General features: G+C 32.3%; 4 protein-coding genes and 1 pseudogene across 7 annotated transcripts in view; 2 read left to right on the plus strand and 3 right to left on the minus strand.

Annotated features, from left to right (window-relative positions):
- Nucleotides 1-7,776: 7,776 nt before the first annotated feature.
- Nucleotides 7,777-33,452, plus strand: LOC143064846 (uncharacterized). The gene is made up of 10 exons (XM_076237982.1): nt 7,777-8,330; nt 9,301-9,507; nt 10,710-10,882; nt 11,915-11,971; nt 13,315-13,436; nt 25,098-25,396; nt 27,012-27,154; nt 27,830-27,924; nt 28,590-28,678; nt 30,838-33,452. The coding sequence occupies exons 1-10, from the start codon at nt 7,998-8,000 to the stop codon at nt 30,928-30,930; spliced, it is 1,611 nt and encodes a 536-aa protein (XP_076094097.1). The 5' UTR covers nt 7,777-7,997; the 3' UTR covers nt 30,931-33,452.
- A 2,485-nt stretch (nt 33,453-35,937) lies between these two features.
- Nucleotides 35,938-45,022, minus strand: LOC143062453 (uncharacterized). The gene is made up of 4 exons (XM_076234144.1): nt 44,882-45,022; nt 43,488-43,703; nt 38,600-38,674; nt 35,938-36,099 (listed from the first exon to the last, which is right to left on the minus strand). Exons 1-4 carry the CDS (start codon nt 44,954-44,956, stop codon nt 36,004-36,006), a joined length of 462 nt encoding a protein of 153 aa, XP_076090259.1. The 5' UTR covers nt 44,957-45,022; the 3' UTR covers nt 35,938-36,003.
- A 13,337-nt stretch (nt 45,023-58,359) lies between these two features.
- Nucleotides 58,360-84,938, minus strand: LOC143064850 (tubulin gamma-1 chain). 3 transcript variants are annotated; one of them, XM_076237990.1, is made up of 14 exons: nt 84,801-84,938; nt 82,935-82,985; nt 76,939-77,000; nt 73,626-73,793; nt 71,253-71,321; nt 70,653-70,732; nt 70,003-70,129; nt 67,650-67,736; nt 67,039-67,188; nt 66,433-66,585; nt 64,289-64,450; nt 63,588-63,779; nt 61,068-61,092; nt 58,360-59,600 (listed from the first exon to the last, which is right to left on the minus strand). In XM_076237990.1, the coding sequence occupies exons 1-13, from the start codon at nt 84,847-84,849 to the stop codon at nt 61,078-61,080; spliced, it is 1,365 nt and encodes a 454-aa protein (XP_076094105.1). In that variant the 5' UTR covers nt 84,850-84,938; the 3' UTR covers nt 58,360-59,600; nt 61,068-61,077. The 3 variants fall into 3 exon arrangements, with proteins under 3 accessions (XP_076094105.1, XP_076094104.1, XP_076094102.1); XM_076237989.1 differs by having other exon boundaries at nt 61,063-61,092; XM_076237987.1 differs by lacking the exon at nt 61,068-61,092.
- A 10,106-nt stretch (nt 84,939-95,044) lies between these two features.
- On the minus strand, nt 95,045-114,350 carry LOC143062454 (salivary peroxidase/catechol oxidase-like; annotated as a pseudogene).
- A 20,984-nt stretch (nt 114,351-135,334) lies between these two features.
- LOC143064849 (reticulophagy regulator 3-like) overlaps nt 135,335-144,179 on the plus strand; it is a 16,903-nt gene continuing 8,058 nt past the window's right edge. Inside the window, exons 1-7 of one of the 2 annotated variants that reach the window (XM_076237985.1) lie at nt 135,335-135,714; nt 136,561-136,667; nt 139,466-139,496; nt 140,502-140,628; nt 141,598-141,682; nt 142,407-142,535; nt 143,896-144,105. In XM_076237985.1, the coding sequence (XP_076094100.1) occupies nt 135,542-135,714; nt 136,561-136,667; nt 139,466-139,496; nt 140,502-140,628; nt 141,598-141,682; nt 142,407-142,535; nt 143,896-144,105 (862 nt within the window). In that variant the 5' untranslated portion in view covers nt 135,335-135,541. The remainder of the gene's footprint in view (nt 135,715-136,560; nt 136,668-139,465; nt 139,497-140,501; nt 140,629-141,597; nt 141,683-142,406; nt 142,536-143,895; nt 144,106-144,179) is intronic. The other variant, XM_076237986.1, reaches the window with a different exon arrangement.

The following is a 144,179-nucleotide window of genomic DNA, read 5'->3' on the forward strand; positions in this document are numbered from 1 at the left end:
GTTCTTCCAGTCAGATGGTACTTCCCCAGTATTAAGTGATGTTGTAAAGATGATAGTTAGAATTGGGGCTATCTCGGTTGCAAGTTCTTTAAGTATTATAGGTTTTAGGTTGTCTGGTCCTGAAGCTTTATTTGGATTCATTTTTGTAAGAAGTTTTAGCACTCCATTTTCTATAATGATTAGATCTTCAGCAGAAGGATATTGACCTGGCATATTGCAACGAGATTTGAATTCTTCTGGACTATATGTTTCTTTGGAAGAGAATGCAGATTGAAACTGCTTATTCAGGATTGTTGCTGGGTCCACATGATGCGAGTGAAGTACTCCATCACTACGTAGTGGTGCCTCACCGCTGCTATCAGTCTTCATATGTTTAATATAAGTCCAGAAACGTTTCATATTGCTGTGTGGTTGGGTTTCTTCTTTATATGTTACTATATTTTCGATGTACCTCCAATATGCACGACGTAGTTCTTTCTGTACTTTTTGCCTGGCTTCTTTGAATTTTGATGTAATCTTAGGATTCGCTGACTTTTTCTTTCTTTTGTATAGTCTGTCACGGCGGCGTATTAATTTACGTACATTTGGTGTTAGCCAAGGTAAGCTATCTTTCTGTTTTGCTATCTTGTGCGGATATGGTTTTATACACTTTGGTTGAGCTTGGTTTTGAACAATAACCAGAGTTCCTCTGATGAGCTTCCATTTGAAGATAGATTTCAGAATCTGATCTTTTCATGGGTTTGGATCATTTCCTCTTTGATGGTTTCCCAGTTTGCCTTTCTGTATAAGGGGATGTTCCGAGGTTTTTGTTTCCTAGATAAGGGCTTGGTGTCTATTTCGCTGAAGACAATGTCGTGGTCTGAAACCCTAGGTATCACTAGCGTGTGAAGCGTGTTGGATTGTTTGTAATCACTAGATCGAGCGTGTTGGAGCCTCTTGTTGGTTCTTCCACTAGTTGAACAAGCCATTGTCGTCAAGAATGTCGCCAAACTTGTAGTGGTTTTTCTTACATGTTGATTCTGGTTAAAGGGTTCTTGTTTTCCAGTTCCAGCCTGGGATATTGAAGTCGCCACCAACAACTATGAGGGCATTTTTTGTAGTATTAACTTTTCAAGACTTCGGCCAAGTTCTTCGAGGCTTTCTTCATTGGATGTTTTAGGGTTATAGTAGGATGCCAGATATAAGTCTTTACTGCCAGCTAGGCTGATTTTAGCCCAAACAATCTCGCAATTTGTTTGAAGCTCAGGTACAGGTGTGGTTAGACGATCATGATTTATTGCTATTAGAACCCCGCCTCCTTTCATGTTGCGATCATTTCTGTAGATGGTATAATTTGCCGGGAAAATCTGGGTATCTTTTACAGAAGAGTATATCCAGGTTTCTGTTCCTAGGACAATATCTGGTTTAGTGCTTTCGACCAGGTTCTTAACTAATCCTTTTTTTGATTTGATCGACTGAAAATTTACTGTAAGCATCTTGATAGGTATGCTTTTTGGACTTTTATCCTGCTTCTTTCTGTCTGGTGTTGATGCGTGGATAGATTTGATACAGTGAGATGGAAGTGGACTCTGGAGAGATGTATCAGATAGAATACTAAATGAATTTGAGGTGGATAGTACTATATCAAAGCATACTGAGCTGTAGTTTGGGCAGTCGCAGATAAGGCAGTCCCAAGCTATTGCACTGTCCTCTACTAAAATGTTGTATGTTCGAGAGCTGACTGATTGACAGACGGTGGTATGGTACCACTGGTTACAAGTACCACACATGATACCTTTGTCTTCCCATGTAACAGGTTCGGATCGTCACAGGTTCCGCATAGAAATACTGTTGAGTCTGGGTCTGGATTTAGGTTTATATCGTTTGCTATGGCTATAAGTAGCATGGATAGATATGCAAGAGGATATGTTTGTTTACCATGTATTTCATGTGAGGATCCATTTTTATTTTTAAGAATTATATGTAATCTGAAGTTTGCCAGGATAATCTGATGGTCAGGTATATTATTTCTGTTTATAATGGTAAATTGATGATATTCATGATTTCGGTGCCTTTTATAGCTGACTATGCGGTATGGGTTTTGCTCATAGTTGAAGGCCGTACGGTGACCTAGAGTTGTTAATTTCTGTCACGGTTATTTTGGTCTCTTGTGGACAGCTGTCTCATTGGCAATCATACCCATAGGCAGATCCAGGGAGGGGCAAATTGGTTTATTATATTGGGAATCACTGAAGCATGACTGGAACGCCCCTTTTAGGTCAGTCAGTGCCCCCCCCCCCCCTTTTAAGAAAAGTTCTGGATCCGCCATTGATACCACATCTTCTTTTTTATATTAGACATGTCAAGTCCTTGTATTATGAAGGTCTTTTTTTTTATTTTTACGAGATAGATATCAAGATGCAAGTGCCTGTGACAGAATTCCTGCGATATAATTCATGTATATATGAGGCTTGTTTAGGGGGTATCAATATTCCATATCCCATTAAGTTTTTATCCCAATATCCCGTATCCTTATAATGTTTACCCCTACTATCCCAATAAATATTTTTTACAAATATCCCATATCCCTAAAATTATTTTGAAATATCCCAAAAAATCATTACCGGTATAAATTCATTCCCACGCCCATTGTTTCCTCATCATCACAACGTCAACAATTTTGACTGGGAAAACAAACTGTGTTAAAGTAAATTTACAATGCATACTTCTTGTGTTAAATAAGAATATATACAAGTATGTGTCCAAAAGATGAAGTGTTCCATCTTAGAGCCTTGTATAACAAACTCTTTTTATGTGATCTTAAACGATAAATTTAATGTAAGGGGTCTAATTTCAGACTTTTTTTAATTGTTCAAACCGTGATGCATATGACTGTAAAATTTCATTTTGATAGCACATGTAGCATTCTTCTTTCATTGATAAAAAACTTCATCCTACACATTAACCTATGTTGGAAAGCACAGAAGGACTCAACCCTGTCTCTTGTCCGAGATTGCTCTGACATTCAACGGCTGTTTTGCCAGACAAGCTGAGACTGTGGGACGTCAGAGCATGTCCATATCAAAAAGTGGATATTTAGCATGCAAGTTCAATAACTCAAAATTTAACACAAGAAAGCTTTCTGCTAATGTACCTACATTAAACTTAACTGTTGTAATATTTTTACAGCAGGCAAAATTTGCACAGCCCTTGTTTTGCAAAGAAATAACACAGCATTTGACTCTGTGATCTTGAACTTTATGAATTACATAGATTCCAATATTTTTGTTACTTTTTTTTTAATTTCCTTTCTCACAACACCAGTAATAGAAAGAAAATATATTAATTTACATTGATTATTTAGTAATTATTCGTTATTAACATAGTTTATACGGCAATATATCTTCTTTTTGATATGGGACGTGCTATGACGACCCTCGGCCCAAGCTTGTCTGGCAAAACAGAGCAATCTGTGAAACGTGGAGACCTCTGAAGATCCTCGCCACGTGAAAAATAAGAGATAAAACACTAGAAAATATCCTGCAATCATATAAAGCATCAAAACAAATAAAAACATTGACAACAATAAGGCTTAACTCATCAGATGGATACATCTAACGAAAATCTATAATTATTTCAAGAAAATTATCAATGCATATGAGCATATAATATAAAAAAAAGATGTTGTATGATTGCCAATGAGACAACTCTTCACAAGAGACCATGTGACATAAAATTAACAACTATAGGTCACCGTACGACCTTCAACAATGAGCAAAGCTCATCCCGCATAGTTAGCTATAAAAGGTCCTGAAATGACAAATGTAGAACAATTCAAACGAGAAAACTAACGCCCTAAGTTATGTATTAAAAATGAACAAAAACAAATATGTAACACAGCAACAAACGACAACTACTGAATTAAAGACTCCTGATTTTGGACAGGCACATACATGCAGAATGTGGCGAGGTTAAACATGTTAGCGAGATCCCAACCCTCCCCTTAACCTGGGACAGTGGTGTAACAGTACAACATAAGAACGAACTATACAAATCAGTTGAAAAAGGCTTAACTCATCAGATGGATACAAATAGAAATACATTTAACAAAAACGGAGTGGACGTGACCGAGTACTTGTACATCCCATCAACAAAAAGACACTAAGTACAGATCTGAGAGTACTCGCAGTTACTGACAGCTAGTTCAAAGCCAATTACAACTTATAAAAAGTAATGCATCTGAGACTAAATTATCAATCATTACACATACAGCATCCAATGGCACGGTAAACAACATATCCGTAAAAATGAGGATGTGCTATCCCGTTTGAAATAAGTTTTCTACAGGTAGAACCAAACTTCAAAACCAAATCTAGAATTTCTGAGTAAATATTTTAAGTGATTTGTGGTAACGGAATCCCTGACTTAATAAATTACCAGTAATACATACATTTTGTTCATTAAAATCCAAAACGTTACAACAGACACGGGCAAAGCGGGGGTGTTGTGATATACAAACACCGTAAGATAGTGACAAAGGAACATCACCATCCAAAAAAGGAAAATTAACAATAAGGAACGAAGTATGGAAAGCAAAACAAATACTTTTAAAATTATCAGTACATATCAATATCGAAAATAAATCAATACTTTTCGCTTGGGTTTGGATGACCTTTAAATAAAACGACCATAAACTCAATTAAAATCAACAAAGCACTAAAATGACCTTTAATATTAAACTTTTTGGGGCAATTTTATCAAGTGAGATGTAAATATTTCTGTACTTAACTTTTAAATTCCACTTATTATTTTTCATGTTAAAAATCCAATATCCTTATAAGGGCGTTTTTCAATAAAAGCGTATATTTCAGACCTAAAAAAAAATGGAAAATCAACTTGTCTAAAATTTAATTTAAAGAGTTATTTTGAATACCTCTATTATAGACCTGTTTGTAATACTCCTTAAAATGATATTTTTTTTCATAATTTGAGTACTGTTTCGTAGGGGACAAAAAACGAAACTGCTTCTAAACACACATATGTTTGCAATTTTAAATGTTTCCTATAGACATTCAAGTTTGTTTACTTTATATACTAGGAAAATCTATTTTTTTTTCTGAATTGGAGAACCATTTTTTATCGATAAAGATTAGACAGTACTTCACATAATTATGAAGGTACAACTCGTGTTACGTAGTGGACATTTTGATGCGTTTCGTAGGTGACAAATCCGTTTCGTAGTGGACAAAAAGTTTCGTAGTTGACATCAACCCTATTCTATGTTAATAAAAACATAATAAAAATTACATGAAACTAACCCTTGGTATTTGCTTTGCACGAATATAATTGAAAAAAGAGTAAAAAAAAAAAGACTGTATGGTAGTGGTAGTGTCCCCTACGAAACGTTTTTCTCCCATACTTGTTTCGTAGGTGACCGTTTCGTAGGGGACGTATTCACATGTTTTATTTTTTTTCCCAAAATCCCTTTATTGCAAAAGTAACAAGACTGATTGTATTCACCAAAGCATGTATTAAGCTGTACACTGATATTTTTTTCATAATTTTAAAACCAGATACTGATGGAGATTTGACCCGTTTCGTAGTGGACATTTGCAAAAATACGGTATCACTCTGGTCCATTTGATGTGCTCAATTCTTTTTACCAACAATTTAATTGCCGTTATAAAAGCATCAACCCTAATGTTTATATCTCTTGCAAACAAAAATTACATTGATTTTATAAAACGGTTTATTAGCAAATTTTAATGACTTCGTTTCGTAGTGGACATTTTTTTAGGGACACACCTTCTGAAATTAAAAATCCTATGTTAAAAGCTGTTTATTATAATATGTTGGCTCTAAACATACTTTTGAATTATTAAAGAACTTATATTAAGTAAAAATAACATTTATTTCCACATTTTTTTACGATATTTTAGAGTATGAATGTTGAACAGGCGGTCTAGGGACATGCCATTTTGTTGTTTTGGACCATTCAGGAATCAATAAATTAGCAATTCCTTTAAAAAATTAACTGTTTCTTTGCTTAAAAATGTTAAATCTAATTCAATGTACTGACTGTACAAAAAATTACTTGCAAAGACCAAACACATTTTTTTTAAAGTGGCTAGGACAAGAAAATACGTTTTTATTGAAAACGCCCATAAATGCATCAATATCCCATATCCCATTTACTTTTAGGACAAATATCCCATATCCCTAAAATTGAAATGGCAAATATCCCATATCCCAATAATACCCTATACAAGCCTTATCTATACTATTAAACGAGAAGACCTCATTTTGTGTGTCGCTTCTCTTCCTTCCACAATAAATCAATCATCATGCCTCTGTGTCCTATAGGTAACATGCATAGTCGCATTTGTCATCCATTCTTATGATTATTCAGATTGTGTTATTTTGGGAGAAAAACGACAAAAAACCAAAAGGAGTCCGGATACGATTCCGTCATCAGACTAAATTTTAGTCATGGATAAGACTTCCGGTTTGAAACATGCACAAATACAACCAATCGTATGATAGATTAATTTTACAAAAATGAAAAATAAATAAGCCAATTAGAGCGTTCTCCATATCATGGTGTTTAGATCGCAAGAACCACAACTATTATACCTCCTTATAGAGGACAATTATTTTTCGCGTTTATCTACATGTAAAGTACGATTATCACGTGACGATTATACTACTTTAATATATAGAGACTCTCTGTATTCTGTCTACTGTTTTCTTTGAAATATTTACTGTAAAAAAAAAATCACAAAAATACTGAACTCAGAGGAAAATCAATTCGGAAAGTCCACAATCACATGGCAAAATCAAACAACAAAACGCATCAAAAACGAATGGACAAGAACTGTCATATTCCTGACTTGGTACAGGCACATTAGGGGTCATACCAGTTGCATATATATCATTGAAAATAAGTAAAACATGTGACACAAGTACAACCAATCGTATGATAGATAACAAAAAGGAAAAATAAATAAGCGATTCAGAGTGTTCTCTATATCATGGTGTTTAGATCGCAAGAATCACACCTATTATACCTCTTTTAATAGAGAGGACAATTATTTTTCGCGTTTATCTATAGGTAAACTACGATTGTAATACTTTAATATAGAGACTCTCTGTATTCTGTCAGGGACTTTCTGTGTTAGTATAGAAAGTCGACCTCGACCAAAAACTTTAACCTGAAGCGGGAGAGACGGACGAACGGACGACCGACCGAACGAACGCACGGATGCACAGACTAGAAACATAATGCCCATAAAAGGGGCATACAAATTTATTGCTGAAAGGGAAAAAATGATTTGGCAAAAATGAAAGTAAGGCAGAGATTAGAGGGAGGCAGGACCTTTTTCGAGGCGTCGGGATTTCAGGTGTTTTAAAGCTCGGGATTTGGGTAGTGATCCTTACGGGATCCGGGTATATATTTTTCGATTTCGGGATTTCGGGATATGAATTTCTTTCAATTTTGCATCTCGCCCGGGATTTCATTGTTTTAAGCCCGGGATTTCGGGATCAGGACCCCTCCGACCACCCCTCAAATTAGCCTTAGTCATTTATACAAGATTCATATCCTACCATTGGCATGTTAATAAGGCTCTCAAAAGAAATAGCGATACTTAAGGTGTATTGAATATAACAAAAAGGAAACAAATATCGGACTTTAGGGAGAGGGCTTTTGATACCTTTTGTGAAATTCTCCATACATAATATCTTTTACAAAGAATCATCCTACAACAGTTCACAAGCTGTATATGACCGCGATTTTGCGGGTGTGTTCTAGTATATATAATGCAGAGATACTTGAAAAACTTGCTGCAAACGGATATTCAGGTTTGGTCCGTATCGACGCAAATTATTAGTATTTCATAACAAAGTTATTTCCCGTTGTTTACCTGTTTACAATTAATACAAACCCAGCAGTCAGCAAATTTCTGTCTTGGCTTGTTTTCTTCAGTTCCTGTCTAAATCTGACTGCTTTTGAGGAAAACATGGATGGGCCAAGTCCAAAAAAGAAAGCTAAAGCAACTGATTTACCAGTCTGTCCATATGGGTCGAGATGTTATCGAAAAAATCCACAGCACTTCAAAGAATTTTCTCATGCAGACGACGACAATAAACCATCCTCATCAAAACCAAAAGATGCCTTGTCATTAGTTGACAGTACTTCACTTCCAGTTTGCAAATATGGAGCCAATTGTTACAGAAAAAATCTGTTACATTTTGCTGAGTTCTCCCATCCAACAGCAGTGACATCCACTGACATGACAGACAGTGGAAATGACACTGACCCATTGTCAGATGATGATACTGATAATAAAAAGGTTAATCTACCATTTAAATTAATGAACAGATGTACTATGCATGTATTTGGTTCAGATTGAAATCACTAACCATTATTTTTAGTCATAGGAAAATATTTTTGCATGTCACATTCACTTATCGATAATAAATGAAGCCTGTTGGTGACCTTCTGCTGTTTTCTTTTCTATTGTCGGGTTGTTGTCTCTTTGACACATTCCCCCATTTCCATTTTCAATTTTATACAGACCTCAATTCTTTTTGCAAAAGTTAATATATTAAGTTTAAACATTCAACAACCAGATATCCATATTTTTCAGTATTTAACTTTGAAAGGGATATTTAGGAAATGCATTGAATTAATTGATCCTCCATATGAAAATGAAATTTTGATGTTCATACTTCAGTCCATTTGTTCGACATAGCGCTTCAGACTTCAATTTAATAATATTTATGTCAATGGTTAACTATAAGCAATATCTCTAATGTTTTAAAAACAGGGTTGATCAATAATAGAGTTGGAGTCATGCCCTTTTGGAAAGTAGCTAAATATTGCTTGAAATTAACAAACATATTGTCTTGATAATTTATTTACATGTACATGCAAATGAATGAATGAATTCTTTATTTGCAAAGCAGTAGTTACATGCTATAGCAACACAAACATATTTACATTGTGACACACAATAAACAGCAGAGAACAATATAATAAGATGTTACAATAGACAAATGATCAACTTATTAGATGTGATCTAATCTGCATATGTCGCACTAATAGTTTTATAAGATTTCAATAAAGGTTATGGTTATGTCAAAACTAAACATCAGAAGTATTTTAGGTTATAAATTCTGAATTTCCTCAAATAGTTACAAATAGGTATTTCAGAATTGTAAAATATAGAAATTTAATATATTACAACAGAACCTTTGGAACAATAGGCCTATGCACAAAAGACATTTGGACCTGTATTTATTCATTTTATTCCTTTTTAGAAATCACCAAAGAAAAAAGTGAAGGATGTTGACATTTTAAAGAGAGGGGTTTCCCTTGTGAAAAACTATTCACAAATGTCAGAAGAAGAAAGAAAAGAACTGATTAAAAAGGCCATGGCTGCAAAGAAACAGCTAGAGGAAGAATTAGAAGCAACAAAAAATGAAGTAAAGAAGAAAGACAAAGAATTAAATAGGTTACAGAAAGAGGTATTTAGTGAAAATTTTTACATGAACCAACCTGACTTTCACTGAAGAATAAACTTCACACTGATTTGATATTAGAATTGTACAAGTACATGTATTTAGACTGCCTTAAAAAAGGTCAAAGATGAAAATTATGACAATTTGTTGTATTAGTTTTCTCGTTTGAATTGTTGTACTGTAGATTTAAAAGTTTAGTTGTGCCTCATAACTGGAGATTTTTTATCAAAGTTTTTAGTGTTAATTTGGATAATAACTTATTTCTTTTTTTTTTGTATAAATTTTAATGTATACTATTAACAATTAAACTAAGAAATAATAATTAACGGTTTGTTAATGGCCCAAAAATAAATAGTTGGGCAAGTGTATTTATTCACCATGTCTATGTTTAAAAGGGTTCATGTAAATGTGTGCTGCCATACTTGTCTAGAAAACTATTTTATTACAAAAATACACAAGTTGCATAAGATGATGCATGCAGTATTATCTATCTGTTCTATTTAACAGTTATGAACCAAGGGAGATAACTCATTTCAAAATATTGCATGGATAAATTTCTCTACTTAAGACAATTTAATGCCAAAAAAGAGGTACTCAATTAAAAATGAAAGCAATATTTAACTCTGCAGTACTCACAAGACTTTGATTTAGAACAACACAATTAGTATACTTACAATTACTGTGAAAAGTGTACTAAAACTTAATCAACACTATATTTGTATCAGAAACACAGTCAGTTCCGAATAATATAAAAAAATTGTACTTTTGTCAAACATGGAGGAAAAAAAAACCAACGGAAACATAAGAATTTTGAGATAAGCATGATATTGATAAGCATTCAAGTAGGCGTGCAACTGAAGTAAAAAAATTACATTATCATTTTAGTCTGCAAACAAGTAATGTTTACATATTCACAAATGTAAAATCAGAAATTATTGTTTGGTTTTTGTTCTGGCAAATAACGTGACTAGGTATAAAGTATGATAATAATAAGAACTGACATTCCAATACATATATGAATGCAACTTTTATTGAAAACACAATAATTACAAATGTAATCTCAAAATTTTGGTTGGTCATGCCAAAATAGCATCAATAAATGCTTGCAATAATTTCTTAATTTACAAACGTTGAGTATTGAATTTAATGTATGGTAAACTGATAGTTTATCAGTTTGAGTCCATAATTTCATGTCATATATCTTATAGGTAGCAGCAGGTGCTCTATTGATGGAGGGAGAAAAAGAAGCAATGGAAGGAAACAAGGTTGTGTACTTTGATTTGTTTCCTGAGAGATCATATAAAGAAGGATCAGCTGCACAAACTCACTTCAGACTGGCAGAGTCACAGTTTTATAGGCTGATCAGTGGCAGTGGAAATAAGTAATGATATATATATATATTATTTGTTCAAAAAAGTTATTACACCATCTCACAGTAAACTTCAGTCTTTTCTTGTTTTTTTTTAATTGAAAGCAGCTATAAAGTATTATATATATAGATTCTACCACTGTATCGAGTGTAATACGATAATTATCCACTCAAGACAGTTAATTTTCAAATTTAAAATTTAACTGTCGAGAGTGGATAAATATCGTATAACACAAGATTTGGTGGTGGAATCTATTTCTCTAATAATTTTTAAACAATATGCAGGCAAACTTATTCTTTCTTTTCAAATGACCTGCAAAAAAGATTTGTTCATTTTATGGGATGTCATTGGGCATGGTCACCTTTTTTCATGACAACACAATAGGAAATTCTGAGAAAAGCAAGAAAACTTGATGTCATAATTGAAATTTGACCAATGAATAACTGAGATCAAATGAACCACACGTTGATTAAATAAAAAAAATCAACAGGTCAGGAAAAGGATAAATCAGGTAATAATTAGAGAAATAGAAATACAATGCAAAAATAAACATTCTAGCTATATAACTTACTATAGCAGAATCGAAGTCAAAAAACATTTGTGAATAAAAACATAATATTTTGCTTTAATTGTCTAAGAGAAAATTCTAGTTGTCACTTTTTTAGGACAAGGCTAAAGTTTTGTCACATTTTTCTTCTTTCTCCGAAAACTGAATTAAGAAAGCATATTTTTGTTATAAATCGTTTTAAAATCAAAGTTGTGTGTTAAATTATCTTTACTGTATGGTTCCTCACAAACAGAATCTAGACGGGTATAGATACCATATGTATATACCAAAGTCATCAATGCAAACCTATAAATACAAGAGAAATAAAAATGCAATGTAGTAATTTTGTTATGAAAATAATAAAAAGCAGGTCAGCTTAAATTCACTTTTCTCAATTTGTTTAATGATATTTTATTTTATTTTTAATAACTACAAAAATGTGATTAAACTGTGTGTAAACTGTTTGAGATAATAAGTATGTGTTTGATAATTTCAGTTACACAGTTACTAAAGTACAGTATGCTGTCAATCCACCACTTGTTAAACAGTTCCAGTAAGTCATTGTCATTCCAACTGAATAGATTTTTTTAAATGTGTATCTTTTAGTTTATTCCACATGACAATTAATGGAAAAAAAAATTAATCTAGATAGCGTACCCTCAAAACCCATGTTTCCATGGGCACTTACAAGCAATGCTTATGCAGATATGACAATGTTAAGTCCAGGTGACACTTGGGGACAGTTAGGCTTCAAAGTTTTTTTCTGGAAGATCCAGTAATAAAAGATAAAATGACTAATGAATACAAGACATTTTTTGTAATAATTGTTTGTCTTTTCTTTTTTTTTCACTCTTCACTTTCTCTCTTCCTAACAGCTTGATAACAGCTTAATACCAAATTAAGATCACTCTGATTTCAGTTTGGAAGATGGATAAAACTTTACATGTGTGTAGTTTCTGGATACCAATTTGACTTTATAGAACCATTGTTTTACATGGTGAAAGGATGCATTTCTAGCAAAGTTGGTCATAAATAATGGGTCACATAAACTTTGATAGTGTTGTGTTTTCTTTCTGCTGTTGTTCATAATCATGGTAATGTGATGCTTTCTGAAATGATTTTTGTTAGATTAATAGGCCACTTACTTTGGTATAACTAGTTCAGTTTACTACAAACTTTATTGTTTTTTGGATTGATAGTGATCACTCTACATTTTAACAAAAATGTGATTTGGATGTTCAGAATTATGAAACTTTAACTATGATATGTCAGGCAATATGCATCTAAGCCTAAAAAGGATATCCCGCTGCAAGTTTTTCTACAGGGTCTTTCTACTGACTGCTGATAACTAAAATGACTGTGTTTTTACCCAGAAATTTACTCTGAGTTAAATAACAGACAAACCTGTTTATGTGGAAAAGTTTTAAGGCAAAGCATGCCCTAGACGTAGAAAAATCAAATGCAAATTATGTTTTAGAAAATTAAAAATGAACATGATTTTGCTGTGCAACTTTTTTGCCCCTGCAGAAGACAATAATACATTTGATATTTTATCTGCACCTAGCTATATATTTGTTTTTGGCTATAATCTTGAAACTATAATAGATCAACTGAAACTATGAGAAGAAAAGGAATAAGCAATACAAGGTCTGCAATTAGATCATTAATAGAATTCTGTCAGGAGTTGTTGCCCCTGAATAACAGTTTTAACCCATTTTACCTGTTAACTAGAGAAACAAATTTGGATAAAATCTGATCACTAAGACAAGATTTTGGCCCACTAATATTCCATTCAATACAAATTTTCTTTTTCAATAATTTCTGAATTTGCAGTAACCAATATTCATGTTCTTTGAAAGAAAAACATTTGGAAACTCATTTTCTTTACAATTTCAGTGAATCAATGGAAGATTTGAAGAAACAAAGAGGAGAAGAGTTATCTTTTCCAGTGCTGGCTTTTCATGGAACTGAACAGAAAAATATCAAACCTATTGTTGAAAATAATTTTAAAGTACCAGGTAATATCCCTATTATACGTTTGACACGATTCTTATAAATGTATGAATTTCATAACAATCTTGATTTTTGGAAAGTTTGCTATAGCTTGCTATTGCTACTTTCCATAGCCATCGGCCTCAAACTTATGGTGACAGATTATCGCCATTTATTCTGATCCGAGATAATTTAGTACTAGTACTAGTGTTTGAATTCTGATTCTTGGAAGGTTCTTTTAAAATTTTGAGTAACTTCTCATTCGTGACAGCTTTAATAAAAAAGAATTGAATGTTCACCGACGATTCAGATGAATTTAACTTCATTTTGAAAATGAGTATCTCAAACACTACATCGCGGATCTGCCATACGCTGAAGAGAAAATCACAAGAAATCTACGCCAGATTGCGTCAGTTTCATTCATGAAAATTTCATGAATGAACATTTTCCGCTCTACTTTTACCTGTTTACTATGTAGGTACGTAAACCTGGTAAAAGCCCGAGAGTATCAAAAAAATCGGGAATGAGGTGCAAGCCGTCGGATAATTGACAAGTGATAATGGTTTGTTATAACAAAACACAGGTGATAGAATATATAATACTCGATAATTATATTTCTAATGTCTAATGTCTCAGTAATGGACGAGTACAGGTAAATACGGTACCGGCTTTCATAAAAAAGAATAATTTTAAAATGCATTGTTTTTGTCTAAACATCGATCGAAATGTTTTGATGCCAAAAATCATTTGAAAACTTTTAATTCCGTTATTTAAATACATTCCAATGTGGATATAAGGGCCTTCACTCGTTCATAATGCTCAAGTGGATCAAACTGACAGCAGAAAAACATTGACCCAACGTCAATTCTTCTTCAGTCTTCTTCCAATAATTTACATCATACCACCTCTGGTGTATTATCGCAAATTAGTATAATATAGCATCCATATTAAAAGCAACCAGCCTACGGTCAGCATCTACTTCTTGAATAACATAGCTCAGGGTATGAAGACAAGTGCTGTAGAAATGATTAAGGTTCATGAAATTATGATGATGTGTACCCTTTGGCTTAAATGGCTGCATTTCACCTCAAAATTTATATAGATTACAGACAAACATGTGCATAGCATGCCCTATTTAAATAGAAATTCAATTGCTTTGTCATACAAACATAGAGGCAATGATTACCATAATATATCAAACAAATGGCTTACAACAACAAAATTATGAATCTAGCGTATATAAACCTTTTATTCATGTGGTCATACTGCTGTTATTATGCTCCCACCGTATTGAGTTTTATCCTTGTTCTTCTGTAAGTATGTACATTCTTCCCTTACTTATAAGTACCTCCGTATATATCCCAAAATTCGTTTCTGTTCTCTTACTTTAGTTTGCCTGAACCAAATTGTATGAAACTGATACGCAATGCTTATAACCACAATTCACAAGTCAAGTTTGAATTTTTGTTGCGTAACTTGTACCATTCTAGCATTTAATGCTACTTTACAAAAAGAAAAGTTGCTGGAAATTTAAGTTTCTGTTCTCTAAGTATAGTTTGTCTTAACCAAATGTTATGAAACTTATACACAATTCTCATTACCACAAACACTGATCAAGTTTGAATTTGTGGATTTATTTTTACTGCTCTAGGGTTGTGCTTTGTTACAAATGAAACCAGATGCTCTGCAGGGCACAGCTTTATACGACCGCAGAAGTCGAACCCTGAACAGTTGGGACAAGTATGGACACAACATTCAAGCTTGATACAGCTCTGAATTTGGATTGCGATCAAATTGTTGACATAACATATTGGTTTCTGACACAAAACAAATGTCAAGATCTTACAATTCTATTGCACAATACTGTATAATTAGAATGAATACACAATGTTTATTAACCCATAATTCAGATCAAGTAAACATTTTGGTAGTGTCACATTTACAGTTCATGAGTTTATAACGTTAATGCTAGCGAGGGCATCATTTGAGTCCCATGGACATGTTCCCTATTTTTGATAAAAGCCTTTAATATAAATTCACTTTCTTTACAGTTGTATTGATTTAAGTTACTGTAACTGTCTTATTTATAAGTAAGGATGCAGTATTTTTTGCAAAGAACCAATGCTATCCAAAAGAGTTCAAAGAATGAAAATGTATTAATAACTATAGGCCACAATGAAGGTCGTCAATAATGAGAAATGTTTGTACCATATACATGTAGAAAGCTTTAACAGGCCCCGACAGAAACATGTGGAACAATTTAAACGAACAAAAAACTTACGTGTTAACTTAATTTACTTAAAACAAATATGAAGGCCCTTGAAGTTGACATGGCATGGGTACTTAAAGAAATTAACAGAGCTTTCTGCATGTATATTTCATTATTTTAGATCTACAGTCATGACAGTTTAAGGTTGCAATCATGAGAAAAATATCAAAACTTTTTATGATAAACATAAAAAAGTGATTTTTTATGATTACTGAGGAGACAATGGTTTAGTTTAAAACATCAAAGCTTTATTTAAAATAATACACGTCTATAACCTTTTTGGAATAATACACAGCTAAAGTTGCAAACTTTCCAGAGGTGCTATCCAGCACTTTGATTAGATAAATCTTTTGAATAGTTGCAAGCTTAGATTTCCAGGAAAAACAATAGAATTATGTACTTGTAAGCCAGAGGATAATTTTAGGGGAAAAAATCATGATTTTGTCTGATTTTAAATTTAAAATGGCTCTCAGACTGTAACTTGCCTGATTGGGCTTCTAAGTATTAGGTCAACTGACAAATCATATGCCTTTAGTTTTGAGCAAATTTGATCCTGAGACTGAATGAAGGAAGGGCATTATTTAACATTTGACATGACAATTGTCAATAATTGGAGATTAAAACAAAATAACATAATAAATAAAATCAGATGCAAGGATGAGATTCTGGTGACAATATTTAATCCAAAATTCTCATTACTGTCAAAAAAAATTCAACAATGAATGCAATGGGTACATTCTTCGAAACTGTTTCAGAACCTTGATTGAAATTAATGTTTTAAAAAAAATCTAAATCAATCATCGCTACGTAACCCTGCTACGTAGGTTATTAAAAGTCAAGTAAAAATAAACAGAAGAACTTGGTTTTTTTTGGTTTTGCCTAAATGCGTAATTCTTAATGAAAGCAGTTCAAAATGTGAAATTATGGGTCCGTGTATATCTGCGTCCATTCGTGTTTTCATTTTTCCTTTTTGATTTCATAAAAACCAAAATGAAAAACGAAAGTGTTTTCATTTTTTGTTTTTGATTTCTTAAAAACCAAAATGAAAAACAAAAGTGTTTTCGTTTTTCGTTTTTGATTTCACAAACAAAAAACGAAAAAACAAAAGTATTCTCATTTTTCAATTTTGATTTCTCAAAAACTAAAATCGAAAAATGAAAGTGTTTTCATTTTTCATTTTTGATTTCACAAAAACAAAAAACGAAAAACGAAAGTGTATTTATGTTATCTTTCCAACACAGTTTAATTGTCATTCAGAAAATGACAATGTTGTCATTTGTCATTCATTTAAAGGTCGTTAAAGTATACATGCACAGCGGTTGTCAAATCAATACTACTTTAATCGAAGATAATGTCGACGGATGCAAAAGTCTTTATCAATCTAAACAATAAGGGTGCGTGATCTTTACTTTTAAGTTTGGAGAGGTTAATCTAAGATGATAATATTGTAGCGTAACTAGCCTCTTTTACAAATAAAGCAAACTATATATTGTTGGCGAGGGAAGGGCCCAAGGACTCCAGAAGAACTGGAAAAAATGATACAAAATCTTTCACACCCTTTCTTAATCTAAAGCGGAAGTTTTAATTTATCTATTTTATTATGTTCTGGTCTCGGAGCAAAATATATAGATACAGTGTAAAACGTTTAGTATTTACATGTATGAACAATATCAAAAGACATATGTATGATGATGAAAAAAATAATGTAATCCACAAAGTCAAGTGTGTGGCTATTGTTAGTTTAAACATATTTATTAATAATTATAGTGGATTGGAAATTTTCTCACCGGAATGGTGATCGAACCAGGAACTTATGTTTTTGTATAGTCCGATGCACTAACCTATGTTACTTTTGTATAATGAGGATCAATGGTCTAGTTCCTCGTTGAAGACCCTCCAGCTCCTTATAAGATGAAAAACAGGCATAAAAGCCCTGTTCATTAATAATTTGTATTTTTTCTATGTATTGTACATGCGATTTTGTCCCGTGTACATTTACTCCACATCTCTTTATTTTCTATTTCGGACCTGGACACGGCTCGATGCTAGTTTAGACCTCCAATGTTAAAGGTCATATGTTTTTTTTTTTAAATTATTTGATGCCGAGGGATTGGGATTGGGATTTTTAGCTTTAATGTAAACCATGTCAGGTTTTTAACTTGTATTTACAGCAAAGATAGCCAGTTTTGTATTCTGTAATATACTGTAACATTTTAATTTTACTTGTCCGGTCGCATCGGAACTTCTCAAAACATCTTCCGAACAATATCTGGACGTCGGTTTCGTGGGCATGTACAATTGCTAAACCACACATGAACGTTCTTTAGTCTTCGTAGATCTATTCCAACTTGAAGTCTTTTTGAGTCTACGACAAGCAGAATATGATATTTTATACCATTTAATATTGAAGCCATAGTCATGAAGATCGATTACTTGATTAATGTTCCGTTAACGTAGCCGCAGAACAAAAACGCGAGAGCTACTTTTGAATATTTCTACAATTTTAAGTAGTTTTCCACTCACAAACACAATAATATTTTCAACATTTATTAAAATATTTTTTTTTTACACTTTTTAACTTTTATGTTGTTTTAAAATATCAATTTGACTTGAATTTGGGATCCCGCTAACATGTTTAACCCCGCCACATTCAAAATGTATGTGCCTGTCCCAAGTCAGGAGCCTGTAATTCAGTGGTTGTCGTTTGTTTATGTGTTACATTTTTGTTTTTCGTTCAATTTTTGTGCATAAATTAGGCCGTTAGTTTTCTTGTTTGAATTGTTTTACATTGTCATTTCTGGGCCTTTTATATCTGACTATGCGGTATGGGCTTTGCTCATTGTTAAAGGCCGTACGATGACCTATAGTTGATAATTTCTGTGTTATGTTGGTCTCTTGTGGAGAGTTGTCTCATTGACAATCATACCACATCTTCTTTTTTATATTTATATGAGTATATTAAATAAACATGTATATACCAAGCTAAGTCAGTTTATATCTTGTTTTTCGTCTGACTATACAAAAGGCCAGGAGAGCTACTTGATAGATCAGGTTGACTGATAAGCTGTCTATATAAAGTAATGGGACAATGCATGGCATGAAGACATCACCAAATCACCGTATGCAATACTCAAAAAGACACCCAGAGCTTACCATATAGTCATCAACTACCCACCAACAGGCCGTGAGATTTGGTTGGCACTTAACTCAAATCCAAGAGCACAGCAAAATGTCAAAATATTCTATTCAAACCTGGTGACCTGGGAGAAAAACATTGAAATTTTCCAAAGAAACACACACCCCTCAACTTTTAATAAGGAGATTTGGTATTAATGCAAATGAGTCAACTATCCAACAAAGTTCAAATGTAGTGGATGTAAGCAATTATATATAGGCATTAGGCAACCATATAATCTTCAACAATGAGAAAAAACATACGGTATTGTCGGCTACAATAGTCCATGAATTGAAAAAAAAACAGTTCAATTGAGAAAAATAACAGCCTATTTTAAAACAACATGAATTACGAAAAACATATATAAAAGACATCAACAAACGAAAACCTTTTAACTACATGCTCCTGAGTTGGAGCAGGCACATGCAATATATTGTGGCGTTTAACATGCTTGTAAACAGCCGGGACAGTTTTGTTACAGCACAGTATAAGAACAAACTATACAAATCAGTGGAAAAGGGCTTAACGTATGAGATCGATACAAAACAGAAGGAAAAAAAAGGTCTAACAAAAACACATACCGAATGTGGCAGGGTATTTTTACCTCGTTTTCAAACAATCAAAGTACTGAAGTACTGAACATCGAATGATTGCAGCTTCTTTTTGATTGTCACAAGCACTTGTCTCAGAAAAAAAATCACATCTCTATACTTGAAAGTGAAGTTAATGTACAGATATATTTTTTTTGAAACTCAGTACACATATTCTATATCATATGATCTTTTTAATTTCAATGCCAAATATAGAGTTCTGACCCTCAATTTCACGGTCCACTAGACATGAAAAATGATAGTGCGAGTGGGGCATTTATGTGGTATGGACACATTCTTATTCAAATTCTTTATTACAGAAGTCAGTAAATTTACTACAGATAACACTACATTTGTAAATTAGACGAACTAATCTAATCAAAATGTATATCTCTGATTTCGTAATACTTATGTGTATGAGAAAATTAATATAAATATTAATTTTAATAAGATTGTTGAACGAACGCGTTCAATCTTCGGATTTTATTCTTGTTAATTTTTCCGACCGAGCAGAGCGAGTCTAAAACAATTAAATAGACGTCTTTCAAGCCAAAGTTAATATGTTTGCTATACACACATATGATTTTATTAAACTTGGTTATCAATTGTTAATCAAAAATACAGTCCTAGATAATAAAAAATCATGAAATATTTGGTCTAGTAATAAAAAAATCACACAAAAGACAGTAATTGTCGTTTGTTGATGTCGTTCTCGCTTCTCGTTTTTTAGCTCACCTGGCCCGAAGTGTCAAGTGAGCTTTTTTATATCTTGGCGTCCGTCGTCCGTCGTCGTAACTTTTACAAAAATCTTCTCCTCTGAAACTACTGAGCCAAATTCAACCAAACTTAGCCACCATCATAATTGGGATATCTAGTATAACAAATATGTCTGGTGACCTTGCCAACTAACCAAGATGGTCGTCATGGATAAAAATAGAACATAGGAGTAAAATAAAGATTTTGGCTTATATCTCAGAAATCAAAGCATTAAGAGCAAATCTGACATGGGTAAAATTGTTTATTAGGTCATTATCTATCTACCCTGAAATTTTCAGATGAATCAGACAACCTGTTGTTATGTTGTTGCCCCTGAATTGGTAATTTTAAGACAATTTTGCAGCTTTTGGTTATTTTCTTGAATATTATTATAGATAGAGATAAACTGTAAACATCAATAATGTACAAATAGGTCAACATGACGAAAATGGTTAAGGAGTAATTGCCCTTTATAGTCAATTTTTAACAATTTTCAAAAATTTGTACATTTTTACAAAATATTTTCCACTGAAACTACTAGGCTAAGTTCATTATAGATAGAGATAATTGTAAGCATCAACAATGTTTTGTAGAGTAAGATCTACGAACACATCACCATCACCAAAAACACATAGACCAAGGTGAGCGACACAGGCTCTTCAGAGCCTCTAGTTATATATAGAGTTTAGACCTTTGGTTTTCCCGTTTGAATGGTTTTACACTAGTCATTTTGGAGGATCCTTATAATTTGCTATTCGGTGTGAGCCAAGGATTCGTGTTGAAGAGGGTACTTTAACCTATAATAGTTTCCTTCTACACACTGTGACTTGGATGGAGAGTTGTCTCATTGGCACTCATACCATGCACATCTTCTTATATCTATATATTCTTTCGATATTTTTGATTGGGGTCTGGAGCTGGCATGTCAGTTACTGCTAGTAGTTCTTTGTTAATTTATGAATCATATTCGTTTTGTGTAGTTTCTTTTGTTTACTATTTTTTCATCGGACTCGGATTTTTTTTAAACTGAGATTCTCTGTGCATATTGTTGTGTGTTTGTTTATTCTACATGAGCTAGATATAATTGTATAGCGGGAGGGTTGAGATATAACAAAGCATGCTTAGCCCCGCCGTATTTTTGCGCCTGTCCCAAGACAGTAGACTCTGATCTTTGTTAGTTTTTTTTAAGTTTTTTTTTTGTCTAAGTTAAGTGACGTCCATTAACACATTACTAGTATATATTTTTATTTAGAGACCAGCTGAAGCCCGGATTTTCTCGTTGTGTTGAAGACTCATTGGTGGCCTTCGGCTGTGCTCTTTGGTTAGGCTGACTGTTGTTTCTTTGACACATTTTTTATTTCCATTCTCAATTTTATTGATTGATCAATTGATTGATTGATTGATTGATTGATTCATTCATTCATTGATCATTTTACTACAAGCAAAAGTCATGATCATTTGAGAATCCTTTATTTGTATTGTAGTGTTAATTTCACCAATGAAACTCGACATTAATGTTTGTCTTAATATTAAATTTCTTTGTAAACTCCGTCTGATTATAATAAAAACTTCGTCTGATTATAATAAGACACGCAAGAATAAAAAAAAATATTTGGCCTTCTATGTCTCAACCTTTTTTAATGTGAGTAACTTCATTGTTCACTTAGATTTCGATTTTGATATTGTTTTTGCAAGTTTCCATAATAGATTTCCGGTAATTGTTTTGCATAAAACTCTATGGGAAAGCACATTAACTAAATTTTCCAAACGTTTATTGGAACCTAATGATTTGGCAAGGTGTTGCAACCTGTAATGTAAAAAAGTTACAGCCGATTGCACTGAGTGTGTAGGCAAAGGTAGCCTATCCTTGGTTAGCTTGCTTGTATAATAGGTTAGGTAAACTACCCTCCTTTAAGCGTAGACAAGTTCGACAAATAACCAATCAATCTGTCTGTAGGACTAGGCTCCTTCTACAGGAGGGTGGTATACCTTACCTAGTTACTTCATAGTTCAGCTAACAAACAAGCGATCCAAAGATATTACCTTTGTCTACACACTCAATGTAATCGGCTGTAATGAAAATGCGGAGTTTGTGAGACCAGGCTCAAGCAACCAGTCGGTAGCAGTCAGTTTTCAAATATATAAAAACAAATATTGCATAAGACTCAAACGTACTTAAAATGTTTTTATTAATATATAACCACTACATGTATATCATCAGTTTTTAAAATATATTTAAGCAGTCAAAGACACTTTTCAGTGAATTTTAAAATTTCATTTCTGGTTTATTTAAGAATTGAATGTTATTTTTTTGTTACTTCATTGAGGTGTAAGGCGATGACCGAAATACATTTTGTATGAAAAGCGGAAGCGCTTCATTCTGAAAATGTACGCACGATCAACGCTTTTACAACCCTATGAAGTTACAAAAAGAAGCATTCAATATTTATAATTACATGTTTTAGCTAGGATCATGAAAACACGATTTTTATCAAGTTTTTATTAAATTCACCTTTGCACTTTATTGTGGGACCTCGTGTCATCATGAATAAAGATTTTCGTTGTGTAATGTAACATGAGATGTGCAGTTAGCCAATCAGAATAGCGAATTATAATGAAACATACATCTTATGTTATTATTAGTTATATAAAGCCAAAATCAATCGCTTTCGATATATTACACAGCGTACTGCCCGCTTTACATTTTAAATAGTCAAGACTTTGAGTGTTAATAGAATCGTAAATAATTATGATTTTTTTAATGATGGCAAAATTGCACTATTGGGTGAAATATCTTGCCTTAAGTTATTATCGGCATCCTGTCAAATAGTTCATGAAAAGTAATAATAATTCTGCATTAAAAGAAAAGAAAGTTGCACTCGTGCTTTAACTTTTTTTTGCCACACAAAACTGTCTTTACAAAACATTCTACCTGTGAACTAGTGGATTTCGCTTAAATATGACTGGACAAAAGGTTTATTTTTTGTATTCAAAGTATGGTGGGAAAGTAAATTATTTATTAGCTTAAAAAAGATTGATCCGTGCTATAAATTAACTTGTAATTTTGATCAAGTAGGCCATAGATCTCTAGCTTACGTACTCACCTAGAGCAGATAAAAGTATTGCCGCAGAATTTTTTTATTAACTGTCTGGTACTACCGTAAGGGTTTTTGTAGGGTATACGACCTCAACTTTAGACCTACTTTAGAAGAAAAAAAAACTAAGCAGAACAACACCCTGGATTTTTCTACTGTAGACCCCAGCTACCCAGCTTCCCTTTGCACCTAGTGAGGACAATTTTTATTACATTTTCGGTAAGGATTGGGTTCGGTGTTCGACCCCAACTTTGGACCTATCTTTGAAAAAAAATAAGCTAAACAGTAACCTTGGGATTTTTTTCTCCAGCAGACATCAGCTGCCAAGCTCCCCTTTACACATTGTTCGGACAGAAGTATTTCCGTAGACATTTGTTTATTAACTTTTATGTAATGATGGGGTAGGGTGGGTAACTGCGGTCCACTTGAAAAAAAATTACAGGGACTCCAATGTGGTGTGGTCTATGCAGAACAATTACCGGAAATCTATGGTAGTTTGCAAAATAATAGTCTTCTTTTATTATGTGATATGTAAAATGTTGGTAAATAATGAAAGCATGCTTCTGAATTAATAGACATAGAAATAAAGAGAAACCATATGATAACCAATAGCAACCTCCCAGAGACAAACTAACGTTCATTAAGGCAACTAGTATGATGGTCTGGATTCGGGGTTCTTAATTTCTGTATTCTTTGATATTTGAGGCCATTTTTCTCTATTCTTTATACTTTTTGACAATTATTCTCTTATCATTACATTTTAACACCATTATTCTAGCTATTTTATTTATTTCTTGGTCCATTGTCTCTATTATTTATATTTTTTGTCCACTATTCTCAATTCCATAATCCCCCATCAACGACCTCTAGTTAATGTCACCTTATAGTCTTCACAAATAAGCAACATTAATACCTTATAGGCTCCTAATGACAAACCAATTTAATATCCCAGTTTGAATTGTGAAATTGCGGAAATTTTGAAAATTAAATCAAGCAAAATACATTATCGTCCTCGTAGTTCGTAAAATACTGGCAGATGGATCTTGGTCATCAAGTCTAATAATCTTGGATCGACCTTAAAAGTAAAGAAGTTCACGCATCCATATTGTTCCGATTGCTAAAGACTTTTGCATCCGTCGACATTATCTTCGATTAAAGTAGTATTGATCTGACAACCGCTGTGCATGTATATTTTAACGACCTTTAAATGAATGACAAATGACAACATTGTCATTTTTTGAATGACAATTAAACTGTGTTGGAAAGATAACATAAATACACTTTCGTTTTTCGTTTTTTGTTTTTGTGAAATCAAAAATGAAAAATGAAAACACTTTCATTTTTCGATTTTAGTTTTTGAGAAATCAAAATCGAAAAATGAAAATACTTTTGTTTTTCGTTTTTTGTTTGTGAAATCAAAAACGAAAAACGAAAACACTTTTGTTTTTCATTTTAATTTTTAAGAAATCAAAAACGAAAAATGAAAACACTTTCGTTTTTCGTTTTGGTTTTTAAGAAATCAAAAACGAAAAATGAAAACACTTTCGTTTTTTGTTTTTTGTTTTTGATATTTCAAAACGAAAAACGAATGGACGCAGATATACACGGACCATTATGATCAGTTATTTTCAATACTTTATCTTTAAAATATATTTTTTCGAGAAAAACTTATTTTGGGGCTTTCAAATTTCTTACTTACTTACTTATCCTCTTCATCTCCAGTGGACACAAGGCCTTTTTAATTAGCATACAAGAATCGTCTCTTTCTTCTTCTGACCAAGATAGGGAAATGTGTTTTGTAGGTGAAAAAGGATTTACACATCGTACAGATACTGGCTGGTATGGTAAAGGTGTTTACTTCAGTGAATACCCCTCATACTCCATGGGATATATATCAGGAGCAAGTCAGCTCCTTCTCTGTCAGGTTCTGCCAGGGAAAGTGTTCCATTGTACAAATCTGATCCATGGAGCAGAAATGAAAAAAGGATATGACTCGCATATGTCACCAGATAAGAAAGAACTGGTTGTTTTCAACTGCCATCATATCATCCCAGCTTACATTGTGCATTACAAGGATTCAAAAGGAGACTTTAAGTATAAAGTGAGTTAATAAGTATTTTCTAGATAAAAAAATCTTCAATTATTAGATGTTTCTTATGTTTATTGTAATAATTGCTCACTGTGGTAGAAGCAATGAAGAAAAAACACTACTGTAGAGCTCTGTAAGTCAGTCTTTCAGTTCAGTAAAAAGTATTTATTGTAACAGTGAAGACATGATTAATATGAAATATAGTTTATCAAAAAAATATAAATGTAAGTATTATCATTTAAACAAATAAGAAAACCAATATTCTAATAATTGTTTGCCCACAATCTTAAAGTGCAGGCTACATTACATTCGCTGTCCCTCTGTCTGTTCATGCTCAAAATTTAGTTTTTTTTACCCTTTACTCAGGTATATAACTTTATATTTGGTCATCAACTTGACAGTGATGAGTTGTATTCAGACACCTACTTTCTGTTTGCACTTTTCAATATTTTGCTATATTGACTTCCTACTTTGTCTTCAGTTTAGCAGTGATGACTTAATTGTACATGGAAGTGCTTTTTAGATCTGTCAGACACCTACTTCCTCTTTTCTGATACTTCAGATACCAAATAAAGGTATGATACTTAGCAAGATAATATGTACATGCACATTTTTTGTCTCGCCTTGACAGAGTCAAAAAGCGAGACATAGGTATGCTGTTTCCGGCGGCAATGGCAGCGACGGCGTCAACAATGTATTAGTTTGTGATTAGGTCTAGTTTATGGTGGTAGGTCAATCATATTTGGTATGCAGTTGTATAAGCATTGGCACATCTCATTTCCATGAAGATTATTTGGCCCTGCCCCCTCAGTCATGGTCTATTGACTTCGAAACTTTTGCTTATTTTATATGTATTAGTTTGTGATTAGGTCAGTTTATGGGAAACCACAAGTGGTAGGTCAATGATGTTTGGTATGCAATTGTATAATCATTGGCACACCAGTATCTCATTACCATGGATATAATTTAGCTCTGCCCCCTTAGTCATGGTCTATTGACTTTGAAAATTTTTCTAAGTTATCATGTATTAGTTTGTGATTGGGTCAGTTCAAGGGGAACCATTAGTGGTAGGCCAATGTTAATTGGTATTCAGTTGTATAAGCTTTGGCACATGTCATTTCCATGGAGAATATTTGGCCTTGCCCCTCGGTCACAGTCTAATGACTTTAAAACTTATCTTAGTATACATGTATTAGTTTGGGATTAGATCAGTTTAAGATGAACTGCTTATGTTAAGTCAATGATATTTTGTATGCAAATTTATTGGCATTTCCAAGTATTGTTTCCATGGAGATTATATAGCCCCACCCCCTCTTCATGGTTCATTGACGTTGAAACTTTTACATAGTTACAAGTTAATGTTTGTATTTAGATTTGGGAATGACTTATAATAAGTCAATGGTATTTGGTATGCAGTTGTATTAGCATTGGCACATTTCATTTATATGGAGATTGTTTATCCATATAACTCAGTCATGGTTCATTGACTTTGAATATTTGCATAACTTGTGTAAGATGTTATAGTATTGCTATTTGGATTTCAACATTTGCATATAAATCAAAATTACAAAAAGGCAAGACACATCTCTGTGATAACAGTTGTTGTTAATATTTAAGATTATTTTAGGCACCAACAGGTAAAGGAACAAGTAAAGGAGGGACATCATCTAACAAAGCTTCTAGTGATGATAACCAGCCACCAGATGATATCTGTGATGAAACAAAGCTTGCTGAAAAAGGATTTCTTGCATTGTCTGCTAAGACTACAAAGTAAGGATACAATTGGATTGTACATATTTCCTTGCCTTATTATAAGGATAGAACAATTATAAAATTAAGTAAACAGGGAAGACAATTTTAGATTGCTCCCAAAAGTGTTACTGTGTTAGCATCAAAATTTCATTCTCAGTTGAAGAACATCCATAAAATCATGATTTGTTTTTATACAATTGCAAAATATTTTTGGGATCATATAATGGTATGATGTTTAGTTATTGTTTACCTGTTGGACAATAGATAATTAGAGAGTAAGTAATCTACAGTAATGAAGTTAAGATGGTGATATGGCTAAATGAGGTTAATGGCAGCTATCAAAACTAGGTCACTTAATGACATATTTAGATTTTACAAACTTGTATATAGATGAGCATGTTTGTTGATATTGCTAAATTTGCATCAAATTAAGGTCATAACAACCAACATTTAATTCTATGTCATATTTCTTTTAATGCCTGATTTAAATTTAAAGGTCATTTTAGAAAACACTATATACTTCAATATCTTTGATTATACCTGTATTCTATTTTTTTTTCTCTGAAATTAGTATGCTGTTTAAGAGTAAATTGGTTGTTCATACCAGTATATATAGGTATTTTGAAATTATCAAAATAAAGCAAAATATCAGAGTTGGTCAGCAATGTAATGAATAAGTTATTTTATTTACAGAGTATTTAAAGGTCAACAGATCACATTTTCAGGCATCTTTCAACATACACAAGCAGAAATGTATCAATTAGTTGAGAAACATGGTGCCAAGAAAGGTAAATTGTAATGTCACATTGACATTGTAATCACATCTTTCTTAGAGGCTGTTTTCATTAAAAAGTACAAAGTCTGAAAAACTAGTAGTGGTATACTTTGCAACTTCTTGTTACAGTAACTCAAGTGAAAGATAACTTCTCTTTCATAAAACTAGTGGGCTAAAACTTATTTCAAGGTAGTTTGAATTTGTTTCTTCAGACTGATCAAATGGTGAACAATTTAGGCAGTTCCTTAAGATTATAATTATAAATGGAGTGTGTGGTATGAAGATATTTTTACCATCAAATATCAGTGGTATCATGAGAGATTGGAAAATTCTAGTTTAAAAAGTTAATTATCATATAAATTAAATATACCTGGGATATGAAAGCTACCATAATTTATTTTTAACTGAAAAGTGATATAGATGCTTTGTTTGTTGATTTGTATGTATCAGAGGCTGATTTAGGGAGTTGCCCTGGTCGTGTCCAACCCCCTGTTGGAGCTTTATTTATGCTTAATCCAGACTTTTTACCATTTCAGCGACAAATTTTGTCTATTTTGGGGGTCTCTGGTCCTCCCTTTTTTTAAAATCCTTGATCCACATTAGTGTATATTTTGGTATTTTTGGTAAACTGTACTATATTTATGTCATTACAATTATGTTTTTTTTATCTATTTTTAGGTACTGCTGCTTCATTTAGTTTTTTGATAGCAAGTCTAGATGAATACTCTAATGGTTCAAGTAAATGTGCACAAGCAAATAAGAAAAATGTAGGTAATTTTAATCTATTCTGTAGGTATTTTGTTATAATTTTAATTACATAAGAATGAAATAAAGTTTTTTGATGGTATACATAATACTTACAAAAAGCAAGCACTTAATGAAAGCAGGCTTAAAATATTCCAAATTTTATTTTTTGGCAGAGAATTTTAACTTAAAAATTGAGTAGATATTTTACATAATGCTTTTGTCTTATGTATTATTCTGTCAGGTTTTATCATCCCTTGCTTCTTGAATTCAACTTTGAGTTTCATATTTTTTCTGATATAATTTTTGTTCTTTTATAGTTTTATACTAGCTTCTTTTTTGATTAAATGAATAGAATGATGCAGTATGGTCAATTCATTTTTTGGGTAGAAACGTAATGTGATAAGAAAACCAATATTCTAACAGTTGTATACCAGCAATGTAAGAGTACAGGCAACATTACAATCACTTTGTCAATCTGTCTGTTCATGTAAGAAGTTTTTTTCACGCTTTTCTCAGGTACTACAGAACAGAATAACTATATTTGGTCATCAGATTGACAATGATAAGTTGTGTTCAGATATTTCAGACACCTACTTTTTGTTTACAGTTCACCATAAATCAAAATTGAAGTATTGACTAAAAATGTCTAGTTTTCACATAATTTTAGGTTGAATTAAGTATGAGCAACATCTTTCCTTCATAAATAAAGGCAACAGTAGTATACCGCTGTTCAAATCTCATAAATCCATGGACAAAAAACAAAATCGGGGTAACAAACTAAAACCGAGGGAAACGCATTAAATATAAGAGGAGAACAACGACACAACACTAAAATGTAACACACACAGAAACGGACCAAGCATCAGACAAAATAAGATACTACATAAGGTTCTTGACCCATATTAGCATATTTGTATAAAATTATCTTTCTGAGTAAGGCTATTTCTCATATTAACTAGTTATTAAGTACAAAATCTCAGATCATGATTAAATTGACAGTTTTAAAGTTTGAAGGCCTAAAGATGTTTATAAGACAAAATTGAAAAAATATTGAATATTTATAACTGACTGACAATTCAACTGAAGGATATAATCTAAAGAACTATTTAGAGAATTACATTAAGCTCTCTTTTTATCAAAAATTGCAGTCAAACTTTCAGTTAGATGTTTACAAAATATGTAAGAGTTTACATTTGAAATAGAAGACAAAAGTAGCTTTTCAATGCAAAAAGATTGACATTCTTTCTAGCTGAATTCAAAATTGAGATTCGACAGTCATTATCAGAATGTATCTTAGTATCATATGATGAATGCATAGAAAATAAGTCTTTTTCAGCTCAGCTGGCCATTTTAGGTGAAATTGTGAATGCTGTACATCGTATAATGCTAGCTATACCAAAAACTTTCTAACATACAGTATTTTTGCTTCAACTTGATAGGCATGGTATTTAGAATTGAAAAATGTCTTCTGATCTTCCATCTCCAATTTATAGATTTATTTAGCCAAAGCCTGTATTTAGTAGAAAGTAAAATAACAAAAATTATAGACCCCAAGGAAAATTAGAAACAGGAAGTCTTTTATCAAATGGTAAAATCAAATGTCAAATACATCAAAGAAATGGGAAAAAAACTGTCATTTCCCTAAATTGGTACAGGCATTTCCAAAGTAGAAAATGATAAATTAAACTTGGTTTTATAGCTAGCTAAACCTCTCACTTATAGTCATGGTCACATAGAATTTCATTATATTGACAACTATATATATGTGTGCAAACCAAACAAGACATATTAAGTAAAAATTTCAAAATTTGGGTAACAGCAGTCAACATTGTGTTATAATTTTATAAATACAGAAACTAATAGAATAAAGAATAAGAAAATGGCATATCAACACTCTAAAGATAAGTAGTTCCCATAAGCAAAAACCAAAGACAATAATACAAAAATGACCATAGCACAAAAACAATATGGCTGCATGTATAAATGATGAGCCATGCCAAAAGTATATGACCCAAAATGGACTAAACAATAAAGGTTAAAAATATAAGTACATGAAAAAATAACTCTTTAACAATAAATTAAGTAGATTAACAAGATCAAAACCTATAATCTATATTCATGATATTTAGTAGAAGAATTTGGAGGTCTTTTATTTATTTTATTTTTTTATTCATTTAAGGTGCCAATTTTAGGAGAGATGTTTGTTTATGACTGTATACTTAAGAAGAAAATGTTAGATCAAGATGATTACAATATGGACATCTTATGTTAAAGTGTATTAGTATAAGTATAAAACCTTTTGATTTATTATTTACCCCTATTCAAGGAGTAAGATAGTACTGAACATATTAGCCTCAAATTTGGTGAGAAGCTTGACATTGATGAGTTGTATTGTGTTTGAACTCTTCTGATCATTCAGACACCTATTTCCTCTGTTGAAACTATGAATTGCAACACATTGTGTTTTTAGGATTATGAGCACAAAATGAGCGGTTAGGGTAATGGAAGCTGAGTCAAAATATTTTTACTTGATGTCCTGATACCAGTTTTTAGAGGAATCAATAGCTTAATAAGTTGTTGGGCAAGATAACCATCATGATATTTTATCACTCAGCAGTTTAAAATATCTTATTTTTTTAGTTTTAGGAGAGCTGGTGAAAACATTTTAATTTTTATGACCCCTTGCCTCAAAGTTGGCATGAAGTGTTACCCATTGACTATCAGTCCATCCGTTTGGTTTGCCTCAGCAAATGTTAAGAAACTTATACACAATGCTTACCAGTGTTACTACAAAACATAGATCAAGTTGAATTTGGGTACTTTCATGGTTTTTGAGTTATGTCCCTTTTATAAATTTATATTTAGCTTGAAATGTTTATCATGGGATAAATGTGTAGTGAGAAACTGATTTCAAATATATAAATTATAGAATGTCAACTCACATACTTGTCCAATTTCCAGGTCTCAACAATGAAAACCTTTAAGGCAGCTATTAGAATAACATGCTTGACATTTACAAAGTAAGGTAGAATATTTTTTTGAAGATATCTCATTTCAATAACTCATTTAATGTTTGGATTTGAATTTGTTTGATCGAGGAAACATGCATCATATTCTTGCATAACGAATTATGTTGACATTGGTTAACAATAGAATTCTGGGGTCCTTATAATTAGCATAGTTCACTCATTTGGTGGGTGTTATGCAAGCAATCATACTACGGGGGTCTCATTGGGGGGTTCTGATCCCGGATTACGCTTACTGTTTTGTCAGATTCCCGTATCTCGCTTACACTATGTACATAAGCAATTCTCATTATTTTGTAATTTCCAGTGTCCCGCTAGACTTCATTTCCTGTTTTCAAGACACAATAATTTGACTTTCACGTGTCACGATTACAAAAATCGGTAATCCTGTGTCACGCTTAGACCCCAATGAGACCCACTACTACCAGATTCTTGATTAATGTTCAGTGTTACAGTAGAATGCCAGGCAGTGTAAATTTTATTACTGAGGTTCAATTATATGGAATTTTAGAGCCAATATGAACCCTTTGTGAATCTACTTCTGGAAATACTATAGTACCATATACATATATAGTTCATTCTACATCTCTGTATTATAATATTACAGGAAACTTTGTTTTGTTGCAAAGATAATTTTGATTGTATATATTGATTGTATATATATGTATTGGAGCAAATGAAATTACTTTCAAAATGTAAATTGATTGGCAGGTTAAAAATTATAGGGTTAATTCTTGTTTGTTGGTTTAGAACCAGTATAAATTTTCTCCATGTTTAATGTATTGTTGTTTTATGAACATAAAGGAGAAACTATTTATCCATCCATAAAGTCCGTGAACAAACAACTGACTTTATTTTGTAATACCTAATACTTGTATGAAACAAAAACTGCCCTCATAAATCAAGTGAAGGTACCTGTATAAAAAGTGCATAGTTTTATGAATAATACAGGTAAATAGTGGAATATTTGTTTCTATCTGTTAATTATTTTATATTGTTAAGTTTTTGAAGATACTTTTTCTAAACTATATTTCGGGAAAGAGGTTATTTGTATATATATAATTGTTTAGGTCAGAATAGAATATATAGGTATATCTTTCTCATTTAAAGGGTTGTGAGAAAAACTTAATAGTTTGAGTATTATTTTTCAATCTTATATAAACAACAAAAAAATGTTAAACTTATATCCTTGTTTGCAAGCATTTGAATAAATAGCAATGATTTTGAACATATACACAGATATATAAATTTTTATTCCTTTAATTCATATATTATATCATGATGTGAATTTTAAAAACTTTATAGATAATGATTTGAATTTGTTGATATATGTCGTCATTGATTTTTGTGTGTTGCATATTTTATTATTTTATTATCATGGTTATATCTGTTGCTATTTCATTATTATATTATCATGATTATAACTGTTGCTTATTCATTATAATTTTTAAAAATTTATATGTATATTTTCAAAAAATATTTTATTTTAGTCATATACATTAAGAATGATAGTTTATAGAATATATATTTACGTTTTTGATATTAAATTTAGGTGGCTTGTACCAATCTAGGATTATGTTTACCAGGTTTTATTCTTTGTTTGAAAGTGGGATAGATATTTATAATTGTAAGGTATAAACATGATAAACCTTAATTTAAGAAGATATTTACCCCTAGCAGGCTTTCTTTAACTGAAGACTATCTTATGGATATATGTTACCTGGTAGTTACTCATTTTAATTACAGTGAAATAAAATGTCACATTGTTTGTCTTGTCTCCAACAGATGGTAAAGAACAAGGCATGAATGATATAGTTATCAGAAGTTGCAATCATCCATATTCAAATAAGTTCCTGTGATAGGTCATTGTTATTTAGTGAATGGTTTCAGTCAACATGCATACAGTTTATGAAGTTATGCCCTTCCAGTCATGGTACAAAGGCGTGAAAACTTGCATATAAGTTTCCTGGTTTGGTATATATGATGATATATTTTATGGGTATTAAAGGCAACAGTAGTATACTGGTATTCAAAAGTCAGAAATCGATTGAGAGAAAACAAATCTGGGTAACAAACCAAAACCATGGCAAACACATCAACTATAGGAGGAAAACAAAGGAACAACAGAAACACAAAAGTGCAACGAAATTAAATGTCAACACACATAGAAACGAACTATTTTATAACAACTGCAACATTCCTGACTTGGTGCAGGACTTTAGAAGAAAAAAAACAGTAAAAGGCCATTTCTATATTTTTCACTGTTTCCGTACACCAGCAAGGATTTAAATACATTGTGATTAAAAAAGTGTTGCATCTTGTAGTATCTCAAGTATTGTTAAAGGTTTATGTAAAAATGCCAAGTATCACACATTTACAAGCCAACCTAAGTTTCTTTGATACACCACATTAACTTTATTTTTATGAAATAAATCTGTTTTGATGAAAAAAATCCAACAGATCCATTGTCAATCCAAACTATGAATGGTGTATGTATGACAGGAAATCTGCCAAGGTCTTTGCCTACTCATTATAAACCCATACAGTCTTTGTTTACTGTCCATAACATTTCTGTTGATCATATTAACAAATTCATTGATTTTAGCACCAAGGAGACGTTGAGATTGTCAGCTTGCCCTTCTTGAGTAGCCCTTGAGTTGTGAAACTGTTTATACTAATATGTGTCTTTCTAAATTGTGATGTTACACTGTTGTTTCAGGTAAGGATGAAGATTGGTACCTATTAAAACGTTTAAACCCTCTGCATTTGTTTGCACCTGTCTTAATTATGTCATTTAATCCAGGTATCTATGATGAGTTTATTTATCATAAATAAATAAAATAATAAATATATATTTTATTTGAGTGTCATACATCGATTGATACAGTACATATATACAGTAATTTGTCAGTAATTTGATGTTCAGTAGTTGTCGTTTGTTGATGTGGTTCATAAGTGTTTCTCGTTTCTCGTTGTTTAAATAGATACGACTTTGTTTTCCCGTTTGAATTGATTTGACTAGTCAATTTTGGGGCCTTTTATAGCTAGCTGAACCAAGACTCCGTGTTGAAGAACATTCTTTGACCTGTAATGTTTAACTTTTACAACTTGTAACGTGGATGGAGATATGTCTCAATTGCACTCATGCCACATCTTCTTATATATATATATATATATATATATATATATATATATATATTATATAATGTTTGTGGCACAACATCGTAGCCACAAGTTAACAAAGTTTTTTTTCTGTGACGTATTAAATTTATATTCAGATCCATTTTGTTACATCTTGTGATCAATTTTATTTGGCAATCGTCAATTGCAGTCAGCAGGTTTAAAGAACATCAGTTGTTCGACCTGTTAGTCAAATGCGTTTTGTTTAAATATACTTTTTCACTTTTTTGGTCTTTTGGAAAATGTTGTTTGTGCTGTTTTTAGACCCTTCTACAACGAAATTTGTTTGACATGCACACGTATAAAAATTGCGGTTTTTATCCAACGCAATCATAGGTTTGAACGTAGTTTTCAATTTAGACTCGTTTATAATTTTTGTTTGGGCATGTATCATATTTTCCCTCCGGTTTATATGATCCGTTCATCCTATATTGTCTCTTAAAATTCAAGAGTCAATCTTAAATTGAGAGTAAATTATATGGCCTTCCAAATACCGTTTCGATCCCTAACATCACTGAAGAGACATATATTGTCGAAATCTAGATCTGGTGTACTAATGAAATATTGATACCGAATGTTTGTGGCACAACATCGTAGCCACAAGTTAACAAAGTTTTTTTTTCTGTGACGTATTAAATTTATATTCAGATCCATTTTGTTACATCTTGTGATCAATTTTATTTGGCAATCGTCAATGGCAGTCAGCAGGGATAAAGAACATCAGTTGTTCGACCTGTTAGTCAAATGCGTTTTGTTTAAATATACTTTTTCACTTTTTTGGTCTTTTGGAAAATGTTGTTTGTGCTGTTTTTAGACCCTTCTACAACGAAATTTGTTTGACATGCACACGTATAAAAATTGCGGTTTTTATCCAACGCAATCATAGGTTTGAACGTAGTTTTCAATTTAGACTCGTGTATATATATATATATATATATATATATATATATATATATATATACATATATATATATATATCAGCTGTTTTTATAAAGAAAACTTTTGGTTTTTAATTGATAATAAAAAAGGATGAGTTCTAAAAAACATGATTTCCTTTACACTATCTACAAAAAAATCTATTCTAAACTCTATTCCATATATTTTTATTGGATTAAAAGTTGCACATCTTTGCTCTACCGCTAGATTTCCTTTATTAGACAATTTGTTCCTAATTTTCCAAATTGATTATATAATTTCTGACATTTTCTACTCTTATTGTCTAGATACTCGTCTTCCTACAAAACCAAAATTAAAGTGGTTAGCAATAATATCGATAGGATTAATGCATTATGACTAACGACACCAACAATCAGTTGTCAGTGAAAATGAGAATCTACGAAATATGTTCATGTCTCAAAATATTGAATTTTAATTATGATAATTGTTCTATAACATTTAATGCTTAAAAAATTCCAATTTTTCTAATTTCAATGATTTAGCCAGGCTCAAGTGTGTTATCAAAATAAAATTAGGCTGAACAAAACATTATTTTTAAAGAATTAATTTTCGTGCCATATTCTTGTATAGGTAGGTTATTGAAATTACATTTTCGACATTATATATCATTCAAGTGTATTATTGTTTTATGATAACACCATGAACAAACCAACCCAAAAAGATTAATAAATACATACATACAGTTATAAACAAAAAAGTAGACTTGTACAATAGATGACAAAAAATACAAGCAACAAGAGGTATAATTAGTCACAAGACATTACCATAAGAAATTACAGTATGATGGAGTACAATTATGGTATATGAATTAAAGGCAAATATTTTATCTAAAAGTTCAATATTTTTTTGTTATATTAAATACTGTCCTTGCTTGTTATTTTCGGACATATATATTTTAAAATTTGAACGCTTGTGTATTGCAGATAAGAATTAATCGATGCAGAATTTCATGGTTATATATATTATTTATTAAATACTCTCTACCTTTCGTTGCGAAGAACAACATATTATGTATGTATGTGCCTGTCCCAAATCAGGAGCCTGTTATTCAGTGGTTGTCGTTTGTTTATGTGTTACATATTTGTTTTTCGTCCATTTTTTTTTTTTGCATATAAATAAGGTTGTTAGTTTTCTCGTTTGAATTGTTCTACATTGTCATTTCGGGGCCTTTTATAGCTGACTATGCGGTATGGACTTAGCTCATTGTTGAAGGCTGTACGGTGACCTATAGTTGTTAATTTCTGTGTCATTTTGGTCTCTTGTGGACGGTTGTCTCATTGGCAATCATACCACATCTTTTTTTTATATAAAAACTAGTGAAAGACATAATTTGATAAGGAATATTTAGATTATGACTATTTCACAGCAAAAATTGTTGAGGACCGTATTGAACAGTACGAAGTACAAACTATCATAGAGGACATTATTGTATCTTACACACAGTGGTCTAAAAGAATAACAGATATCCAAATTTCAAACCATTATTTCCGTTAAAACGTCTGGCAGAACCTATAGCATTCGGTTTATTATTTCCAAATGAAGCCACATCTGTGTGGCTTAAAGGATTTTAAAGCTTTTCCCGATAGTTTAATCTTAAATCTAACGTGAATATACAAAGCCTTTCAAAATCATTTTCAGATGTTATGGTTGCGAAATATTTGGAGATAAAAAAAATTGATACTTCTAGATCCTCAAATATACTACATCTCCATCCTAATGTAACTGAGGGCAACATCGTTAATACAAAATTAGTCAAAATGACGTCGCATACCATTTTAGCCCATCGATTTTGAAATTGATGCAATAGAATTTTTTTGTGTTATCCAATCAAAATGAATTGTACAAACAGTTGTATGATAATAAGTAATCTTCAAAACAGTTGTTTCAGAATTGTTTTGCAACCATTGTTGTATTTTTAATACTTAAAATAAATAACAACTGAGTAATCCTTTTAAAATGGATTAAACGGAATGTGATTGACGAAAGAAGATATGACTTAACAACTCCATAACCTGTTGTAGAAATATTTGGTTATATATATAAGATTGCACTTTGTAAATACCGCTGTTTCTCAAACCACGCCTCTTTTGGGGAGAAATAGAATACTCATAGATAATTAATTTTGTTTACATACTGGTTCCCAGTTCTGATCTGTAGGTTGTATCTCATAGAGACATAACCTGGGAATGTTACCAGTAAATTTATATGTGAATATTGTTTTATATTGAAATCTGTGGTAACCATACAGTAGAAGTAGGAGTAGTTAAGAATTTTAGTGTTAGTTTTAACTCTTACAAGTTCGGAGCATATAAACGTTGAAAATATGCAGCACAGCCCTATAGTATGACCTTTGAAAAAAATAGTAGTGCATATGAACTTTCTATTCTAGGATATGATTTTTTTCAAAACTTCATAGTAAAAGTGGTACAGTTTTAGCCGTAAAGGGAGTTCCTATGGGAAATTGCATTGTCAATATTTACAGAAATGCAACCTAAAAGTTTTGCCAAATACAGCTAAGGTAATCTATTCCTGAGGTAGAAAAGCCTTAGTATTTTTAAAATTCAAAGTTTTGTTAAAAGTTGATTTATAATTATGAACATATCAATGATAACTAAAAATCAACACAGAAGTGCTGACTACTGGGCTAATGATACCATCAAATTGACAGTCTCTGATCACAAACTTTAACCTGTTTGTAATGAATGACTGGTCAAAACGTATTCCTCTACGAAAAACGCGCATTCTCATTGCATGAGTTAAAGGGTATTAATAATTTACCTTTTCAGCAGCAGCAAACCTTTGTGCCCAATCAACACGTTTTCCAACTTCCTTTCCATGCATGTATTGAATTACCTTGAATAATGATAAATATATAAGAAATGTTAAACAGGAATCAATATTTTGACTAGTACTGCCTGTTATTCTTTCGATTTTCGTGCAAATTACACATTTTAGTCGACTTTTTATCGAGAACACTTGCAACCAACCATCAGTAAGATTCATTAATAAAGTTAATTACAGCATTTGTACACGAACTTCAACCTACACTAGTAACATGTTACATAACGAATCTATGTAAACTTCCTAAATCTTTGAAATAAATCTTAGTTACTTTTTTTTCCATATTCCCCAAAAAAATTTGAATGCTTTCCATTGTGATCCATAAAATGCATGCGACAAATATTATTGAACAGCAGTAACATTTTGTCTTATAAAGTTCGTAAAACATTATATTATTGCAAGTTCTTGTCATTTTCCTTGGATATACTTCATAGTTTTCAAAGGTACCAGGCTTACAATTTGATACGCCAGACATTATATAGTCATCAATACAAATAAATCACTTAAAACATTAAAAATAATTTAAACGTAAAGAACCATTCAAAAGTAATCGTATGCCGCATGTTTTACAGACAATTATATAAAAACTGCTACGGACGTATGAAATTACAGTTGGCGATGCGATCTCACATTGTACAACAATTAAAAGAAATTACTTGTAATCATTTTTTGTAAACAGTTAGAAAAACAATATTCCATTATAATTTGAAGGATTTCATATTTGGGACAGCAATATGGAATTGTGTGACAATCCTCTAAATATTTATGTAATTTATTTAAAGGTGAAGAAAAGAGTTTGGTTAACAATTAATGTCTGCAGTTGTTTTTTCAAATAGAAATAGATCAGAAATATTTGTACTGTTGGTTCGAATAAAGGCAATACTACCGCTGTTCAAAAGTCATAAATCGATTGACAGAAAACAAACCCGTGTTACAAAAAACAAACAGAGGCTAGGAAAACCTCCTCGCTTTATGACAATATTAAATATACATATAAAATGACAACATTACATGACGGGAACACAGCAAAATAAATGCAAAAACACCAATAACATAAAAATAAATATATTTTTTTTTTATAAAGTACATTTCGACATATTAATCACAGAATAACAACGAAAAACTAAAACAATTTACGACAGAACAAAACAAAACAGCGTAATAGAAAGACGAAGTGTGTGTCTATAAGACGAATGGTGTAACGCCACAAAAAGTAACGTTGCACGTTAAAATTGGATTAGGTTTCTATTTATGTTATTTGATGTATTTCAAAACAATTACAAGAATTTTGATATACAATTGTGTTAGTGATATTACAGCTTATTATGTCAAATCAAACTGTGTAAAACAAATAAATCCTGTGCACATTTATATAGTTGCTTTAATTCAAAATCATTCAAATGAATTATTTCTAATAACGTAATAAAATAAATGATGGAATCACAACTAAAAATGCTAAGACACAAAACAATATCTGATACAGAATTACAAATACAATTTCGTCACTCAATAGATGAACACTAAATAAACATATAAGGCCGTGTTCACATTGACCTAAAACTCGGTGTTGTGTTAGTGTAACTCCCACGTAAACTAAACAAAATATATATTTAAAGAAGAAACGATTTTTGAATAAAATTGATATTTATAACAAAGTTATTTACAAAAATATTTGTTTAATCTTGATATATTTATTTGTTATAAATACCAGTTAACGTGTCTTTATTAGCTCCTTATCAAGACTTTTTGTTTTAATCATACGACCAAAATATTATTTTTATCAAATTGGGATGAGAATATTTAGCAAGAAAAACCCCTTTTGAAGTCAAACGGTGGTTCTTTAACTGATAGAAACGTTGTCCGGAAAATGCATTCGATTCTACTTATTGAACATTTAAATGACACATAGTTTACAAGTGTGAACAAACCTTATGTACAGGTAACTAAACAAGGTGTATGGATGTGAACACATTTAATGTGAAACCAGTGTAGATTACATTAAACTAAATGTAAACATGTTTACTGTACATGGCGTTTGGTGTGAACACGGCCTTAGATTCCCTATGCTGCTTATTTACTACTTCTAAAGGTTGAACTGCTCAATATCTAATATGATTATTGTGCTTCTTATGATGTTGATAAATGATTCTTTTTAATTTATTAGGTCTTTTAAAAGGATAAAAAGTGTTCTTGCGTGCGCCTCGATAAGTAAGGTCCAGTTTCACCTACGTACTGAATTTCGCATCCAGGTTTGTTTCATGAGAGTAAATAGATACTGTCAGTTTTTCAATTTAGATCAATTTCAAAATTTAAGGAAGATTTGCGACGATTAAGCGAAGACCTTACCGTATTATTTGTGGGAAAACGGGGACATCTAAGGTTTTTTTTTTTGGCATGACATATATCGATAGAATATTAACCACGATTTGTCTTGTTAAAAATGTTAGCGATTGTAATAATTTTTAGATGAGCGATTTTGAAGATTGTGAGGTGTAGATATCATTTGAACGAGTTTTGAATTTAGTAGTATTTTTTTCATTTCTTAAGCCTTGGTCACACCTTACCGGATAGCACGAACGGAGCCTAACGGACGTCAACGGACATCTTATCCGTTGGACGTCCGTTCAAAGTTTTGAACATGCTCAAAATTTTCCAACGGACAGAATGGACGTCGACGGATGAAACGTACGCTAAACGGACATGAAATGGATATGAACGGACGTCTAACGGATAAGAACGGACGTCTAACGGACATGAACGGATTGAAAAAAAGTTATCCGTTAGCCGTCCGTTATTTTAAACTTCTTTATCCGGAACCTTTGTTGCCATTTCAGAATGAAAAACAAGAAAGTAGGCTTAAACAGACTTTTGTAAAACAAACTAAGACCCTTTTCTCAATGAAACGGCACAGGCCTTTCTCTTATATGACTCCATACAAACACCAAGACCTATGAACTCTATGAGCAGTCACAGACTTTTCTCATAGATAACACCATACAAACACCTAGACCTAAGTACTCTTTGAGCAGTCACAGACCTTTCTCTGGTATACCACCATACAAACACCAAGACATACTTACTCTTTGAGCAGTCACATACCTTTCTCTTGTATAACACCGTACCAACACCAATACTCATGTACTCTTTCATAATCACAGACGTTTCTCTTGTACAACACCATACAAACACCAAAACCTATGTACTCTTTGAGCCGTCACAGACCTTTCCCTTAGATAACACCATACAAACACCAAGATCTATGTCCTAATTGGGCCATCACAGACGTTTCTCTTGTATAACACCATACAAACACCAAGACCTATGTCCTCTATGAACAGTCACAGATCTTTCTCTTGTATAACACCATATTAACACCAAGACCTATGTACTCATTGCGCCGTCACAGACGTTTCTCTTGTATTACACCATACAAACACAAAGACCTATGTACTCACTGAGCAGTCACATATATTTCTCTTATGTAAAACCATACAAACACTTCATACATGTCCAAGACAAACAAGATGCCGATATCGACGATATCGACAATGTCGACACGATATCGAATCGATATCGACAAACGAATACACCGTGACAACACTCACTATCGATATCGACATTTTCGGTACGATATCGACGCATGAAAATACATACTGTTGATATCGACAATAACAACACGATATCTAATCGATATCGAAAACTTCTGAATTAAAAAATGTATGAACAAAGAAGTCGATATCGACATAGAAAATTTTTAACCTCTCCCCGATGATTATGGTATATGGATATACAATAAAGGAGAAAAAAACATAATATTAAAAGAAGTGTTTACAACCCAGGACTACCTAAGAAGAAGTGCAAACAGGGGACAAAAGACAAACCCGGTAACAAATAAGACATACAAGGACAAACAACAACATTTGACATTGAAACTAAAAACAAATGAAAAACGCAGATCCCGAAATACTTGGGCGACCATACCATCAATTCTTATTGCGTTAACATCTATGTATGGATGAATGTCAAGTTAAGATATTTTAAATGATTTTTTAAATACATTGCTAACATAGACAAAATTCGTATGTAAACTGGATTTAAAAAGAAAATTTACGTATTAACTTCAACCGGAGGAAAAAAAATATAAACGCACGTAGTCCCCCCTTCGAATGATTCAATCAATAATCAAATTACCCTCATGCGTTGTCAAATGAAGATCTTCATAGTGTTAAGTATCTTATACAATGTAGTTTTATAACTTAATAATCAACATAGAAATTTATATAAAACAATAACATAGACATAATGTCAATTGTGTAAAATTGTCAATTTATTTTAAAATATTTCAAATTTACTTTGCTCGTTTAGCGTTTTTCACCATTTTATCTTCATTGTATATTTTGTATATTATACATATTGTTATATTCACAATAATCGACAACCAAGACAGAGGTTTCAGGCCGTTGATCAAGCTTTGGAATGTTTGTCGATATCGATTTGATATCATCGATATAGTCGATATCGACAACCAAGACAGAGGTTTCAGGCCGTTGTTTAAGTTTTAGGATGTTGGCGATAACGATTCGATATCGTCGATATCGTCGATATCGACAACAAAGGCAGAGGTTTAGGGATACGGAAAGCTTTTCGATATCGATTCGATATCAACATTCAAGACAGGATTCAGACCATGTGGACATAACAACACACATACGAAAAGTCGTGTATCGATATCGAATCAACATCGTGTCTCGAACATACCTCAAACACTTAACCCTATTTACTAATCGAATAATCAAACATTGTTGTTAGTTGTTTCACTACTTACTTTCATTTTATCCATGAAATCAAGGCCGTCCTCTGGTTTAAACATCTCTCTTTGTAATTGAAGATTATTACTCTTGTCTTTTTCCTCTGGTTTAAACATCACTCTTTGTAATTGACGATTATTACTCTTGTCTTTTTCCTCTGGTTTGAACATCTCTCTTTGTAATTGACGATTATTACTCTTGTTTTCGTTCAAAACATTTTCATACTGTGGAATCTATAGAAAAAAAAAATATAACAAAAACAAAATTTAAAAAAAATAAATTTCAGCTAATGAAAAGACAAATGATATAGAGATATAATCGATTATTTTTTTGGGATGATATTACTAGTAACAAAACTTACAAATCATTGATTTTTAAAGCGGACAGTCAAACTGTTTAGAAAATACAAACAAAACATAATACATCAAGATTCATGTTCCAGAAACACATCAAAGGATCATAGGGAACCTTCGTCTTTTCAGTCAACATCGAGTTGTAAGATTGCAACATAGTTTTTGACTTTTCAATTTTGATAAGAAAATGACTTTTGTTGTGGTTTTATTTAAAGATTAATAATTTAAATTTAATAACGAATTGTAAATATTTTAAAACGTTAACATCGGAGACAACTCATACCAATTAAGAGCTCGCTGATACCAGCATCAAACTGACGTTGTTTATTGCTTTACTGATAATTCGAATAGTACACATATTTATACAAACGTACTATGAAAATCTTTACACAAAAGCACTGACCTTTGTAAACAAAATGCTACTGCACAGTAGTCTGTAGATTGTTAATTGTCACAAATACATTCATGCGAATTAATGTGAAAAGAACTAGCATTAGTTTAAATGGTGAGAGAACGACTTAAAGTTTACCAACATATTTGTGAAAATCATCTTTAAGTAAAAAAAAAGTCGTAGAGGATACTTAAGAAAGATTTTTTATTCAAACAGTTCAATTTTCGTTCTTTGTATATATTTATGTGTTGTCCATTTGAAAACTACCGTTTTAGTGTTTCAGTATATGTATTATTTTTGATGAATAGTTCTTTTAAAATAATATGATTTATGTAAACCTCTAGATCTGCTACCCTTCTGGAGCACCTGATATCACATCCAATTTTTGGTTGGGTTCGGGTTGCTTAGACTTTAGTTTTCTATATATTGTTTTGTGACCTATTGTTTTCTGTTGGTCTTTTTCGTTTTTTTACCATAGTGTTGTCAATTTATCTTCGACTAATAAGTTTGAGTGTTCCTTTGTAATCGTTTGCCTCTGTTTTTGAAGTCATTGTTGCTTTAATATAATTTTTTTTATTTTGTTACTTTCCGTTATTTTTCCCCTCGGTGTTAAAATATCAAATTCTCTTACATTAAATTCGGATAAGTTTATGAATAAAATACATACCCTACTATTGAATCCCATCACAGGAATCAATATTCCTAGAAAATACATGTGTATGATGTATTTTACTGTGTTCATTGCACCAGTAAGAGCACCAGATATTAAAAGAAATATATGTGAAGCCTTCTTTTAAATCTGTTTTAGGAAAGGGCGTTCGGTGTATGGCATATGATATTTGATTTGACATTCATTAGTGAATATTTTTCCGATATTGAAAAAATATGCCCTAACCTTATAAGCTGAAATTCATTTTACTAATTTAGTTTTGTTCATTTTTATTAAGAAGTTCAGCCACTTTATCAAGCATCCATGCAGATAATATCGTTAATGTTACAGAAAATACTCACAACAACAACATTTATAATTTATAATGTATGATTGACATCAATTAAAAGTAGCTTTTGATTGATAGGAAATGTCAATGATTCTACACATGTTCATATATTTTTATCCGAGACCAAATCCATTGTCGACAGTGGTTGTCAATATGTTTCTTTTCCTTTTCCCCTGTTTAACAGAAAAACGCGAAAAAAATAAAATTAAAAGAAAACAAAAAGTAACGAATTTCCAAAAAAGGGGAGGACAAAAAATGAATGTCCTGTCCGCATGTACCTATGACTGTGAGCTGTTATTGACTTTTAAAATACTTGACATCTAGTAAATTATTTCTAAAGATATGATCTTCGATGTACACTTAAAAATATTTAGAACATTTGTTATGTTAAAAAATGTAAAAATAACAATGATTTATTTGATAAAAAAAATCGTTCGAAACCTCACCAATATTCTGATACATGCAGAGTCGTTAAAAATTTTAACGATCGGTAACAAATATTGCATGCATCTTCAGGTCGAAATCAGAATAAGAAGGAAAAATGTAATAACGTTATATTTTTTATATTATCTACATTTCCAAAGCACTTAGTCCTGTACAAATATAAAAGTTTTGGATTTCGCACTTTTAAAACTTCACAAAGATGTTGATAGAGAATATTTAATTGCACCTAAATAATAGTTGTTTTCTTTTCGTTTGAGCTTTAATCTTGCCATTTGTTAAGGTACTTTCCGTTCTGAATTTTCCTTGGAGCTCGGTATTTTTGTTATTTTGTCATTTACTTTTTACAACGTATCTCTACCAAGTCAGGAATATGACAAATGTTATCCATTTGTTAAATTGTTTGAAATTTTGATTTTGCCATTTGATTATGGACTTTCCGTTTTGAATTTTCCTCAGAACTAACTAAGTATGTTTGTTATTTTACTTTTTACAGATATTCAAGTATTGTCAAATACCGTTTGCAGGACCGAATATCGAATACGAAAAAAAATGCTAACCGGTTAACTTGACATTTGTTTTCAATTTTAATAGATGTGTTATTGTCTTTTTTCATAAAAAAAAAAAAACATCTGTCCAAGTTTTGTAAAATTGCATGAAGGTTTGACAATATCATTGTATAAAAAGAACACTGACTGATTTTGTATCTTAAAAAAAATTTGGGTTAATTTGTAGTAACGAAGTCCCTGGCAATATGTTTATTTAGACACCACTATAGGATGTGATAACCTGTTTGTTACAGGGGTTCTGCAGCTATAGCTACACTTTCAAGAGTAGTAAATTGAAGAGCATTGATGACCAACATTCCAAAACGTTTTGCCAAATACAGCTAAGGTAATCTATTCCTGGGGTGGAAAAGCCTTAGTATTTCAAAATTCAAAGTTTTGTAAAGTTAATTTATAATTATGATCATATCAATGATAATTCATGTCTGCACAGAACTGCTGACTACTGGGCTGGTGATACCCTAGGGGAATTAAAACTCCACCAGCAGTGGCATCGACTCAGTGGTTGTAAATAAACTCATCATAGATACCAGGATTAAATCAAATGACAATAAACTTGTATACAAAAATATCATTGGCTTAACATTAGTAGTTCATCTCAAACTGATATAATCACAAACTAGTACATGCAAACTATGCAACAGTTTCAAAGTCGATAGACCATGACTGATGGGGCGGGGCCAAATATTCTTTATGGAAGTGAGATAAACCTTGGTCTACCACTAATGGTTTCCCTCGAACTGAACTAATCACAAACTAATACATTTTAACTTAAGTAAAGGTTTCAAAGTCACCATGAATGAGGGGGCATGGGACAAATAATCTCCATGGAAATGAGATATACCAATAATTATGCAACTGCCTACTAAATATGAATGCCCTACCACTTGTGTTAAACTATACACTGGACCTAATCACAAACTAACACATTGTTGACGCCACTGCCGCTGTTGTCGCCGACGCCGGACAAGCATACCTATGTTTCGCTTTTTACTATGTCAAGGCGAGACAATATACCATAAGAGGGGCCGAACTAACATCATCTTCTTAAAAAAGTCATAATTGTGGATAGAATAATTCAATAAAAATACGTTCTACAGAAGGGAAAACCCCTAAAAAATAAAGATATTACTGTTAAAATTAGATTTATAATAAAAAGTAATCCGCAGTATATTGAACGCAAAAATCTTGATGTGTTTCCCACGGTTTTAGTTTGTAACCTGGATATGTTTTCTCTTAATCGATTTATGACTTTCGAACAGCGGTATACTACTTTTGCCTTTTATTTATAACAATTCCATTCAACTTAAAATTAATTATAATGTTATCTGAACCCTGTCTAACGAACATGTTCACCTAACAATCATAGTGTACACCAAATAAAGATGACCTGATGCTTAAAATATATGAGAAATATATATAACCATTTGCCTAACATAAACCTTGTGGTGAAGGTCAGATAAATCATGCCAAATGGACAATCATACCATACACCAAATTGTCGTTTTGCTACAAGTAATACTATCTAAAAATTCTTAAGGGTTCCGCGGAACCCAGTGTCTCGCCTACTTTTGCTGATAATCACAGGCTCAACAAAAATGAGGAAAAAAATCAATAAAATTATTCCTCTTAATACTTTTGATTGTAAGAAGCTTCTGTCAAAGTTTGGTAAAAATCCAGGATAGGTTATGAATCTAATAAATGTTTTAAACACTTTTAACTGCAGACTGTATGTAAAGTTAACTAGAAGAAAAACTAAGTCAATTTATAAGTAAAATACGGAAAAAAGGAATTTTATTTTTACAAAATTTACCTCTTCATACTATTTATGATCATAAACCAGCTTTTGTCCAACTTTGGTAGAAATCCATTATAGTTTAAAGAAAGTTATTAAAATTTCAAAACCTTTAACCACAGAGTGAATATTTGTGGACGCCTCCGACGCCGACGACGACGAGGTAACGATCAGATGAATTATGTCAGATAGACATGTAACACTTGCAATCATCCATTGCAACATACTGTAAACCAACTAATTTTCGCGTGCGTATTAATGTTGCTTATTTCACTTAGAAATAACGCTAATATGCAATACTTGGATCTTTCTTATTTAACTACATCAATAAAATGTGAACATCGTAAATCACCGCGAAGTTGGCTTCACAATGCTGAACGCGATATACAGTATTCGTATTACAGTATATTCGATTGTCATACAAATGAGATGTTTTGCTTGGTATATTGTAATGCCGGCATTCCCCCCTTTTTTTTATAGAAAACCCATGTCTGTATAGATTCTAGAAATTATTGAGGATAAACGATAGAAGTTAGTGAGATGTCTAATGTTGCAAGTAATGGAAGACTTGTAATTTGTTATTTTGGGTGTTGTTTCTATGATACGACAGGTTTGTGTATGTTAGCGTGTTTAGAAGTTTTATTTCACGTACTGATTCCGTACTTTCGCGGTATAGATACCTTATTATATTATAAACTCAAATAAAACTGTTCTTATGATCTACTTATAAATTTAAAGTAAAAACCCATTGAAGATCAATCCAATATCAACATTGGTTGGTATACAATATGTAACAAGCTCTGCCATTGGTCAGTCGAAAGTATAAATACAAAAACAGAACCGACGGAGTATTGGGTTGACAAAGAATGGGGAGTGATAAACTTTAATAGAGCTGAAACATGTCTGAGAAATACAGACAAGCATTGAAAGTTAACTTTTCTCATCACTTGGCGTCCGTCGTCCGTCGTCGTCCGTCGTCGTCGTCGTCGTTAATTTTTTACATTTTGAACTTCTTCTAGAGAACCACTGAATGGAATGAAACCAAGCATGGCATAAATGTGTTCCTTATGAGGTGCTGACCAAGTGTTGTTACTTTGTAGCCGATCCATCATCCAAGATGGCCGCCAGAATGGGGACTTTGTTTAACATAGGACCCTATGGGAAATATATCCAAATGTCTTCTTTTAGAGAACCACTGAATGGAATGAAACAAAACATGGCATGAATGTTCTTTATAAGGTGTTGACCAAGTGTTGTTACTTTTTAGCCGATCCATCATCCAAGATGGCCGCCAGCGGGGGACTTAGTTAAACATAGGACCTATGGGAAATGCATACAAATGACTTCTTTTAGAGAACCAATGAAACCAAATATGGCATGAATGTTCCTTATGAGGTGCTGACCAAGTGTTGTTACTTTGTAGCCGATCCATCATCCAAGATGGCCGCCAGCAGGGGACTTAGTTTAACATAGGACCCTATGGGAAATATATCCAAATGTCTTCTTTTAGAGAACCACTGAATGGAATGAAACCAAACATGGCATGAATGTTCCTTATGGTGTGCTGACCAAGTGTTGTTACTTTGTAGCCGATCCATCATCCAAGATGGCCGCCAGCATGGGGACTTAGTTAAACATAGGACCTATGGGAAATGCATACAAATTTCTTCTTTTAGAGAACCACTGAATGGAATGAAACCAAACATGGCACGAATGTTCCTTATAAGGTGTTGACCAAGTGTTGTTACTTTGTAGCCAATCCATCATTCAAGATGGCCGCCAGAATGGTGACTTTGTTTAACATAGGACCCTATGGGAAATATATACAAATGTCTTCTTTTAGAGAACCACTGAATGGAATGAAACCAAATATGGCATGAATGTTCCTTATGAGGTGCTGACCATGTGTTGTTACTTTGTAGCCGATCCATCATCCAAGATGGCCGCCAGCAGGGGACTTAGTTTAACATAGGACCCTATGGGAAATATATCCAAATGTCTTCTTTTAGAGAACCACTGAATGGAATGAAACCAAACATGGCATGAATGTTCCTTATGGTGTGCTGACCAAGTGTTGTTACTTTGTAGCCGATCCATCATCCAAGATGGCCGCCAGCATGGGGACTTAGTTAAACATAGGACCTATGGGAAATGCATACAAATGACTTCTTTTAGAGAACCACTGAATGGAATAAAACAAAACATAGCATGAATGTTCTTTATGAGGTGCTGACAAAGTGTTGTTACTTTGTAGCCGATCCATTATCCAAGATGGTCACCAGCTGGGGACTTTGTTTAACACAGGACCCTACGAGAATTACATACAAATGTCTTCTTTTAGTGAAACACTAAATGGAATGAAACCAAACATAGCATGAATGTTCTTAATGAGATACTGACCAAGTGTTGTTACTTTGTCGCCATTTCAACATCCAAGATGACCGCCAGTGGGGGGACTTAGTTTCCCTATAGGAAATGCATACAAAGTTTTTCTTCTAAAGAACCACTGAATTGAATGAAATCAAGCATAGCATGAATGTTCCCTTCCTTATGAGGTGCTGGCCAAGTGTCGTTACTTTTAGCCAAATTTTATATTTTTTTTATATGATTTCAAAAACCCAAGTAGAATCAGGTGAGAGATACAGGATCTTGAGAACCTCTCGTTTAATTGAAGATTGTCGGTGCCGGTGACAAATACGGGCACTGGTGACGGTGCTAAATACGGTTTCCGGTGACGGTGACAGTGCTATTAAAGGTGCTCATTAAGAGTTCTGATGGTGGTTTTTACATGATTAATATGTCATTTAATGTGTTATACTAAGTTGTTGTTTTCTTAGTTCTATAATGTAGAAGGGTGTTATTATCTTTTAATTGAGATTATAGAAAGATACAAAATAGCTGACAACCTTGTTACTTGACTGTTGAATTATATACATGTACTAGTTTTGTGTGTCTATGTAAGACAAACCTTTACCGGGGACCTGACCAGACCAGTGACGGTGCCTGCAAGACCCATTCTCTTCGGCGTGGGTTATTTTTGATATTAATTAAATATGAAACTTTATTTTATTCAGATATTTTATTTCATAACTGAGAATTAAATATAAACACAAGTAAACGATTTCCTTTTCTGTAACGTGTTTTGGTCCGACGGTAAACAGTGGACGTGGAACCTTATACTTTATAGATCATTTTACTCTCTTTTTCTTTGTGACCTTGTGTTCTCTGGTGTCCGACTCTAGCACCTGGGAGGCGGCGTTACAATTTAACCAGGTTTGATCAACATTTTTTTACATAAGGAAATGGCTTTATCAAGTCAGGAAAATGAGTTGTTTCCATTGTTTGTGATCATAAACCAGCTTTTGTCCAAGTTTGGTAGAAATCCATTATAGTTTGAGAAAGTTATTTGTGGCCGCCGACGACGACGACGCCGACGAAATGTAAGATCGCTATGTCTCGCTTTTTCGACTACAGTCAAAGGCTCGACAAAAAGGAGCCTAATCTTGAAAACTTTTTTTTTCAAAACATATCGCGTTAAGACAAGAAAGCATTTGTTACAATGTCTCACCTGGTTGACAGATCACGACTGAAGGAAACACTTTTATCAGTTTTGCGACAAATTATTATTATCAAAGAACCATGTATACGAAATAAAGGTTGAGTCACTGAAACCTGTCGGATAGACTTATATGCCTTACAATCATTTCGCACACCAAATATAGTTTACCTATTGCATTTCACTATTAAACCATGAAAATGAGGTAACGATCAGATGAATTATGTCAGATAGACATGTAACACTTGCAATCATTCAATGCAACATACTGTAAACCAACTAATTTTCGCGTGCGTATTAATTTTGCTAATTTCACTTAGAAATAACGCTAATATGCAATACTTGGATCTTTCTTATTTAACTACATCAATAAAATGTGAACATCGTAAATTGCCGCGAAGTTGGCATGATAATGATGAACGCGATATACAGTATTCGTATTACAGTATATGACTAACCTATTGCCTATTGTATCTTAAATTGGACTTAACAATGAAAACATAACGCTATATTTTTGAACCAGGATAATTAGGCATGAACAGACCAACCTGTAAGAGAGGCATGATCAGCATACAATTTTGGAAACACCAAATATAGTTGACACTATGCTTTGAGTACATGAGGAACAAACCTCCACATGACAACTTATCCCCCTTTTTGTCCTTGTAAATTTTTTAAACTTTACTGTTTATCCGCTTTGATTATTTACTGATGAATGTTATCAGTACTTAAACATATTGCAATTGTGATGTGGTCATTTTTGAGTTATTGTAGTTGTTCTCCAATCTTCGACGTGTATACCCATATTCTGTTTGGTTTACTCAATATAATGGAATTCTATTCGATTATCATACAAGTGAGATATTTTGCTTGGTACATAGCCAGGTTTGATCCACAATTTTCTGCATGAGGAAATGCCTTTACCAAGTCAGGAAAAAGACATTTGTTTTCCATTGTTTTATGTTTCCCTTGGCGTTTGGTATTTTTGTTAGTTCACTTTCAACCAATGAACATAACAGAAACGAATTATATTACAAAAGATAAGCATGACCAATGATCCATGATAATGGGATCAAGATCAATCGAAATCTACCCGATTAAGGCATGTACACCTGTCAATAATCCATACACCAAATATAGTTGACCTAATGCTTATAGTTATGAGCTAGGGACTAAACCATGAAAGTAAAACTTGAAAACTGATCGATGAATTGAGGTGAAGGTCACGTAGGCCCCGTCTGAAATGACATGTGGAACATGCAAGGATCCCATATAGTTTTTCGAAGCAGTGACTGAACTATAAAATCGAGGTTATATATGACAGACAAGACACTTCGCAACATAATGCATATGTATACAAGGTATGAAGCATCTAGGTCTTCTATCCGGTAAAATATAAGAATTTTGGTTATAAACTATTCTTACCTCACTGAATTTGTTCTATGCCTTCAAATGTCTGTCATGTTGACTAACTGAACTTTTAAATTTTATTGTATTCTAAAAAATGAAAGTGAGCTTGACTAGTCAGCAAAAATATAATATTTATAAATATATTATTGTATCTGGAGAGGACCAAACTACAGAGACTAATCCTTATATTGTAGTTCCTGATTAAAATGTGACAAATTTTTTTAACAGTTTGGCTATCATGTGTAAATTCATACAAGTGTTCGGTTAACAGGAAGTTGTCAAGTGATGAATCTGAAAACGCCTCACACGGTATAGCTTACTGATATAAACCCTGAAACAAAATTTCAGAAATCCTTGTATTGTAGTTCCTGAGAAAATTGTGACGAAAATATTCAACTTGGCTATCATGTGTTAAATGTAAAAATCACAAAAAGACTGAACTGAGAGGAAAATCAATTCGGAAAGTCCATAATCACATGGCAAAATCAAATAAAAAACGAAATCATACAAGTGTTTGGTAAACAGGAAGTTGTCAAGTGATGAATCTGAAAGCGCATCACACGGTAAAGCTGACTGATATAAACCCTGAAACCAAATTTCAGAAATCCTTGTATTGTAGTTCCTGAGAAAATTGTGACGAAAATTTTCAATTTTGCTACCATGTGTAAAAAGTAAAAATCACAAAAAGACTGAACTGAGAGGAAAATCAATTCGAAAAGTCCATAATCACATGGCAAAATCAAATAAAAAACGAAATCATACAAGTGTTCGGTAAACAGGAAGTTGTTATCAAGCCTGAAACCAAATTTCAGAAATCCTTGTAGTGTAGTTCCTGAGAAAAATGTGACAAAAATGTAAATGGCACGGACGGACTGACGGACTGATGAATGGAAGGACAGACAGAGGTGAAACAGTATACCCCCTTTTTTCAAAGCGGGGGGTATAAAAATATATAGTAGACTGCTGATTGATTGTGAGGCAAAACTCATAGTTGCTATTATGAACTCTGATGGTATGTAATAGCAATGTATCTGAGTGGCAGATTATCTATGCATATCTTAGGTAAAAATTTCATACCTGACAATCTTACTGAAAATTTGTAAAATAACTTGTATTTGGTACAAAATAAAAATGCAAATAACACAAAAACATTTTGATGAAAATACTCTATTGCATTTCAGCAGAATTTTAAATAATCAATGATATCCTGATGAAAGTCTGGTCAGGTATTCTGTCTTTCTCTTTAAAATCTCTAATATTACTAGAAAACTTTAAAACATTTGATGAATGTAAAATTAAATTCAGTGATAGAGAATTAGTTTTCAAATATCAAAGATTTCAAACATCTTACAAACAATTTTAAGACAAATCCTGATACAGTCAGAGGCATAGCACTCAAATTTATATTGGTACGACAGGAAATTTTATGGGTCGCAGAGCAACTCATCCCGCCTCAACGTGGCGGATATTCATCGGGGGTTTGGGTCAGCCCATGCCCTCGAAAAATTTTCAGGTAAATGGTGCAAAATTCTGCATTCTGACCCTCTCCCGACACTTTAATTTCACTCATGAAAACATCATTTTTTTAACAAAAAGACTTATGACACTTTTTTGAAAGTCAAATACAAAATAATGAAAAAGAGAATTTGAAACATGAAATGTGTCAAAAAGTCAACAATCCAAATGGATAAAAAAAAAAGTGGAATATCTTGGCTAAAATTAAGATTAATACTTTCAAGTTGTGTCGGATGCCATGCTAGGGATCTTGGGATACAGGGGCAGATCCCTGATTTTCAAAGTGGGGGTGTCGAATAAATTTCGTGGCGGAGCATTGCGAGGCAATTTTTTTGTGGACCTTTTTGTGCTCAAAAACATAAAATAAGTGTAAAATGCACTTGTTAAACAGTTCCTGAAGTGGGGCATGTATAAATTATTAGTTAAAGTGCAAGGGTTTAACATTTTTGATGCTGTATTCGACTCCCGAATTAATTTTCTATTATAAAATGATTGGATGGATCCAAGCTATGTACTAATATATTATGTGGGATTTGTCAGTAAAAAAAAGACATGGAAAAATTCTCCCTAGCTAAGTTAGTCACTGAAATAAAGGTTATAACAAGTAACCGAAGAATGAATTTCTTATTAACATTTTTTTTAAGTGTTAAAAAAATATGCGTTTTTAATTCATTTGATGCTAAATAATTTTGTTGGAAGTTTTTTTTTCTAATCGCAAAAATTTAGGCAAGATTATTATTTCAACCCAGGTACGACGGCAAAAAACAGGGCCAGCATTTTTTTAATCTCTAAATTATCTGTGACCCCCGCCCTTGAAAATCAAATGGTCTGTACCTTAGATTTTTTTATCCATGTAGAGTTTACTGACTGTGGATCATTATTCAGCAATTTATTAATGGGCTGGGGCGTGTGGGGCTAAACATGTTTTTGTAGGTTATAAATGTTATAGCTGTGGAACTTTTTCATATGAGTGTAATAGAGTATTGCCTTCTGCTGAGTGGAATTGTGAAATAGGAGTCAAAACGTCCTTGTCCATCCTTTGTCTCTTTGAAGGTGTTATGCTTGTCATCTTCAGTCGTAGCAATGTGTTACTGTAATTTGAATTTTAAAATGACTGAATGATGTTTTTTCGACGTACTGGTCAATTCCACAAATCACGTCGACTTTGACATAGTTAATAATATATTACAATAAATACGAGCGAATAAAGTATTTATATAAGTAACAAATTGTTGCAAAAATATACAGGATATGGAAAAGTCAACGAAATCTATGCTGAGTTCACACGTAATTCGAATTCAATTTGCATTAACTAATTCAAATTCGTTTAATTTGCATTCAAAACGTTTTACTTCCTAACGTCAATTCTAATTCGAATTACATTGCACGTCAAATTTGCTGTACTGTCCAAACAACATTAACTTTTAATTCGTATTAAAAATCGTATTTCTAATTCCCATTGGATAATTTGAATTAGCCAATTCGAATTAAAAAAGAAGAGTATGTGAACGTGATTAGCAATTTTGATTTGCATTCGATTCAAATTCAATTCAAATAAAATGTACGTGTGAACGAGGCAGAAGTCTGATTGATCATTTTACAGTCGTGTTTAAAAAAAAAAAAATAGTGCAAATAAAAGACATTCACATAAAGTTCAGCTACACAGAAATATAATAATAAGAAGCTAAGGTTGCATTATCTACATAAAAAAATAATTAAAAAAAAGATTTGATAATATATATATAATTTTTTTTTAATTTTTGAAATAGACAAACAAAAAAATAAAAAACAAGAGTGCACACACTGAAATGTCTCGCCTTCTTTACTAATCATTGATATTATGTTGAAAGTCCTAAGTATAAAGCTTTATTACAACTGTCACATAAACTTAACATTAACCAAGATAGCTAAACAAAGACCAATGAACCATGAAAATGAGGTCAAGGTCAGATGAACCATGCCAGACAGACATGTACAGCTAACAAAGCTTCCATACAACAAATATAGTTGACCTATTACTTATAGTTTAAGAAAAATAGACCAAAACACAAAAACTTAACACTGTGCAATGAACTGTGCAATTGAGGTCATGGTCAAATAAACCTGCGGGACTGACATATAGATCATAATATATTTCCATACACCAAATATAGCTGACCTTTGGCATATAATATTAGATAAAAAGACCAAAACTTAAAAACTTAACTTTGACCACTGAACCATGAAAATGAGGTCAAGGTCACATGACATCTGCCCACTAGACATGCACACCTTACAATCATTCCATACAACAAATATAGTAGACCTATTGCATAAAGTATGAGAAAAACAGACCAAAACACAAAAACTTAACTATAACCACTGAACCATGAAAATGAGGTCAAGGTCAGATGACACCTGCCAGTTGGACATGTACACCTTCCAGTCCTTCCATACACCAAATATACTAGCCCTATTGCTTATAGTATCTGAGATATGGACTTGACCACCAAAACTTAACCTTGTTCACTGATCCATGAAATGAGGTCGAGGTCAAGTGAAAACTGTCTGACGGGCATGAGGACCTTGCAAGGTACGCACATACCAAATATAGTTATCCTATTACTTATAATAAGACAGAATTCAACATTACAAAAATTCTGAACTTTTTTTTCAAGTGGTCACTGAACCATGAAAATGAGGTCAAGGACATTGGACATGTGACTGACAGAAACTTCGTAACATGAGGCATCTATATACAAAGTATGAAGCATCCAGGTCTTTCACCTTCTAAAATATAAACCTTTTAAGAAGTTAGCTAACGCCGCCGCCGTAGCCCCCGCCGTAGCCGCCGCCGTAGCCGCCGCCGCCGGATCACTATCCCTATGTCGAGCTTTCTGCAACAAAAGTTGCAGGCTCGACAATAAATTAAAATGAGCCACAGAGGCTAAGACTTGTCTAGCTTTATGTACCATTCTAAGGATCAGGGTAACAGGGTGCAATTTGACTATGTGCGTACTGGACTTATCATCCACGACCTATATTCATAACACTTGGTTTCAGATTTTAGCGTCATGGAATGTTTACTTTCAGCCTTTTATTTGACATCGCACAGCAGATGGTAAATTTGTAGAGGGTGAAACTCTGATATTAAGGAAAATAATATACACTGAACAAAGTGCCTCACAGAAGGTTTGCAAATTTGAACCAAACATACGAAAAACAGAATGCAAATAAAATTTCTCTTGTTATATATAACATTCTTTTGATTGAGAATTAACAAATTTTTCATCATGAAACGTTGAAATTTGAAGCGATTTTTTTAATTCCCCTTTGAATTGTTTTACACAACCCTGATGGAAGTTTTGAACGACTTTGACTGGCTACACAGCCCTTGCAAGGTCGGCCCTACCTTGCGCCTTTTTTTATTTCATTGTCGGTTCCTTTTTTTTGCATATTAATCTGTCACGTTGAGACTAGAAACCATGCTGAAGTCTGTACTCAGTTTGACCTATAATAATTGTTTACTTTTTACACACTGTGAGACCTGGATTAAGAGTTCAACTTGTCTCATGAATTGGCTTCTAGTCTACCGCATATCCTTATTTCTATTGAACCAGTATTAATAAAGGTATACCGTATATATAGCTTATAACTCATAAATGGGATTTTCTATCTTCGTTTTTTCCTATAAAAACCTTGTTTTCTTTTTTCCCTTGCAAATACCTTGGTTTTTTTAAAATAAATTATATAAATTTTAGGTAGGGCATGCTGTACCAACGAAAATTATTGGTACAGCGGCTGCTACGCCCCTGACAGTATAAAGCATTATTATCAACTAATATTGGGACATGTTCTTAATATATTATGATGGAAACCTTGCTGTTGAATCAGCATTATAATTATAATATTAAAAATAAACAAGATAAATTGTGACTATTGGCAATTGAAGATACCTCTACTATAGTTATTTGAAAAAAGAAAGCTGGTGAGCAAGTTGATTTAATTGAAAACAGTTAAAATTTGACTACAAGAAGATTGATATTAAATTTCAGAATACTGAATATATACTTCCTGACAAAAATGTCATACAGGGTAATAATTTATAAGTATATAGTAAACTAGAAGTTAATGAGCAATGAATATGAAAATGCATTCCTTTAAAGAACAATGTGATAAAATTTTTTGGAATGGAAGGATATCTATAGGCCGAGTCTTTTTGTAATCCCTTTGTTTAAAAATAAACAAGTGAAACTGTGAGCTACTGCTCACTGATGATACCCCCGCCGCAAGTGGATAATATTAATAGTGTAAAAATATGCAAGTGTTCGGTAAACAGGAAGTTGTCGAGTGATGAATCTGAAAACGCATCACACGGTATAGCTGACTTATATAAATCCTGAAACCAAATTTCAGAAATCCTTGTATTGTAGTTCCTGAGAAAAATGTGACGAAAATTTTCAACTTGGCTATCATGTGTAAAATCAGACAAGTGTTCGGTAAACAGGAAGTTGTCAAGTGATGAATCTGAAAACGCATCACACGGTTTGGCTGACATATATAAATGTTGATACCAAATTACAGAAAGGGTGGATGTGTAGTTTCTGAGAAAAATGTGACGAAAGTTTCATGGGACGGACTGACTGACGGACGGACTGACGGACGGACTGACGGACGGATGGACAGACAGAGGTAAAACAGTATACCCCCCCTTTTTTAAAGCGGGGGTATAATAATTTAAACAATCTAATCTTTTAATTGATCAAAATGGACGGGCAGACAAACAAAGGTTAAGTTATATCTCATTCCTACGACGACAGATTAAAAGGTATAATAACAGCATCAATTTTCTAATCAGAATAATTCTCATACATTATTAATAGTTCGCTGTCTATTTATTCCCTATAAATGACTTGCTGTTCAGCAAACTTTTATTGCAAGAATATTTCATTGACTATTTTTGTCTTTAAATCTTTTTAAAACCATCAGTGTCCAACACATTGTGGTACATGTAAGACAAATGGCAATAGCACTTAAAACCAGTCAGATCACAGACATTTCATGGTGGGTAAGGTGAGAGTCTTTTCATTTAACATCCTTCAAATTCTATCCACTGATCCAGATGCCTGAAATGAACAAAATAAAGTAAGAAAAAATAATGTGGAGTATTAGAGATAATTTTATGACAATTATTCTACATCACAAAAACTGAATCTCATTCTTTAAAATCAATTTATGTTAATTTTTTGATGGGTTACATGAGAATTAATTGAGAAACATCAGTACTATGATATTCTTTCATCCTAAATGGATTTTCATTTAACTTATTTTTCATCCAATCCATCATTCTATTCATTATGAAATAAATATGTCCTATCTCACTATGAAGTAACCTAGGTTTCTTCTACAAATGTGTAAAAAAGATTTTATTTTTCTATTTTTTTCCTGCTTTCAATATACTTTTTGCATAAAAAGTGACTAAGAAGAAATGAACACAGAAGCATTCACTATCCACTCTTAATCAATTTATAGCATGTATGTCTAAAACTGTAAGTAGGATTCCGAAAAAATAGTTCATCCCTACAAAAAGACATAGAACCAACCATTTCAGTGCAAATACAAATTAACATTACATAAAAAAACACCACTATAGCACAAAGACATTTACCAGATTCCAGATACATTAAAAACAATGTATTTGTGGTTATATTGTCAACTTATACATATACTAAAAGTTTTGAAGGAAATTAAACCATCACCTATAAATTTCAACCAAAACAACCACTCATAATTCTAAAAGTTTTGCCAAATCTAGCTAAGGTAATCTACGCCTGAGGTAGAAAAGCCTTAGTATTTCAAAAATTCTAAATTTTGCAAATGGTTCATTTATAAATAAAATACAACCATATCAATTATAATTCATGTCAGCACAAAAAGTGCTGACTACTGGGCTGGTGATACCCTCGGAAAGAAACAGCATTCTTTTTTAATTTGTGACTGTATTAATAGTATGAAAAGATGTGTCAAGAACACATAACACAACTCATAAAAAAATTCTTAATACTCATATTCAACTCAATCATGTTTACTGATAAGATTAAGAATGCTTAAAGAAACAGCAGAACTGTATGAATATGTTTGCAACTTTATTTTGTGTTGACTTTTATCTTGTCATCAGAAGCAGTCAAAGAATGATTCAAAATAATTCAAGTACAGAAAGTGCTTGTATACAATAATCTAAACTGAGGGAAACAAAACAAGAAACCACAAACAAACTAAATATCTCATTCATAAAAATGAATTGATAGATTTTGTATCCACATTGAACATGCATAATGTGTTTACATGGACTAACAGTGCAAAGCAGCATATTGACTTTGTGTACCCCTTTAGAAAGCAGTTGTATCAATATCTAGTTATTTGTATTATAATAACATAAATGCATTTCTTGAAGAGCAAGAGCTCTTTTGACAGACATGAACTAATTTTTTTTTATTTACTGAATTAAAAAACAACACCTTTTTTTTTCTTCTGTTTATTATAATACATATTGCTAGATCTTAAGAAAGCTGGCAAAGATATATTTACATTACGTTTCATTTATCACTTCTTTGTAGGCTAAGAAAATAAAACATTTATCTTTTTATCTTCTATAAATTGTAAAATTTCAGATGAATGAGATCATCAATTGTAACTACAACAGTCCTATTCAAACTAAGCAAGGTCAATTCATAACTTCCTTCTATTCTACAAATTCTACAAATAGGACTAGTGAAAATCCTGCTGTTTTTACCAATTTTAAAAACAAAATCTCAACTAGGAAACTATTGTTACAGGTGACTAGAAAAAAAAAACCATTTGTAACAGTTTTATAACACAATTAAAGAAGTGTTGACAACATTTTGTAAGTGTAGTAAGTTTGAGAAAACTACTAGTCCTTAGTGTATGTTTATACTGTGATATATTTCCTGTTATGGTGGCAATGTTGGTTAATTATTCGACAACTAATATATATTAATTCACAAAAAGTCAAGTATTGGTTGATTGTCTCATTGATAAACAACTTTGTTACGTAAAATGATAATGCAATATTAAGATGCATATATAAAAATTGTCATCTAAGGACATTAACTTCAATGAACCAGTTAATTAACAGATTTGATATATTTTATCTATAGCCAAGGCAAAAATGTTGGTTGTTCACATTGAACTGTTGTTGTCCTTATGACCTAAACTACCTTCCCATTGATAAAAATTAATGTTCATAAGAAGTTAACATTAGGTTTTCATTACATGCATTGGATAGTCAATGTATGCTTTGTTCTGGCTAGTACATAAATCTAGACATTCAGAATATGAATTTTATTATAAATATTTACAAAGAAACATCTATTCAATAATGAATATATATAATTATGATACTATTATGAATAAGGCCCTACACAGATTTATTGTTTTCAAGAGATAAATAATGCTCTATTATTAAAAAAACATTAAAATAAAAGTAACCTTATAAAGTCTTAAATAAAATCAAAGCAATCATTGTACAGATTTCTCAATAATAAAGTCTTCCATCATTGATTGGACACACTCAAAAAAAAAGAAACATTAACAACAAGAATGTGTCCACAGTACACGGATGCCCCACTCACACTATCATTTTCTATGTTTAAAGGACTGTGAAATTGGAATAAATTCTCTAATTTGGCATTAAAATTAGAATGATCTTATCAAAGGAAACATGTATACTAAGTTTCAAGTTGATTGGACTTCTACTTTATCAAAAACTACCTTGACCAAAAACTTTAACCTGAAATTTGCACTATCATTTTCTATGTTCAGTGAACCGTAAAATTGGGGTCAAAACTCTAATTTGGCATTTAAATTAGAAAGATCATATCATAGGGCACATGTATACTAAGTTTCAAGTTGATTGGACTTCAACTTCATCAAAAACTACCTTGACCAAAAACTTTAACCTGAAATTTGCACTATCATTTTCTATGTTCAGTGAACCGTAAAATTGGGGGTCAAAACTCTAATTTGGCATTTAAATTAGAAAGATCATATCATAGGGCACATGTATACTAAGTTTCAAGTTGATTGGACTTCAACTTCATCAAAAACTACCTTGACCAAAAACTTTAACCTGAAATTTGCACTATCATTTTCTATGTTCAGTGAACCGTAAAATTGGGGTCAAAACTCTAATTTGGCATTTAAATTAGAAAGATCATATCATAGGGCACATGTATACTAAGTTTCAAGTTGATTGGACTTCAACTTCATCAAAAACTACCTTGACCAAAAACTTTAACCTGAAGCCAAAAACTTTAACCTGAAATTTGCACTATCATTTTCTATGTTCAGTGAACCGTAAAATTGGGGTCAAAACTCTAATTTGGCATTTAAATTAGAAAGATCATATCATAGGGCACATGTATACTAAGTTTCAAGTTGATTGGACTTCAACTTCATCAAAAACTACCTTGACCAAAAACTTTAACCTGAAATTTGCACTATCATTTTCTATCAGTGAACCGTAAAATTGGGGTCAAAACTCTAATTTGGCATTTAAATTAGAAAGATCATATCATAAGGAACATGTGTACTAAGTTTCAAGTTGATTGGACTTCAACTTCATCAAAAACTACCTCGACCAAAAACTTTAACCTGAAGCGGGACAGACGGACGAACGGACGAACGAACAGACGGACGAACGAACAGACGGACGAACGGACGCACAGACCAGAAAACATAATGCCCCTAAATGGGGCATAAAAAATCTTGTCAAAAACTTTCAGGAGCATCAGCACTAAGAATATTATTTTTAGACTCAGTATTGAATTATTTGTTTCCTTTATTCCTAATGAAATCAAGAATATTTATAAACTTTCCATCTGAAACAAATAATTCTGTTAAGTTTACATGTGTAACTGGTATACAGATGAAAAGAAATTTAAGGTGAAAAGAATGATCATTACATGAAACTAATTTTTAAACAGGTTAACCCATTTACAGTTTGGTGTGAACTCGTCCTCATATAATCAAGAAATATACGAGTGAATTTCAAATACAATTTGTATGACAAGAATAGTTTAATGTATACTAACCTGTTGTGTGCCCCATGCTAAGTAGTCAGGCTTTGTTGCTGCTTGATATTCATCCACTAACTGTTGAATTACTTCCCTTGAATTATCAAACTCATCCAAATTGTCTTTAAATATTGACTCCTTTTTAAACTGATCCATGAAGGCTTCTCTTTTTCTTAACTTATCAAACTGATTTAATGTCCTTTCAAACAACTAATGGTATGAAAAAAAATCCAACATTATGTATAAATTCTCATTTATAGTTTATGAAAATAGATTTCAGTATGATTCATTTTAGCATTCTGTGCTTTTTGATTGATTTCGCATATCAAACAAGATATGCTCATCTGTTTGGAGCATTTTTGAGAGAGTTTGTACAATCATTTGCTGGTCTTAAAAGTTTTGTGAATTTTTTTAATCTATGGTTTCCTTTTTTCCCCCATATTTCTCTTTATTGTTAGATGTTTTAACCTTGTTGGTTTGGTATCTTCCTCACAAAAAACAAAATTTGATGTAAAGCAAAAATAGAACACATATATTAAACTTAACATTTGGCTGTCTATATGACCTTAATGATTGGATTGTTTAGGCCCTGCAATGACCTGATGATTACTCCCATGTAATTTGGCCTCCGGTTGAGAGTTGTCTCACTGGCAATAGTACCACATCTACTTTTTTTTATATTATATGATTTGCCAATAGTAGATAGTCAATATCCTTACTGATGAAATGCTAGTATGATTTGCCAACATTAATCCACTGACTCTGTTTGCTGTCTGTATGTAGGGTGATTTCCTTGACAAAGCTACTTGTATACTTGCTGGACCCCAAGGAATAAACTGTGCTAGCTTACGTTCTCGGATTCTTTGTAAACTCTTGTGTACCTGTTAACACAGAATAGAAATTACTGGTTGAACACAAACTTTGTTTACTTTTAAGGGTTTGTTACACACATGTAAAATTATCATAATTTTGCTTGTCAACAAATCATAAAGCAGAGATGTCTCAAGAGGTGAAATCAGGATTATTATGAGTTCAACCCATGGGAACTACATACTTTGATTGCTATTTTATTAGTAACAAATTCATTTTTTATCAAGAACATAACATCTCAAGTGTAGGATTGAAATTTCAATGTTTAGCTGAGAAATAAATTGGTATTTTATTACTTTTCCACTACACAATAAGTATCTAGACCAAAATAATTGATTTCCCTCAAAACAAATTGTTGCCCCTTTTTAATTTTTTATTACAAATTCCTGCATGATTTATGGACAAACTTGTGGTGCAACTAATATATATATAGGTCTTGACTTTGTTCTTATCCACAAGAATTTATAAGATTTTTGGAAAACTTAATTTATGACGGTAGACTCAAGTGATGAGAAAAGCTCTCCTGGACCTTTGGGAAAGGTGAGCTAAAACCTAATTTCATAATTTGTCTGGGATTATATCTATTAATCATAACAAGAGTGCACACGCTGAAATGTCTCGCCTTCTATACTAATCATTGATATTATGTTGATAGTCCTAAGTATAAAGCTAAGCTTTAATACAACTGTCACATAAACTTAACATTAACCAAGATAACTAAACAAAGACCAATGAACCTTGAAAATGAGGTCAAGGTCAGATGAACCATGCCAGGCAGACATGTACAGCTAACAATGCTTCTATACAACATATATAGTTGACCTATTACTTATAGTTTAAGAAAAATAGACCAAAACACAAAAACTTAACACTGTGCAATGAACCGTGAAAATGGGGTCACGGTCAAATAAAACCTGCGCGACTGACATAAAGATCATAAAATATTTCCTTACACCAAATATAGATGACCTATGGCATATAGTATTAGATAAAAAGACCAAAACTCAAAAACTTAACTTTGACCACTGAACCATGGAAATGAGGTCAAGGTCACATGACATCTGCCCGCTAGATAGGTACACCTTACAATCATTACATACAACAAATATAGTAGACCTATTGCATATAGTATGAGAAAAACAGACCAAAACACAAAAATTTAACTATAACCACTGAACCATGAAAATGAGGTCACGGTCAGATGACACCTGCCAGTTGGACATGTACACCTTACAGTCCTTTCATACACCGAATATACTAGCCCTATTGCTTGTAATATTTGAGATATGGACTTGACCACCAAAACTTAACCTTGTTCACTGATCCATGAAATGAGGTTGAGGTCAAGTGAAAACTGTCTGACAGACATGAGGACCTTTCAAGGTACGCACATATCAAATATTGTTATCCTATTACTTATAATAAGAGAGAATTCAACATTATAAAAAAACTGAACTTTTTTTTCAAGTGGTCACTGAACCATGAAAATGAGGTCAAGGACATTAGATATGTGACTGACGGAAACTTCGTAACATGAGGCATCTATATACAAAGTATGAAGCATCCAGGTCTTCCACCTTCTAAAATTTAAAGCTTTTAAGAAGTTAGCTAACACCGCCGCCGCCGCCGCCGCCGTAGCCGCCGCCGCCGGATCACTATCCCTATGTCGAGCTTTCTGCAACAAAAATTGCAGGCTCGACAAAAATGCTTATGTCAAATTTTCATACAAGTTGATGAATGTTTGACAAAGTAATTGATATCTTTTCAAAAATCTAACCTCGGACTGTATCTAAATGACAACAGCAAAAAAAAAAAGTATTTAAGTCCATGTAACCCTACCAAACATCATAATCTAGCTCAAATCAGTTCAATACATCAATGCAAGGAACTATTCAAGATATTAATTAGATGAACTACAATACAGTTTAATTAGACACATGATGGCATCTAATGAAATACCTCAGGCAAGCTTAAGAATGTTGGAGGTACTTACCTGTGTTGGATCTACTTCTCCCTGGATAATGTTTAATATAGATATATAACAATGATTAGCTTGTCTGTGTACAGGTGTAGATACCATCATGTTTTTAGGTTGTAGCAATCTTCTCATTACATCTAAAACTGTTGTTTTTCTTACACTAGCTACCTACAAGATAAAGTAATGCATAACCAATGAATCTATCAAACAAGTATCAATTAGTATTAAAAAAGTGAAATTCAATAAAGACTTGAAACTGAGAACACGCTAGAAAAATATCAAAACATTTTTTTTTTAATTTTAAACACTGGTTTATGTATAAGTAAAACAATTTAGTCCTGACTATTTTTTTTTTATTATATTTATTTGGAGGATGTGTAGCCTTTCATTTTATATAATTACCACTGTGATGCTTAAGTGATATAATTCTTATATGATTTGCATATAGGTAAATACTTGAATTTGATTGGTCAATTTGAAATGTTTTCATTAGTTTACACTTCGATAAACCATATTACCAAAAAAATGTGTTTAATCCTATAGTAAACATCTGACTGACTCACCTGTACATCTGTAAACTGGTATGATTAAACGGTTATAAACTTTGCTACTATGACTTACCTGTGCAGCAGTTGTTAGTGGTGTGTAGCCTGTCATTAAGTAATGTAACCTGGGTGTTGGTATAAGGGAGGCTATCAGTCCAATCAAATCATTGTTCATGTAACCTGGATACCGTAATGTTGTTGTACTGGTTGACATTACTGTTGACACCTAGTATATAATATATCAACTTCAGGTACTGGTATGAGATATATTTATAACATGTGGTATGATTGCAATTATAACAACTATTTAACCGAGTCCAAATTAGCAGAATTTAAGTAATTGTAGGTCACTGATTAGACCTACAAGTTAAGTTCAACTATGAGCAGAACTATAACAGATATTCAGCTACATAAGACTCTGACATGACAAATGTGAAACATTTTAAGTAAAAAAACACAAGCCTAATCTATGAAAAAACAAAAAACAAACATTTTTACAGTGCCACACAGTAAGAGAGTATACCATATGGTTATAAATTCAATTTGGTAACTTCTTTAAAAACTGTGAAGATATTGCAATTTTTTTTTAGATAATTATTAAAATCATCAAGTTAACATTTCAGTATTTTTGCGAGCGTGATTGGAACGTTGTGAATTTGTACGTTTGTCTATGGTTATTACACTTACCAGTTGGTTAATCTGTGCAAATGATGGTGTGTCAATGTGTAATCTATCTGCTGCTATTCTGTGTAAAGCTGTATTATCTAAAACTACCTGTAAAATTCAATCATATGCTTTCACAATACATTCAGTATTAAGCTTAATCTGTTTTAAGTACATTTTGAAGAACATTTAAATGATGGGACCATAGCATAAACATTTGTAGATATTTTTAAATCTTGACATTTTGTTTATGTCACATTTATCTGTTTCATAGATGAGTACTGTATAGTTTCTACTTTCAATACCTCAAGACTCATGATGTTGAGAGCATAAATATAATATTTCATCCAAGTAAGGCTTTCATTATATTTTCTGCTAAATCCATACAGAAATTCAATGTGTATTTCAAGTGAGTGTCCATAGCTAACATAGCATTACTTAAGGCCACACCAATTTAATTCCTTGTTCCACAGACCCGCCCGCACCTTTTTTTTTCTAAACAGATTTTTTTTATTTTTTTTATATTCCCGCTTCCCGCATCCGTAAATGTAATCATGTCCATTTTCCGCACCGTTTTTTTGTAAATATTATAAAAGATCATAAACATTTGTCTTTAGATCAAAGTCTTTTAAACCTGTATATAACGATTTTAAACCTATTAGCACCCCACCACACTGTACATATCTGTGAAACCAATTAATCCCAAGGTGGAGTGCTCCGAAATAAAACAGCGGAAATACCTATACCGTGAGAACAAAACATAGGTTTCTTTCCCCCTTACTTATATTCCCTATCACAAAATGTTCGTTGTTAGAATAAAATTCAAGGAACTTCTGAAAGAGTTGCTTTCAACTACAATTATATTGTATGCTGGCGAAACAAAACTATCCATAGCCGCTGTATGTTTATGCACCTGTCCTGATTGATTCAGGGACGTGTCGTTCAGCAGTTGTCGTTTGTTGATGTGGTGCATTGGTATTTTCCCGTTTTGGCGTTTGGATATATAAATTAGATCGTTGGTTTTCCTGTTCCAATTGTGTACACTAATAATTTTAGGGTCCCTTATAGCTTGCTGTTTGGTATTGATCAAAGCCCTTTGTAAAAGGCCGTACTTTGACCTGTGTTTGGAACAATACCCCCCCCCCCTTTTTCAGACAAAGGGTCATTTTACTGTTGTAGAAAAGAAAATAGAAATACCAAGGATTTGTAAAGTGCTACTATACAAAGCCTTTGATAACTTAGAATTTTTTACTCAAAAAGAGGTTAAATACAACATATTTTTAATAACTTTTCTAAAAGAGGGGTCCACTTATTATGAATAATATTAAACTGTTAAAGTAAATGTGTTAACATGGTTAAAGTCCAGAAATATTACAAAATTCTTGGACCATTTAATACCAGATACATATATAGTTCTTTGGGAAAATATGAGCCCTTTTGTACTAAAAAGTGTTTTTTACAAAAAAATATATTGTAAAGTTATATTGACCCTCATTAAAAGGGATATTTATAACATTAAGGGGTTGTTCCCAACCTGATTATGACTTGGATGGAGAATTGTCTCATTGTCAGTCACACATACAAAGACCAGATTTAATCATTCAATTATTTCTTGGTAAACAGGGAAAAAAATACTTCATAAATTAAAGAAATGTCAAAGTACAAGTGATAAATCAAGTTTTAATATTGTCAAATCCTACTATTTTATGTTTACAAAAAAAAATTATAATCGCTCGCCTTTACTTTTCAAGCTTCGCCTCAAAAATTTGCAAATTAAATATTTTTTTATTAAAATTTTCAAATCGCTCGCGCGTCCAAATTTTTGGAGTCCAAAAATCTGTAGAACAAGAAATTAAATTGGTGTGGCCTAAGAAGATAATTAGCACTAAACTAAACTGGAGTCATTCATGCTGATCACTGCAAACAAATCATCCAACATACCCCTGGACCATTCTCATTATTTAAAATATCAAAATATTGATTTAAAAGCAAAACTTATACTTAAAAAAATTGTCCACAAACAAAATGTTTGAATGATACTGGAGAAATATTAGGAATGTATCAAAGCACTAAATTTAATTTTCTATTGCTATAAGATGATGAAATATTGACCTTAATATGTTATCATACATATACATAAAATATACATAAAGGTCCACAAATCAAGTGTCATTAATATCACAGTTGAATTCACTGCAGAAACATCACCATGATCAATATTCAACAACTTGGAGCTGTTTATATATCCTGACCTCTTCTGAATTCTCTGTATTCAAAACTTATTTTGATAAACTTTTTTAAAATTACTCGTCGTATATGATTGTTAATACTACATGTAACTATACTTAATATCATGGAACTTTAATTTAAAACTTACGACACAATCTGCATTCTGTGTCAGTCTTTTAAGGGTCAATAATGAATTATATGGTTGAACAACAACATCTGAAATTTCATCTAAGTTTGGAAAAACTGAATAAGTCTGAATTAATTTCTTTGGAAATCTGAAAATTAAAAACAATAAAAACTTCATAGTTTAAATTTCTGCTTCAATCTTATTATGATGGAATTGACTGATTTTTAATTAAAATTGTTATTGATCCTCATTCAAATATCGTACCAAAAATATATCATTTTGGTATGTTTATCTTACTTTTACATCATATGGTTGGACAGAAAAGATGGCTTGTATATGCACTTACATTTTGTTTTGTTAGCTCTACTACATTGTGTGCCTGTACCAAGTAGGTAACGAGAGACCATCAGTTATATATATTGAGAATAAATTCACATTATAAGAAAAAACAAAGTAAAAGGGTCTACCAAAATTTACATGATTCATTATTACATATAAAGTGCCATTAAGTGTGTTTAAATTCTAAAATAACCTAGTGTTAATACAATTATTAAAATATAAAGTGCTCTTCCCATTGGAAAATAATTTTCTATCAATGATACATATGTATTTTGTGACATAGAAACTGTTATAAGTTGACACAAAGAAGCAGTAAATTTTTATTTACAAACCTGTCATTTAATCTTTCTAATAAATATGATCCCATTCCTGATCCTGTTCCACCTGCTATGGAATGACAAAGGACAAAACCCTAAAAAAGTAAAAAATCTTAATTTGGTTTTACTGTCAAATTTTAGTTGGAACAGATCAACTTTTCATAATGCAATTTTCTGTTCCCAAGCATCAATTCAGACAAAATTTACTTTTAAAAAGTATTTTGAATAACTTCTTTTATGAACTAAGATTCCAAGGTATTGTTGTTGTTGCAATAATGAAAACCATAGTATTTTAAAATACTGTTGAAATCTAGTGATATGTCTTACCTGATTTAATTTTGATGCACAAATGTATCATGCAAATCTTGTATTACTTTTCTTAGGTTTGTAATGGTTGAATCTATATATGGTGTTGTCTTACAGATATATGTTTAAAATGAAAAAAAAAAAATGAATTTACTAGAAGTTATTTGAATATTTATAGTGATTATTGTAATTAACCAATAATTATTAATTTTGTAATGTAGTATTTTAGTTGATACTAAGCCAATCCTGATTTACAATGAAGTATATATATTTTTGCTTTAATGAAGTTCTTTTTCATTTAGTATTTACCTCCAGACTGTCACTTCCATCTGCTTCTCTGTCTATTATATCAAATATTTCTTCGTATAATTTCTCTGCCTGTATTATCATACACAAAGAAAGCATTTGATTTTAAAGTATTGTAGTATATTACACAGATGGAAACCAAAAGTTGGAAAAAAACAATGATACTGCACCAGTGTAAATAAAGCTTGAAATTATCAATGTCATCAGTAAACCAAATGTGTTTTGAAGTTTTACTAGCTTTCCTATACAATAAACAGTTTATTGCATCAATAATGGAGAATGTAAGCACATCATCAGTGACATGTACAAAATAAATTTCACTCACAAGCTCATGCAATATACAAATCTTCTCACAATGATCATAAATATTCATGCAATAACCCTATAATATATTGCTTGACTATACATTGTATATTTAGTGATATAATGCATTTATAATAGAATAACTGCAGAATAATATGTGTACCACTCATGTTTAGGCTGTATCTATTGTCCCGTGAGCATGGTGAGTAGCTCCATAATAATAAAGATAAACTAGATGCTCCGCAGGGCACAGCTTTATATGACCGCTAAATTCGTACCCTGAACATTGGGGCAAGTATGGACACAACATTCAAGCTTGATACAGCTCTGAATTTGGATTGTGATTAAATAGTTGACACAACACAGGTTTCTGACACATAATGAATGTGGTCCAAGAACTTAAACTTAAAAACTTTAAATTTTAAATTGGAAATTACCTATTATGGTCCAATATCCAAAATCAAAATATATGGTTAGATTCAGCATATCAAAGAACTCCAAGAATTCAATTTTTGATGAAATCAAATAAAGTTCAATTTTGGACCCTTTAGACCTCAATGTGGACCAATTTGATAACCAGGCCCAAACATCAAAAATCTAAATACATGGTTAGACTAATCATATATTAAAGAACCCCAAATATACAATTTTTGTTGAAATCAATTAATTTTTGAAAACTGGGCCCATAATAAAAAATCTATGTACATGTTTAGATTCAGCATATCAAAGAATCCCAAGAATTCAATTTTTGTTGAAATCAAACAAAGCTTAATTTTGGACCCCGATTTGGATCAACTTGAAAACTGGGCCCATAATAAAAAATCTAAGTACATGTTTAAATTCAGCATATCAAAGAACCCCAAGGATTCAATTTTTGTTGAAATCAAACGAAGTTTAATTTTGGACCATGATTTGGACCAACTTGAAAACTGGGACCATAATCAAAAATCTAAATACATGTTTAGATTCAGCATATCAAAGAACCCCAAGGATTAAATTTTTGTTAAAATTAAACTAAGTTTAATTTTGGACCCTTTGGATCTTAATGTAGACCAATTTGAAAATGGGACCAAAAATTAAGAATCTACATACACAGTTAGATTTGGCATATCAAAGAACCCCAATTATTCAATTTTTGATGAAATCAAACAAAAAAGTTTAATTTTGGACCCTTTGGGCCCCTTATTCCTAAACTATTGGGACCCAAACTCCCAAAATCAATCCCAACCTTCCTTTTATGGTCAAAAACCTTGTATTTAAATTTCATAGATTTCTATTTACTTATACTAAAGTTATGGTGCGAAAACCAAGAAAAATGCTTATTTGGGCCCCTTTTTGGCCCCTAATTCCTAATCTGTTGGGACCTCAACTCCCAAAATCAATCCCTACTAAAGTTATAGTGGGAAAACCAAATTTTTTCGGACGATGACGCAGACGACGACACCAACCTGATACCAATATATGACCAAACATTTTTCAATTTTTGCGGTCGTATAAAAAGCTAGTTGACAATCAAGCCAAAATTACAGGTTTAAAGGAATCACCTAGCTATAAACTGTGATTTCACACCAAACTGATCATTTTGTAGTTTGTTGTGTATGCATATTGTTTTGTGAATTAATTTTTAACAATTATTTCTTGATCATTTTGTTGCCTGCATTGGTTTCATAGTTTCACTTGCTTTTTACCAAAAAGTAATCAGGAGACATTTTCTGATTTTTTTTTGCATGGTCTAAAAAGCAAATCTGGATGTTAAGAGAGGGTATTTGTTTACGCTTTCGTTGTGTTTATTTATTGTTTATATATAAATGGTATTTGATCCATGTTTTAGAAAATCGAATTTTGTCTGCACCTGTCTTATCACTGGATCTGGTATTACAAATTTCTTTACCTTGCTTGTAGAGGCTACCGCTCATTGGACTGTACTCGTGTACATATATCTGTTTAGCTTGTTGTTTTCAGGTCTTCCCCCTTATTTTCAAAAGCAAACATACATTTAGGTGTATATTCACCAACAACTAACCTATCCATTTTCCCAGTGTTTTCAGAAGACAACAATATTTTGCACTATACCTGTGTATATCCACTAGCCCAGTTATTACCAGCACCTCCTCCATGCTTTGAGAGGTAGACATTTTCTGGGTTGTATAAATTAGCATATGGAGAGTTCATTATAGAGTTGATAACCCTGGGCTCTAAATCCAATAAAACTGCTCTGGGAATATAATGTTCATCATCAGCCTACAAAATAGAATAATCTATAGTTAAATTGACAGTTTAAACAGCCATGCAGACAAAAAATGATATGGTAACTTTGATTTGATTTAGTTTTTTTGTGTTTTAACTCCACTTTTGGGCTATATGGTTACTTAAAATACTTTTGAGAATGGTGCTAGGCGACACCTGTAAATGATGAATGTATTAAATGCAAGAAACTAGAGAAAAATCACTTTATTGCATACTACTTTTCTTTCAAACTTGACATGATAAAGTCCACAGTAAGGCCAATTAAAATTAATTGATAGATTTTCATCCCCGCCCGCCCCTTTGAAATCTTCCCGCCCCGATTTTTTTTATTTTTGAAAAATTACGATTTCCGGATTTTGTTCATTTCTGTTACCGGTAACCGTCGATAATTTCGTTTCATGTAAAACTTCCTGTTTCAAATTTCGGTTTTCGTATTTCTTAGAGTATTCTTACTGAATGATTAAGTCGATATGTTCTGCTAATCTATCATGACAACATCATCTACCGAGAATAGAGATTATTTACGAGAAGGGCGTGAAATATACGGGTTACGAGTAATACGCTGTGTGCAATAACGCAAATCGCCGTATGTCACAAATGACACAAATGTTTGTGAGTAAAACATTGAATTTATTTTATTTATACAACGACTTTGTGTCAAGAAATTTGGACTGTGAATGAAATCCAAAAGCGTAAGAATCGTGGAACACATTTGACTGGAAAAAAGAAATTGACACAAGCATGAACTTTTTAGATTGATGACCGTATATTGAGTTCAGAAAATCGACAAACATACGCATTTTTAATTTATTAATTTATAGCAAGCTCTTAGATTTAGATTTAGCCATGCCTTTCGTTTTTTGTATAAAAAAACAGTAAACATCCTCTGTCCCAATACCCACGATAGAGTCATTAAAAAACTTTATGTTCTACATTGTAATTATATTTGCATCTTGCATATTTAGGACCAACCCTATTATTTCAACACTGTTTGAGTTTTAATTTTATTCTGTACTTGTTGTACTCGTGTTGCATACCAATGCATTTGCTTCATTTTATTAGGACAACAAAACATTGCTTAGAAAGCAAAATACAGTTGATGTAGGTAGTCCAACTGAAGAGAGTGCTATTTCTCCACATTTCTGCTGTTTACTATAAAATAGGTTTCTAAAGTGGCAATTACATGTAGAACAGTGGTTGCCAATCAGAGATATATATTTACGAATTTGAAAAAAGCAGCAGCAGCATATGGAGTATATGTGTCTCAATTGAAACGTTACTCTTAGAGCTAGCTCAAAGTACGTTGATTTTGTTGAACGAGGAATACTGCTTTCTCAAAAGTTGCTAAGACAGGGCTATGAATCAATCAAATTAAGGTCATCACTCAAGCAATTTTATGGTCGCCATCATGAGCTGATTGGCCATTATGACAAACATATATCAGTGATATTCTTCCTCAGTCATAACCACCTTCCATCATTACCGAACTGAACCAAGAAATAACATGACGGGTGCCGTATACGGTGCAGGAAATGCTTACCCTTCCTGAGCACCTGATTTCACTCCTGGTTTTTAATGGAGTTCGTGTTGTTTCCTACTTATTATTTGTAACTGTTGATGTAAATGTCTTTTGGTTTTATGAGTCTTTGGTTACTCCTTGGTTTTGATTATTATTGTCTTATACACGATTCCTTATGGATGTATTTAGATGATATAAGCTTATTATTACACTTGCATATATGAATAACACGTGACAAGAAGGTTTCATATGAAATAAAATTTAAAAAATAAAATCCTCCCACCCGCCCCATTTTTTTCAAAAATTTGGATGAAAATCTACTAATTAATTTTAGTTGGCCTAATGCAAAACTTGCATCTTCTTCCCTTAATTCTTTTTTCACAACATTAACTTTTTACAAGTATAAACATGCATGAAATATGAAATTATGAATACATATCAATTATAATTTAGGTAAAAAAAAAAAAGCTCGTCAATTATATTTTAGCTTTTCAGATTTATTTTTACTTATGTAAATAATTCATCTAATCTTTAGACTAAATTGCTCTTATAGAAAGTATATAATTGTCAGCCATTAATAGTATTTTATTCATAAGAATACAATTTTAAAAAATTGAAAATATCATGTCTGTTCTTTTAAAAACTCTTCATTTACAAGGCTCAAGAGAACAAATTCTAGAATTCTTGCAAGATTGCCTAACACCTGTGCATAGTAAAGTTCTTTTAAAATTCATTAGACACAATGTTAAACTTAAATAAAAAAAATATAATACATGCCAGGAAATTTATTTCATGCTTGTTTTGATAAATTCTGAAGACTTCAGAATTTCCAAAATTGTTTGTTAAAAAATTTTTTGGGGGTGCACAAGGGGAGATCATTGTAACATTGAACAAGAATGTGTCCCTACATAGCAAGTACACAGATGTCCCATCCGCACTATCATTTTCTATGATCAGTGGACCGTGAAAATAGAGTAAAAACTCTAATTTTGCATTAAAATTAGAAAGATCATATAATAGGGAACATTTGTATTACTCAATTTATTTCACTTGACTGGGCGGAGTTTAACCGTTTCGCTCATAATAAACCATTCCATCTATAGATAGGTGTTTAAGAATAAACTCATCAATGAAGTGTCCAGTTATTCTTTTGTAAATTCCTTTGATGGCAGTGATAGGTGATTAGAAATCAGTTATAATTATAACGGCAATCATCCTAATCACACACATCTTTAAATAGACTGTCCTTATGCAAATTAAAACGTAAGCTTCGCCCGATCAGTTGAAATGACATTGGTAATACTAAGCTTCAAGTTGATATGACTTCAACTTCATCAAAAACTACCTCGACCAAAAGTTTAACCTGAAGCGGGACAGACGAACTGACGTACAGACCATAAAACATAATGCCCATAAATGGGGCATAAAAATAATATCTGACAAATTTACTAAAGTTTCAAATCATTAATATGATAAGCATGATAAGGGATTAAATTAAACAGGGACCTATGGATTTAATGATTTTATTTCATGAAAGCTATATATTCTGTAAACAAAACTGGTGAAGAAGCTCATCTCAATAATACAAAAATATTTTTAAAATTTGTAATCATTACGAACCTGATAAAAAAATACATCTTTCCTGTCTGTACCTTCTGTTGCAAAGTCCTCAAGTATCCCCTCTGGAAAAAGTTTAATGCATTAACATATACTGAGCAGTACAAGAAAATCACAACCTCTGTTGTCACACTGTTTCATACATGTATCCTGCCATGACCAGAGTTCCAGAGAAGACTTCTTAAATTAGGATATAAACCCACCAATTTTTATGTAATTATTGTTTTTCAAATATGCAACATAAATTTGTATTCACCCATCAGAAAAAGATTGAATTGGAATTTTTTCACCATGAAGCTCCTGAATATTTTTGGTATATATATGGTTTTCTTTTAAAAACAATATGTACATGTACAAAATAAATATTCTACTTTTTCTTTCAAAAACATTTGGACGTCAAACAAGCAATCATCAAACCATAAAAAAACAGATAAAGATGCATATGTTTCAGCATTACAATACAATGTACAATATGTAGTTATAATTATTTAACAAAATGTGTACAAGAATAACTGGTGTCTAGAAATATGGTCACATTGGTCTTCTTTTCATAACCCAGCTTCACAGAATGCTTTAATTAAAAGCCACATCTGGTCAGAATCATGATTACTTAATTTATGGTGCAATTTAAAAGCTTGTCAGATTTGCTTTAAATGCTTTGGTTTCAAAGTTATAAGCCAAAATCTACATTTTACCCCACTATTCTATTTTTAGCAATGGTGGCCATCTTGGTTGGTCGGCTGGGTTACCGCACACATTTTTTGAACTAAATACCCTAATAATGATTGTGGCTAAGTTTTATCAAATTTGGCCCAATAGTTTCAAAGGAGAAGATTTTTGTAGAAGATTACAAAAATTTACAAAAAATTGGTAAAAAATGACTATAAAGGGCAATAACTCCTTAAGGGGTCAACTGACTATTTTGGTCATGTTGACTTATTTGTAATCTTACTTTGCTGAACATTATGATGTTTACAGTTTATCTCTATCTATAATAATATTCAAAATAATAACCAACTAGAGTCTCTCAAGAGCCTGTGTCGCTCAACTTGGTCTATGTGCATATTAAACAATGGACACAGTTAAATTCATGACAAAATTGTGTTTTGGTGATCATGATGCGTTTGTAGATCTTACTTTACTGGTTATTCTTTTTGCTACAGTTATCTCTATCTATAATGAACTTGGCCCAGTAATTACAGTGGAAAATATATTCTACAAATTTACAAAAATTTACAAAAATTTATGAAAATTGTTAAAAAATGACTATAAAGGGCAATAACTCCTTAAGGGGTAATTTGACAATTTTGGTCGTGTTGACTTATTTGTAGATCTTACTTTGCTGAACATTATTGCTGTTTACAGTTTATCTCTATCTATTATAATATTCAAGATAATAACCAAAAACTGCAAAATTTCCTTAAAATTACTAATTCTGGGGCAGCAACCCAACAACAGGGTGTCTGTTTTGTCTGAAATTTTCAGGGCAAATAGATCTTGATCTGATAAACAATTTATCCCTGTCAGATTTGCTCTAAATACTTTGGTTTCAGAGATATAAGCCAAAATCTACATTTTACCCCTATGTTCTATTTTTAGCCATGACGGCCATTTTGGTTGGTTGGCAGGGTCACGCCACACATTTTTAAAACTAGATACCCCAATGATGATTTTGGCCAAGTTTGGATTAATTTGGCCCAGTAGTTTCAGAGAAGAAGATTTTTGTAAAAGATAACTAAGATTTACGAAAAATGGTTAAAAATTGACTATAAAGGGCAATAACTCCTAAAGGGGTCAACTGACCATTTCGGTCATGTTGACCTTTTTGTAAATCTTACTTTGCTGAACATTATTGCTGTTTATAGTTTATCTCTATCTATAATAATATTCAAGATAATAACCAAAAACAGTAAAATTTCCTTAAAATTGTCAATTTAGGGGCAGTAACCCAACAACGGGTTGTCCGATTCACCTGAAAATTTCAGGGCAGATAGATCTTGACCTGACAATTTTACCCACGTCAGATTTGCTCTAAATGCTTTGGTTTTTGAGTTATAAGCCAAAAACTGCATTTTACCCCTATGTTCTATTTTTAGCCATGGTGGCCATCTTGGTTGGTTGGCTGGGTCACCGGACACAATTTTTAAACTAGATACCCCAATGATGATTGTGGCCAAGTTTGGTTTGATTTGGCCCAGTAGTTTCAGAGGAGAAGATTTTTGTAAAAGTTAACGACGACGGACGCCAAGTGATGAGAAAAGCTCACTAGGCCTTTTAGGCCAGGTGAGCTAAAAACTGCAAAATTTTCTTAAAATTACCAATTCAGTTGCAGCAACCTAACAACAGGTTCTACGATTCATCTGAAATTTCAGGGCAGATAGATCTTGACCTGATAAACAATTTTACCCCTGTCGGATTTGCTCTAAATACTTTGGTTACAGAGCTATAAGCCAAAATCTACATTTTACCCCTAAGTTTTATTTTTAGCCATGGCGGCCATCTTGGTTGGTTGGCCGGGTCACCGGACACATTTTTTATACTAGATACCCCAATGATGATTGTGGCCAAGTTTGGTTAAATTTGACACAGTAGTTTCAGAGGAGAAAATTTTTGTAAAAGTTAACAGACGGCAACGACGGACGCAAAGGGATGACATAAAAAAAATGTGGATTGGATTTTAAGGATCTGCACATTTTCACAAAGGATCTGATTCTCTACCAGGAACTGAACGACATGCATTGTGTTTTCATCTACCACAAATGTATATTGTTGACCATGGACGTATACATAATGTCCACGTTTACGTTCTGTGTTCACTGAAAAACATTAAAAAAAAGGCTGGTGTTCGTTTATTCAGAAAAGGATTATATTTTAGATTCCGGTTAATCAATTGTAAAAGGACCTTCTAGAGCCTCAATCTTAATGCACACAAATGTCAATCATTACAAAGCGATTTAAATCCTGAATGAATTTTCACACGGTAATCTAGAAAGGTCACCAAAGTTTACTGTTACATGATAATATTTCCTGCCAAATAAAAATCTTGTGTACAAAATTGATGTCCCTATTTTAAGCATTCAATAATGTGAATGAAGTCAAGTTCAAAGTTCAACCATGCACTGTTGATCACTGAGATGTGTATCGTCTTCCCACAGCAATTTATTGCTTTACACATATTTAAAGATCACTGTCCTACATACAACACACAAGTTTACATTCATTGTGCGTAAATAAATATTATGAAACGACGAGTTGATGCAGCTATCGGATTTTTCCTGTTGTAGCCAACATGTGTTATTTATTCTATGAGTAACAGTGGTGGATCCAGAGGGGGGCGTAGAGGGCGTACGCCCCCCCCCCCCCTTTGCTTGGACTTTTTTTTTTGTAAAATGATTAATCAGACTAGACTTTGTGAACTTTGCCATTTCCCGTGTATTTAATTTTGAAGCGACAATTCTTTACTTATAAAGATATTTCTGCTGGTATTTACTGATTATGTCAAAGTTATATGATTCGCTACATGATGGAGTTGATCAGTGCGTAAAATAAAACGTCACTTAGTTATTTTGAAATTCAAATTACAGTAACACATTGCCTAGACTGAGGATGACAACCATGATACCTTCAAAGCGACACAGGATTGAGCAAGAACGTAGTGACATCTATTTCACAATTCAACCAAACAGAAAGTAATACTCTATTACACTCTCATGAAAAAAATCCACAGCAATATTATTTACCTACGAAAACATGTTTAACCCCAAACGCCCCAGCCTATTTTAAAATAGCGTGATAGCTGAATAATGATCCCCAGTCAGTATAAGCTCTAGATAGATTTAAAGTCTAAGGTACTAACCATTTGATTTGAGGAGGCAGTCTAAGGTATTTGAGAGAAAAAAATCTGACTCTGATTTTTGCATTAAAATAAAATTCTGGCCGTATCTGGATTGAAAAGGATAATCTTTTTTGCTTTTAGAACCGAAAATTTCCAACAGAATTATTTAGTATTAAATGAACATGATGAATACAAAACGGGCATATTAGTTTGAGGCCGGGGTTTGTATGTCTGACCGGAATGTCTGTTTCGCTGAACTGATATATTGAATACTTTTTTCAAGACCAGACTGCAACCTGTCTGCTGAGTGTGGCCTTTATGTCTCCATTTGTCAACCGTCATCCATAAATTCGTTTTCATTTCAGACTCATTCGTAGCCTTTGGTTGATATGGAACCCCTCACCTCCCTTAATTTTGTTGGGTGAAACATATCAACCAAACATTTGGATTTTTTTTTTACTTTTTTAACTCGTGTTGGTCGTATTGTAAATTTCATAGAATAGCCCAACGTATTTCTTGTTTACAACAAGAAATCTGTGAGGTTATGCTAACTTAACATACAAAAACGAGAATTTTCCATGTCTTTTTTACTGACAAGTCCCACATCAAATATATTAGTACATAGCTTTGGATCCATACTATCATTTTATGACAGACAATCAATAGGGAGAATACAGCATAAAAAAAATGTCCAACACTTACACTTTAAAGCAACTATAGAATATACATGCCCCACGCCAGGAACCATTTAAAAAGTGCATTTTCACTTATTTTATGGTTTTTAGCCTAAAAAAGGTCCCAAACATTAAAAACTTCGCCCCTCCTTTCCAAATTCCTGCATCTGCCCCTGAGTAATGCTAACAAATGGTAAAGAAAAAATGCTGTAGACTTATTAAGCATAACGAATGGGGAATAGTATTTTGATTTTCTTTTTTACTTGCATATACAAGTTTTGAGACATGTAATTTTCTTTAAACTGCTCACATTTTATATTCAGCGTTAGTTTCCGTTTATTTTTACGCAAGTACATTTATGTCTATTTTCGAAAGTAATGTAATTTATCGATAAAAAAAACGAGGTCAAAATCAAGTAGTTTTTTTTTTTATAAAACTTTAATGCAATTGAAAGAATTAACAACAACACTTTACTTTTAAATCTTTCATTTGATTCAAGCAATTATGTAATCGTAAAATGAAATGGCGTAGACTTAATAGCATAACGAATAGTGAATAATATTTTCTTTTTTACTTGTATACTAAACTTTGAGACATGTAATTTTCTTTAAACTGCCCGCATTTATTCAGCGTTAGTCTCCGTTTATTTTTACACAATTATATCTCATTTGTTAATTAAATATTTATTAACTGACAAAAAATAAACGAAGTCAAAATCAAATATAGTTGCTTGTAATAAAACTACTTTTAAATGTACATGTACAGTGTAATTGAAAGAATTAACAATAACGTTTTGCTTTTTAATCTTTTATTTGTTTCAAGCAATCAGATATATAACCCGATTATCAATAGACAGGAAATACAATTGTTTAATTACATTAGAAATCTAACATACCTTGACTGTGCGTGCCGGTATAGATCAGAAGGATTAGGACAATTAATTACTTGGTGTGACACCGTGTCACACTTGACTGGGAGAGATGTCGCTAATACAAGAAACAAAAGGTAGCGAATTTACGCGGAAGTTGGAGGGAATATTCCCAAATTTCTCCGAGAATTTAGGGAGGGATGTAGGAGTTCCCTGGTGTCACATCAGGAATAATTTCGGTGTATGGAGTTTGAGATTACAAACTCTCTGGGGTGTACTGTATTTCTAATGGAAAGTGTAAAATAATATAATTCTTCCACAGGAACTGGAGTTTAAATTTACAATAGGACAATGCATGCTCAATTTTTTCTTTTATATTGTTTCACATTTTGTTGCTTATTAAAGTCCTTTTAACGATTATTTTACCATGTATTCTGGTATGAGAATTGTCATTGTTGGTAATCTGTAGTTGGTTATACATGTATATTACATGTAGCTCTTCAATCTTTAGGTGGATAGTAGTCGGATTGGCAATCATGCCACATCACATTCATGACAATAACATAATCATTTATAGTGTTTGAGTGCTTTTTCATTAACAGCAACTAATATCATAGCTTACCAGGACTGATTCCATGCTCAGAGCAAAGCTGTTTCCAGAATTCCATACCAACTGAAATGTACAAATGTTACATTAATGTTTGGCGCAGGTCTAATTGTTTTTCATTCATAAAAGTTGTTACGATATATACCTTGGTGAGAAATTGTGTATTCTATCAATCATTCAAATGACACTGGTTTACAAATACATGTACGATGCTGTGTCAGGAAGCAAGTTAACTTGTACCACCGAAAACTCGTACCATGTTAACTCGTACCAAAAAAGTTAACTCGTAACAACGTAAACTCATTCCACTGCGAAGTCGTACCATTAAAAATATATATTAAAAAATATGAATGTTTTATGGTTTTTTTTTTTTGTAAACTTAATAAAAAAAAAAAGTTCAATTACTTGAATTTTATACTGGATTTTAAGGAAAGCTTAGACAAAAATACGAATGTTTTTTTAAGCTTTATTTTTTGAACTGATCTTTCAAACTAGTTTTAATCCAGAAGAAAGTAAAAAAAAAACCATTGCTTTAACTGTACCTGAAGTTGAATATCTATATCCAAATTAAATTAATTAAAGTTGTAATCCATGATCACAAATCGAATGCTATGTTTACAATTGTTGAAAGCCATGTGCTTTCTGGCGGGAAAATTCGGGAAACCCCTTAACAGGAAACACTCCCAAACAGTTACATTTCATTGTTATTTATAGACAGTAAAACTGTAGGAATTTCATTTTGGAAATCATTTTGATTAACCGTGTTAACTGCTAAGATTTATTCATGAAAAATAAATATTTTCTTGGGGTGAAACTTATAATGCTTTAATAATATTACAAATATAAGTAAACCAGTCTGAAGTATTTTCTATCCAGGACCAATAGACAAGGAACATTAGCTACAAATTGGTCATTGTACTGTCAAATTATATATATTTTACAGACTTAAGAGGTATTGAGTGAAAGTAAAGTATATATTCATCATTTAACACCATTTAAATAAGTTGGTTCGAGTTAGCAGTGGTACGAGTTTGCATTGGTACGAGTTTTTTTTTAGTGGTACGAGTTGACGTTGGTACGAGTTTACAATACGGGATAACTATAATTCCTGTGTCATCAAGTGCAGTGGCTGTACAAGTTGTGATCAACAAAACCGAATAAATAAATAAATATACATTTGTATACAAGTTTAAAATTGTGGTTGGTGCAGGATAAAACAAGGATAATCTTTATCACTGTATCTCTGGTCTCAGAATGGAAGTTTGACCAGAGGTTTTCCTTGAAAGTGTCCAAATCGGTGTCAGTTACGATCTTTCCAGTCTCAGATTGTTTTCGGGTAGAAGCTGAGTTTGTATTTGGTAACTTTGAAAACTTATGTTCAACATTGTTATTACTGTTACAGTGTTAGCATGGTTAGCACAGTTATATGTAGGGATAAGTGGTCTTTTGGGGTTTTGGAAGATATTAACTACCAGCCCCAAAATCATGTAAATATGTAATGTATGGTTATGGTATAATTACATTTTTGTACTTTGATTTCTACTTTGTCCTAACTGTTTCTCATGGCATTTTGATTTGTTTTGTCTTTCAACATTATCTTTTTGGTGGTGTAACTGTTCGACATACAAAAGTAGCCTGTAGCTGTATGTTGCTGGCATTTTTTAGCGGCTAGTTAGAGATTGTTAGACAATGTAAATGTTAAGAAAGATCGCTAATACAAATGGGAATGTTAGTCGTTCTTTTAAAATTATTACTCTAAAGGTAACATATAAACTGATATATATTTAAAATTAATTTGGAGAAACATGGGGTCTACTTTCTAATCGCTCGCAAAATACTCGCCCACTTATCCTGCTAACTATATAAAAGAAATATAATTACTTTGATTTCCACATTGTCCTAACTGTAGTGTTATGATTTCTCTTGGCATTTTGATTTATTTTGTCTTTCAACATTTATCTTTTTCTGTTTTTGTTCAGAACTGAATCGAAAATGGCGGTAATGTTGATGTTTTGAACTTCCGGTTAAACTAAATTTAGAGCCCGAGCTCGATTTGCAAATCCGACTTCGAAACTCTAAAAAAAAATCTGATTAGACTACAAAGATACCACCAGGCTTTCAATTTAATATAGCACTAGACGCACATTGGTTTTTAAAAGCTAAGATATTTTGCATATCGAAATTTTCGTCCAAAATTTCCAATCATAGCCTCAGAATCAAAAGTCGGCTGAAAAAAAGTATACAGAAAGCATACAGTTTAACATAAAACATAACATGCAGTTCTTGTAAATAATGTATTTACTGTATATTGCTGCCCCATAACTTGATCTCGAAGCCTGCTGTTTGTTTTTTATGTTTTATCTTTTTGCAGTTATTTTTACTAATTTAGCTATTTACTTTTTATTTGCTTATGCATTAACTTTGCGATAGCTGCATGCAGTCTTTTGAACTTCCTCCGCCTCATTTTTAGACTTATACCTCGAATTTGACATACACAGTCATCTTAGTACCAGAATCTATGACAAACGAGACGATTTTGATTTTGAAATTATCAATTTCCCCCACCTTAGTAGCAATATACCAACTTCACCTGCATATGGAATATACATTTCCCAACTTATTCGGTATTCAAGAGCTTGCAGCTCCTACTCAGACTTTGTAAAACGTCACCAATGTCTGAGCAGAAAGTTGATGAACCAGGGGTATGTCAAAGAACGTCTCGTCCTTTTTCTAAAAAAAGTTCATCGGAAGGTACCCAGAACTTGTTGATAAATATTCCGTATCAACTTCACAAATAATACACGATGGTCTTGGAATATAGATTTTGCGTACTGACGTTGTTTATCATCTTAATAACGTGTTATATTATTTTTTTATTTGTCTTTATTAATATTACTTTTACTGTTAAGTCGGGTTTTTTTTAGATATCCTTTTTGACTTAACTCTGTGCTTATGTAACCCATCATACTTTGAACGACAAAATTATTTAATGATGTGACTCTGTACCTATGTATCTTGTCATACTTTGAATGACAAAATTATTTTATTTATTAATATCTTTTATTAAGTTCAAATACAAAAACAGAATTTAACCCTAAAATGAAAGTTAAATGGGATAAAGCAGACCTGTCCAAGTACACTGAGATAATTAATGAGGGACTTATTACATCTCTACAAGACATAAATACAAAAGTTGATATAGAAACAGGTTTTCATGATATAATTGCTGTAATAGCTAAAGCCACCAATGAGATCGCACAAAAACCAAAAACTCGAAAGAATAAACCTAAATTAAAAGTAATGTCTGACGAAATATTGAAAGCTATTAGGAACAAGAAATCAGCATTTTATTATTGGAAAGCAAAAGGACGGCCAACTGATAGTTTAGATCCTTTTCTTCTTGAAAAGAAAATTACGACACAGGAATTGAGAAAGATTTGTAGACTAGAAGTTGCACAAAAACGCATACAAGAAAGAAATGAAATTATTGAAGCAAGATCATCAAACAAAACTCTCTTCTATAAACTTATCAACAAGCAACGTGGAAAATTATCCAGACGTATAGATGAGCTTAATGTAGGAGACAACATTTATAACACGCAAGAGCAAATAATGGAGGGTTGGAAAATACATTTTGGACAATTAGCAGAAAACACTCTTGATGAAAATTTTGATTCAAATTATTTAAAGACTACAGAAAAGGAATATAAAAACATCATTGAACTCTGCAGTGAGCAATTTATACATGTTGATGTAACACAGGAAGAAATTCTAAAAGCTATAAACAGTTTGAACCGAAATAAAGCAGCAGATTTCTATGGCATTACAGCTGAAAATATTATCCATGGAGGTGTCAACCTTTTAACATATTTACAAACTTTAATCAACAAGTCTTTTGAAAAGCATTTTATTCCTGATTCACTCAAAATTGGAACCCTCTTTCCGGTATTTAAAAATAAAGGCGACTGTAAAAATGCGAAAAACTACAGAGGAATTACTGTAACACCAACATTCTCAAAAGTAATCGAGAAGATACTAAAAATTAGAGAGAACTGTAAAATAATAATATGTCAAAATCCTTTACAAAGAGGTTTCACAGAAAATTCATCACCATTACTTTGTGAACTTATAGTAGAAGAATTTGAAAGGGAGAATAAAGATCTTAAACGCCCAACATATATAGGCCTTCTGGATGCAAAATCTGCCTTCGATGTCGTGGTTCATGCAAACTTAATTAAAAGACTTCATCAATATGGTTTTTCCAATCAATCAATCTTATTGATAGACAATCTATACCAAAATGCAGTTTCATATGTCAAATGGGACAATAGCTTTTCAGAAGATTACTTTAAAATAGAACAAGGTGTTCGGCAAGGCGGAACTCTCAGTGCCGACTTATACAAACTTTATATAAATCCTCTTTTGAATTTTCTATGCGACTCTGGACTAGGTGGAAAAATTGGAAACATTAATTGCTGTGCACCGACCTGTGCAGACGATGTTGCACTTCTTGCCTGTAACCCATTGGATATACAAACAATGGTAGATATTGCCGTCGATTTCAGTAAGCGCGAAGGATACCATCTACAACCTTCAAAAAGCGTAATTTTACCTGTAAAAAGCAAAGCTAAATCTATGGAAACTAATTTAGGATTTTGGAAATTGAACGATACTGTAATGCCAGTAGTAGACAAAGCTTCACATATTGGAATAACGAGATCTCAAAACAATTCTGCACAAACAACTGTTGAAGAAAATTTGAAAAAAAACCAGAAGAGCTATCTACAGTCTAATGGGAACTGGTCTGCATGGGGAGAATGGTCTTGATCCCGAAACATCAATTGCAATGTTGAGAACCTATATTCTTCCAATACTTACATATGGGCTTGAAATTGTGATACCAAAAGGCAAAATTCTTGACAATTTACAGATCCAATACAAAAAATTACTTAAGCAGATTCTTTCGCTAAATATTAATGTTGCTGATCCTGCTGTGTACTTAATATCTGGTTTATTACCCATAGAAGCAGAAATACATTTAAAAATCCTTTCAATGTTTGGAAATATTGCAAGAGCAAATAAAAACTCATCTGAGTGGAGGCTAGCAGAAAGACAACTACAGATTAAGAGCTTTGACAGTAACAGCTGGTTTATAGATATGAAAAAGATCTGTATCAAGTATAATCTAGAAAACCCATTATCACTACTTTATAATGAAATGTCAAAAGGAAAATGGACGAACATGACTACAACAGCAGTACATAAATATTGGACGACAAGAATTAATGAAGAAATAATGTATTACTCCAGCTTGAAATACATCCCAACATCATCATTTAAAGTTGGGAAAATTCATCCTTTGGCTTTAGCGAATAGTGCTAATCAAAGAGACATTAACAGAATCCCAATAAGAATAAAAATTGCAACTGGATCCTACATTCTACAGACGAATAGAGCAGCTTACAATCAAAACAACGTTGATCCAACTTGTAAATTATGTGACCAGGCAGAAGAATCTTTATCACACTTTTTGCTGTGTTGTAGAGCACTAGATCAAATTCGTACACCAATATTGAAAAACATTATATGTAAATGTAGTGAGCTTCTTGCTTTGCAACATTCTAATATTCAGCTAGACATTATGCAACTAATTATTAATCCATTCCACTATGCTGGCAGTGTTGAGTCAGAAAATGATATAAGCTGTAGAATTGAACCTCTGTGTAGACAATTAATATATAACTTACACAATAAGAGATATGAAATACTTTCAAAAATGGACTTGATAAGTAGTAGGAGGAAGATGAACTTTAAAGTCAGTTAGAAAGGTCAAATAGGGTTTTTGCAGATCGCCTAGGCTAAATTTTAATAAATAGAATTATTATATTCCTATTTTAATAGTATACAGACAATTTTTATCTTTTACATATAAAAGGATAAATAAATATCGTAATTTGAACTGTGAACTGTGTACATAGTGCTCATAGTGTAAATATATTGATGGATTAATATTCTATACTATTGCGGTGGTGGAACTACTTTTATTGTTTTACTCCATATAACGGAGGTGTGCCTATATTGGCAGAAATTCATTGGATACAGATACAGAATAGTAATTTAATTTACTGTTAACCCACTTTTTTGTGATATACATTTGACGTGACTCTGTACTTATGTATCCCGTCATACTTTGAAACCACACTATTATTTTATTTATTATTACTTTATACTGTTTGGTCAGTTTTTGCTATATCTATTTTGCGTGACTGTATTTATGCATCCCGTCATACTTTGAACGACAAAATTATTTCATGTCTACCTGTGCGAATTTCAAACGCGCAATTTTACACTAGTACTCAAAACCCTCCTTCCTTGATGGGTGCATTTTACATAGACAATTGAAATCGTATAATATAATCAAAATGAGAATGTTAATTTGATGTGTGCTTCTTCGTTACATTTGTTGTTTTTATAGTGATTAATATGATAACACAATGTTGACTGCTGTACCCCTATTTTTGACATTTTTAACTATTGTGTCTGTTTGTTTTGTTCAAGCATCGGTGACAATATAATGGAATGTGATACGACTGTCATACAAGTGAGAGGTTTAGCTAGCTATAAAACCAGGTTCAATCCACCATTTTCTACATTTGAAAATGCCTGTACCAAGTCAGGAATATGACAGTTCTTGTCCATTCGTTTTTGATGCGTTTTGTTATTTGATTTTGCCATGTGATTATGAACTTTCCGAATTGATTTTTCTCTGAGTTCAGTATTTTTGTGATTTTACTTGTTTGTGCTTATACGGTGTTTAATTTTGCATGTGCTACCCCAATATAAATACTATGTGCTGATATTTGACATTTGTTTTAATATATATATATCTTGCTGAGCTTTTATTCTGCCTGTGCTATCTATGTATTACTAATTAAATGTGATGTCTGTCTTTATGTTATTACATCTATGTTTTGTTGATTAATATCAGTCGGTTTAAAGAGCTCTTAAAGGGGCACTATAGCTACGAGATATATGAAAAACCTAATATATTATTTGTTTTGGCTCAATCAGTAATGAAATACAAATAGTGAAATAATAATTACTTTTTAGTAGCTAATAAGGTTCAATTTTGTCAAAATAAGCAAAAAAACATTGGTTAAGGTGACTTCCGACACCAAGGGAGATTGCAAGTGAATAATCCGATCTCATTAAATCCGTATTCATGTCAACTTTAATTTAATCCCTTAGCTTGAGATGGATAACACGTGAATTGTATGTGTAAAGTTATTTAAAGGAAGAGAATGTCAACATTGAAAGTGAAACCAAGGTAAATCATTTGATTGACAGATTCGATCCACAAATTAACATTCTAATAAGGTAAAAACGATGATAAACATTTATTTTTTATCTGTTATATGAAATTAAATAGACCTAGAATAATTCAACAGCACGTGTTTGCTTAATCTATTTATATCTATATTTATGTTTACATCGCTAATCATGATGGTCATCGGATGACTATAGCTAGAGGTCAACTCGATAAATAATTAGATGGTGTCTAGACTCAAATACACACGAAACGAAGCTACGTATGTTCATGCCTGTGCCTTGTTTATTGTTTTATTTAGACTTTTAATAGTTTGGATAAATGTTTTACATTGTTATAAATCAAATATGAGAATTTGATAAGAATCGGTGAACACGAATTTGACAGCTAGGGCCCCTTTAAGAGTTCATGTTCATTGTTATTGTGTATTATGCAACCCGACTTTAAATAAAGATTACTTACTTACTTACTTAACAGATGTACTTGAAGTCGGGTATAAATAAAACAATACACCGGTCTATTAACAGAAATACATATTGTGTATGATAATTAAAAAAAAAACATAAAACATATAAATCAGAAAGTACATAAATCACAGCAAATTCAATGACAAATTATAAGCAAATCAACTTAAAGCATATAAAAGCAAACTTAAAATGCAGACACACTGACATTCATGTTGTAGCTATTAAAGGGTCATTAGCTGTCAAATGTCTGTTCATCTATTCGACTCGGATTATCATATTTGATTCAGATCACACTAAAACGCCATATCCGAGTTACAATCAGTCTGAAATAAACAGTTAACAATGCATGTACTTGATAATATATATATATCAGAATTTCGTACGTTATACGCCATCTAATTAAATATCGAAATGGCTTTCGAAGCCTGCTGACGGTCACACAACCCGATATAAACATAACCATATGTATTACAAGATAGCGATCTCGTGCAATTGGATTTTTCTTTGTCTGTTTAATTTCATGTCATATGTTAATCGTTTTTACCTGTATAAGAATCTTTTTGTTTTGCGTCCTGTAATGGCCTTACCCTGTCGATACATTCGGTCTCACTCCCTTTTCCCTTTTTTGAATACAAAATTCATACCCGAAAAAAGATTTTAAATGACGAAGTTAAAATTTTATAATTTTGTCACGGAAAAAGGCAAGGTTGATCACTGATTTAAACCATTAGCTTTCATCACAATACTTGATTCCCAAAATCAACAATATATTGTTTTTGTTTGATTCAGATCATACTAAAACGCCATATCCGAGTTACAATCAGTCTGAAATAAACAGTTAACAATGCATGTACTTGATAATATATATATATCAGAATTTCGTACGTATTTAGTCTACATTATACGCCATCTAATTAAATATCGAGATGGCTTTCGAAGCCTGCTGACGGTCACACAACCCGATATAAACATAACCATATGTATTACAAGATAGCGATCTCGTGCAATTGGATTTTTCTTTGTCTGTTTAATTTCATGTCATATGTTAATCGTTTTTACCTGTATAAGAATCTTTTTGTTTTGCGTCCTGTAATGGCCTTACCCTGTCGATACATTCGGTCTCACTCCCTTTGTAGTTCATGCGATTGCTATATGGTTTTGGTTTTTACCTTGATTTGTATCGGCTTTTTAATGGTTTTATTGTTGTCAATTTAATGTAATTTTATTAGACTGTCACACAATTAAGAGAGGTGGACAGATATTCCGAACTAACTTCACAAAAATACATGATGGCCTAGAAAAGAGGGACACAAGATACCAGAGAGAAAATCAAACTCATAAATCGAAAATAAACTGTCAACGCCACTGCTAAAAATGAAAAGGGCAAACAGACAAACAATAGTACACATGACACAACATAGAAAAACTAAAGAATAAGCAACTGAAACCCCACCAAAAACTAGGGGTGATCTCAGGTGCTCCGGAAGGGTAAGCAGATCCTGCTCCACATGTGGCACCCGTCATGTTGATCATGTTATAACAAATCCGATAAATAGTCTAATTCGATAGGTCACATTCATGAAAGGGACGGGGATTGTAGTTACGACGTAAGGAACATATCCGATATCATTTTGTGAAACGGTTATTCCATAACAGTCAACCAACTCGTGATGGCGTCCGTAAAATTTACGAAGGGATGATTTCAACTTCACCATTTGGAACTCTTGGTTTAATAGCTTCCTTGTGAGCAGCAAACCTCTATCAAGAAAATCATGATAGGAAATGTAAGCAAGAATATCGTATCAATTTGGAGATATATACCCCGTATGCAGGTGCTGCTGGAATGTTGCTACATAGAAATGGAAAGTTCATAATTGGAAAAACTGTAATCATCTCTTTTGTCGTAAAGTTTTGTTTTCAACCGACCCTCATTGGCAATTTCTAGATGTAAGTCAAGATATGAGGCCGACTTAACTGTATCTCTTGTATCCTTTATGTCTAGTTCGATGGGTATATATATTCTAGGTTCTGGTGTTGTTTACATCTAAGTTTAACGTACGTGTTGTAGTGTTTGTTATTTGTCTTTGTAATTTATTAACCTTTCCTGGTTAGTCGATGTTTGTAATGTCCTTATGGCGTGGCTTGGATTTTATGCTTACCGCCAATGTGTTGCTGTTCTGTGGTAATTTTTTTTTTGTATTCTAGTCTTTCTTTTTTGCTTATGTACTTTGTTTATATGCTATTTTGAGTTCATTTGTTAACATATGTGTTTGTTTGTATAGTGATTTCGATTAAAACGTTGACTGCTGTACCCGTATATTTGACATTTTTACCTACTAGAATTATGTCTGTTTGTTTTGGTTACACATTGTTGTCAATGTTATGGAATTTTATGCGACTGACATACAAGTGAAATGTTTAGCTAGCTATCAGACCAGCCTTTAATACATAACTTTCTACACGTCAAGGAAATACCTGTACCGAGTCAGGAATATGACATTTGTTTTTCATTCGTTTGATGCATTGCATAAGCTTTTGATTTCGCAATCTAATAAGGCATTTTGTCCGTTTAGAATTTTCCTTGGCTTTCGGGATTTTTGTTATTTCACCTTTTCCCACTATAATAGGTCTTTAATCAATTGTGACAATCGAGATAATCATAATTTCGCAAATTCCCTTTAACTGCAATGACTCTTTTACTGTATTATCAGGCCACTGACAAACAAATATGAATTGTCTCATATATACAACAATATCGCAAGATGTAAAAAAAAAAAGTTTAAAAAGACACAAATCCGAGTTTTCAGGAAATTAAGGAATATGACTTCAAATTAACTCATAATAGATATCAGGATTAAAATTGTGTACGCCAGACGCGCGTTTCCTGTACAAAGGATTCAGCAGTAATGCTAGAATGATTTTTTTTTTAAAAAGGCCAAATAAAGTTCTAAGTTGGAGAACATTGACGACACCACAACAGCTTCGAAATTTGTATTTAAAAGACTTTTTTAAGATTGAGTAATTTCCTTTGGTTTATTTTCAACAAGGTTTGATACCTTCCGATGAACTTTTTTGGAAAAAGTTCGAGACGTTCTTTCACATACCCCTGCTTCGTCAACTTTCTGCTTAGACGCTGGTGACGTTTTACAAAGTACGAGTAGTTGCTGCATGCTCTTGAATACCGAATAAATTGGGAAATGTATATACCATATGCAGATGAAGTTGGTATATTACTATTTAGGTGAGTGAAATAATCAAATCGACTCATTTGTCATAGAATCTGGTACTGAGAAAAGCGTGTATGTCAAATTCGAGGTATAAATCTAAATATGAGACGGAAGAAGCCGTGGTTGTGTCTGTAATTTCTAGTTCTAGGGAATAAATCAATGGAATCCAATCAGAAAAAGTTTGCGAAGTATTGCTATATATTTTCACCAGCATAGTAGTAAGCACTTTTGTGTTGACATGAAATATTATCAATCGTTAATGTCCATTACATGTATTGTTCATCTAATGTTGATTTTGTAAATTAAACTTTTGCTGTATTTCACACAATCTTCCCAATAATTTGTTTTGGGTATTTCTTGTGCTATAACTTCGAATTTGATCTGGCCTTCAGACTGTTTTATAATGCATTCCACTGGACAGGTGAGTCTCATGTAGACATACCGTACCGATTATGAACGAGGTGGGTTTTTTTTTTGTTTTTATAACTGCTGAGTAGATACCGTTTATACTAGTGGACGTTTCGTTCCCGATGATATCACCAGCGCAGAAGTCAACACTTTTACGTTGATATGAAATATAATTGATAGCACATTTACTATTCATTTAATGTTTTTAAAATGTTGAATAATTTTTGCACTTAAGATTTTTTATAGCACATGTAGCAGGCACAGACAGTTTTAGCTGTATTTAGCGAAAATGTCGATTTTCAAGTTCTTGAATTTTGTATTGGATTTGGCTTTCAAATGTTTGAATGGAGCGCCACCGATGAATTACACGAGAGCGAAATAAGTGTCTGGTGTTCCGAATTATATATCTTTATTGAGTTTTAAATCTAGCTAGTCAGGAATATGACAGCTAGTTGTTATCTAATAGTTCGTTTCTATGTATGTTGCATTGTCGTTTGATTTTGGTTGCACTTCAGTGTTTCTGTTGTTTTGTTTTTTCCTATTGTATTATTGTTGATGTGTTTCCATCGGTTTAAGATTTTAACCCGTATTTTTTTTCTCTCAACCGATTAAATGACTTTGAACAGCGGTATACTACTGTTGCCTTTATTAAAGTCAGAAAACGAAACATTGATATCTACAAGTTTATTTCTCTCTTACATTACATATAAAAACTTTTCTGAGGATAAATTATTCATGCCGTGTTCATTTATTTATAAACACTATTGCGACATATCTTTCCACAAATCTAGATTGAGGCTAGGGAAATTTCTGCAAGGTATTTTCTTGTTACTAAAAAGAAACAAGAAACATATGTATGTTAAAATTAATCTTTCATAAAATATGTGGTTTATTCATTAATTAAATAAATAAAAATAAGGATAATAATAATAATCATAATAATCATACATATTTTCATTGTAATAATTTCTTGACATTGTCTGTTTTGTATAAGATAACGCATAACAAATTTAAAGACAAATCGTCGCACAAAATTAACACATTGAATTAAATCACTTAACATGAGTTTTCCCTTTTTTGAATACAAAATTCATACCCGAAAACAGATTTTAAATGACGAAGTTAAAATTTTATAATTTTGTCACGGAAAAAGGCAAGGTTGATCACTGATTTAAACCATTAGCTTTCATCACAATGCTTGATTCCCAAAATCAACAATATATTGTTTTTGTTTGATATACGTTTCATTAGAACACTTTCATGAAAACTCTCGATCGTAACCGATTTATTTTCTCTAGCCTCTCCCTTTACTCGAAAGATTCAAACATCATGAAAGGGCTTCTTAAGAACACATAAGCCGTGATTTATATTAACAAATTATTTAACTAGCTCAACTAGAGAATGTCTTAATATCCCATGTTGTAGGTTACACCAAGTCATACAATTTGACAGGGAGGACATATTCTACAAAAGGATGACTTAGCATTTGAGAATGGTTAACGTAATTTTTTTATATATCACTAAAGTTGAATTCAGCAGTGATACAACTATATTTATACCTGCCTTCTATCAAACACATCATCAATTCAGCCAGGAATATAAGGAGTATCTCTGTTTTAGTGTATGGACTTTTAATATGTAATACACATGAAGAAACATTTCGTATCAGGATTTTTAGATCACAGATGAACTCTAGATTTTTATGATTCTCTATTTTGCTTTAATTTGCTAGGTGTTTGTTTATAGACATTTTAAATATCAAAATCCAAGCAAACTGAGTTTAATGTTTATTACATTAATTAAACTTCGTGTAAATTTACGCCTGGAAAAAGGCTTTTTCTTTAATGTAAAATAATTACAATAGATGTACGTTTCATTATAATTAGGACACACCCGCGAAATCGCGGCCATATACAACTTGTGAACTGTTGTAGGTTGAGTTTTTGTAAAAGATTTAATGTATGGAGAATTTCATAAAAGGTATCAAAAGCCCTCTCCCTTTTTCCAAAGTCCGATATGTGTTTCCTCTCTGTTAAATTCAATTATTTTGGTATTTCTGGCTTTAGACCATAATTATTTTTCTCCTTTGCTATAATGCATCTTTTGGTAAAAGTCAAATAGAATTAAAAATTTGCACCGCTTCAAACATGAAATAAATGTAACTGCTTATATATAGACCATTATTAGTCAAAATAGTTAATAAAATATGCTTCTATGACAATCCATTTTGAGGGCCTTATAAACATGCCAATGGTAGGATATGAATCTTGTATAAATGACTAAGACCGACTAAGGCTAATTTGAGGGGTAGTCGGAGAGGTCCTCATCCCGAAATTAAAACTATGAAGTCCCGAAATGCAGAATTTAAAGAAATTTATATCCTGAAATCCTGAAATCGAAAAATATCTTCCCGGATCCAGTAAGGATCAATCCCCAAATCCCGAGCTTAAAAACACCCGATCCCGACGTCCCGAAAAAGGTCATGACTTCCTCTAATCTCTACCCTATTTTCATTTTTGCAAAAAAACTCTGGTCACTTTCAACAATTAATATTTATGCCCCACTTATGGGCATTCTGTTTTCTAGTCTGTGCATCCGTGCGTTCGTGCGTTCGTTCTTTCGTTCGTTCGTTCGTTCGTCGTACCGTCCGTCCGTCTGTCTCGATTAAGGCTAACGTTTTTGGTCGATGTAGTTTTTGATGAAGTTGAAGTCCAATCAACTCGAAACTTAGTAAATATAGTGCCGATGTGGCATCCGTGTACTATGGACATATTCTTGTTTCAACATGTTTTACTAATTTAATATATATGCAACTGGTATGACCCCTTACATAGTAAACATTTCAAAGAAAACAGTAGACAGAATATAGAGAGTCTCTCTATATTAAAGTAGTAAAATCGTAGTTTACATGTAGATAAACACGAAAAATAATTGTCCTCTCTAAGGAGGTATAATAGTTGTGGTTCTTGCGATCTAAACACCATGATATGAAGAACGCTCTGATTGGATCATTTATTTTTCATTTTTGTTATCTATTATACGATTGGTTGTACTTGTGTCAACATGTTTTACTTATTTTAATGTATATTATATATGCAACTGGTATGACCCCTTAAATAGCAAAAATTTCAAAAAAAAAAAACAGTAGACAGAATACAGAGAGTCGCTATATATTAAAGTAGTATAATCTTAGTTTACATGTAGATAAACGCGAAAAATAATTGTACTCTCTAAAGAGGTATAATAGTTGTAGTTCTTGCGATCGTAACACCAGTTTATAGAGAACGCTCTGATTGGCTTATTTATTTTTCATTTTTGTTATCTATTATACGATTGGTTGTACTTGTGATGTTTCAAACCGGAAGTCTTATCTATGACTAAAAGTCAGTCTGATGACGGAATCAATATCCGGACTCCTCTTTTGTCGTTTTTCTCCAGAAATAACTCAATCTGAATTATCATAAGAATGGATGACAAATGCGACTATGCATGTTACCTATAGAACACAGAGGCATGACGATTAATTTATCGTGGAAGGAAGAGAAGCGACACACAAAATGAGGTCTTCTCGTTTAATAGTATAGATACGTTATTCTAATTGGATTCACTGCAATTTCGCGTTATTCCTTAATCAACTTCATTACACAATAAAATTCATCATTCATGATGACAGGAAGTCCCACAATAAAATCACAGGTAAATTAAATAAAAACATGATAAAAATCGTGCTTTTATGATCCTAGCTAAACAATGTAATTATAAGTATTAACCGCTTCTTTTTGTTACTTCATAAGGTTGTAAAAGCGTGCTTCGGTCAAAGCTTTTACACCCAAATGAAGTTACAAAAAGAAGTTTTAAATTCTTAATTGATGTAGTGTAAGCTTACCTCTTCAGGAATGCATTAGGTTGAATCTTAGGTAGGTTAAAATTGTCACAAAACAGTTTTGACAATTTCATAGATTTGATGGAATTTAGCTGATCTATAATTAAGAAAAAAAGAAATTCTTAGCCTCTTGTTTGTGTGTTATATAGTGCTAATTCAAAAATAACATAAATATAAAAAAAATGATAACACTTACCTTGATGATATACTTCATTTAATTGATAAAAATGTTTTAATTCGGTAATTCTATCTGAAGTAGCTGATTAAACTAAAATGTACGACAAAAGATAGATTTTTTTTCTATTTTTAACGGTGAAGTTCCTTTGAAACCTTCTGATTGTAAGGGTTTTTCCCACAAATCATTCGTTCGGTTTGGAAAAAAAATTTGACTGTATCTCTGTATCTGTATGTAGGATACATATATAATTATACAGTAGCGCAGGTCTTACATTTATATTTCATTCAAATGAAAATCGTTTAATACGATGTCTTATATGGTTTTTGTGTTTCTTGAAAATGCTTTCATTGTTTCAGACCTGTATGAGGGTCGTAATGGGGGTACCTTCATGACTAATAACGGTAAAAATACTTGCCAAATGATGTTAACGGTATTTTTTGGAGTATGACGATAAAATGAACACTTTCTTTTAGACGATAAAAACATCGACTGATTTTAACGAATCACGTTATTTTTTTCCAAAATTGACGGTAACGATAATTATTTGAGACATCTGACGAATCAGGATAAGGATATTTTGACGAATCACGGTAAAATCCTAACCAATTTTACGCTAATGGTAGCCGAAAATGGCTGTTTGACGCCTGACGTTAAGATCGTACTTAGGCTATCTAAGGTAAAATTAAATAAATCAAGAATTCAAAATTGATACTTTAAGCTGGAAGAGTATTAGTTTAGGATCAAAATTAGAGATATTTGATTTATAAAATACGGCGGGAAAAGGCTGACTCGGGCTTTTACCTTTATTTGCATTTGTATTTTTTTTGGTCTCAAATTCATAGAAAGAAAATCAAGAATCTGCTAAAATTTCGTCAAATGAGCTTTTATGAGCTATTAAGACTTATGTTAAAAGATAAATAGGTGTTATGGGGCAAACTTTATAACTTGTATCATATGGAAAAACACCAATGAGTCCTAACATTTGACACTTATTCCAAAACCTCACCTAAGAACATTCTTTAAGGGCACTACTACCATCCTGTATGATGACCTCTGAATTTTCATTTTTTATACTACTGTATTATTAGCATTACCCCAAAACCTTCTTTAACCTTTGCAAAATTTGATATTTTCAGCTGTTTATTAACCTTCTCCAAGACGTTTCATTATGACAAACGAAATGAGACCTTATCTTTTATTGTTGAAGAAGCGACTTAATTTTAAGTGTAGAAGACAAATAATCATATATATGTTGGGAAAATGATGACAGAATTTGGCTACTTACATTTTTTTTATAGTTAAACATACTTTTGCAATTCAAACATATGGATGGAGAGTTGTCTCATTGGCACTCATACCACATCTTCCTATATCTATATATAAGAAATGAAATCGTTTTCCAACTTAATTTCAAAATTTTTCAATGTGTTTCACCAATTAACCGTTCTTTGTCTTTAAATAAAACCCTGAGACAATAACAACTGATTCATTTATAGATGACTATTAAGATGTCAACAACATATATAAAAAAAATCCGCTATGAGCTATAAACAATATTAAGTACAAATTTTAAATAGCATCCAAGATCTACAACTCCCTTTTACGTTTACAAAAGGATTTAAATATGTACGAAAAAGAGTTATCATTCAATTAATTTGTTAATATTATAAATAAGTTGAATTCATTCGTTAAAGTAATCACTTTGACCTGAATGTATTGTTTGTAACAAACGCGTTTTAGGCTATCACACAGGAGTGAAATTTTTAGCTTATTGAATAAAAAACTGCTTTGCTATGTAGAAATTGAAATAAAAACCCTTTCTTTAACGGCGTAACTGAAATTAAGAGTTTATAAAAACATGTCGTGCAAAAAAATAAAACTAGATGTATCAAAGCGACACGAATGGCCCGTCCTAAAAAGTTGAAAAATCTACAATTTCAATAACACATGTGGACACAAACATGATGGTAGTCTCACATATCAAAAATCAGCTCAAAATCTGGAGACGTATATAAAAATATCTGTATAACTGTGATTTTCAATAATTTCTCAAAGTCCAAAGCCCGTAATTTCAGCAAAAATTACAGGAGCGGAACGAAACTTAAACTTGATCTGTAACTCATCATGATGAAATCACATACCAAAAATCAGCCCAATATCTGAAGGCGTTTAGAAAAAAGTCCGTATAACTGTGATTTTCAACAATTTCTCAAAGTCCAAAGCCCGCAAATTCGGCAAAAATTAGTGGAGCGGAACAAAACTTAAACTTGATCTGTAACTCATCATGGTTACCTCACATACCAAAAATCACCCAATATCTGAAGGCGTTTAGAAAAAAAGCTCCGTATAATGGTTTGTTGCGGAATGACGGAATGACGGAATTACGGAATTACGGAATTACGGAATTTCGGAATATTAGACAAGGGTAAAACTATATGGCACCGACAACTTCGTTGCGGGGCCAAAAAAACTGTAATAAACACGTCAATTCTTATACATTCGTGTGCTACGTCTAAAATATACCCCTAGTAAATCCAGCCTTTCCACGAGGTCTCTCATACCAGTGTCTATCACCGTTTTTCAAGGCTTGAAACTGACGTACAAATATGCATTGGAAGGTTGGGCCTAGTAAACTGCCTGGTTTTGGTTTTTCAGAAACTGCTCCAGCATACAAATCAATGTGTGATGCGTGTCTGAAAATAAGTGCTTTACATTTCACTTGGGTTAAACTTTATGCATTCTATCTCAGACAACACAAAGAGTAAGACAATTTCATTCAATATAAAACTGAACAATATATTTTGTGTAGTTCAGCTTCTTTATCTTATGATATATTTTCATTTAGAATCTCAATTCTTATATATTCGATTGTTCAGTTATCAATGCTCTTACACTTTGTACTTGTTTTGGCTTTCTAACAATTTTGATCTGAGCGTCTCTGATGAGTCTAATGTAGACGAAACGCGCATCTAGACGAAACGCTCTTCTGGCGTATCGAATTATAAGCCTGGTACCTTTGATAACTAGAACACTTGTCTTGCATACTGACATCTGTATAATACAAAACATTGTTTCCACTGGTTGACTGTTGGGTTCTCGACGGTAGCATATTCACAGTAGTCAGGTAATGATATGATCGAAAGGAAAGTGTTTGATACTTGTATTTCAGCAAATTAATCAGGTTTGGATTCTAAAACAAAAGTTGCAACTGACATGTCTTAAAAGCTCCTTTCTGTTCTGGTAGCTAAAGAGATTATGATGATATAAAATGCTTTATTTATTTAACTCTAACATGTTCACATGTGCAACGATGACTTATCATGATATTAATGTTTTGTGCAATAAAATAGGAATAGTATGTATATATTATAGTAGACACTTGAAACTTTCATACCTGTATAGTTCTTTGATTTTATCAGAACTTTCTTTATCATGATCGGCAATTATATCATCGCAAAATTTTACTGGAATTAAACCACAAAATTGTCTCCATGAATTGTAATCTGGTAGACCATGATCTCGTCCTCTCTGAATATTTCGAGCAGCTAAATCATGACTTGTGCCTTCCATTTTGAACAATTTGTTCCGTACTTCAGACTGGAAAAATCTGCAGAATAAATTTGGGCTTATTTGAAATATCCACACGAAGAGAAACAATTGCAACATATAACATTTCGAATAAAAACGGCAAAAAAGTTCACTTACCGATAAAATCAAAATAAAGAATTTTAACGTCTAATCTACTAATAATTACTTACTATAGCGACTATAAATGATCATTGAAGAATTAAAAAAAAAATACCGAAAAAGAAAATTGAAACAAACAGGACCCGTAATACAAATTATTGGAAACATGGCGGCTGGTATCTTACAAATCAGAAAAGCGTACACTGGTAACAATTCACCGCTTTTGAAATGCTGGAAAAAGTGGGGTCATTCTGTTTAGTTATTTTTGTTGAGAAAAACAATGAAAAATGTGACATACAAATTGAAAGAAAAGATTCCCACAACCTTTTGTTAATACAATGTATTGTTCAGATTATCACGATCCGATACCAGGGTTGAGTTCAATATCGAACAGCTTCATAGATCTACATAGGGCTTTTGACTACTGAACGTGTAGCTAGTATATCTGCTAAATAGATCTAGATAGCAGCTAGTCTAGCTACACGTTCCGTAGTAAAAATCTACCTATCCCTTTGTTCCCATGTCTCAGTAGTAACATACCCTCTGACCCTTCGTATGGTGTTTACATATCGCAGTTGATACGTTATGCTCGTGCATGTTCACACTATACGGACTTCATATACAGGAGTGTGCTCTTAACTCAGAAACTATTCAAACAAAGTTATGAGGAGGACAGATTATAAATGACATTCCGTAAATTTTACGGACACCATTATAAATTGGTTGATCCATACGATGTGTCTTTGTCCAAACTGACTAAGGACATTTTTACCACGTGTTAGATTGTGGTTTGACATTGCATCGTCTAATCTTTTGATTACCGAACGTGACTTATTCCCGATTGTGACTGTTTTGCTGAGTGTGAACTCGATTGCTTTAAGACGTGTCATGGTACTTTTCTATCCAAAATTCATTCATTTAGTTTTGATGTTATATTTGTTAATCTCTTCGGATTTTGTCAAATGTCATTTCGTTTGTAGTTGTAAATCTTATTTTTTTTCTGTTGTATTCGTGTAATATGGTATCACTCAAATCATTTATTAAATGAGTTTAGGTCAACTAAATGTATACGATATACTTGGTTTACAGTTTAATTTGGAGGAAATACTGACATAGCCAGATAATGCAATTAATAATCTAATTACTACCACAATTTTATATTAATTAGTATTGTATAATTTTCATTGTTATGAATAAATGTTATATCAGTATTACAATTAATTCTATTCTAATTCTATCCTATTTTGGGGAAATTTTGAGAAATTCAAATGTGACGTCACTTTGTGCGTTGATCTCTTTGGCTAACTCGGCTGTGAATTTTTATGTGCTGGTTTATATTGTTTTATGTATCCGATTTTATTCTGTAGTTAGTCACCACTTCGGTGTTATCATGTATATCTATTATATAGTCATTTTTTATAAATTTACTTTTTACAAAAGTATGAATTATTCTGAATAATAAGGATGTTCTTATCCCAGACAGACAACCCTAGCCGTATTATGCACTTTTTGAACTTTTGGTCCTCAATGCTTTTCAACTTTGTACTTGTTTTTGGCTTTCGAACTGTTTTTATCTGAGCGTCACTGGTTAGTCTTGTGTTGACAAAACGCACATAGGCGTATTAAATTTAAACCTGGTACCTATTGTTACCTACTATTCGTGTGTTTCTCTGTCCTATATGTTCTCCCATTTATTTGTATTGTAGTCCTGTCATGTAATGTTGTCATTTTAATGTTATATTTAACATTGCCATAAAAGCGGGAGGTTTGGCTAGCCACAAAACCAGGTTAAACCCACCATTTTTTTTTCTTAAAATGTCCTGTACCACGTCAGGAAAATGGCCATTGATATATTAAAGTTCGTTTCTGTGTGTGTTACAATCTGATGTTGTGTTTCTGTTGTGTCTTATATTTGATGTGTTTCGTTCAGTTTTAGTTTGTAACCCGGATTTGATTTTTTTCTCAATCGATTTAGGAATTTCGAAGAGCGGTATACTACTGTTGCTGCTACGATATTGAACGCAACACAGATCTTTCATGATCGGATACCAGAACTGTCGTCACGATCCGATTTTAATAAGTCACAACCGTTTCCATTTGATTAGGATCTTTCTGTTTTGAATTTTCCTCGGAGCTCAGTTTTTTTTTGTGATTTTACCCTTTACCTTCTCCTTAATAACTAATCAATTTTACCTGTCTGCTTTCATGCACTGTTCATGTGTTAGCCATCTTGCAATCTTGTCTGTATAACTACCATCTTCTTTCAGAATCATATGAGTGCTGAAGAAATTGTCATCCAGGTTTTCTCGATGCAAAGTTCTATAGTCACTAGATAAGTAAGCTAGACTAGGTACGATTAATGTGTGTCCTATTCGCAGAGCAGCGGTCGCAAACGAATTTCTAATTCTTGGGTCTAATTCTTGGTCGTACAGGTCTTTGAAGGGATTTCTTCCTCTGCGACGAATACGTAAACGATGTCGGTTCATTGCCTTCTTACCAACCATTAATGGTAAATATTCATTATAAGTAATGTGTTGAACTAATGCTATGATGATTTTCCGGGTTTCTTGAAAAACCTTTTCGTCCGACCAGTGTGGGTTAATTTCTTCAAGTTTTCTTGCTATAGCATTGTGTTGTCTGACAAGTAAAAGATGATTCATGCCAAGGTTTGGAATTTCGTCGACTCGGAAATCCCCTGAAATTTAATAGAAAGTTCTTTCATAACTTTAGAGATGCATTTGCATTGTGTCATGTGTTTTATTATTTGTCTGTTTGTCTTCTTTCATTTTTAGTCAGGCGTTGTCAGTTTACTTTCGATTTATGAGTTTGACTGTCCCTCTGGTGTCTTTCGTCAATCTTTTAAGAAATAAAAATGATGACATGTCTCAATTTTATATTTGGGTATTTGGTAATGTACGATACGTATACAAGTTTACTTATAGAATCGTTGAATTAACGCATTCGACATGGTGAGGTTTGTGTTAACAATGTTATATTTTTGCGTCAAGTACACACTTTTACGCTCTGATTGATATAGGATAACCCATTCTTTTTACAGTTACAATTTCAACATTTCTTTAGTTTTCATATAGCATTACAATTAATAATGCGAAGCAGGTTAAGTGAATTAATAAAAGTGATTAATATTCGTGTAAAAGCTTAATTGATAAAATGAGATATTTATCTTTATTCAGTTTATATGAATGCAGTTCATTTTGAGGTTACTGCAGTTTTGAACTTAATTATTGATTGAATTGAATATTGCTTACTTGACGTTATGCGAATATTATGTAATGCATATACAGGACGAGAAAAAAAAACAATGTTTACAAGATGCATTCTGCAAGGTATGACACAGGAGTAAAAAAAAACAACCGAAATCCGCTTATTAATCCAAAACCATTAAAGAACCAATATCTGTTATAACGTTATTTAACATCAATAACAAGAGTTGTGTCGTAATTCCACAATACTTTTGGCCAAATAAATTAGACTCAACTCAAATATGCATTTTCCGTGCAAGCAGACCTGAACCAGCATTTAATGACATTTGTAATCCAATACACCAATACAATAATCTCATATAAATATGCAAACAACGTATAGCACATTAAGCTATACTAAGTAATTTGGACACAACTTGGTGAACAAAAATATGTTTCCGACAACAATAGTAGTAAATATCTATTTACGTCCAAGAACATTCCAAATGATTAATATCATATAATGAATACCCGTCATAAACGGACACTCGCAGCCCAGGAAAAAAACCAAATAGTTTGGAAACCTGCGTGACGGAGCAATACAAGAACCGTTTCTGTGTAATGATGCCATACTTCATCATGATTATGATAATATGAAAAGCAAAATTTTATACAAAAAATGACGTTTTAACAGTATGATATCTACGACTTTCTAGAATGACCAACTAGACAATTTTTTCACGATCCCCTGAAAAACAAAATTAGCATAATAAAACGTTATGTCACCTGACCTATCGAATCCTACATCATTGACCCATACAAAATGTGACAGAAATCTTAAGACAGTATTTTTCCGCTATATACTGCGAAACGCTGACAAATAAATTTATCATTTTGTTGAAGTGATGTCACTAAAGTCGATACCAAGCGATATCCTAGCTCACTAGTTATATAACGTGCAAGTAGCCATTGCAAAAAAAGATAAATGACATAAATACTGAACTCCGAGGAAAATTCAAAACGAAAGTTCCTTATCAAATTACAAAATCAAAAGCTGAAACACATCAAATGGACGGAAAACAACTGATATATTCCTGAAATATTCCAACAATAGGGGAACAGCATTCAACACTGTGTTATAAGCCTAATAAACAATAAATAAAACAAATATGTCCACATGGCAAAGAGAAAAACAAAATGGCATATAGACAATGGAGGGATGAATAAGTACCGAGCCACGACAAGGGGATATTACCAAAAAGGACTAGCAGTAATGGATTAAAAATATATAAAGACAAATAAAAGAACAATACAACACGCAATTAAGCTGACAAACAACGTCAGTACATAGAATCTACACTTCAAGACCATCATTTCTTTTATATTGAAATCTTCCTAAAATCATTTCTTGAAAAATGACGAGACGTGCCTTGACGTTATTCAGGTTCATCAACTTTATACTCAGACACGGAAACACTGTAGGATAAAGTTCTGGTGCATGAAACTCAAACGATGTAGCAGTTGAACTTTTAAACGCAACGTTGGTTCATAAAAATATATCTGCACCAGTTTTTTTTTGACAATATTGTCTTAATTATACTTTAAACATAGTTGTATCGAACCTGCTAAATGACAATGATGTTGTGGCTTGATGTTACGGCATTCTCCATTTGGATTTTCTGGCAGCATTTTATTCGAACTCATATTTAACAATCCTGTAGGAAATAAGATTATGAGCAAATTTGTTATCTATATATTTAATAATTTGTTTTTGATATGTTTACAAAATTTGGAAGCAATTTGTAAGAAAATTTCTGACACCATCCAAGAAAAAACACATTAAATATACATTTTATATCATTCTGTTGAATATGCGTACATTAAATTAACATCGAAAGTATCGTATGATCGATCAATTTTAAACAGTTTTATGTACGAAATTGATAAGAGATTATTCCATCCAAATGCATCTAATGTATCCACTAAATAGTATGCGTTACTTTGTATTCATGTCTCTTACCTGCATGGCAAAAAAAAGTCATCTTCATATTTTATTTTTATATTATGAACTTACATACATCCAAAGCATATGTCTTAGATTTATAAATCAGAATATGTCGTAGTTCTTTGCAATGCCAATTAGTGTTGGTGGAGATTAGCAGACCATCAAGAAGAATATTATCAGATATACATCTGAAGGAAACAAGCCGAAAAAGAAAAACACTTTTCCTGCGTCCGAAGAGTCTTACAGTCATAATGTTGATTAAATAATGTTGTGATGATATTGTAACGAAAAAACGTATGACATACCTCCGTGTGTATCACGTAGTTTTGACATTTGCTCTTCTGTTGATCCATAAACCATAGATCCATCAATAAACGATGTTACGTCATTCATTTGTTCTCTTTGTCCTGGCATATTGATTAAAAGTTTTAGATTTTTAAAGGAGGAAAGACATGTGCAAATCATAAAATAAATATTTATATATACTTTTTAGTCATGCTTTGAACGTTATAACTTACAAAAGGTATTTTTTTCATAAATATTCCAATAGTATACAAATGAACTTATAAGAAGTAGCTTCGCTAAGGACTATTGTGAACACTAGACGGATACATGTATAGCATAAACAAGATTTTCCAGATAGTACAACTTATGCGACATTTTAATAGCTTTTGCGATGAGTAGTTAATTAGACATTTGGTTTTCCTGTTTGAATGTTTTTACAGTAGTCATTTATTTATCCCTATGTAGCTTGCGGTTAAATGTGAGACAAAGCTCCGTGTTGAAATGCATACTTTGACCTTTATTGGCTTACTTTTACAAATGATGACTGGAATGGAGAGTTGTCTCATTGGCACTGATACCACATCTTTTCATGTTAATTATATCTTTGGATATTTTCTTTATTTGTTAAGAGATATACTCTTGCGTCCTTTAAATTCAATTGTGAATGTAGGAAACGATGCGTGCCTAAACATACATGTTTTCTATGACGGTAACTAACGCACATTATGTTTTCCAATTCAGCTTGTCATGAATAATATGGATTTTTTTGTTTGAAGAACTTAATAATAATAAAAAACACGTTTAAAGGATTCTCCGTAGAACAGTAGATCAATTTTCAACCTGGTTAACACCTGGTTAAATCCACCTTTTCTACAGACGAAAATGCCTATATCAAGTTAGGACAGTTGTTATTCATTCGTTTGAGTTTTTGATAATGCCTTTTTTTAATTTTCCTCTGGGTTCCGGATTTTTGTGATTTTACTTTTTTCCATTTATCAGTTAGCATAGCAAGCATTAATCAAGAAGAATTGAGGCCGTTTGAATTGAAAAAAATATATCTATTGGATTGTTACATACATTGGAATGAATGATGTTACCTGTTGAACAGCTTTTGCCTGCTGCAGATGATCTTACAAAGTTTAAACATGTTATACTTTTGAAAAATGGATCATCTTCTGGTACTGGTATAACGTAACAATCCTTCCTGAAAAATTCAACACAACAGATATTATTAGTTGAAAATGTTATTTTCCCTCAACGATGTATGCATGTAGATTATTGAAAATACAGTAATTGTAAACTTTGATTATACAAACTATGTTCTCTGAAAATTAAGGTCTTAAGGCATGTAATTCTTTTTTTTTTTAATAATATAAGAGGTTTTATCCAACGTCTATACGAACAGGGTAAAGGCAAATTGAAATTTATTAGTATATGATATAGATGTGTGTTATGTCGGAACATGAAGTTTTTAACTTACTTTTCGTACGAACCTAACAGGACCGTATATTTTAAACCTAAGCATTTTATTAAATACGGTACTCAAGTTTAAATAATTTTAAGACTTTAAAAAACATACACTGAAATGTCACACAACTTATATAACAAGAAATCTTTTGACATTTCTAAATTAATGTTTTCCTTAAATGTAAATGTAAATTTGAAAACGTTATATCATTCTTATATGAACCTCAGTCATCTTTTTTTATATACAAAATTATGTTACATCAATTAAAAGGTATTGTTGTTCATTTCTAAAAGAGGGACGAAGATACCAGAGGGACAGTCAAACTCATAAATCTAAAACAAACTGACAACGCCATGGCTAAAAATGAAAAAGACAAACATACAAACATACAAACAATAGTACACATGACACAACATAGAAAACTAAAGAATAAACAACACGAACCCCACCAAAAAAAACTAGGGGTGATCTCATATGCATAGTCACTTTAGATATCCAACAGAACTATAATTGTGCGTATTTTTTCTCTGCTTTTCTATCGCTTTTTGTCTCGATATTTTTCGAAAAAAGTAACATGCAAATCATACTAGGTGGATCAAAGATCAAAGATATTATGATAACTGTTTTACAGAACAATCAATTTCGTAATCTTGTGTAGTGTTGTATGTTGTTTGTTTTTTTTTACGACAATGGCGACAGAATATGCTTCGGAAAAATAATAACATATTTTCATAGCATTATTTGTATACGGCATTTCACAAATCGTTATAATTATTTTTTTTATATTTTTTTTTTCAGAAATAATAATTTAATGTTGAAATTTCAGAACGATACACATTTTTCTGCATCAAATTCTCATTTCGACAATAAATATCTCTTCAGTGAGAAGAATAATGAACTAGAGGCTCTTAAGAGCTGGTGTCGCTCATCTTGGTCTATGTGCATATTCAACAAAAGACACAGATGGATTAATGACAAAATTGTGTTTTGGTGTTGGTGATGTATTTGTAGATCTTACTTTACTGCACATTCTTGCTACTTACAATTATCTTCATCTTTCATGAACTTGGCCCATTAGTTACAGAGGAAAATATTTTGTTAAAAATTTACAAAAATTTACAAAATTTATGAAAATTGTTAAAAATTGACTGTAGAGGGCTGTAACTCCTTAAGGGGTCAACTGACCATTTTTTCATGTTGATTTATTTGTAGATCTTACTTTACTGAACATTATTGCTGTTTACAGTTTATCTCTATCTACAATAATATTCAAGATAATAACCAAAAACGGCAAAATTTCTTTAAAAATTACCAATTCCGGGGCAGCAAACCTACAACCGGTTGTTTGATTCGTCTGAAAATTTCAGGTCAGATAGATCTTAACTTCATGAACAATTTAACCTCAGTCAGATTTGCTCTAAATGATTTGGTTTCAGAGTTATAAGCCAAAATCTACATTTTACCCCTATGTTCTATTTTTAGCCATGGCGGCCATCTTGGTTGGTTGGCTAGATACCCAATGATGATTGTAGCCAAGTATGGTTAAATTTGGCCCAGTAGTATCAGAGGAGAAGATTTTTGTAAAAGATTACAAAAATTTACGAAAAATCGGTAAAAAATGACTATATAGGGCAATAACTCCTTAAAAGAGGTCATTTTGGTCATGTTGACTTATTTGTAGATCTTACTTTGCTGATCATTATTGCTGTTTACAGTTTATCTCTATCTATAATAATATTCAAGATATTAACCAAAAACTGCAAAATTTCCTTAAAATTGCCAATTCAGGGACAGCAACCCAACAACCGATTGTCCAATTTGTCTGAAAATTTCAGGGCAGCTAGATCTTGACTTGATAAACAAATTAACCCCATGTCAGATTTGCTCTATCCCATAGCGGCCATCTTGGTTGGTTGGCTGGGTCACGCCACACATTTTTTTAAACTAGATACCCCAATGATGATTGTGGCTAAGTTTGATTTCGACGACGACGACGACGACGGACGACGGACGACGGACGCCAAGTGATTAGAAAAGATCACTTGGCCTTTTAGGCCAGGTGAGCTAAAATCCAAAAAAATACTAAAACATGCAGAGTTTATGAACCAAACTTATATACTAAACTATATTAAAAAGACAAAATGCATAGCCAAAGCTGAACAACAAATCAGAACTTTATTAGGTAAGAATAAACAGGATAATCAAATCCCACCAATTAAAATCAATTATCTCTAAAGATTAAAAACAAAAAATATATGTGTATTGGTGTAACATGTTAAGATAAAGCATATGCCAAAATTCTGGACAGTAAGGAAAAATAAGGGATAAAAAGATAAATATCTTTGAAGAATTCTCTTATCCATATACTTACTCCAAAGAATTGGCAGGATCACAACAATCCAGATCAGCTGGATGAGTATTGGAAAAAGAATTAAAACAATTATTTTTTCTTAATTTATTCATTGTTTACTTATTCACTTTTGATTGTTGATGCAAACTAACCAATCGGTAAGTTCAACTACTATCAACGGTCGAAAATAGCCTTCTTTAATGTTACCTAGTAAGAGCAAAGTTTTGATTTGTATATGATTGTATTGATTTGATACTGACGTCTACATTCAAATCTCTTCATATATACATTTTTTTAATTATAATTGCATTTATATCTTTTATGGAAAACCACACGATTATAGAAAATATAAAACAACACGTTATTAATTTCGTGCGTCCGAAGTGCTTTTCTGGATTTACCTTCACCAGGAACGCTCAAAGGAACTATTTGAAAGCCGAATATCTTTGAGAACAAAAAAAGTGAAGAGCTATACAACCCGAAAGGACCCTGAACATATCCAAATCTAAAGGACCTGAACATATCCAAATCTAAAGGACCCTGAACATATCCAAATCCATCTAAGGTCATCTTTGCCTGAGGGAATTGAATGTTTTTCAACATTGCTTTATTACATATTGCATACCTCCTTCCCCTGGTGTCGCTGCAACATCATGTGCTATGAATTGTCCATGAGCCATAAACTGTACTGTGTGAATTGTAGAAAAAATGGTGGTATTCTTTGCATCAAAAAGCTTGTTACTGACGAGTCTGGCACTCGGCATTACATGGTGGTCTCTAGGGGCATCACCTACATAGATATGTTTCAGTATATTGATCCAAAATTTAGACTAACTTCATATTTTTAAAAATGCAAGAAGTAAATACATGTATATCGCTATCCTTTCACATTTTTAACAAATGTTGAAATGCTTCTCGCCATAGTTTAATATTTTGATAGAATAGTCTTTCTGTTTATGTATCTCTGAACGAAATAAAATGTATAATAACACAATAACCGAGCTTCCAGGAAAATTCAAAACGAAAAAGTCCCAAAATCAAATGACAAAATCAAAAGCTTAAACACATCGGACGAATTGATAACATATGTCATATTCCTGACTGGTACAGGCGTTTTCTGATGTAGAAAATTGTGGATTGAACCTTGTGTCATAGCAAGCTAAACCTTTCACTTGTACTTGTAAGAGTAAACATTAATTGATCATAGTGTTGTTTAACACGCACACATATTCAAGTTTTTGCTCAAAAGCAGACTTTTTTTTCACAGGTCGATCACTTAAGGTAACAGTAGTTTACCACTTTTCAAAAGTCATAAATCGTTTCAGAGAAAACTCATCTGGGTTACAGACTAAAACCGAGGGAACACAGCAACTGTAAGAAAAAAACAACGGAACAACAGAAAGAAAAACCCATCATACATAGAACTATTTTATAACAACTGTCATATTTCTAACTTAGTACAGGATATTATGGGTTGAACCTGGTTTTATGTATTTATAGTCAAACCTTCCACTTATATAGCAATGTTTAATAAATTGCTTCTTTGAGCACAGCTGTATACGACCGAGATGCCCCACCCTGAAAAGTTGGGCCCAACATGGACACAATATTCATGCTTGATGCTGGTCTGATACTTACTAAATTTTTGATACACAATAGGTTTGTGACACAGAATAACTGTAGTCAAAAGAACTTCAAATTAGTTATATGATTTGAATTTATATTCATTTTTTTTTGCTTTTGTGCAATACACTATGCTGTTGCGAATAGACCAATGAATTGACAGCTAATCCCCTCAAGACAATCAGCTTTTCATAATTTACAAGCAGTGGTAGGGAGGTAATCAAACAGTATTCTTTAAAGTGATTTGCATTACCTCCCTTAAACTTCTTAAAAATTGTCTCAATTGACCTTTAACCAGAAAAAAAACCTAGTTTTCCCCCTTTTTGCCCCTAATTACTAAATGGCTTGAGCAATAACACCCCAAGGTCAATCCTAACCATCCTTTTGTATTATGGAAACTTGTTGTATAATTTCAGAGAGATTCATACTCTTTAGAACAAGTTATTGTCTCGAAACTACAAAAATGCTTATTTGGGCCCCTTTTTGGCCCCTAATTCTTAAACAGTTGGGACCATTACCCCCAAAATCAATTCGAACCTTCCTATAGTGGTTATAAACCTTGTGTTAATTTTTTTTTTAGTATTTCTATTAGCTTATACTAAAATTATTATCCCGAAACCATCTGTCTTCGAACGACGCTGACAACGACGACGACGACGACAACGTCATACCAATATACGACCAATTTCTTTTTAATTTTTGCGGTCGTTACAAAATACCGCTAAAATGTCAACACTACGTGGTAGGAATACAGTTCAAACAAATGCAAGAACACTCAGCACAGAGAAATACATAAATAAATAATATAATACCGGTAGTACATTAATTATATGTAAATCGCATAATAACAACGGACACCTCACAAGACTAATAACAACGGACACCTCATAAGAACTAACAACAACATAGAACACTTCAATCTACACGTCACATTAATGGATCAACGCCACAAAAAGTAACTGATAAAGAACGATCTTCGTTGCCAAACTGTGTGAATACTTGTAAGTCCATTTATTCTTTAAAACCATTTGACAGCCTGTATATATATGACTTTATCGTAAACTTAATGTTGTTGTGAAACTATTTCATTCATATACCGTCTTTTGTTCATTGTTATGCTTACCTTCACTATACATCGGTGGTATGAAGCGACCCTGTGGCGTAAAGGACATGCCTAGAGAAGGGTTGATTAAATTGTTACAAGCTCCATTAGCTGTACGGTAACGATCAGTATTATCATTGTTACAAGTAAATCTTTTAGGACATTCAACTGATGAGAGTTCTTGGTTTGGTGAATTCGGCATCATTTCGTCAAGGTTTCCTAATCTGCAACCATGTTAAAACTGTTTACATTTTTATAATTATACAAGTGAATTGAATTAATGGATTTGTGATATTTATATAGGAAACTAACTGATATGAAGCAACAAATAAATAAACTTATAATCTAATTAGATTTCATTATTTTCGTAAGATTGTTTGTGTTATGAAGAAAATATGAAAATACATAGACAAAAGAATCCCATTAAATGCGTATTCCTAACACTTGTTATGACATGAAGGTTGTTTTTCTTCATGCGGGGGTGCATTTAATGTAAGTAAAATAATATACTTACGCGTATTTCATCAGAAGGAGAAGCACCGTAGTAACAAAGTTTTGCATTCTATAATGAGACAAAATACTATATTTAGAATCTATTTTTCTAGTTTGGCAAACTTTTGTAATATTACTAGTGTTTTGATGGCCTAACAATCAAGGGTTTCCATAACCAGTCGATAGTTCTAAGTCGGTTATATTAAGGAGAAGGTATTCTCCCTTATAGAACCATAAAAAACACTGTATATGCTAATGCTAATCATTTGAACTAACAAGATGTATGTTGCAAAAGATGATAACGAACTTCAAGAGCACATATTCTAGGGCAGAACCAATGATAATAGATTCTGATTCTTCCAATAACCAATACTTTTGAATTGCAATTTTTTCGAATGGCACATAACAAATGGGAAAATCAGTGTATTTAAGCTTTAAGATTAAGATTCAATGCTCCTAAGGCTTTGTTGATCAAATATTGACAGTGTTAGTGGAATCTCTTTTGGCTTTGATGTCCATGAACGACTTATTTTGCTTTTTGAATGTTTTCATGTTTTTCCAGAGACATATGTTGCATATTGAACAAAGAATCATACCTTTACAATGATTAAAAATACAATTAGAAACTGAAATTTAATTTAGAAAATATACGAACGAGAACAAAGTATAAACACATATTTAAAATACGATTGTCTTTATATTACAATTGATGAGCTACCGGTGCGCGCTCAAACGGCATATGATACATGAAATAAGGAAAATTAAGGTTGGTATATAAGAAATGTGTTGTACTTAGCATTGCAACACTGCTAATTTTACCCAAAAAAAAATCAGTAAATTACAGGTCTTCCCGTTTCGTTTTATAAGACATGGTAATTGTATGTTAAAGTTACTAGTATGCATTTCGTTATTATTTTTCACTGGTACGTTTTTCTTGAATTTTAAAATAACTGAATGGTTTTACCTTCTACTGAGATTTTGTGAAAATAAATGATTATTGCCAATTTTTACTCTCCTCAAACTATAACCACAATATAAACTTGAAAAAGACAAAGTTGCCCAGTAGGCATTATAACATATTTCCACGATGTTAAAGCAATTACTGATTCATATAATTTTTTATTTATTTTACATAACTACTTATGAATTACTTTGAGCGTCACATTATATATGAAAATCTATTTTATTGTTATTTTAATACTTGCACAATCTGTTATTGCGTGATAAGTTGAATGTTATGTCGGATTTGTTTTTAGTGCGTAGTTGAAAAACAGTGTAAAGAAGGCAAAAGTCGACAATTGTTGTAATATTTCAGTTTTATTTGAATTTCATAGTATAAAAAAGAAACATAGTTTGAATAATGGGCATTATTTCTGGGCGGCAAAGAAATGATAATTTACTTTTTTTTTTAAAACAGTGATACTAGTCAGTGAATATATGACGTTTCACCAAAGTATCTAATCAATTACTAACTATCCAATACAAACATTTTTCACAATTTGATAGTTATATTATTAGTACTTTATATTGTATTGGGTACCGATTTCGAAGTAACACGACTTATGTTGCTATTGATATATTTATATTAAAAGATATAAAACAAACAAACATACATACATCTATTTAACTATTTCTCAAATATATAGGGTAAAACTTTTATAAAGACTTGAAAGGATGTTATTTCCACAGCAAGATAATATCTTATCAGTTTTAAATTATCATTCGTTTAGTAGAATAATTACAACTTAAAATAAAACACAGACAAACAATGAATGTAGATTCCTGGTTCTATTTTTCATGTATACCGAATTGTGATCCGTTTACCATTTATCAATGTAACACAAAAAAGTAAAATCACAAAAACACTGAAAGAAGACAAATGGTTAAGGTTGTAATACCGTGACGAGGTACGGAACTGCTTCGGTTTCCATCTACCTGTTATCATGATTTCTCTGTTTCATTCCTAAATAACAAGTTTTTCGGCTTTTTGGGTGATAATGAAATGCCGTTGGTATTATCACCGTTCATAGTAATTTGAATGAATGACGATGAAAATTCCTCTTATGAACAGCAATGTTTGTATTATAGATATGACGTTCTAATAATAAAAAAAAAGCAACGAAACTGGAATTTCTAAAGATTAAAGATTAAGAAACAGTTCTATCTGATAGTCGACGCAATGCACAATCAATGTAGTGTTGTGATGCAGTGATCGCTTACCATTTCAACAACTTAAACACAATCCAAAAAGGAAGTATTACGTCGATCTGCAACTGCCTAGATGTTCAAGAAATTCAGGTAGATGGGCTTCCATTAGGTTTGGAAAGTGCATTCGCAGAAAGTTAAAACTAAATACCATTGTCTTAAAACAATCCGGCGAGATTTGAAATGGCGGATTAAGATAACTACTGATAAACAAATCACATTTGATTCAACGACAAGCATAACGTTTTAAGAACAGATAATACAAAACAATACCGAACTTTAGAATAAATTCAAAAAGGTGCAGTCTATAAAAACTGAAAGCAATCAAACTTTATCGTACCAACAGTATTAATGGAAAACAGTTGTATAATTTTCCGATTTGGTACTAGCATTTTGCGAAGCGAATTATGTGTTAAAAGTTGCTAGCTTAACATTATAGTCGAAGCATAGTGACAGCAAATGTTGCATAAAAATAAGCATTAGCATCGACAATACCTTACAGGTTATAAACATCGAACAAAAAGGACATCAAACGTCGATGAAAAATGGATGATCACTAACATAAATGAAATTTATCATGAATGGCTATTGCATTGACAGTTATGTTATTAACCGAAGATGTGCTATAAGTGCCAATGGAACAACTCTACATTCAAGTCACAACTTGTAAAAAGTAAACCATTACAGGTCAAAGTACGGCCTAGTGCTTCAACACGGAGCATTGGCTTACATCGAACAGCAAGATATAAAGTGCCCAAAAATATCTGGTGTAAAACAATTCAAACATGAAAATCAACGTTTTTATCTTTATGAAAAACGAGAAACAAAAACTTATGAACCACTTCAACAAAATACAACCACCAAACAACAGGTTCCTGGAATAGTTGTATGTTTAACTGGAATTAGTATGAATTTAAATATTCGGTATCGAAACGAGGAATTGCACATTTACCTGAATTGAAATCCTTCAAAATTGGTTCACTTTCGTATCAAGGAAATTAACAAAAAAAAAAGAAACTTTCCAATAGAATTTAAACCATGGAGTACTAGTAATTCTGTAAATAGAAAATCTCAAATGGACTGTTTACTTAATTTTGTGTCATTATCTCTATCTTTTTGCAATATAATTAAATGATTTGTATATCTTTGAAAATTATCTTTAAACAATATCATGGAATTTGATGCAACTGTCATATAAGTGAGAGGTATCGGATATGTTCCTTAATGATCCCTTCCCTTTCATGAATGTGACCTACCGAATTAGACTATTTACCGGAAATTGTTATCACATAAGCAACACGACGGGTGCCACATGTGGTCCTGCTTACCCTTCCGGAACACCTCAGATCACCCCTAGTTATTTGGTGGGGTTCGTGTTGTTTATTTTTTAGTTTTCTATGTTGTGTGATGTGTGCTGTTGTTTGTTTGTCTTTTTCATTTTTAGCCATGGCGTTGTCAGTTTGTTTTAGATTTATGAGTTTGACTGTCCCTCTGGTATCTTTCGTCCCTCTTTTTTTTTAGCTCGCTTTAAAACAAGGTTTGATCTAAATTAAAAAATTTCTGTACCAAATCAGGAATATGACAGTTGTTATCTGTTCGTTTGATATGTTTAAGCATTTGATTTTGCCATTTTATTAGGGACTTTCCGTTTTGAATTTTCCTCGGAGTTCAGTACTTTTGTGATTTTACTATTTGAATAGAAGCAAGATCATGCAATATTCAATGGAACGACATTGCAGACACGTTTTCTAAACAAGCAGCAAAGGAGGCCGAAAATAAAGATAAGGTAGAGATGTACCAATGTATGTGACAAATTGAATGAAGTTATACAGTTGAAATGAATATTTCTCTTACCGAATAGCAAGACTGATGGAATCAATATGAGAAAATTTATGTGCTATATTTTGTTCTACAAGTTCAATTTGAAAATAAAAATAAGAATACCAGCATTTTATGCGACTGTCATACAAGTGAGATGTTTAGTTAGCTACAAAACCAGATTTAATGCACAATTTTCTACATCAGAAAATGTCTGTACCAAGTCAGGAATATGACAGGTGTTATCCGTTCATTTGATGTGTTTGAGCTTTATTTGATTTTGCAATTTTATTAGGAAACGTTTTGAAATTCCATGGAGTTCGGTATTTTTGTTATTTTACTTTTGAATATATTGAGATCAGATCATTGTTATATTAGCGACAATCAACATTTACTGAATTAAACATTTAATAGTTGAAAACGTTTTGTCACGACGTTATTTTTGCGAAAGTATGAGATGCAATAATAAATTTTGAATGCTAAATTGTGAAGACAATCATTCTTGGATTAAACGCAAACAGTATCGTATCATTTGTATATTTAGGTACAGTTAGGACATCTGAAATAATAAGACTATATTTCTGATGTATCTTACAAGAATGTCTTCTTTCAATGAAAAGTTATAGTATATATATAGTTTTCATTAACTATTTTGAAATCTAGAAATCATGCGTTACATGTTGTCCGAGTTATAAAGTATGTCAGTAACAGTAAACTTCTTTGCGTTGTGGAAATTTGTTTTATTGGCTAACGCTAAAATTGATATGTCAAGAAACCTGAGAAATTACATTGTTATTACTCGTCATTGTGATAATTTATCAGTATCATTATTAGAAGTAATAATAGTCTAGTCAAACTAAGGTTGAACCTCAAACTAATTGCAACAGAAAATGTTTTAGTTCTCATCAATAGCATTAAGCCTTAAATATACACAGAAAAAAGTCGCATGAAATCTTAATGGAGGAAAACTCAAAATCAGCATTTTTAATTTCTTATAAAAATTAACATTGGAAAGGGAGATGACTCCGCAAAAAATGAGGGTATTTTTGTCAGTCTTCGGTTGGTTTTCTTAAGATTCATGTACTTTGCAATTGATGGAGTTATAAGTTTGTATTGACTATATTATATAATATTCTGCTCATAAAATGTACAAAACCGAAGTGTTGTGCGTATTATTTTTTTTTTTGGCACATTTTTCATTAGAGAAATTGCAAATTTATGGTTTTGTGATCCTTTAAAAAAAAAATGTGAATATTTAGTATTGGTTATATTAGTAAATTTTATTTTTTTAAGCATTTACCTTGTTTAATGAAACTTTAAACCACAAAAAGAAGAATATATGCTTAATTATTTTATATAAATTTGAGATTTTTTACCTTGACATGCAGACAAATCTAATAAATGGTCAACTAATGAATTATGCAACTTATGTTGTACCTTTATAAAAGATATGGAAACATCTTCAGTGTTGTTTGTTATTTTCTTACTAAAGACGGCTAAACTATCAAGAACCAATACATTATGTTGATAAGATGCGGTAAATTTATAATTTTGTATCATTTTTTATTGATATGTCTGCCTTTTTTGCAGAGTTATATCCCGTTTAAATATAAATCTCCATAGGAATTTTAAATCATGAATTTTTAGTTTTTCTCACAGTAGATTTTGTCGGACTTTTTTCTTTGTATATTTGGGGTATAAGCTCAAGATTAAACATTAAAATACTCTATTGCAATTACTTCAAGGTTGGGGTCAAATCTATGCTAGATTGACAGACTATAAACCCAATGACAAATCTATTGATTTTTTTTCCTTTCGGAACATCCTCGTCATTTTGCTGCTGTTGCATAGTTTACTCCGTTGCAATTATACCAAATTTTCTTATTCTCATATTACATTGATGACTTCTTTCCAAAAAAAAGTGACACTTGAATAAAAATTTTAAAAAGACATAAGTAATGCTCAATTGAAGAGCCTTGAAAACGACCAAATACTATACTACTCTATCACAAGAAGTTTATCCAGATAGTACGAAGAAACAGATGGTTGTTATAAGATTTAGGAAACCAATAAATCCATTACCGAACAGTAGGAGCATATCAAAGTAATTACAATCAGTAAGTATAGAACTAAAACTAATATTTAGTAAAAGTGTATGTTAGAAAAGAGGTTAAGATTTTCTTTGGTAAAATTGCCCTTAGATGTATTCGCTCATTATTTTGAATATTGCTGAAAGTATCCTTACCTTGGCTTAGAATGTTACTGGTGAAGTTAAAACCATAATACAAGGCTTATATTTAATAGAGAACAGAATTGTGCAAATATGTATATATTTTTTTTTCTGCAATGTTATTACAACAGCTGGAAAACAATTAATGTGAATACAAAGTACAGCCTCCTACATACGATATGTCATGCAAGAAAAAAAGTAAAAACAAAAACATGCTGAACTCCGAGGAAAATAAAATGAAAACTATTTTCAAGATTTTTGAATATTGAAAAAGACAAAAGTGCTCAAGTGGAAAATCATCATCAGATGTTCTTTCATTTGAGTGCGTTTGTTTATCTTCATATTTATTATAATAAAACACAAAGCTTCGTTAATTTCGTTAACTTACGTGTATGCTATTGTGTTTCATTTTTTAATATAGATAAAACAAAAGCGCGCATGTGGAAAGTCACCATTTGATGTTCTTTCCACTTTATAGTTTTTACTTCTTTGTAAAGACAAATAAAACGTTGAAAGATGTACTTTTTTAGAAATATTGCTTCTCTCAAGCTGTTGTAACAAATTTGCAGACAAGTATTTTAAAAAGATGTGAACAATTTTGTTATCTAGTAATATATTAGCATTATGGGTTTAAAGCCTAAACCACGCCCGGAACAATCACATCTACGGTATGTACAATATCAACAATATTTAAATCAATAATAAAGACAACAATCTGAAAATTTCAAGACAATGTGAGGACAATCAGCAGACACATTCTTAATCAAGTATTATGGTACATTAAGATGGATAAAGCATTTAAAGCTCTAATACCGGTAACACGAAAAGGGAAATAAATCATAATCAAATATTACCTCAGAACATTGCAGCCTCATTGTATTTGTTACCTAAACTTCGCAAAAATTATAAACTGAACAAAGCATTTGTAATTCGAAATGTGACAATTGCATGATATTCAGTTTTGAATTATGTACTAAAAGAGATATATTTAAATTGTGTGTAACGTAACAAAAAATATAGATGTACGTATTTTCATTATTTGCAGACAGAAACCAAATATAAGACGGATAAAATGGTATATCCTAAACAACATGTGTTGCTAATGGTAATGGCTGCAGCGGTATCAGGTAGGTGTGCATAGTACCACTATTACTATAAGTAATAATATTAACGGTACCATTTTTTACTGCTGAGGACGCACATAAGCAGAATGCATGTCTCGTAAGTGATGCACGTCTGTGAAATAATTTAAAATCCAAACTTTGTAGACCTGATAAAGCAAATTGAAAAAGAAAAAGAATTTTAAAAAAATCACTGATGAGCGATCAAAGTGTTGCTTCATAACAGCAGGTTTTAATCCATCAATATAAATAATTCCATGTTGGGCTGGTGATATTCTCGGAGAAGTCTACCTGCAAAGGTATCGACTATGTTATTGAAATAACATGCTCAAGGCCAAAATATTCGAAAATCCGAAATCTGATACAAAACATGAAGGACTAGTTGAACAAAACAAAACTTATTTTGTTAATGATGCTCGTAAAATTATTTATACATTAGAATAAAACAATTTATACTTCTGATGGTTTAAATTTTCCTTCTTTCACCAGTCTTCAATAGGTAAAGGGCGATAGATTTCAACCGTGTTGAAGAGCACTGTAATGAAATTTCAGTAAGGAAATCCGCAGCAATAAACTGTATAATTTTCAGAAAAAACACATTTAACGAATATGATATGAAGCACGTAACTGAAATAGACGATCAATTTAAATTATATTTTTGGAAATTACCGTAACTGAAGGTAGAATTTTTTAACTTTTGGAATCATCGTGACTGAGAAATAGTTGATTTTTGTTGGGGGGGGGGGGGGGGGGGATACTGAGACAGTATTGAACTACATGTATATCCAAACAACACATTTATTTATTTATTTAAAATGTATATTTGTACTTTCTCAAAGATATGTTGTGAGAGTTCTTTAACAACTCGATATTTTCTTTTCTTGTATATAACGAAATCTAAAGACAATTTTGTTTTAAGGCTACTGCGAAATAGATTGAAATTACTGATATTTCCTTAAACCATAGCACATACTGGCTCATTGACATATTACCTTGGTGAAATCGCAACCCATTGATATATATATTCGATATGTCAAAAAAAAAGACCCATTCTCGCGGCACATCTAAATATACCTTTATATATAGGAAGAGACCCCCCGTGATGCATTGTTGAATGCTGTACAGTGACCTCTAGTTGTTAAAACTGTGCCATTTGGTCTTTGATATAGAGAGTTGTGGTTGTGGCATCCCCTAAACTATGCGTGATGGGTTTTAAAGTTACCTATAATTAAAGTTGCTAGTATAACTTCTTTGTCACGCTTCATTTGATCTCAGGCTGGTGGGGGAGTTGCCGGTCTCATTGACAATTACATTTAATACGTCACCTTAAACGTATATAAAGTATTTATAAAATAAAAACAAACACTTGTTTCATAGGAATAGCTCGCCAGCATGTGCAGCTATTTTCGATAAAACAAAGAAAGGCGCAAACGTGTGTTTTTAAATTCCTAAATTTTTAGTTACTGTCAGACGTTCACTGATGTTCTCTTTGACATAAACGTCCTTCGCCCGGTCTGATTTCCAGCGACCATGTTTTACTGAAGATCCGATCTTCCACATGCGCGTTTGCAGCGACAGTAGCGCCTCCGGACCTTAAACTATGCAAACCAAAATACTTTTTGTCTAATCCAATAGATGCTAAAGTAGATAACAGAATTTCTCTTGCAGTAGTATAAGAAAGCTTCCCATTTCTTAATTTGTAACCATTTACGGATTTACAACTAGAGGATCTAAAGAGCCTGTGTCGCTCACCTTGGTCTATGTGCATATTAAACAAAGGACACAAATGGATTCATGACAAAATTGTATTTTGGTGATGGTGATGTGTTTGAAGTTCTTACTTTACTGAACATTCTTGCTTCTTACAATTATATATATAATGAACTTTGCCCATTAGTAACAGAGAAAAATATTTGGTAAAAATTTACATAAATATACCAAATTAATGAAAATTGTTAAAAATTGACTATAAAGGGCAATAACTCCTTAAGGGGTCAATTGACCATTTAGGTCATGTGGACTTATTTGTAGATCTTACTTTGATGAACATTATCGCTGTTTACAGTTTATCGCTATCTATAATAGTATTCAAGATAATAACCAAAAACAGCAAAATTTCTTTAAAAATTACCAATTGGAGGGCAGCAACCCAACAACCGGTTGTCCAATTCATTTGAATATTTCAGGGCAGATATATATTGACTTGATTAACAATTTAACTCCTTGTCAGATTTCCTCTAAATGATTTGGTTTCAGAGTTATAAGCCAAAAACTACATTTTACCCCTGTTCTATTTTTAACCGTGGTGGCCATCTTGGTTGGATGGCTAGGTCATCGGACACATTTTTCAAACAAGGTACCTCAAAGATGATTGTGGCCAAGTTTGAATTAATTTGGCCCAATAGTTTCAGAGGAGAAGATTTTTGTAAAAGATAACTAAGATTTACGAAAAATGGTTAAAAATTGACTATAAAGGGCAATAACTCCTAAAGGGGTCAACTGACCATTTCGGTAATGTTGACTTATTTGTAAATCTTACTTTGATGAACATTATTGCTGTTTACAGTTTATCTCTATCTATAATAATATTCAAGATAATAACCAAAAACAGCAAAATTTCCTCAAAATTACCAATTCAGGGGCAGCAACCCAACAACAGGTTGACCGATTCATCTGAAAATTTCAGGGCAGATAGATCTTGACCTGATAAAATATTTTTACTCCATGTCAGATTTCCTCTAAATGTTTTGGTTTTTGAGTTATAAGCCAAAAACTGCATTTTACCCCTATGTTCTATTTTTAGCCGTGGCGGCCATCTTGGTTGGTTGACCGGGTCACGCCACACATTTTTTTAAACTAGATACCCCAAAGATGATTGTGGCCAAGTTTGGATTAATTTGGCCCATTAGTTTCAGAGGAGAAGATTTTTGTAAAAGATTACTTAGATTTATGAAAAATGGTTAAAAATTGACTATAAAGGGCAATAACTCCTTAAGGGGTCAACTGACCATTTCGGTCATGTTGACTTATTTGTAAATCTAACTTTGCTGAACATTATTGCTGTTTACAGTTTATCTCTATCTATAATAATATTCAAGATAATAACCAAAAACGGCAAAATTTCCTCAAAATTACCAATTCAAGGGCAGCAACCCAACAACAGGTTGACCGATTCATCTGAAAATTTCAGGGCAGATATATCTTGACCTGATAAACATTTTTACCCCACATCAGATTTCCTCTAAATCCTTTGGTTTTTGAGTTATAAGCCAAAAACTGCATTTTACCCCTATGTTCTATTTTTAGCCGTGGCGGCCATCTTGGTCTGTTGATCGGGTCACGCCACATATTTTTTAAACTACATACCCCAAAGATGATTGTGGCCAAGTTTGAATTAATTTGGCCCAGTAGTTTCAGAGGAGAAGATTTTTGTAAAAGATTACTTAGATTTATGAAAAATGGTTAAAAATTGACTATAAAGGGCAATAACTCCTAAAGGGGTCAACTGACCATTTCGGTCATGTTGACTTATTTGTAAATCTAACTTTGCCGAACATTATTGCTGTTTACAGTTTATCTCTATCTATAATAATATTCAAGATAATAACCAAAAACAGCAAAATTTCCTCAAAATGCCAATTCAGGGGCAGCAACCCAACAACCAGTTGACCAATTCATCTGAAAATTTCAGGGCAGATAGATCTTGACCTGATAAACATATTTATCCCATGTCAGATTTCCTCTAAATGCTTTGGTTTTTGAGTTATAAGCCAAAAACTGCATTTTACCCCTATGTTTTATTTTTAGCCGTGGCGGCCATCTTGGTTAGTTGACCGGGTCACGCCACACATTTTTTAAACTAGATACCCCAATGATGATTGTGGCCAAGTTTGGTTCAATTTGGCCCAGTAGTTTCAGAGGAGAAGATTTTTGTAAAAGTTAACGACGACGGACGACGGACGACAGACGACGGACGACGACGGACGCCGGACGCAAAGTGATGGGAAAAGCTCACTTAGCCCTTCGGGCCAGGTGAGCTAAAAAGATAAAGGACGAAAAATCAAATCCTTACTGTCCGACTTGATGTTTGCTAAATTTAAATATTTCATTAACATTTTAACAGGACATGTAATTTTGTCAGTTTTTGAAATGAGAACATATCTACCCTCACGCGGTAGATATCAGTTTTACTACTCTCTATCAGTAAAATGATGTACGAATCATCAAAAACAATATTATTTCTAGTCAGATTTGCTAATTCTGAATACCTCAATCCTCATGATCACTCATTTTGCAAATGTAATCTGTATGGCAAGCCGTTTTGCTATTTATTCTTACTTCAACATTTCTCAGAAACTTTATAAGATATCTTATATAGTTTATAAGATATCTCATATAGTTTATAAGATATCTTTTATAGTTTATGAGATATCTTATAAAGTGTGTCTTTATAAGATATCTCATAAACTATAAAAGATATCTTATAAACTATATGAGATATCTTATAAACTATATAAGATTTCTTATAAACTATTTATAAGATATCTTATTTAGTTTATAAGATATCTTATATAATTTATAAGATATCTTTTATAGTTTATGAGATTTATAAGATATCTTATATAGTTTATAAGATATCTCATATAGTTAATAAGATATCTTTTATAGTTTATGAGATATCTTATAAAGTGTGTCTTTATAAGATATCTCATAAACTATAAAAGATATCTTCTTTTTAAGATATCTCATAAACTATAAAAGATATCTTATAAACTATAAAAGATATCTTATAAACTATATGAGATATCCTTTCCTTTCTGTTAAATTCAATTATTTTCGTGGGTCTGGCCTCAGACCACAATTATTCTTCTCCTTAGCTGCAATGCTTGTTTTGGTAAAAGTCAAGTCAAATTAAAAATTTGCACCGTTTCAAACATGAAGTAAATGTAACTGCTTATATATAGACCATTATTAGTCTAATATTACAGTCAACTCTCATGTACAAGGATGTCTCAAAGTATTATCATTTCTATGTACAATGTAAGTAACAGGGAGACAAAAGCATTTTATTTTTTGTTTGAACCAAACATTATTTGTCCATTGACCAAATTTGTTTTGCTTTCACGAGCTTTGAAGGAGATATTATCAAAGAATTGATAAAAAAAAGCACAGAAGCTTACTTTCTAGCTCATCAGGCTCAAGCATCATGTTAGGCATTGTCATTACTAAAAACCAATAAACGTCTTCTAATCTGAGGATCAATTCAACGTTTTAAAGTGTTTTACTAATGATACTGACAAGCCACCACAAAGATATATAAATAGAACCATACAAATAGTTAGCAAATACATATTAAAAAAAAGATGTGATATGATTGCCAATGAGACAATTCTCCACAACAGACCAAAATGACATAGAAATTAACAATTACAGGTCACCGCACAACCTTCAACAATGAGCAAAGCTAATGCAGCTATAAAAGGTCTCGAAATGACAATGTAAAACAATTCATAGGAGAAAAATAACAGGCTTATTTGTGTACAAAAAATAAAGAAAAAACGAATATGTAACACATAAACGACAACCACTGAATTACAGGCTCCTTATATCATGTTCTCAGATATCATCTCCCAATTTAAAAAAATCACGAAAAATTTAACCTATGATGTGTTGCTCTCCTAGCTATAAAATGTATCCAAAATCAAAGATGTGGAACATATTCTATCATAATCATTTGGTAACTAATGCAATTAGTGTCTTTTCCATGCCCGTCTTGAACATAAAAACTAAACTAAATATAAAATAAACAACACTCCTAATGCTCAGGTTGGTTGTCATCGTGCAACACAGTTAATAACACATGTAGGAAAATCATAGAACTACATTTATCATAAAACACTGTCAAACATCCAAACATACTATCCACACTCATCTGTGTCCACACTTGTTAGTCTAATAAAATATGCTTCTAGGACAATCCATCAGTGTCTTTTCTTTTGAGAGCTTTATTAACATACCAAAGGGTAGGATATGAATCATGTATAAATGACTAAGACCGACTCAGGTTAATTTGAGGGGTGGTCGGAAAGGTCCTGATCCCGAAATCACGGGCTTAAAATCATGAAATCCCGAGATGCAGAATTAAAAGAAATTCATATCCCGAAATCGAAAAATATATTCCCGGCTTCCGTAAGGATCAATTCCCAAATCCCGAGCTTAAAACACCCGATCCCGACGCCCCGAAAAAGGTCCTGCCTCCCTTTAATCTCTAAAATACCTTTTACTTTCATGTTTGCCACTCACTATTTTCCCTTTCAACCATAAATTTTTATGCCCCATTTATGGGCATTATGTTTTCTAGTCTGTGCATTCGTGCGTTCGTTCGGTCGGTCGTCCGTCCGTCTGTCCCGCTTCAGGTTAAAGTTTTTGGTCGAGGTAGTTTTAGATGAAGTTGAGCATGTTTTACTTATTAATATATATGCAAGTGGTACTGATGACCTCTTAAATAGTAAACATTTCAAAGAAAACAGTAGACAGAATCAGGGTTTTTCTATACTATCATAGAAAGTTCCTGACAGAATACAGGGAGTCTATATATATTAAAGTAGTATAACCGTAGGTTACTTGTAATAGTTGTGATTCTTACGATCTAAACACCATGATATGGAGAACGCTCTGAATGGCTTATTTATTTTTCATTTTTGCTATCTATCATACGATTGGTTTTACTTGTGTCACATGTTTTACTTATTTTAATATATATATGCAACTGATAGTAAACGTTAACATTTCAAAGAAATAGTAGACAGAATACATAGAGTCTCTATATATTGAAGTAGTATAATCGTAGTTTACATGTAGATAAACGCGAAAAATAATTGTCCTCTATAAGGAGGTATAATAGTTGTGGTTCTTGCGATGTAAACACCATGGTATTGAGAACGCTCTGATTGTCTTATTTATTTTTCATTTTTGTTATCTATCATACGATTGGTTGTATTGGTGCATGTTTCAAACCGAAATCTTATCTATGACTAAAATTAAGTCTGATGACGGAATCATATCCGGACTCCTTTTGGTGTCAGACCACCAATTAAAAATCCCTATCTGTTCAACCAAATTTTGCAATTTTCACAGCTTTCTAAATATTTTACCTTAAGTTTAACTTCAAGGAAACCCGGTATATCCTGAATCGTACATGTATCACCTTCCTACATGCCAATTTTCAACCAATGTTTAAAGTCTTGTAACAAATTTCTAATTTGGAAAAGACAGGTACTACCAAAATAACTCCCGGTTTTCTGGAAATCTTAAATTAGTGTACTATGTAGCGCATTAATCCTGAATTTTTAATGCAAACTCATAGACAAGTGAATTTTGGCTCAAAATGGTCTAAATATATTTCCCTTTCACCAAAAGTTTCATTTCTGCAAATTTGTTGGTTAGTTTAAGTAAACAATGACATCAAAAGCACTATTTTGTGTCAAAGTAGGACTACTTTTACATACGTTCTAAATTGGAGGGAGTAATTGGTGGTCTGACACCTAAAGAGCCAAAAAAGTTGCTCAGAAATCTTTGCTTTGCTTTATTCTTAATCCTTAGTCAATTTAAAGTCAGAAACATCCTATCTGAGCATAATGTGACTTATATTACAAATTTCACAGCTCCATTTAAACTGACTGTAATGTATGACTTTGATAGAAAATACTTGAAAATTTCATTTTGGACTACAGGAACATAAACTTTCAATATCAAGATCAGTTTTGTTGATTTTTTTCTTGTTTGTTCTACTTCTTAAAAGACTTTCCACAATTTTTACAATAGGTTAAGTAAAAAATTCAAGGTATTGAAGAGTCCAGGAATATTGACCCCCCTTTTTTACACCTGGTGTAAGTAATGGGACTATTAAATGATCAAAAGTGCAGTCAGGGTCATTTAACTGTTTTTATTTTCTATCAGTTGATACAACTTAAGGCATAAAACTTTCATTTGAGATAAGAAATGGGATTTTTGTGAGTTTTTGCAATGTTTACATCAGGCTATGTTATCTGCCAAATACATGCTATGACGCAATGATATAAGGGATAGAAATCAAATAATTTCATTAAATCTTGATGACAAGAACTTTTTTTGGTGGTAAAATAACCATGTTTTAATGTTAATACCACAGAAACATCTTGCTGTGCATTTATAACAATTTGGGACATTTTTTTATGTGAAAGCATATTGTCAGGGTGGGAAAAGCTAAAAATAGCACAAATTCAGGTCTAAGGCTCTAAATTTGCAATATGTGACTTTTTGCCCCCAAAAAGATTGAAATGTGACTACTATCACTTCATATGATCAGTTAAGTAAAAAAAATCAATTGTTTTCTGAATTTGAGGTTTCACCGCATTTCCCTTAAAGGTGTCAGACCACCAATTAAAAATCCCTATCTGTTCAACCAAATTTTGCAATTTTCACAGCTTTCTAAATATTTTACCTTAAGTTTAACTTCAAGGAAACCCGGTATATCCTGAATCGTACATGTATCACCTTCCTACATGCCAATTTTCAACCAATGTTTAAAGTCTTGTAACAAATTTCTAATTTGGAAAAGACAGGTACTACCAAAATAACTCCCGGTTTTCTGGAAATCTTAAATTAGTGTACTATGGAGCGCATTAATCCTGAATTTTTAATGCAAACTCATAGACAAGTGAATTTTGGCTCAAAATGGTCTAAATATATTTCCCTTTCACCAAAAGTTTCATTTCTGCAAATTTGTTGGTTAGTTTAAGTAAACAATGACATCAAAAGCACTATTTTGTGTCAAAGTAGGACAACTTTTACATACGTTCTAAATTGGAGGGAGTAATTGGTGGTCTGACACCTTTTTTGTTGTTTTTCTCCCAAAATAAGTCAATCTGAATAATCATAAGAATGGATGACAAATGTGACTATGTATGATACCTATAGGACACAGAGGTATGATGATTGATTTATTGTGGAAGGAAGAGAAGCGACACACAAAATGAGGTCTTCTCGTTTAATAGTATAGAGATATTGTGCTCTTTACAAATACAAAATATAGAGTAGGCAAAATTTTGTAAATCTTCCTTCATGCTTCCAGCTTGTACTATACGTACACAGTTTTGGTTATTAGTAAACCATTTTAAAATTTTGCACATAAATAGAGTACTAAACGACAATAAGGCCTGTTCGATTTCTCTCATCTCTCTCCAGGTGGAGCTTTTACATCTTTATAATTCGTTCCACATTTTGTGAAAAATCTTATTTTCTAATTCTACAGTATAAGCCCACAGGCTACATTACTATTATCTGAAAAATACTGTCGAAGAAGGGCTGTACATAGCCAATTTCTTTTTATTCAAAGTAAGCACATTAGATTTCCAGAACTTAAGCTCATTCAAAATCTCAGCTGGATAAACTATTTGTAATAATTTATCCCAGCTCAGTCTTTACACTATGCACAAGTAACAATATCTTGTCATCAATCTAGTCAAATTTCCGAACACTGGTGATAAAGAAATAATTTTACCAGTCACTTGAGCTAATTGCCTAGCAGAGAAAAACAAAAATCTTTCTAAAATTTCATCTATAGACTGTAACAAATCATTTAATCTTCTTTCGGGAATTGAAATGCAGAATTGAGCAGAATCCCAAGTGATTCCTAACCATTCTAACTTTTGGGTAGGTTCATAAACAGATTTTTCTAAATTGACTTTTACACAAATTCGGAATCTTTCCGACATAATTCGTAATCTGAAGCCATTCCGAAACCATCATCTAAATACAAAACAATATGAATCGAATTTTGTCTCCAATATTTGACCATAGATCTCAAACATTTAGTAAACAAGTAAGGGCTAGAAGCTAGACCAAAAACTAAAACTGAAAAACAGTTATACTTGTTATTCCAGGAAAAAACAAGAAAAGTTTGTTGCTGAGCACAAATGTCGTAATGATGATAACCAGATTTAAAATCGAACTAAAGAACCTCTTTTGAAAAATTGAATAGCTGTTTTCCAGTCTTCAAATTTAAATCTCTCTTTTTTGACGGATTTATTTAAAATCGAAAGATTTAATATCAACCTTTTTTTTCGGACTTATTGGTGGCTACTGATAAAGGATTAACAATATAAGGCGTAAAAGGAACTTCATATGCACATCCATGCAGAATCAACTAATTCTAAAACGGCTTTATCCACAAATTCTGAGTTAGAAACAACAGATTTATTGTTTTTCATATGCATACTGGTGGAGGCACTAAAAATGGCATTACATAACCGTTTTTAATTGTATCTAAAACAAAATCACTAGCTCCAATCTGAACTTAAAAATCGTAATGTTTCGCAAGCCTGCCTTTAATACCTTTAAAGTTATGACTAGCAGAAAAATCTAATTTTCCAAGAAAATGAACTTGCGACATATATTCGTCAAGTTCGTCGTTATTGCATTCATAGCTGTAGATAACAAACTTATATCTAGATACTTATCATTAACAGTAACTGTATCATTGCTGTTTGGATGGCTGGTAACTGTGTGCAGAAGCTGTGGCTGACTTGAAGTTGAGTGGGCAGTTTCTTCTCCAGTGACCATACTGCTTGCAGTACTGACAGATGTCCATGGGGCACGGCTCACGCCGTGCAGTGCTGGTGCGAAAGGGCTGTTGATAGCGACTGAAATTGTAAGCTGGAGGAGGAGCAGGGGCAGCAGGGATACTTCCAACTGCTGGAGTACGTCTAGCTGTATACGGCTGAGGGCGGATCTTTTTTCTCCTTAATAGTTTTGAGGGCCCTAGTCTCGGCCTGGCGAATCTTTTTCTCGTCCTCATCATTTTCGGCGATATCGTTACTTTCATATTCTCTAACCGTAACCCATCCCAAGTGGAGTTATCAGCAATCCTCATGAGTTTGTTCCTTTCTTTATAGAGTTAACACACCAAATCACCAGTAATAGAAGAAAGGGGGAAGCAACAGATACAAGATCCTTGTGGATTTTGTTAAGACCATCCATAATATTCTCATTAAAACGAAACTGAATCCGGTTCCCTTCTGATTTGAACCTAATATTAGCCTCGTCTCTGTATTTCTTGGATAAATTGTTTGATCTGACGGAATGTCGGACTTTAAATCAACAAGTGTCTTATCTAAATAGTCTTTAAAAAGCCCAAAAAGTGTCTACTAAGTCACGGTTTTGTTGATTAGCTTGTGAATTGGAAGTATTAAGACGTTCGGGCTGACCATGCCAGGGCCGTAACTACATTGAGGCAAATGAGGCAAATGCCTCATGCTGGAAATTTAAAAAAAAAAAAATGAAAAAAAGATTGTCTTTATATCAAATTTTTTTCACGGAGAGTGTCTTGCAAGAAGCAAGTTCTCTTCACTCCTTGATGTCGCCCCTGCATTTTTTTCGTGATCTATGTTTCTATTTTACTTTTGGTTTTCGGAGTTGATGGTCTATTGTTTGTACTTCTGTGTCTCGGGTTTGTCTTTTATTGTCCTACTTTATGACTATAGTCTGAGTGTTGTTTTTCATTTGTAAACGTGTGCAATGTTGCATGTCAACCGATGTCCAGATATTGTGCGGGAAAATATTTAATAATATGCTCTCGTTTTTTATATAGATTAGACCGTTGGTTTTCTCGTTTGAATGGTTTTACACTAGTATCGTCATCATCCCCAAATCAATAACCGACATTTTTGTCACAAAAATCCGGTTAATAAAATATCTGTATCATATACCCAAGCTCCTGTGGATAAAACTACATAGCTGACATGGTTTAAATTAAAGAAAGACCATCAATTTCCCGGTATCAAATCATTTGAAAAAAAAACAATGAATTGCCATATGACCTTTTACATTGAAGGGTTAAACTTGCCTTAAGTCGTGTTTAGACAGAAAATAAAGGAATATGGACTAAACGTACACGGGACCTAATCGCACACAAAGTCAATGCATAGAAAAAATACAAATGATCAATGGTCAAAGTTTTTATTCCTATTCTTCATCTTGATAGTTGCTGGAGGGTTTTGGACTTCAATAATCATCAATACCGTAAAAGAAGGTCAAGATGGTCCCTAGTGTAGACTTAAGCAGTACTAGTACTTAAAGTATAATACTGCACTGTCACTATATTTAAATCTAGTCATAAAAAAATCACCAAAGTCAGCACAATACAAGACAAGAGCAGACAGACAGACCCGGTATTAATGATTAGGAGAAATACGATTTTTACTTTATCCTATATATCGGCACTTGTGCATATCGGTCTTTTAATGTTGCCCCTAAAACCTAAAAGTCTTAAATTACAATAAATCTATGTTTTTGCTTTGAGACCAGAATATTGTCGAAAAAATAGCTATAAACGATTATTTGCGTTTCAATGTAAGAAAGAGTCCGTGGAACGCTCAGAATGCAGAATTTTGCGTTATTTTTCTCAGAGCTTCTGTGGGCCTAGAGCGGCCCCAGACCCCACGTCCAAAATATGTTTTGCCTCACTATTAAAAGAGGCTAGTTACGGCCCTGCATGCAAGGGGTCCCTTAACAAATATTCTTCATTCAAATCGAGTACTGGTTCGGACATATCTTTACCTAACCTAAGCTGCCCTACTGATCGGTATACGAGCTTCGAATGACAATATATCTTAAATTACTTAAACAAGACAACTATTCGCTCTTTAAAAATTCCGTGCTATTTACATAAAAAATATCATACTCAATATATTTACGCAATGCGACAAATATTGACCAATCCGAAATATCATATATTTAAAACACAAACCTGTTTATTTAATATAAATACCAATAGATGACCGCTATGCGGACACACACTCACGTGTGATTGTTTACATAAAAGAAAACACGTGTATGCTCAACTTTAATTTAATACATTTATGATCAACTATCATCACATCTTCTCAGTGGCGGATCCAGGGGGGGTTCCGGGGGTGCGCACCCCCCCTTTATTTTTGCCGATCAATGCATTTGTATCGGGACATATGTTTTGCACCCCCCCCCCTGCACCCCCCTTTGCCCTGGGTTAGCACCCCCCACTTTCGAAAATTCCTGCATCCGCCCCTGCTTCTTATCTTCTTATATCCAATAATAAACAAAGGTGAATGAGAAGCCGGGGAGAACCTCAGTCGACCAGTCACCTTTGATCCGACAACTCACAATCATACTTTCTCAAGATTGGAGTCGAGCTCACCCTTAACTTAAAAATAGATAAAAAGCAGTCATAAAACCGGATTTATACTTTTCCGTACTTGATCACGCCTTTAACATTTTTTTCTTATTTTTCCAGGTTAGGCCGACTCGTCAGTTACATTACAACAATCCAAAATGTCTATAGATTTATATGAATTGAAATCGTTGTTCAACAATATAAATAATAACTCGTGTTTTGATTTACAAATTTAAACATTTTTATAAGTCGTAGTCACATGATCAGAATACGTCATTTCCAAAACAAAAATGGCATCTGTTTGTTGACAAACATAAGGCTTAAGCAGCAATTTACTGGATCAAATCAAGCAATATGGATAACCCTATAAAACTCAATGGAGATAGTTTAAATAGACACAGTGAAGAAATATTGAAAAACATTCTTAGTCCGATTGAACCTTTTGTAATGCAAATCCAAAGTCTACTTGTGTGGGAAAGTCCAAGAAGAAGTGCAGTGTTATTTATTATTATTCATGCTATATTTTGGTAAGAACTGACTTAAAAATAGCATTTGACATGAACTGATATGTGGCTTTCAAAATAAAGAAGCCAAGGATTGCAAATAATATGCAGCTTGGTGTTTCATTTGGTAGACCACATGGATAACAGAGGACATTAAAATGCATCATGTAATGCGAGGTCAAACAGGACAAAATTCAAATCTCCAGAGTCTGTACAATAGCCACATTCATGCTTGCCTTTGTTCTGTTGGTTCTTTTACCTGTTCAACCTTGGAAAATTTACCTAAATTTATATTTGCTCTCATTAATTTGTTATGTTACGTTTTATTTTAAACACGTATTATCATGATTATTCATAAGGTTTATTTGCTCCCGATACATTTGCATCCTGCCTGTTTGCCACTTGGGTCTGTTTGCACCCTATTCTTATTCAAATTCTAGTTGAATTAGTGGATGATTTTCATATGGGTGTATTTATGTATTTCCTTAAATATAATTGGTGATTTTTTCATGTTGAAAAGAAATTATTTTTGTGATTAGATGATTTAAAATTATTATTGATATTTTCAAAGTTTATTTGGTTACTTGCGTGAAAGTAAATTACAAGACCCTAGTTAGCTTGGTTATGTTGATAGGAGTATAACCAATAAACAGATAACTTAAAGATTGTAATTGAAAAAATGAAAGACAATTATTTTTGACACTGGTTAACATTTTACGACAGGTTGTTCCTTTGATAGCTGTTTGGAATCGTCTGCCTTTTGTTTACAAGTCTAAGCTTAGGGACCAAGGATTTATATAGTCTTACCAAACTAATTCTTGTACAGATGAATAATACTGAGCATGCTGAGTCTTTGATATAATTTTGTAGGTTTTTTACAGTATTTGGTGGCAGAATTTATTTTCTTATCAGTACAGGATTGATAATTTCATATTTTATACGGACTTGGAAGAGAAAAATATGGCCAGAGATTAGAGGTACCTATATTTATTCAGATATAATCATGATGAAGCAGACATGTTAAATGATTGTAACCCTAAATTTACATGTACATGTAGAGCTGAAACAATATGCATACCTAACATAGATACAGTTCAACTTTGAATTCAAAGTCAAAACTTCATTTTTTATACGACCGCAAAATTTGAAAAATTTTTCGTCGTATATTGCTATCACGTTGGCGTCGTCGTCTTCGTTGTCGTCGTCCGAATACTTTTAGTTTTCACACTCTAACTTTAGTAAAAGTGAATGGAAATCTATGAAATTTTAACACAAGGTTAATGACCACAAAAGGAAGGTTGGTATTGGTTTTGGGAGTTTTGGTCCCAATATTTTAGGAACTAGGGGCCAAAAAGGGCCCAAATAAGCATTTTCTTGGTTTTCGCACTGACTATAACTTTAGTTTAAGTTAATAGAAATCTATGAAATTTTGACACAAGGTTTATGACCACAAAAGAACGGTTGGGATTGATTTTGGGAGTTTTGGTTTCAACAGTTTAATAATTAGGGGCCAAAAAAGGGCCCAAATAAGCATTATTCTTGGTTTTCGCACAATGACTTTAGTTTAAGTAAATAGAAATCAAAGAAATTTAAACACAATGTTAATGACTACAAAAGGAAGGTTGGTATTGATTTTGGGAGTTTAGGTCCCAACAGTTTAGGAATTAGGGGCCAAAAAGGGACCCAAATAAGCATTTTTCTTGGTTTTCGCACCATAACGTTAGTATAAGTAAATAGAAATCTATGAAATTTAAACACAAGGTTTATGACCATAAAAGGAAGGTTGGTATTGATTTTGGGAGTTTTGGTCCCAACATAATAAGGGGCCCAAAGGGTCCAAAATTAAACTTTGTTTGATTTCATCAAAATTGAATAATTGGGGTTCTTTGATATGCCAAATCTAACTGTCATGACTGTGTATGTAGATTCTTAACTTTTGGTCCCGTTTTCAAATTGGTCTACATTAAGGTCCAAAGGGTCCAAAATTAAACTTAGTTTGATTTTGACAAAAAATGAATCAGTTAGGTTCTTTGATATGCTGAATCTAAAAATGTACTTAGATTCTTGATTATTGGCCCAGTTTTCAAGTTGGTCCAAATCGGGGTCCAAAATTAAACTTTGTTTGATTTCATCAAAAATTGAATAAATGGGGTTCTTTGATATTCCAAATCTAACTGTGTACATGTATGTAGATTCTTCATTTTTGGTCCTGTTTTCAAATTGGTCTACACTAAAGTCCAAAGGGTCCAAAATTAAACTTAGTCTGATTTTAACAAAAATTGAAATCTTGGGGTTCTTTGATATGCTGAATCCAAAAATGTACTTAGATTTTTTATTTCAAGTTGGTCCAAATCAGGATCTAAAATTATTATATTAAGTATTGTGCAATAGCAAGTCTTTTCAATTGCACAGTATTGCGCAATGGCAAGAAATATCTAATTGCACAATATTGTGAAATAGCAAATTTTTTTTTAATTAGAGTTATCTTTCTTTGTCCAGAATAGTAAGCAAGAAATATCTAATAGCAAAATATTGTGCAATAGCAAGATTTTTTTTTAATTGGAGTTATCTTTCTTTGTCCAGAATCAACTTAAATCTTTGTTATATACAATATACAATGTATATTCACTTTTTACTACCAACTGATAAATTAAAATAATCTTTACCATTCAGTGATAACAAGCAGTTTTTTATACGACCGCAAAATTTGAAAAATTTTTCGTCGTATATTGCTATCACGTTGGCGTCGTCGTCGTCGTTGTTGGACATTTGCCAGACATGACTATGATGTCATTTTCTATTTTTGTTTGCCAATAATTTTATGTAAATAACTTCATTGGAAATTTACCAATATAAAATGTTGCTGATGAAGTTTTTTTTGATTGTTTTATACAATAAACAATGTATATTCACTTTTACTACCAACCAATCTTTACCATTCAGTGATAACAAGCACTATATTTTACATTTTAATATTTTATGATGTATTTAAAAGAGTAGTTATTGTTGCAAACTCCATTAGAAATTTGAATTGATATCAGTTTTGGAAAAAGGGAAACGGGGATGTGAAAAAAGGGGGGGGGGGTTAAATTTTTCTCATTTCAGATTTCATAAATAAAAAGAAAATTTCTTCAAACATTTTTTTGAGAGGATTAATATTCAACAGCATAGTGAATTGCTCAAAGGCAAAAAAAACTTTTAAGTTCATTAGACCACATTCGTTCTGTGTCAGAAACCTATGCTGTGTCATGATCAACTATTTAATTTTAAATTTAAAAAATTTGAAGAAGAAATCAAATCAGTCGTATAAAGCTGCGCCCTGCGGAGCACCTGGTTATTATTTGATTTCTTGATTCTTGATAAATCCAAACAATTAAGCTTCCCAGCTTTAAGTTGTCAAAATATACATTTCACAATCAAATAAACATCCTGACTACACACATATTGTAATCAGCTTTCAATCAGTATTAACATGATTAATAATTAAGCTAAGGATGTCAATTTGGGGAAGAATTACAAGTATCTATTGCTCATTGGTTTTACTTCACAATGCTTAAGTTATATAATTATATATATATATAAGCACTCAGATAACATATTTTCAAATTGTTGTGGGTCATTGCATGTGAATAGTCTAAAGGCTGTCCAAGGAATTACATATAAATTAAATAGCTTATAACTACATGTACATGTACATGTCCCACTGCAATTGGCACAGCCTCCTGTTAAATATTAAGACACCAAACTCAATAAATATTCCATGTTTTTTTTTCAGTTCCACCAAAAGAGCCTGAGGACCCAGACAGGTTTGTACACTATTGGTGGAGTTACACATTTACACAAATGTCAAATTAAAAAATAATGAAGATCAATATTTGTAGTTTTATCACAATAAGTACAATGACTAAGGAATACTTGTAGTTTAAATTTTGAATGACAACATCCATAATCTATAAAAATAACAAATGGCACATGAAAGGACTAGTTTAGAATGAATTGCGTAACTGGGGACATTCAATTTTTAAACATGAGCCTGTACTTGTTTGTCTGAGATTGTTCTGACATCTTATAGACTTTTGTAAAAATTACTGTTAATCCATTGAGGTTAATGTAGCTTAATTCTGAACTCTAATATATGTAACAACACAAATGATGTCAATGAATTGTATAGTATAGGTAAGAGTGACCTACTTTTCATTTGAAGCTGCATGCTAATTTTAATAGTCTAAATGTTGCTTTCTTTACCTTTACATTTTTCTTAAGGGATTTTTTCTGAGCTTTCAGTCAGTCGGTATCAATGCGAATGATTTAATCAGTTGTCAAAATATGTACAAATGTATAGGGTTAAATGATAATCAGAATCAGAATATTCAGGTAATATATTACCTCTACATTGAATAGGATTTTATTGTTCATGTATATCATGTATATGTTTTTATATTTAGTGAAAAATATAAAAAAGGAAGATGTGGTATGATTGCCAATGAGACAACTCTCTACAAAAGACCAAATGACACATAAATTAACAACTATAGGTTACCATACAGCCTTCAATAGTGAGCAAAGTCCATTCCACATAGTGAGCTTTAAAAGGCCCCAACATGACTGATGTAAAATAATTTAAACGAGAAAACTAATTGCCTAATTTGTGTACCAAAAAATGAATGAAAAACAAATATATTACACATCAGCAAATGACAACCACTGAATTATGTTCAGCAAATAAAATGTTTAAATGTTTGTCAACGTCTAAATTCATAGTAAAGGTTTACTTACTCAACCATTGATTGACTGTGTTTTATATTTTTTAGCTGGACACCTGTTCACCCTCGTTTACTGAGTGTGCCAGAAATATGTAAATATCTTGCTCAAATATGGTGCTCTTTTGCTAAAGTTGTAAATAGTTGCCTGTCTTTTAGAAGAAATTACAGATTTTTGGTAAGTTGTTTCATTTGAAATTACGTGTATAACTTTTGAACCTAATAGTTGCCATTAAAATCTTTTAGTAAAAAATAAATTAAATGGTCCAGCTGTCATCAGAAATAGATTTTCATAATTCTGTTGAAATTCTAGCTCTAGAAAGTATATTTAAGTTTCAAACATTTTGAAAAAGCCACAAACACATTTTCTTCTTGAAATATTCAGCACACAGCTTTTATTGAGTTGAATTTAATTAAAGTCATGAAATTTCAAATTTAAAAAAAAGTTAAATATGTTTTATATACTTGAATGTCTAAATTTTACTTAAGAAAACAAGTGTACATGGACTTTCTTGTAAAAGAAAATATCTTATCTTATGATGAATCAAAATCTTCAGAAATGCTATTGAATTGTTGTCTTCCCTTACTCTAAGAGGACATTTAGTAGACGTTCATGCATTTGTTCAATAATATCTTGAAAATAAAATTTCAAAAAACTTGTTTCATAGGACTTTAAGTAAACTCATAATTAAAGCACACAGTCAAAGTTGGAATTACAATCACAACCTTGCTATAATATGATTTTAAAAGATGTTGTTAATTTTTAGTACGTCTGATGGGCAATAAACCAATTAACAGCCTTGCAGTTGAAATCGGTGAAAAGAGTTCATAATCACTCCCACTCTGCATGTACTGTACATGTAAGGCAACAACTTTTACCTCCAAAATAGATCACTATGTGAATATAATGTGATGGGCCAACAACATACCAACTTTTGGTACTACATTTTTTGTATCATAACTTTAAAAAAAAAAAGAATGGTGATTTGAGTTCCTTCAAATTGTTTAATACATGTATATAATATTATAAGTGATCTTCTTTACATCTATATTATGCCCTGAAAAAAATCCCATGCACAGCATAATAATGATGTATTTTAACCCCAATGCTATAAAAAAAAAATTGATGCTTATTTTCTTATTACAGTTTTGTATTGTAAGCTGTATTTTCTTCATATCACTGGCTGTACTGGGCCATTATATACCAGGATTAATGTTGTCTTATATAACTGGTAAGTTGGAAAAGCTCTGTCAGAAATGACCCCTATTTTAATTACTTATATGTGTAGGTGGCCCTGTATCATTTTTGAAGTATTCACTCTTTGTGAATTCTAAGATTATCAAATTTTCACATCCATATGAAATATGTCTTTTTAATGTGTATTTTGTTAAGTGTGAAAATAAGAAGATATGGTATGATAGCCAGTGAGACAACTCCTCACCAAAGACCAAATGGCATAGAATCTAAAAACATCTACAAAATCTTGATAATTGTTTCTATTCAAAAACATCAATAATTTCATTGTCAATAAAGTTCAAAATATAATGAAATATTATTACAAACTGATATTCATATTTAGTTATTTGTTTAAGTTACTGAATCAAATTGGGCAAAGAGAAAAAATAGAAATATATTGTCTACAATGCTGACGGTTAGAATCAGTTTTATTTAATATACAATAATGAACCTACAGTCCATGTCAATGAGTGACAAATCTTTCTCATGACATTGTTTATCTCTTGATTGACTTCTCTTAGGTTTTGCTAATTTGCAGAAATCATAAGATTACCTTTTTGGAATAGAGTTCAAATCAATGCTATCTTACATATCAAATACCAAAGTCATATTTATAAGATAAACAATAAGTATTGCCAAGTTACTATTTGAGATTTGACTTTCCAATAGACAATTGTAGCATATTTTAATTGATAATAATTAATTATTTTGTATTTTAGTGATTAGTTTTATGTTGTGGCCATGTGTTTTATATCATAACCTTCTACAAAGATTCTACCTCAAGTTTGAACCATTGTTCATGAAACTAGACTACTCACTAAAACTCAAGTCTAAGTGGTCATTTAAAGGTGAGAGTTAATCCTTTTTAAGCTAACCTGGTCTAAGGGTTTAGTATAACCTTTGACCTTCACTTGGAACCTACTGTCAGTCATCTTTCAAAAACTGTTTGCAGAAATGTTAGTCTATATACCATGAATACCATTATAATTTTTTATAGAATCATGTTAAATGACGCATTGTCAAGTTCAAATGAAGTGAATGTATGCAATTATAGGCGACTGTATGGCCTTCAACAATGGGAAAAAACCCATACCATATGGTCGGCTTTAAAAGGCCTCTACATGAAAAATATGAAACAATCCAATTGAGAAAACTAATGACTTAATTTGTAACAAAAAAATTACGAAAACCAAATATGACTGACATGAACCAATGACTACAACTGAACTACAGGCTCCTAACTTGGGACAGGCACAAAAAAACGTGGCAGAGTTAAACATGCTTGTGAGTGCTAACCACTCCCCCCTAAACTTGGATAGAGTTGTAACAGTTCCACATTAGAACAAACTATAAAAATCAGTTGAAAAAGGTTCAACTCATCAGATAGATACAAATAGAAATACATCTAACAAAAACATGAATTGGACATGGATGGGTACTTATATATCCAAAAAACTAAACATCATAAGTACAGATCTGAGTACTTGCATTTACTGACTGCTGGTTCAAAGCCAATAACAACTGATACAAATGTTGACAATTTTGTCAAATTAAACCAAACAAATAAGAAAGTTTGTAATACCACTTGCTATTTGGATTATGCCCCATAATTGGAGAGTATGATTATACTCATATAGAGAATGAGAAGAGATATACTTCAATATTGCTATTTAACAAAAATTTCCTTTGATCTGACTCACTCAGACTGATTATTTCCATTCTCAGCACAGTAGAGTGATATGAAAAATAATCGCTAGAAACTAAGGGCGCATGTGCCCTTTGTCCAAGAAATTAACAACTTCGTCACAGGTAAAATAGCAATAAACAGATTATCCTTGGTCTCACAAATCAATTGCTATTCTCACTTTCGCCGGAGCGGCTCAAGCGTGAAAATTATTTTGCTGAGAATACCAAAGATAATATATAAATAAGCAACAACAAAGGGCTTGAAATCAGTAGATTATCCAAAAAACGTAAAGGAGAATGAAAACAGTGACAATTGTTTGGGTGTTATGAGTCAAGAATCAGGTAAGGGATTAAGGCATTGAGCGCTTAGGTAGAGGAATTACTAGCAAGCATAAATAAATAATAAGATTATTTCAAGGTTAAATCTGAATGAGATGATTAAAATATCAGAACATAAGCTTCTATAAAAAAAAGATACTACCACATTAACCTTCATCATTAACATTAATAACTTTTTAACAGGAAAGAAATCTCGAACTGGTGATGCAAGTCTTAATTCTTTTGACGAAGACAATGGCAATACAGACACAGATTCTGATGATTTTTGTCCCTCACTGGACCCTGAAGCTACTGCTGCCCTTGCTAGAGCCATTACTGACAGTGAAGATGAGAGTAATGGATCCCCATCAATTAACACACCCATGTTGTCTAAAGAACATTCATTTAGTGATGGTAATTATTTAAATTTAATATGATGTTGTGTGTTTTAATAGAAAAAGAGCATAAAAAAAGCAAAAATATTTATT

Source organism: Mytilus galloprovincialis, chromosome 2, assembly GCF_965363235.1.
Source record: "Mytilus galloprovincialis chromosome 2, xbMytGall1.hap1.1, whole genome shotgun sequence".
NCBI classification, from domain to species: Eukaryota; Metazoa; Mollusca; class Bivalvia; order Mytilida; family Mytilidae; genus Mytilus; species Mytilus galloprovincialis.

Excerpts from the sequence above, each read along its gene's own strand:
- LOC143064846 (XM_076237982.1), top strand. The coding sequence starts at position 7,998 with ATGGATGGGCCAAGTCCAAAAAAGAAAGCTAAAGCAACTGATTTACCA. Across the intron at positions 10,883-11,914 it reads ATCAGTGGCAGTGGAAATAA|TTACACAGTTACTAAAGTAC; the intron begins GTAATGATATAT and ends TGATAATTTCAG. Across the intron at positions 27,155-27,829 it reads TTGTCTGCTAAGACTACAAA|AGTATTTAAAGGTCAACAGA; the intron begins GTAAGGATACAA and ends TTTTATTTACAG.
- LOC143062453 (XM_076234144.1), bottom strand. The coding sequence starts at position 44,956 with ATGAACACAGTAAAATACATCATACACATGTATTTTCTAGGAATATTG. Across the intron at positions 38,675-43,487 it reads ATTTCATGGATAAAATGAAA|GTAATTCAATACATGCATGG; the intron begins GTAAGTAGTGAA and ends TCATTATTCAAG. Across the intron at positions 36,100-38,599 it reads GGTTTGCTGCTGCTGAAAAG|GAAGACGAGTATCTAGACAA; the intron begins GTAAATTATTAA and ends TTGGTTTTGTAG.
- LOC143064850 (XM_076237987.1), bottom strand. The coding sequence starts at position 84,849 with ATGCCAAGAGAAATCATAACACTACAGTTAGGACAATGTGGAAATCAA. Across the intron at positions 73,794-76,938 it reads AAGATGTATTTTTTTATCAG|GCTGATGATGAACATTATAT; the intron begins GTTCGTAATGAT and ends TCTATTTTGTAG. Across the intron at positions 67,189-67,649 it reads TTGCACAGATTAACCAACTG|GTGTCAACAGTAATGTCAAC; the intron begins GTAAGTGTAATA and ends ATTATATACTAG.